Genomic DNA, 121,896 nt, shown 5'->3' with positions numbered 1-121,896 from the left:
CAGGGACAGCCTTTACCTGCTGAAGAAGACCCACTGAGGGCCGAAGGCTTTCCCCTGGTGAGTGGGACTGCTCCCTGTGCCCGACCCACGGCTGTTGGGCACGTCCCTGTGGGGTGGCTGAGGTCGGTGGGTGGGTGTTGTGGAGCTGGGAGGGCTCAGGGCCGTCAGGGGAGCAGCACCCCCCCTTCCATAAACACACTGCATCTCTGCTGGCTCTCTGGGAAAATATTTGTCTGTCTGGGGCAGGGCTTTTCAAAAGCCTCAGCATTTTCACCTGTGAGCTTCTTGCAGGAGACAGATGAGTATGAAAATAAAACTCCCAACCAAAGCAAACGCCCGCAGCCCACGCAGTGTGTTTTTACCTCGTCATTCTCAAAAAGCAAATATCTGCAGTGACGTGCAATATTTTAGGTGGCTGTGGCAGAAAAAAGCCCCTGTGTTTTTCAAACAAGGTGCCTTTTCATTCAGAGGTTAGCAGCGGCTCTAAGAAAGTGGCAACGTTTCACCAGGACACCCGCTGGAAATGCAGACGTTGCCTTATGGCAGCAAAATGCTTCTTTGCATCCAAAGCCTCAGAGAGAGGAGGAAGCGGCTCCCGAGAGTGTTGACTGCGGTATTTCCGCAGGATCCCCCCAGCTGCGTTGGGGACCGCCGGCCGTTTGTTCGCCCGAGACAAAGCCCCCGCCACGCCAAGCCCCGTGGCTTGGTCGCTTCCGCTCCAGCCAAGCACAGCACCGTTGGATGTGGGGCTGCTAGGAGGAAAAGCAAACAGGAGGGAGGCCAGAAGGACTGGGCAGAAGACAGGGGTGTTATGAGATGCCCCATCTGCGAGGCTCTGTTCAAAAGGGAGGAGAAGGCTGAAGCCATCAAAGCTGCTCCTACGGCCTCGGTCCAGACGGGAGAAGGATTTCATCCGGCTTTTGCCGGGCTTCTTCCCACTCATGGTGGACTCCCCTTCCTCCCACGCCAGGGACAAGCCCCACCATCCTCCTCCTCTCTTCTGGCTGGGAGACAGACCCTCAGAGTGACAGTAATGGGATGCTGGGCATTGTGAAGGGCAGCACCCTGCCCTGGGCATCCCTTTTGGTCACCTTTGAGGCTGAGGGCACCCTTGGGCAGGAGCAGCAGAGCCAGTCCCCTGGGAGCATGGGTTTGGAAGCATGATTGAGGCTATGGCTTGGGTGATAAGCAAGCCCATAAGGATGAGATGTTCCACTCTTGAGGGCACATACATCCCAGCTCACTGCAATTTATATACACTATATAAGATCCTATATAGTATATCAAGTCATATACATATTTATAGATGTGTGTGTATACATTATGTATGGCTTTTCCATTAATATATATACACATATGGTCAAACAGTCTCAGCAGTTTTGGGAAGAGGCATTTTGCTGACATGAATTGCAGAGCTGGTCTGCTGAGGGTCTGCGAGCAAGTTCTCTGGAGGGCGGTCACGGCTCTAGGTGCTCTGGGATGGACGTGGCGATGCCCCCAGTTGTGCCAAAGCCCCACTTCTCTCCCCAGCCTGGTCCTGCGGCACGGGAGCCTGGTCAGGGTGGCAGCATCCGTGGTGGCACCCAGACCTGCCCGGGGAGGGGGCAGGAGGGTCCGTGGGGGTGTCACCAGGGCTGTGCGCAGGAGCCAGCCCCACAGCCACAGCTGGCAGTGTTTCCGAGAGCTGGGGCTGGTGGGGTGCGGGGCATGGGGAGATTTTGCTCATGCACCTTCTGCCTCTCGAGAGGGTGAGGGAGGGGATGATGAGACATCCGGGGGCTGTTTTTTCCGTGAAGCAGCGTGCTGCTCTGGTTAGCGAAAATACCCTTGTGCTTCTGCCGGGGGGGGATGGGTGACGCAGTCCTCTCTGGGTGTGACATCCTCAGCACGCTGCACACCTCTGGTCCTGCCATGCCATCGCTGCCCCACTGGTGTTTCCCATCACCTGTGGCCAGGAAGGGGGCTCAGGGCTGGTGTCTCTGGCAGGAATGATCCATACCCCCTCGTGCTGGGAGAAGCAGAATTTTCCCTGCCCAGACGGTGAGGCTGAGGCCAGCAGGACTCCTACCCCGCCGAGCCCTTTCGAGTCCGGTGTTTCTCCCAGTGACCTTGAGGCAGAGGCTGAAGGCAGCTGGCTGGATCCGAAGGCAGCGTGTCCCCACCTGCAATGCCAGCTTGGTATATAAATAACACCTGGCATGGGTCTGTGCCCGGGCATTAGAGAGATGAGAGACTGAGCCCTCTCTGCCCTTGTGTCGCAGGGCTCTCACCCCATTTTACAGGCGGCGAAACTGAGGCACGGTGGAGTCCTTGACCCTGCCTTGCAGCGAGCCCGTGATGCAGCCCCGTGGGTTTGCAGGGCGCTGGGAGGTGTTTTCCAGTGGCAGCGGGACTGCTCCCTGCTGGGAAGGGGAGGATTTGAGTGGGGGCTATTGCTCTACCAGGGGGTCCACACCTTGTGCCACCCCACCTCTCGGGGGAGCCACGGAGCCTTCCCCTGCCCAGAGAAAGGGACCTGCAGGGGTCCGGTGTCTCACACCTCTGCAGTAGCCCCCGTGCCCTCCTCGCCCGCTGCTCCCTCCCGGCCCTATCTCCCAGGGGTGGTGACTCCTGCCCCACCGGCTGCCTCCCGGCGCAATCGGTGGGGAGCACACGGGCCTTATCTGCGGGCTAGCTGCGGGTAGGGCTCCCTGCCATCCCTATCAGCAGGGCGGCTCCAGACCTGGGGCCAAGGGGAGCCAGCTCCATCCCTGCTGCGCTGGGGCCAGGGCTGGGGGCATTGCCATGGCCCCACGCTGACCATTGCGGGGGATGCTCGAGGGGGCTGGGACCTCCCTCCCCACCCCAGTGACGAGCATGACGCTGCTGGAATTGCAGGGGTCCAGCCGAGGTTGTCACGCTGGGTGGTTGTGGGTTGTGGTGGGGCTTGTGAAGGCGGATGGTGGCAGCAGTCTCGTGTGACTGCCAGCAGGATCTGCCCCCCCCCCCCCCATCCACTTCCACCAAACTCTCAGTGGTGGTTTCCTCACTGGGGCAAAGCTTGCGGGGGCTGGGGGGGGCAGACGGGCCAGTGCCCTGGGAAAGGCTTTCCTGTCCCTTTCACAAGTCTGGTTGGCCTCCGTGTTTTATTTGTTTCTCTTAAGTTGCGCCCACCCTCCTGCTTCCAGCAGCTCGGTGGGGTGCTACTGGGACACCGGTGGGGTGGGGACGCTGCCTCTCCCCTAAAACCCTGGGGTGGGGGGTACCAGGGTCACCTGTGGTCATGCAGAGTGTGGGTATGCCTATGATGAGATGCCTGTGGAGTGTGGTTTCCCCCAGAGGTGGGTGCTAGGCATCCCCCTGTGCCACAGGGTCCCATTACTCTCAGGGTGCTGGTCCTGCCTGGCACAGAGACCGGGCAGAGCAAGCGATGTCCCTTGGGGAAGGGAGTGTCCTGGCTGCTCCATCCCGCTGAGCAGGGTCTGTCCCTCTGTGTCCTGGGACAGCAGTGACCATGGCTCACCAAAAGCTCAGGGTAAAGATCTTTATTGTCCACTTGTCCGGCTGGACCACAGCCTGAGCTCGGTGTGAGGTTCTCACTCCTTGGCATCCCCGCCGTCCACCACAGCCCCAGGCTCTGGGTGGGAGAGGAGAGCATGGGGAGGAATGTGTTTTGGCCTCCTACCAGCACCTACTGGGGCTTTGAACAAGGATTTTCCTTCCCCACTGTGTCCTGGCCATGGGGAAAGCTGGTGATGGTTAGCTGGGAGCCCGTCGTGCCTGCTGGGGTTGGCCCCTCCAGCCATAACTGTGGGGAATTAGAGACGAGTGGAAAACTGTCTAAAAACCCTTGCAAATATTTGCATTTCGAGCGCTTTTCCAAGTATTGGGGAACGCTGACAAAGCAGCAGCGTGGGCGATGCAGGCATGCCAAGAGGGTCCGCTTGTTTTTTTTGAGGGGGGCAGGATTTCAATAGTCAAACAGTTTTGTTTAAAATAAAAAAGCTAACTGAGCAAATGGGGAGATTTGCCAGCCCTGCCACTGGCCTCTCTGCCAGCTCCTCAGGGCAAAACAGCCACGCTGATGCTGAGGGGGCCATGAGCCTTCAAACCACCCCTGCCCTGGGCCGGTGGGTGCATGGCTCCTGTCTCAGTGCTCCCTTTTCCTTCTCTGCTGAAGGGGTTTTTGGCAGGAAAGGGGCTCCCCATGCCTGGTGCTGCTCTTCCCCGGAGCATCGCATGGGTCCGGGGCTGAAGTTGAGCTGGTGGGGCTTGCCTGGTGCCTTGTATGGCCCCCCCCATCTTGCCCATGCCAGGCAATGCTCACCTGCTGTTGGCTCCTGCCTGTCCTGCCAGCTTTTGGCCGTGGTAGCAGCCTGTGTGGAGAAGGGTGACTGGGGGAGAAGGGTGGCCATGGACCCTGGTGGCCCCAGGACCGCCCATCCCAAGCATGGACAGGGGCTGGAATAAGGGGAGAAGTTGTGGGGGACTCTGGGCTACCCCATCCTGCTGCATTTCCCCTCTCCACACCCATCTCTGCCAGCTCCCGGGGCAGGTCGCAGCAAGCAAGTTGCAGGCACGTCCTGTCCTGCTGGCACAGGGAAGGCTTAGGGCCGTGGGCTGCAGGGGCGAGAGCCCTCTGTGTCCTCGGGGTACAGCTCTGGGGTGATGACACCCAGCCCCACAGCGCACCGTCCACAGCAGGATAGTGCGACGGATGTGTCCTGGCCCCACGCGGGGTGGGACAGGGTGGGCTTGGACACAGTGATGGGGGCTGGGGGCTCGGTGCAGGTGGAGGTGGATCAGTGCTGCCAGATGTCATCGGTGCATCCAGCACCAAGAGGGGATGGAGAGGGGAGTGTGTGCAGCGATGGAGCCCCCCACGCATGCATGTACGTGCATGGTGGGACCAACTCACGCAGAGCATTGATATGTGGGGCTGCCCCCCTGCTCTGGGCTTGGCTCTGCAGCCATGTCCTATATCCCCCTCCCGGCCTGGCGGGATGCTCCATGCCCTGCAGCCGTACCTGGCACCTCGGGGTGTGCTGTGCTCGGGGGACGCAGGGGACCCAGGGCTCGATCAGGCTCAGATAGGCAGTGGTCAGGAGGGTCATCATGGTGCTGGAGCAGTGAGTCAGGGACAAACAGACACAGGTGTGCTGGGTAATGGGACACTGTGCAACCCCGTGCAACGGACACCCATGGGTGGTGCTGGCCCCGGGGCTAAGTGCAGGCAGGTGAATAGGCTCCTGCACGCGACAGCCCGGGCGGTACAGCACGTGTGTGTGCATGCTGGTGCAGGGCTCTGCCTCCCAGGGCTGAGGATACGTGCAGTTCATCACTGTGGTGATGGACCACAGGGGGACGAGCGCCAGGTAGATGAGGCAGGACAGCAGGACCGCCATGACATAGCTCACGCTGACCGTCACAAAGAGGCGGACGCAGCAGATGTCGTAGGAGCTGGTGTGTTTCTTCAGCCGAAGGCAATGCTGGTGAAACTGGTGCGGCACGGGGGTGCTGGGCAGGGGGGGCCCCCATAGGTCCCATGCACCCTCTGGGGCCGGGAGCACCCAGGGCTGTGGCCACCCTCTGCACAGTGCTGCACGCAGGGGCCACGTGTGCATGGGGGGGGGTGCTTGTGCAAGGCGGGGATGAGCGTGTCTGCGTGTGCAAGGGGTGTCTGAGTGCACAGGGCTGGGTGTGCAGCGTGTAGGATATATGGACAGGGATATAGCGTGCAACATGGAGAGCTGTGTGTGCTGGGCTAGGTGTAGGGTATGCTGTGTAGGAGCTGCAAGAAGTAGGGCTGGGTGTGCAAGGTGTAATGTATAGGGATGGGTGTATATGGGGTGCAGCATGTAGGGCTGAGCATGCAAGCTACAGATAGGGTTTACGGGGTGCAGTGTGCCAGGTTAGGTGTGGGGGCACAGTATATAGGGCAGGATGGGGCGGGGGTATACAGTGTGTAGGGACAGGGGTACAGGGCTTGGTTTATGGGGCTGAGGGGTGGGGTGGGTAGGGCTGGGTGTGCGCAGCACCTCCGACACGTGCAGAGCCCCCAGGCTCCCGGGGTGCCCCACGTCCCTCACCTCCACGGAGCGGTTGCAGTGCGGGCAGCAGAGGACCCGTGGCCAGCTGTGACAGTGGCACCCACATGGGCAGCGCTGTCTCGCTGTGCTGCAGAGCCCCTGCTTCAGCCTGTTCTCCCAGGCCACTGCTGCAGGAGACACGTGGGGAGACTGTGTCCTCCCAGCCCCGGGGCCAGCCCCTGGCGCCATGCCACCACGGAGCAGCCCCTGCTCCCCTGTCACCCCACCTAGCTGGAGGAGCCCCAGGTTGACTATGCAGAGCAGGACCAAGCTGGTGAGACCCAGGAGGAAGAGGATGGTGGTAGAGCCGGGGACCAGCAGCGCGACGTGCAGAGCCAGCCAGCCGCACCTGCAAGCGGGGATACGGGGAGGACGGGGCTGGGGTCAAGCCCTGGGGCTGCCGTGGGAGAGGCGGAGAGTGGGCAGAGAGCCTTGGGGTGCTCAGCCCCAGGGGCTGCTGGAGCTGGGGGGTGGTGGGGAAGAGGATGCAGATCCAGGCCGTTTGAGCTGATGCCTGGCTCTAATGTCTTGAGGACACTGGTGTGAAACAGCAGCTCTGCTGCCCCATGTCTCCGGGATGGGGCTCGGCCCGTGGCTATGGGGTGACTTACAGGAGGGAGAACAGCGAGCTCAGGTAGACGAGGGTGCTGAAATGAAGGGGGATGAGAAGCTCCATGGTGGGCTGGGCAGCTGCAGGGCCCTGGCCTCACAGGATGGACGGCATCCCACTCCCACTGCAGGCACAGAGAATCCCCCCAACCTGTTCCATTCCCATGGCAACCACAGCATCCCCCTCCTCCCCCCCATCCCATTCCCACAGCAACTCCAGAATCCCCCCACCCGGTATCCCATTCCCATGGCAACTGCAGCATCCTGCTCCCAGAGCAGGGTGCAGGGGACCCATTTGTGGTACCGGTGCCGCTCTGGCTTCAGCAGGAGCCCACTGCCAGAGGGGCAAAGGGTGGCAGCTCAAAGGTCCCTGGGGACCCAGTACAAACCAGTGCTCATTTTCCTTGGTGTGCTGGGAGGACAGCATGAGCCATTGGCACCCCTGGGACCCATGAGGATGCCGAGATCCATTTAGGACAAGGATACACTGGTCCCCACGTCTAACGTCCCCGATCAGTGTGCCCCCTCCAGCCTGCTGCCCCCCTCCCCAGGCCTGGGCTCTGCTTCTGTCCCAAGAGGCCGGGGTGCTGAGCCGTGGACCAGCCCTGCCCTCTAGTGTCGTGGGAGCTGCTCTGAGCAGGGCTCAGCCCTGGGCTGCCGGGAGCTGAGCCTTCGCAAACTCGTCACACAGCCCGCAGAGCCGTGCAGGGTCTGGCAGGCGTCCCGTGGCCCCACGGCGTCACCTCCCACCCGGCCACGGCTGCTGCTGAGGGGACACGAGGATGCGTCCTGGACCCTGCATGGCACCACGGGGACCCCTGGCACCACAAGCCCATCTCCGGGCTGCCCGAGGGGGTGCGTAGGCAGCGTCACCCCAGCACAGATGCCCTGGTCCCCAAGCTTTGGGGACGCGCAGGCGCGCCGGCACGGGTGATAACCGCTTTCCCCGGCACCCCGGGTCAATAACCGGGCGGCCGAGGCCCTCGGCGGGGCCAGGACAGCGTGGGGGCACGCCAATGGGCGCCCGCAGCAGCGGGAGAGGGAGGGGAGCGCTGGTGGCTGCTGGTTAAACTGGAACGAGGCGCGGCAGCCTCCCCGCAGTCCCTGCCCTGGGGACTCTGACCCCGTGGGCCGGCGAGGGAAGCTGAGGCAGGCAGTGCCGAGCAGCCCCGCGGCCGCTGGGACAGAGCCAGGGAGAAGCAGAGCAGGATGGACCCCACCATGGAGCTGGCAGAGGACCCCAGGTGGGTGGCAGGGACCCCCGGTGCCACTTTGCAGCCGGGCAAATCCAACTTTTTGGAGCAGGATTTTGGGTTATTCCCTCTGTAACGGAAGGGAGGTGCTTGGGGGTGAGGCAAGCCAGCCAGGGGACCCCAGGGACCCTGCAGGGCTGGGTGCTCCCATGTCCCTGCCGACCCCGTGCAGCACTCACTCCCCTTCTTCTCCGCAGGTTCTCCCGCCCGTTGGTGGAGATGCTGATCAGAAACTTCAGCGTGCCGGCAGCCTGCTTCTCCCTGCCGCCTACCTCCCGGCAGCTGCTGCAGCGTAGGTGGGGGGACTGGGCAGGGGGGACCCTCCTCTAGCCACTGGTGGGAGCAGGACAGGGGTGAAGGAGGTAGGGTGGGTGCAGGCAGGGAGCAGCCCCAAGGAGGAGGGGGGGGCAGCTGGGTGCTGCCAGGGTCTCAGCCTCCCACCCCACAGCCCTGCCTGCAGGAATGGGGGCAGCCCAGGGAGGGCCAGCACCAGGGCAGGTGACATGGGACATGGGAGCAGCAGGGCAGAAGCACCAGCTCTGGTGTGGCCAGACATGCCGAGGACGCGGCAAGGGGTTTCCCAAAGCTGTGGAGTGGTGGGTCGGGTGGCAGGTCCCTGCTGTGGTGGCCCCAGGGGGGACAGGACGGGATGGAGCCGGCCTCTCACCCCTCCCCGGCAGAGCTGGACATGGCCCAACTCGCCATCATGGGCCTCGCCACCATCATGACGCTGCTGTCGGTCGCGATCTTCGTGGAAGAGGCTTTCTACCTCACCCGCAAAATCCGCTGCCCCATCAAGATGAAGACCCTCTGCTGGAGCAGCTCGGCCCCTACAGTGAGCTGGGGTGTGGGGCGGTGGGGGGCATCACCGCAGGGGGCCAGGGCCACCCAAGGGGTGCCAGCCCCTGGGTGGGGGGAGCAGCAGTGTGCCGAGTTTGCATATCTCCCAGGTTGTGTCCGTGGTCAGCTGCTTCGGGCTGTGGATCCCGCGCTCCATGATGGTGGTGGAGATGGCTACCACGATGTGAGTATCACCTGCCCCAGGGCAGGGGCACCTGGGAGCCCACGGGGCCTGACCTGCCTTCCTCCTCCTCTTCCTCCTCCTCCCCAGGTACTTTGCCATCTGCTTCTACCTCCTGATGCTGGTCATGGTGGAGGGCTTCGGGGGGAAGGAGGCGGTGCTCAGCACCCTGAAAGATGTGCCCATGGTGGTCAGCACGGGGCCCTGCTGCTGCTGCTGCCCCTGCCTGCCCCGAATCACCATGAGCAGGTGAGGGAGAGCTGGGGTAACCCCCTGCCCCTGGGGGGGGGGCCTTCACCCCCTGCTTCTGCTGGGCTGGAAGAAAAGTCCCTGGGCAGGGGCTCGGGGACCTCAGGGTACGACTGCTCTCTTGCTGTGCCAGGAGAAAGCTTCAACTGCTGATGCTGGGGACTTTCCAGTATGCCTTCTGCAAGGCGGTCGCCGTCTTCCTGGGGCTGGTCCTGGCTACCGACGGGAACTACAACCCTGCCGACGTGAGTGCCACGGCACGGTGATGGGCAGGGTGACATCCTGGACAGGGAGCCTCCCCCAGCCCTTGCCTTGTCCAACAGCTTTGTCATTCCAGGCGCATTTTCTGTCTTCCCCTCCAGATCTCGGCAGAGAGCGTGGCCCTCTGGATCAACACAGTGGTCGGTGCCTCCACCCTCTTTGGGCTGTGGGCCCTGGCCATCCTTTTCCGGCAGGCCCGGCTGCACCTGGCCGAGCAGAACATCCAGGCCAAGTTCTCCTGCTTCCAGGTGAGACCCCAACCTGCCCGGCTCCCCCCAGGTGAGGGGCTCCTCCAGCACGAATGGGATGAGGCGGAGTGGGGGGGATGGTGGGGCAGGAGCCGCTGGCGAGCAAGAGCCACATCTGGCTGCGGGAGAGCAAGGAAGGTGAAAGGCAGGAGCCTGGCAGCAGCGCGGCCCCCACCACCTTGGGTGTTGGTGGTCGCAGGTCCTCCTCCTCCTGACGGCACTGCAGCCTGCCATCTTCAGCATCCTGGCCAACAACGGCAACATCGCCTGCTCGCCGCCCTTCTCCTCCAAGGCCAGGTCGCAGCGTAAGTCGGGAGATGGGGGAGCGGCGTCGCATGTTCCCGGCCAAGCCTCTCTGTTGCATAGCGGGGCGTGGGGAATAGGCATGGTGGATGAAGGCAGCTTCAGATGACCCTTCTCCTCTTCCAGAGATGAACGTACAGCTGTTGATCCCTCAAACCTTCATCTTGGCAGTGGTGACACGGATGTACTACCGCAAGCAGGATGACAAGCCGGGCTACCAGCCCGTCAGCTTTGCACCCGCAGGCACCAATGTCAAGGCGTGAGCAGGAGGGAGCAACTGGGGTGCCGAGGGGCAGACTGAGGCGAGGGGCTGGTCTGCCCTGTACAACCATCTCCTCCTCCTCTGGCCCTGGGGAGCTGCTGGCAGCAGAGGAGGCAGAGGGGGAAAGGGCATCTCGGCATGGGGTGAAAGCGTCTGAAAACTGAAAGCCACAAGCCAAAGGGATCCGTGAAGCCACCTCCAACCCGGGGAGGCTTTTGTGTGGCACCGAATAAAGATAAATTTGTACCCGAGTCTTGCGCCGGTGACTGGGCTCAGATCGTCTCCTGCCCAGGCTGGGTGGGACACGACTTCAACTCCATACAGGGGGAGGAATCATAGAATCATAGAATTGTTTAGGTTGGAAAAGATCTTTAAGATCATCGAGCCCAACCGTCAACCATGCCCACTAAACCATGTCCTGAAGTGCCTTGTGTACGCGCTTTTTGAATACCTCCAGGGATGGTGACCCCACCACCTCCCTGGGCAGCCTGTTCCAATGCCTGACAACCCTTTCAGTAAAGAAATTTTTCCTAATATCCAATCTAAACCTCCCCTGCCGCAACTTGAGGCCATTTCCTCTTGTCCCATCTCCAGCCACCTGACAGAAGAGACCAGCACCCACCTCGCTACAACCCCCTTTCAGGTAGTTGTAGAGAGCGATAAGGTCTCCCCTCAGCCTCCTCTTCTCCAGGATAAACAACCCTGGATCCCTCAGCCGCTCCTCATAAGACTTGTGCTCCAGGCCCTTCACCAGCTGTGCTGCCCTTCTCCGGACACGCTCCAGCACCTCCATGTCTTTCCTGGAGTGAGGGGCCCAAAACTGAACACAGTACTCCAGGTGTGACCTCACCAGTGCCGAGTACAGGGGGACAATCACTTCCCTGCTCCTGCTGGCCACACTATCCCTGATACAGGCCAGGATGCTGTTGGCCTTCTTGGCCACCTGGGCACACTGCTGGCTCACATTCAGCCGGCTGTCAACCAGCACCCCCAGGTCTTTCTCTGCCGGGCAGCTTTCCAGCCACTCTTCCCCAAGCCTGTAGCGCTGCATGGGGTTGTTGTGACCCAAGTGCAGGACCCGGCACTTGGCCTTGTTGAACCTCATACAACTGCCCTCGGCCCATTGATCCAGCCTGTCCGGCTCCCTCTGTAGACCCTTCCTACCCTTCAGCAGATCAACCCTCCCTCGCAACTTGGTGTCATCCACAAACTTACTGAGGGTGCACTCGATCCCCCTGTCCAGATCATTGATAAAGATATTAAACAGAACTGGCCCCAATACTGAGCCCTGGGGAACACCACTTGTGACTGGCTGCCAACTGGATTTAACTCCATTCACCACAACCCTCTGGGCTTGTCCATCCAGCCAGTTTTTTACCCAGCAAACAGCACACTTGTCTAAGCCAAGAGCTGCCAGCTTCTCAAGGAGTATGCCGTGAGAGACAGCGTCAAAGGCCTTGCTGAAGTCCAGGTAGACAACATCCACAGCCTTCCCTTCATCCACTAGGCGGGTCACCTGGTCATAGAAGGAGATCAGGAAGACAGAGCCCAGCCCAGCCATGGGATGGGGCTGTCACAGGGTGCTCAACACCCAGCCATGACACTGACCTCTGGGTGCTGCTGGCTGGGGTCTGATGGCCAAGGTAATGCCAGGGCAGTGGCATTTTCTCCCGAGACCTCTGGACGGGTCTGGCCTGTCCCTGGGGCACGTCCTCCGCAGCAGTGGCTGCTCCTGAGAGCACAGCAGGAACGTCCACACCTGCCAGCCTGGGGCCAGGTAAAGGAAGGAGCCTTGAAGCACCTCCATAACACGGGCAATTAATTAATGCTGCCTTAACCAGCCTTGCCTGGCATCTGCTCCAGTAGCAGCATCTGCTCTACACCTACAACAGAGGTGGGGATGGACATCAGGAGCGATGATGACTTGCAGAAACCACTGGGTAATCTTTTGACCCCCTACTGAAGCATCTTATCACTCAAACCACTGCTAAGATGGCAGGTGAGGAGACCACGATGGGAGCTGGCTGGCAGAAGGGATCTGGCACACACTGAGTAAAATGACTTTGCATTTATTTGGCTAAACATAAAAGCCAAAAACCCAACTCCAGAACAAGCCAGTAAGACACATGGTGCACGCACAGGCCCATACAGTGAAACTAGCACAGCAAACACTGACCAGGAAGAGCCAGCTCGAAGCAGCCGCTGCTGCGGGGCTGGAGGTGACAGCAGGACTGGGTGCTGCAGTGTGGCCGGAGATGGGCAGCAGATGCCAGATCATCAGTGCTAAGACCAGAGGCTGCTGCTGGACACCACGGAAGCTTCCCCTGACCTGCACACCCTGGTGCCCTCCCACTGTAATACCTCTGGCCAGCATGACACGTTAGGGAAGCAAAGAGTCAGAAAGCCAAAGCTCCCAACTTTCATTTATTTAATTGATTCGTTTTGGGGAAAAAACAAGTTTTCTGTTCCATGAGGAGGGGGGAAAAGTGACTCGGAGCTTTTAGCAGGTGGCTTTGTTCAAAGCAAAACTGCTCAGCCAGAAGATGCACTGGTGATTTGTTATGAGACTGCCAAATTTGACAAGACTCCTGGCAACAGTACACGGCCACTACCAACACAGCTTTCTAGGCATAGCAGAAGTGCTGGGACCCAGCAATCTCATGGTTTTGCCAAGAGGCAATACCCGGGCTAGCAGCAAAATATGGGACTCATCCCCCCAGCCCCGTCAGACAACCAGACCCAGCTCCTTACATGCGGCAGGTAGGAAGCCCACACCTTTACACCAGGGAACCCTTGGCAGTGAGAAGCCCACCCTGAGGACAGGGGACAAGATGCAGGGTCAGTGCCGCCAAAGTCACCGCTACTGCCAAGTGTATTTGCTGCTCCAGCACCTGCCTCTGGTTACAAGAACTGGACTGCACAATAAAGTCCCAACTCTCTATAAAATGCAGAAAATCATGTGAGTGCAGATGTGTGCCATAATTTTCTCAAGAGATTAAAGACCTTCTCCTACAGCTCTAAGCAATATGCTGTTGAAGTGCCACGCTCTTCATGTCTTGCTTCTACCAGCATCCTTGGCACCTTTCAGCTTTGCCCTGCTGCTGCTGTTCTTTGCTATCAGAAAATCCTCTCCCAGGGACCGGCTGCTGGTACCAGCAGCCTCACACCCCAGACCTATAGAGGAACTGAGGTAGGGCTGTCTTGCAGGAGTCAGCACCTCTGGATTTAGCAGCATCAAACCCCACACGTTCTTCAATGCGTGCTAGTAAAGTTTTATTTTTCCACTCTACCTCTTACTTCATGCTTAATTCAAGCATGTCTCTTCCAGATGCTTCTTTTGAAGAGTGTGGGATGGGTTAGGGGTGTGCACGACAGCCCTGAAGCAGCACCACTGGTAACAAGATGCTCCTGGAGAACTTGGCTCAAATGTTTTGCCCAAACATCAAGCTCTGTCCTATTCCTGATAGGACAGGGCAGTGCTGGAGATGAGGCTGGTCCAGCAATCCAGGAGGAAACAAAAAACCAAAGGAAAAAAAAAAAAAAGACTAGTCTGGGATTCGAGTGTCCAATTTAATGTAAGCGCAAGGAGGAAGCAGGGATTACTGGTTACAAGAAACAGCTCTGTTATTCCAAGCTACATGTAAAACCATGGCTGGCTTCTTACCAAGCACCCCAGGTTTTGCAGAGAGACCAAGAAATACGTTAAGGTCTCTGCAGAACAAACCACCATCCAAAACACCGTTGTTACCCACATTTACAGAACACTGTTGCATAACTTGTGTTTGAAACAGTAGTAAGGCTCTAAAGCAGCCTGGCCTTTGTGATCCAGCTTGGGAAAGCAATGCAACACCCATACTGAGGGAAGGGTGAGGAAGGGAAGGTGGGGAAGATGAAGGAAGAGAGAATGTGGGTGATATAAAGTAAGTGCTCTACCACTCAAAAACCAGGGGATTAACAACTGGCTTGTACGGAATGACCATTATTTGCTCCTTGCAGCTTAAAATCCATAGCAGCCAGCCATGCTCCCAGAGCCGTGCATGTCCCTGCTGAAAGAGGTCCAAATGGCAGATGAGGAATCCCCAAAATACCCTTTCCCATACCGGCTCTGGCCTCAACAGAAGCACAGAGTCTCTGTCAAGCCCTTTAGGCAGCGTGACAAAGGATCAGCAAGATAAAAGCTGAAAAGAAATCGCGCCCTGCTCCTACCACAGGGCCCCTGCGTCCCCTGGAAGCATCACACTGGGCAGAGCCTGTGGCAGCACTTGACAATTTGCCTCCTTGCACCCGCTGCTTCCCAAGCCCTACATCCCACTTTGAAGACCTCCCTGCAGCATTGCTGACTGGGCTCCGAGCTCTCCTCTGCTCCCAGCATCACAGGAGGATACAGGCAACTCAGCCCAGCAGCTTCACCCAGAGACAACGGGTATCACGGGCAAACCCGCACAGAAAAGCAAGCGGGAGCTTCACAGCTATGCGACAGCAAGTCCAGTCCCTCCAGCGCTGGCTGCTGGGACAGAGTGCACAGACCTGCTCTGTGCACAGGCATGCAGCATGGGGAGGGCAACTGGCCACAGGGAGCCACAGGCCACAAAGCTCAGTGTTTATTACAGACATGACAGCAGGCACGACTTGGACCACAGTTTGAAACGAGCAGATTACATGTTTAAAATCTTAAAAAGCTGCAGCGCTCTCTGATGCTCTTTCTGGCCTGCCTCAGGGAGCAGAGTAAGCGGGCACCGATTTGTGCATTTATTGTGCAAGCCAGGTAACTGTCACACAGGACTGGGACCCTTCACTGTGGTAAAATGTGCCCTTCATCTGTCCAGCTGCACACACCAACACGGACAGCTGTACGAATTCACTTTTTGTCCTTATAGCAGCGACTTCATGGCACCAGTGTAAAGGACTGCTCCAGCCCTTAGAGTACAGCAACTGAAACACAGACAAACACGCACAGAGCACAGTGTTGAGGGGCCATTTGGACAGACAGTAAAACTTATTACACACCAGAGACTGGGACAAGAAACTTCTCAACGGAGTACTCACATTCATTTCCTACCTGGGCTCTCACACACCCAAGGAAATGCACAGACAACAAGTGCCCCGAAGCAGAGATTAATTCTCTTCTCTCCAACAGCAATTGAGGGCTGAATTTTAGCTCAAGATTTAGCAGTCTTGTTAAGATTAGCCGGAAAGGCCTCTCCCCCGCAGCCCCCATACCATTTGGAGCCGCGAATGCTGTGCACTTGTGGGGTGTGCGACTCTATGGTAAGTTCTTCCAGGGTGTAACTCCTGTGTGCTAAGCTGGTAGCTCCCTACCCAGCACGTCCTCACTGCGACATGCTGGGAAGCTCAGCTAAGAGGCGTGCGAGCACTACAGGGTCTGCTGGATAGATTCCTATCAGCTCCAGCGCAGCAGAGATGTCTCTTATTTCCTAGAAGCCTCTTTACACCACTGCCTCCTGCGTGCTCTCGAGGTCACGCTGGTTGAGGAACCGAGGGGTCTTTCGTTTGGCAGCTGCACGGATACTGCCTGGGGGTGGGGGGAATAAGACAGAGGAGCTGAAGGAAAGAAGAGACAGATGGGTCTTCCCACTCTCCCTCTTGCCTGGAGGTTTAACAAGGGAAAAGAAACCAAAACAAAAGCCACGCTTGAGTGCTATTCTTTGCGCTTTAAAAGAGTATTTTCTTAAAATATAAAAACCATCTTTCCCCTGGAAACCACTAGAACGTAAACAATAAAAAGGGGATTTGGGGAGGAGAAGGGAGAGGAGGATTGAATGTGCTTCCAGGCAGCAGCCCTTGCTAAGAGCAACGGGTGCCTCTGAGGCCCTGTGCTCACCGTCAGCCCTGTTCCTATGGCTCTCTTGCTCGTTTAGAGTTCCCCAGCGGGTCCAGACTTAGGATTCGGCGATTAGCGGTTCGCGGCAAATCCCTGCTGGTAGCTTAATCCTCTTCATCCTCACTGATGTCATAGGTGACTGCAGACTCGTTCCTGGAGCGATTGGCCGGTGAGGAAGGAGGAGTCTTGGTTGAAAAGGGCCAGCGGAAGGAGGGAGACGGGGAGCGGTCGTGCGTGGGGCTACTGCTGGGACTCTGCTTTGGGCTGATGGCCTGCAGCATCCGGCCCTTGCCCTCCTTCAGCATGTGTTTCTAGCGATGGAAGCAGGAAGACAGTTAGCACGGCTCAAACAGCAATGGAAATGGACACTACTTACAGCTTGTGCAGCATTTTGAGTTGTTGCGTCCCTTCAATGCTTCGTGCAATATAAGAGCAGAAAAAGCCCAAGCATCGCTCTAGGCTTCGGAAACTGCATACTGTGTAACCATTATCCATTCTCAAGCACTTCTAACATGAAGTGCCTGTGATATTTACTCAGCAGCACAGGAGAGCCTGGCAGAACCAAGCAGCTTCAGACTCATCCCAGGCCAGTGACAAAGTGACCGCCAATCTCTTGGCTGCTCAGCGGCCTGCAGGACACAAGGTGGAGTTTACAGGCCAGCTTGTGGGACACAGGAACTTTTCACGCTACAGCCGTAACTGGCGTTATCCAGTTGGCAAGGGTGAGGGCTCCCTGTGAACAGGCTGCCCAAGCCTGGGACAACTTGACTGGAGACTGGCAGCACATCGATCACTGCAACAAACCGTAAACTTTTGCTCTGCAGACCATGGGCTCCAGAAGCCCTACAATGACTGCCAAGCTCTCCAAAATCCCCTTCCCTCTTTTCCCAGAGCGGCTCCTTACCAACGCGCCTTCTGGGCCAAACATCTCCAGGAAATTGCCGATGAACTCCCGGGACTTCTCTTCCCACTTCTGAATGAGATCAATACTCTTTTCCTCCACTTTCTGGACAAATTCCTTTGACTTCTCCTCTACATCCTTCACCCGCTTTTTCACCTTATCCACACGCTCCTGGAGGTGGTATTTCTTCTCCTGTACAGTAAATGGTGGATCAGAATACAGCTCACCAGATCTGAGTGGCGACCACCTCTGCTCTGCGTTATTACGCTGAACTGCTGCTTAAGACTCAGCATCTCCGTTAGTCTTGTGACACTTCTCCTTCACTTCAGTGACACTTCTTCCCTAGACTAAATGGCAGACATAGTGGGGCTGTGAGATGCTTTGTGGCAGGCACTGGCACAGTACACAGAGCAAGACTAAACCCAGAGATAAGCATTATCTAATAGGAGTGCATGGAAGAGGGAAATATTTATACAATATACAGATTAGATTTGAGCGACCTGCTGTAGGTCTCTGCGTATCATGATAGCACAAGTCTTTTTGCTGGGTGTTTTTAAACAGGGGCAGTTACATGCCAACAGCCGTTACCTCTCCTGTTTCGTTTTTGTGTATGATTGTATTTAAAAAAATAGGCATAATATCTGAGTGATAAAAAAAAGTTTACTACTTTACTTCCAACATCAGAAGTGCCTTCTGCCATGTATTCTGCTTGCGGGCTAGAGCTGCTCAGCACTGGATCAGAGCATGTCCTTCTCTCCTACCCAAGCACTACCGCTCCTGCAGCTTCAGGAAGGGAACAGTACAGTGACAACAGGATCAGATTTTATCCCAACAAATGACTCTACCTTAAGAAGGTGGCTGAGGGAAGAGGAGAGAGATGAGACACAGCAGCTGCTGCCAAGAACAACCCACACTTCATTCAATTCAAGAAAACACACATATTGCCACACACCCTGTCTCCAGCTCTTTCAACAGGTAAAACGTCACCAAGACATTTCTGACAATGGAACAGTATTAGCAAAACCCCAGTTCCTCTGGGTGGGTGCCAGAGGCAGTTTCAGGGGCAGAAGAAGTCTAATTTCTACTCCAGGGACACTGGTTTGGTGCAACTGCTTAGCTCTGCAGACTGGCCTTTTACTGGCATTTGGCAGGACTGTGCTACCACTAGAGAAGACTCTACATCTCCACACTCTGTAAGATTCTGCTTCATGCAGCTTGTGGTGAGACACACTTCAACTCACGTTTATAAAGCTGACGTTGAGCTCTTTAGCCGTGTAGCCCCGCTGCAGGTTCCGTCTGGCATAAACATCATAGTCCCGCACAATCCGGGTGATGATATCTGATGTTGAGATGCCCTCAGTCCTCTGAGTTGGTGCAAACATGCCTAAAGTTGGGGAACAGGACCCAGGACAGCTGTAGCAAGACACATGGCAGAAAGCTGCTGCCATCTCTATTAGGAAACAATCTCTCCTGTCAAGAGCTCATTTCCTCACTGTCCTCACACCACCACATCTTTGTCCTTGAATGTACAATACCACGGTCCTCCTTTCTGGGACTATGAGGAAGACCTAGGCAAGACCAAAGCATGTCAAAACCTTGTCAAAATACCATGTCTTCTAATGAAAAGCTCTTCCCTTTAGCTGGTTTAAAGACTATTGACTATAATCCACTGCATATAGAACAGTGTGGTGAGGACAGGACAAGGGGTCCTACAATTTAGTGGGTGGAAATATAACAAGCTCTGATAGCTGGATTTGGATAATTTAAATAAGCTGCACCCCCGCTAAGTTTTACAGCAAACAGCTAGACCAACCACTTTGCTAAGTTCATGAGATTCTCCATTTGTGAGAATCTGTAAGCCAAACTGTAGTACTTTTGAAAAAGGTGGCTGATAATTCAATCACAAAAACCAGACTGGAAGTATGGATTAATGCTGGGCAATGCTTGGCCTGGGACATGGAACAGTCCTAGCCTTACGAAGCGGGGCCCAAAAGCTGGGCTTCTTCCTGCCCTCAGAGCAGGTCCTGGGCAGACCTTGTTCCCGGAGGGGCACAGCCACTTCCCCAGGCATAATTCTGCCATACAGGGGCACAGGAGAAGCTACAGCAGATTTTTGACGGGAAGCCCTGGAGAATCTGCCCCAGACCCACCTGCTTCTTTTATATGCTTATAAACATCATCGCTGCCAGCAGAAGAATAGGGGATGTCATCATGTGCAACAAAGTCGATCTGCAAATTAAGAAAGCAATGCTAGTAAACATTTTATCTTGAACGTGCAGGTCTCCTGCTTTCTGTCAAAGGATGGTAACTTTTTGCTCAACACCTCCACGCAGGGGTGTGACGGAGAACAGCAAGACACTTTCCTCTGTTAAAAAGCAACACAGAGCAGCCCCAAGTTCTCACTGACAATTGCGTATCAATTGTAAGCACACACCAGAGAGGAAAGGCTGGGACTAAGGACACAGCTGTTTTAAGCTCCACAGAGAAATGGCTTGTTAATGGCAACAAGGGTAAACTAAGCAAACTCCCCTGGAGACCCCTCCAGCTCCCTAAACAGTTCAACAGATGTTAAAGACTCATTTCACTTTATCTTACTAACTGATAAAAGACTCTCAAGACAGCTTGCCTGGTCTCCTGCTGCCAGGAAGCTGATGTAGATCTAAGCTGCTCCTGCTATAAGCAGGGAGTTGGACCAGACGCCCTCCAGAAATCCCTTCCAATCCATCTTATCCTCTCCCTACTGCTTTCACACCAATCTGTAACCAGCATCAACCTCTCCTGGAACAGCGAGAACCCTCTCAGGCTTTTTCACCATGTCACAATCTCTACCTTATTTTAACATTACCTGCCAGCTCAGCAAATGCTTCTAGTCTCCCAAGAAACCCACTCAATTTCTATAACCCAGTTCATTCCATATTTAAGGAGTTTCAACAGAAACAGGTTGCTCAGGCAGAGGTCACCCCCATGGATGAATTCTTGCTGTAAACAGCAAGCACAGACAGAGGCTAATCAAAATTCAGAACAGATCAGATGTCAAAAATTACCCTGTGCTCTGCCAGGAACTCGGGGGTGAGCGTCCACGGCGCATTTCTCACCACTTCGTCCACATAGCGACAGTGCTGCACAGCATCATACCGCTCATTTTCATTCATTACTGTGAAGCCCTTGAAGTTATGGGTTAGCTCATCACTGCAGACTGAAGAAACAGGCAGAGAAGAGTGAGCCTGAGGTACTTACCCCAATGCTTTACAGTAAAAGGACGTTGCGCACACCACTGCTAAACAGGCAGTGCCAGCTGCTGAAGGAGGCTGGTGCTGGCACTTTCAAACTCAGCTCTTCCAGCCACAAAGCACCAGGAACAGGGAGCGGTGCAGGGCACTAAACTCCTGAGCAATTCTAGGCAGGCTGGGGAATTTCTGCCCAAGCTGGGAACCTACACCCCAATCCCTCAAGATCTCTAGAGCCTGCAACGCTTCTCAAGAAAACCAGCCAATACAGAAGACAACTCTCCTGTATGAAATGGCACCTGGGGGCCTATCGGGCAGAAATCTGCTTTTAAACCTATGGATGTCTCAGGCTTAGAGAGCGAAGCCCATGAAAAAAAACACTGCCTAAGCTTCTGATTTCATAAAATGCCATACCACTGTCTAGCTCTTGGAAAGCTGTATTAAAACAAAGTGTGAGCTGACAGCAAATGAAGTTAGCTTAATTATTATGTTCTATGAGAAAGTAAATTAACAACTCTCTATAATCTGCAATGTAAGACATTGTGAAGGGGGGAGTTTTATTGGTTATCAGACTCAAAAGTAAACAAAGTATTACCAGTCTCACTGGTATTGGACATATTTATGTTCTAGACAAACAAATGATAAAGAGTGGGTGAGATTGCTCCCAGCTTGGAGCTAATGTTCACTTGGGCTGTGGCCTCTTGTCTCAGTTCCTGGTGCAAGGGGAGCATTTCATTGCCCTCCACCTCCTCACCAGTCTCTCAGAGGCAGAGAGCATGGTTACACACCTTGCTACATTAACATGTTAACAATTCGACCTGAAGTTATTGTCCTGTTCGATGTACAACATTTATGTACATGGGGATGTCTTTCCACCTGCAAGATTTCTAAGCTCAGAGCGCCTGTAGGTTGGAGCAACTATTTCAGCTCTACTCCCTCCCTTCCCCTTCCAGACACTGCTGTAGCACACACAAAAAATGCAGAAGTACCACTATAAAAATGCCCTCAGCAGCGAGTGAAACTGTCAGGGAAACAAACCACACAAAGATGTTATCATCGCTCTATCACAGGATCAGAGTTTCATTTTGCTTCAGGAAGCTAATGGTAGTTGAGAAAACTAGTTAAAGGTATTCTCAGCTCTGATACTTTAACATCATTATGCAGCCTGACCAGAGGTCACCTCCTGATAGACAACATGCACAGCCTGATAGGTCTTTAAGGTGGGTGAAGGTATGGGCACAAAGGCACTGCCTGGACAGAGGCCAACATATTACAGCAGCCAGAAGAAAGGGTTTCTTTCTTCCCCTGTTATGTTCTTGAAGGAGGCCTGGCTGAAAACACCCTCTGCTAGATCCCCTCAGGCAGTCAGCAGTATACTCCTGTCGTTATCTAAAGACTTTTGAACCTAACAGACAAAATGGGGAACTTCTGTTTGGAGAAATGGGGCCTCACTGACTTTCACGTGGCCAGGCACATGCCCAAGGAACCACCGAGGTCTCCACGCTCCTAGTGGGACCTGTTTGGGATTAGCCATAAGCAATCCCCAGCAGAAAGCTGGAGCGGGGAATGACTTGCAGGGCAATACAGGCGACACAAAGCTCAACCAGCCGTGGAGGGACTGTTACTCATTCTTTAACTGTCTCATTCAAGAGGCAGATGCTCAATTGCCCCTAACATATTTTGATACTCAGACGTGCAACTCACCAGTATCTGTCACAAAAATAGAGGGGTCAAATTAGAACAGCATGATCAAAAATCTTTTCCTTAAGCACTGATTTGGTACAGCATATCTTTCTGCAGACATATCCAACTCTCAACATATTGCAATAAGACTCCAACAACATTTGGGACAACTGGCTGCAGTGAGATCCACTGAAGCCATAAACACAAAAACCCTGCTATGCCATCTGTATGCACAACCACGGACGGAGGTAGACTGTACTCCTATGACAGCCAAAGTCAACAAGGTCACTCCTTACCTCCAACAATGAGGTATGTGTTTGGGAAGAGGTTCTTCGCTTGCATCAAGGCCCGGGCATGTCCAGAGTGAAACAAATCAAATATTCCATCTGCATAAACTCTGACGGGGCGATCCACTGTGCCAAAGGGACAGAGAGACATTTGTGAAGATGCCTTCCTGGAGAAGCAGCTGCTGCTCATGCCCGCATTTGGGGACCTTCTGAAACTCATGAGGGCGTTGCAGAAAACTGGCAGAATGCAGAGCCGTAGCCAGGAAAGGTTTGTGAAGAGAAATGGCTGGTGCTCTGCCTTCCCACATGGAAACAAATGCAGCTGAGCACAGAGCTGAAATACAACCATGTTCAAAGACAGACTTAAGGCCTACCACATATCCACTGAAACAAGGGAGGGGAGACCAAGGGGAAAGCAAACCCTGAACATCTCCCTCCTATGGAAATCCAAAAGCAGCATTAACTTTTTGCACAGCAGTGAGCTACCAGAGGGGAACTGGCCCAAATGTTTCACAGGTGCCTGTTTTCCCCCTGCCAGCCAGGATGGCATCTCAAGACCTTTTTATCATCCTCCTCTGCAGCCCACTGCCACAGCTACCAGTCTAGCTGAGGGACCGGACCATTCTGACTCCCCACCAGCATCATCAGCTCCCCCAGACCGATGAAGAGTATGGCTCTATCCAAAAACCCAGCTGGACTACTCAAAGAAAGGCAGATACAATTCTGCTGAACCACTGGCACTAACAGCTAAATTCATAGATAAGTAAGGAGGAATGAAACTTTCCTCAGGCCACCTCTGCCAGGGGAAATTGTAGCTTAGCTCTTTGAGGTCAGCAGAAGTAAAGTGAGATAGTCTAGGACTGCCACATAATAGTAGGAGGCTCCCTATCTTCTGGTCTCCTGGGACCACACAGGACTGCAGTCCTCTTGCTGCTGGTAACAGAAAGCCACACATTCTTGGTATCTGACATACTTGGGAATGGCCTGCTGCTCTCTGGCCCAATTCAGGCAGACAGACTCAGAGGAGCAGTGTGAGCAGAGGCACACCAAAGCTGCAGCAAGGAAAGGGCAGGGAGAAGACCTAGCAGGAGAGATGAAACCCCATGGGTCTGGGCAGGGCCCTGAAGGCGCCTAGAGACAGAGCCTGGGAGGCAGCAAGAGGATGAGTTGATGAAAAGGTGGGTTGTTAAATTCAAGCTAAGCAGAGGAGTCAGTTTGAGGGCAGCCTCTTACAATCACTTTTCAGCAAATCCACCTCAGTCCAAAGATGCCAGGAGGCTCCGGAGAGCCAAGGATCTGGAGATCTAAGATGGCAAAGGCTTTCTGTATGCCAGAAGAGGGCTGGTCCTTGCAGGCCTTTACTAAAGCGCAATCATGTTCTGGAAACTGGCTGGGACATCCTTCCCTTTTCCTCCATACCTGCAGCAGCTGCAGTTCCTGAGCACAGGCATAAACAGCAACAAGGAAGCATGCAGTGTATTTTAGTCTTTTAGCAGGCAGGAGAGCCATCACTTGAAATCAGAGACCTTTGTGCAGGCTCTGGAGTCTTTCAGCTGGGAAATTAATGAGGGCTGTGAAATGCATTGGATTTCCAGAACCTCTGGCAGGAAACTACTGCCAGGTCTCAATCCAAGCTGGCTTATCTCTCAGCAGCAGTCAGGTAGGTAGAAGTATAGCATTTTTATTGTCTCTGTAGCCATAACAGAGAGGCCAAGTAAGACAGCACCGGCTGCACACTCTGTTTGGCAAGAGAGGGCAGCCATCCTTCAGGAGCCAGTCCTGCCTCTGCCTCCCCTTTGGACTTGCAAAGTGAACAGTGTTTCTCCCAGCCTGGTTTAGAGAATAAAAGGACATGTTCTTGTTGTGGGGCTGGCCTACTGTGTTTAATGACACTTTAATTCAAGTCCAGGCTAGGATGGGACATTCTGGACAAAGATGTATGTTGGTTTTACTTGCCCATTTCAAGTTCAGAAAAGACAACTTTTAAAGTGCTTAACTTTAAGCTGCCTCAAAGTAGTAGAGAAAAATGTTCAGCTCTGATACTATTCTATAGCTGTCAGTGGCACAGCAAGAGCTAAACCACAACTATCCATTTCCTTCAAATAGTCTTACTGGTGAAGGTATGGCTCCTCACACACACAAGCTCCAATTTCTGTATACTGGCAGGCCCAATTTCACATGGGAACAGTTACCTAAACACCAAAGCATTAACAAAGTCATTGGCTGCAAACTTGGTCTGACACACAAGGTTGGTTTGGTCTCAGAGATATCACAATCACACCCGCCTCCCCCGAACCCCAACATTTATACAATCGCCTTCTGGTCTGTTTTTTTACTTACAAGGGGTCCCTCTCATCGCTTCTTCGTATGTTACTCTGATGTATGGTTTGCTGTAATCGATTTCCACTTCATCTGAAAATGGAGCTGGTTCCCTCAGTCCCTAAACAGCCAGAGAAGGTTAGCTGTGAGAATGCAAAGGTGAGTGCAGTACCTAGCGGCAGCACTGCCACTGCAGTGTCCCAGTCACCGAGTGACTCACTGTGTCTCTGCACGATTCAAACACATGTACTGAAAGACTAATTAGTGTTAAACCTCAAAAACAGCCCTGCAGGGCGATTAGCCTGAGTTTAGAGAGGGAGAGAGAGAGAGAAAAGTAGAGTTAAGAAGATGGTAGTCATACTGGACCCAAGAAAACTGGAGGCTCGGATCTGCAGCTAGTAAAACCAGGCTTTTGACAAACAGCAGTTCACAGCAGCACAAGCCAAGCTTCGTCAAACCTCACTGTCGCAGCTCCAGCTACGCCCACCCGGGTAAGACCATCACTTTGCTATGCCTGTGCTTGTGCTGTGATGTACAAATTTTAACAGCTCCTCAATCTAAGTATATGAATGAGCAGAAGAGCAAAACCAACAGCAGCACAAATTCCCAGGGAATGTGGGTATCGTCACCCACTTCTGAGCCATACATGGTGAGAGACTGACCTCGACCTGTGGCAGAGTGTCTCCAACTGCTGAGGAAAACCCCTCTAATCTGCTAGCTTGACCACAGCAGTATGTTTAATCAGCAACTGAAGACCAGCTATCATTTCTGGTCTCTCCTCTGAATGGAAACAAAACATTTGCCCTTCCCATAACAGAGCAAACAGCTCAATCTCCTTCTAGCTTGAAGGTGTGGGGCAGCAATGGATGTCTCTTTCCTGAGCCAGAAGACGAGGAAACAAGCTTGCAGATCATTACAATAATACCTTCAAGCTGCAAAAAGCTGACCAGCAGTTTCCTCTCTGGCTTCCTGTCCCATTGCAGTATCCTGCCATGGTGCCCAGCACCACTGCAACCAGAAAGACCGCCGCTATTAGTGCTAATGTCATTCCTTATTAGAGTGCTCAAAGTGAAGTGCACAGGAAAGCAACGGCTGACTACTACATTCAAGCAAACTGATACTGCTGAAAATTTCCTTTAACTCACTGAGGCTCTAGTACCCGCATTTCACACGCCACCTCCTCTACCAGGATCCTTACTGTTAGGTAAGGCCTGCAGGTCTCTGCTTTCATCACTATCATTATATTTGGGACTCGTGAATAAAACCAGATTCTTCGCAGTTTGGTTGGCACATACCTGATATGAAGCTAGGAATAAAAGCATAAAAACCCCCCTACCAAAATTATCAGAGGATCACAGCAAAATGTCCTCAAAAGCTCCTGCCAGAGTCTTGCCCTTCCTCTGCAGCACCTACGAGGGTCAGGACTCAACCTGATGTACACAATAAAATAGGCTTATGCATCAGCAGGCTTGTTACCACCATCCGCTGCTGAGCCCTGCTGCTTCAGGGGAACACTCTGCCAGCCAGCTGTTTAGTTGGGAGTGGTAAAGGCTTCAAGGTAATATCACGGTTAGGCAACACTATTACTCTTGCTATAATAAATAAATCTTTCACAAAAGGAAGAAAAAAGAAATCTTTCATCAGGAGGTCTGTGTTAGCCTTGTGGCTAAAAAACAGCCAGGAAGTTTAGAAAGTGGCTAGATATTACTTGTCTTGTGCTGTTCATAGACAGATGCTTTATTTCTAACACAGGACAGACACCATGGAATAACCTGCACACTTCTCTTCCTTAATGAAATACATGGGGTCCTTAAGATGAACTGGGTGGGTTTTGACAGCAGTCAAGGATATAAAGGGTCTGTGGGATAAGTCATGCAACAGCTCAAGCCTCCATTCCCAACACTTGTCTCCCTGATTCTCACTGCTGGTGCTGCTCTTACTTTGTTACCGTCTGTCAAATGCTCTGGGACAGGACTGAAGTACTCCTGAAGAGCAAAACGTTGTTATCAAAGAGGAAAGCTGCAACACATCACTGTATTTTGCCAAGGACTATGACCCCAGTATGATGTGGCAGGCATGGTAGCTGGCTTTCGACAGAGATAAGGAAAGAGCAACTACAGCACATGGGATACACAGGACAGCTCCAGGAAGAGGGAAGAGAAGAGCTGTAAAAAGCCCATCATCGCAGTATTGCGGCAAGGACAAGTTAAAGTCAGCCCTTTACACTAGCATTAACTGGCACAGACTCCCTTTAAAAGAGACCCCACTGGCTTTAGCTTGTTAAAGCCATCACAAGGTTGATCTAGAAGGAGAAATCCTTTCAGTTGTTTTTTTCTTTTTTTTCCTGAACACTCCCGAAGTACCAGCAACACAAATGCAGTCTCCTGCCAGACCAAGAGAATCAAAAGAACAGTCATCTTCCCAGTGTTTCAGAGTGTGCATTCAATAGGTTGCTTTTGCAGGTGCTTAGACTTCAGACCCTCCTGCAGTTCCCCTGACTTGAACAGCACTGCTTTCTGCAAGGAGCATGAGTTGTTATGTGCTTGTTTGGAGTATTTCTCCCTCCTGCTGGGTCACGTAAGAAAACCCACCTGCGAGAAATGAATGCTTACTTCTCCACGGGTATCTATATGCATGCCTGTTTGGGTTCAGCTTAAGGGACTACAAACAGGCCAGACACACCACAAAAGCAGCTTAGCGACGCTTGCCTCAGACCTAATTTAAGCCCACATTGTAAGTATGTTATTAGTATGAACAAAGGAAGATTTTAAACTGGCTTTGCAAGAAGGATAGTTACTGTCATTTGCTTCTCCCACCTCCACCCCCTCCTGACTTGTTTTCTGTGTCCACAGAAAAAACATCACATTTATCTTTCTGCTGTTACGGTTCAATGTCCTAATCTCACAAGCACATAAAGCTCCTATCTCTGCTTACTTACGAGTGAACGTCGGGACATTTTTGGAGGTATTCCATCCAGCTCTGTCGCCCCATTAGGGCCAGATCCATCTTTTCTTCTCTTTCGGGAATTCAGCCTGGAGGAGGTTGGTGGCTCCATCTTGCCAAGCACGTCTAGTAAGAACTGGAACAAAATGAAGATGAGGGGGGAAAAAAAAAACCCACCCAAAAAAAAAAACCCCAAACCCCAAAGAAGAGAGATTTCTCAACTCTTCCAAAGCAGAATCAGTCAATAGCAGGCACAGTGTACAGAAGGTCAGCGCAAAGATGCAGCCACCTAACAAGGGGCTTAGCCAGTTGTATTTGGCATCAGCTGCCAAGGCTTGACAAACAGTGCCTGGTGGGAATACTGAATCATTTAACGCAACTCGGAGCCGTTCTGCAGACAGAAGTGTGCAGCAGTCAGCTGGCTGGAAAGGAACTCACACAAGAGTTGCAATGCAAGTTATAAATCATTACTACAGGCTAATTATGCTATTTTAGCATCTGAAAAGCAACCTAAGGATTAAGGCATGCCCAGTCTGCATTCAGCCCTCCCCCAGCTCTCATTTTGATGAATGCAAACACTTTTTTACCCTTTTGTGTTTCCCTGCGCCCCCCCCCCGAGAGCTGGTGGGTGTGCTGCATCCCTGTACAATCCTGAAGAGAGGGAAAAGCAGGTTTAAGCAGAAGGAATAAGGGTGAGGGAAGGGGTGCAACCCATGGTCATAAAAAATAACTAACTAGCTTGCTGTTTGCTTTGTTGTTTGTGTAAGACCAAGCTGCAGCTCCCCAGTGGGGACAGCTCACCTTGGGATGGCTGCCACTATGCTCCCCTCTCGTCCCCTGTCCCCACCGCAGTGGTGACTCAGCTGCTGACACCACATTAGGGCACACTTACTTCTGGCACTTTATGTACCAGGTTGTAATTAGTGGTGGTTCAGCTGAACTGCTTCTGTGATGAACAGACAGAAAGACAACCAGTTTGGGACAGAAATTTTGACAGCTATCTGGAAGAAAGTTATCTGTGCTTTTGAGCTGGAGTCATTGTACCTTCCCAAAATGGCCCTGGAGCATTAGGAAGCCCAGCACTTCACACAGCTGAAGCAAAGCTAGGGATTTACAGAAAGGCATGGCAGCAAACACTCCCTTTTCAGCTGCTGCAGGAGTTAGAAATGGGTGCTAAATTTGCAAAGGTTATAACTAAAGAGCAGCATTATCTCTCTGGCTCACTTGAAGTGTGCAGCTTTCCATTGCAGCTAATAGCACTTCTGACCTGCTGCTCCCAAGAGCAGCATGACCCCTCCACCCAGGAATGGTGCTTACGTGTGTGCCTCAACACACTAACAATAAGAGCTGTGTGGAATTTAAAATGTCTCTCCACCCACATGCAGTGGTTGTGCTGGAACATGTTAGGTGGGGCAAGCACAAGGTATGAGAAAGGGCAGATGTCCCTCTGAACACCACCTCTCTCCTCAGCAGAGGGTCTCTGCTGAGTGTTCCTGCTTGGGACAAGCTGGAACTGTCCTCAGTGATGGCCACTGGGCCAAGCTCTGCTGTTCAGCAGCCAAGAAGTGTGGGCTTTGTGAGAGAGCTGTTAAGAAGCAGATTTAGTGATCAGACTTACTCAAGCACAAATGACTCCAGGTTAAGGAATGTTCCAAAGTAAAGAGTCAAACATAGTTTAATAACACGCAAACATATTGCCCTCCCCACCTACCATCAACAAGATGATACCTTATGAACAGTGTTAGGGCCAAACACAGCTGAGCTGGTTTTGGGCTACATGCATGTAAGTATCCCACACTGCTCTGCTAGACCTAACACAAATCACTAAGAACAGGAAAATAGAATCTTAGGTAAGTGGGGAGCCAAAATAACATTGGGGAGAATACAAAAGGGACAGTGAAGAGCAGCCACAAGGACATTTCAGAACCGCATGAGCCATCCAGCACTCACTACATAACGCCTGCGAGTCAACTTTGCAGAGTTTCCCCCATTCCAGTAATTAATTTACTATTTCCTAACAACAGACAAATGTACAGGAGTGTGCAAAAGCAATCTCAGGCAAAAAGAGTTTGCAACCCGGAGCTCCAAGTCTTCAAACACTTCACCAAACATTTAACTTTCAGGCAAGATCTGTGCTATAAATGCACCAGCTTTCAGAGTGCCTCTGTGAAAACACAGGGTACGACACAAGTAATTCTTAAGTTTTGCAAGGTGCCATCTTGCAAGCACACTCTGTATCAGTTATTTACTTTACCACCATGGTCCTAGCAGAAACCATCCAGTTCACAAAAAGCAGCAGACCTTTGTCTCTGGTTCATGTAACCCCAGCGTTCATGGAAACAGGGGAAACAGCAGTAGATTTTCCTGTTATTTGGTCAAAATAATTTCACTGTGCTTCAAGTCACCCGTTAGTCTCTGACCACTCGCTTTCCTTCCCTTCGGAGAGAATTAAAAGGTCTGTTAATGTGCTGAATGCAGTCATTCTGACCCGCTGCCCAGCAAAACATTAAAAAGCGCTGGCAGAGGCTTTGGTGCTGAAGGACGGACATAGCAGCCTCCACGCACAAACAGGTGAATACCTTGGCCTGTCAGAGCAACCAGACTTCTTTGCACACAAGTACACTCTCTGCTGAGTTACCGCCAGCATCTTGCTGCTGGGTGCAGAGCTCAGGGCCAGCCAAAGAACTGCAGGTTACAGCACAGGGCAACACTGTGCTTTATGCTGATGTACAGCAGTACTGTCCAAGCCCAGAAGAAATCTCCAACAGCTTCTTCCAACCCCTCCCACACCCAACCACCTGCTTTCCTCCACCCTAACTCACTTTTCCACTTCTCAAGGTGTAGGTAGTCAAATGATGGCAAACAATAGCTTAGGCGAATGGATTTGCTTTGCATTAAGTAAGCAGCAGCAGTCGGACAGCACCAGCTGCCCAGTAGCAGCAGCTCTACCTGACACACCAAGGGAGAAACCAGCTTTGAGGATGGTGTAAATATGCTCTATCTGCTCTAATGTTACAGGCTAGATGTTGCTGAAGGAGCCTCTGCAGCGACTGGAAAGCTGGGCTGGGCACCTCATGAGAGTGATGCAGCTCTGCTAATTACTCAAATTAATGCAGAAATTAAACAATAATTTTACCACTCTTCAGAGCTTTAAAACCTCTATCCTGTGGCTAGTGCGTTTCTGGGAAGTCCTCCCAGCAGCAAACTCATCTTCATTAAAAACTGGGAACATGTTGTTTTTAAAAACAAACCATACCTTACTGCGATACAGCTACTAATCTTAGAATGCTTCACTTTGACCCAAGTGACTAAAATAGCATCCCAAACAATTACTTACTAACAATGGGATCCAGCATCTGTAGCTGAGCTTAACACATGAGCACACAGCTTTGCTTCCCCAAATGCATAAAACACTGACTGTTCTAAAATTAATTACATTTGCAGCAGATGGGGAAGGGGAAGAGAAGATAACTCTCAAAGCTCATTCTCAAAAACTCCAAGATAAAAACCAGGCATAACCAGAAGAAAGAGTCCTGCTGTAAAATGTTAACATCATTCTATTTTGTTTAAGGCGTTGCCCTCCTGCATTACTGAGTCCATGCTGAACATGAGAAACTGCTTGCTAGGAGCAAAGTTAAGAAGTGCCCCATTCAGTAAAGCCATGGACAGATCACAGTCTCGGCGACACTTTATAAAACACTCGGGGCTTTGCTTCTGAAACTTATGTCTTTGGTGCATATTCTGTATCAAAGAGATGCCTTGCATCACCTGCCAGCTAGCTCACCTCGAGAGAGTTGTACAGGCTCTGCAAGAAGCAGCCGACTGCCAGATGGGAGAAGAGTTGCTCTCCCTGTCAGGGAATCACTGAATCCCACTGAAGCGCAGCCACTTCTGGGAGGGAAGAAGGACAAGCACTGATTACCATGAAGAAAAAAAAATACATGGGCAGAGAAGGAATTTAAAACTTCTCCCTTAGTGTGAGTTAACTACACCATCATCCAAGCTGGAATTTAACCACAACACCAAAGTTAACACCTCTGGCAGATGGAGAAGGTCAGAATAGGTGCAGCAAATCTTCTTGCTTAGCCAAAGCCTTATCTCACTGTCTGCATCTTCATGGACAGTACTGATGTTTTGTTTATCCTTGGCGGTGTCAGGGAACTGCCTGCCTCACACTACACCGGAGAAGCAGATCAGATATTTCTGCACCCTAAGCACACTGATAGCATGAGGACCTGGCCCATCTGCATTCTTTGTGTTTTAATGTCCCGAGGAATTTCTTGAAGAATATTATCTGCATATCTACATGCAGTAGCAGGATTTCTTCTGCCACTTCCGCTGCTTTTCGCTTGCAGATTTACGCGCCGAGGCAAAATAAATCCTGCTACTTAAACTCGAAGCGTGTGCAAAACAAGAGCTTACTGCAACAACTCAGTAAATGCTCCAGCTCAAAGCTGCTGCATTTCTCACCAGGGATCCGAGTCAGCCCAAGGCCGGCACACTGGACCAGCGAGGCCCCTCCGACACCCACAGCTCCCAGGCTCCCCGGGTGGCACTGCCTGCTCCCAGGCTCCCCTATCGTCCCTCTGAACTTGGAAGGCGTTGGCACAGTCAGATGTGACTGTCATGTGCTGCTTTGCCTACAAGATCATTCCACTGTACGGGAGCAAGCTATTTCTCTTCTGCTGACTCATCTGCAGGCAAATACTACTAAACTTTGCACTCTGCCAGCTGTCTGCAGAGAAGCATTGCCTTGACACATGGACTGCACGTAAGCGAGAGCCTCAGGGAAAAGGAATAAGCCCTGTCACTTCAGATAATTCCCCTGCCAGGCTGTAAAGTACCCAAAGGACCCTGCATCCCTTGGTCATGGAGAGAAGAAAATCCTTTTCCCACTGCTCTCCCCCACCTCCAACCCCCAGTTTACGATCAACCTTACTGGTGTGTATTCCTGTAGAGATCCGTTGTAGACAGAAAGACTCAAAAGAAGTTAATGACAGAAGACTCATCACTGACTCCTCGAGAAACCAATAAAAGCCTGTTTACAAGATGAGGGTTAATCTGTACAGAATCACTAGGAGAGATCAGGATCTCTCTTCAATCCATGCTTAAAAATCTTGCCCGATCTCCAAGGCAACTTCATTCCCAGCCCAGGCTTGCCAGGCCCAACTCTGCCCCAATCTCCAGACTGAGAGCATCTGCTTAAAAACTAAGTGCTAATGGCTGTGACCCAGCCTGCTCACCTCCAGAGAAGACTGCGACTCTCCCCAGCATGGCTGCTCTTCCCACAGTCAGCATCTGCTCCACCTAGACGGTCTAAGCCCTCAAGCCCCTTATAAAGGTTACTGCAGGATCTGGCAGGCAGAGTCCTGTCTACACTTAAAACATAGGCTGCTTCAGCTACTCCGGTTGAGCAAAAGCAGCTATCCTGCAGCATATTAACAGCCTCGTGAACGTATAAAAGGGATTCCAGTTCAGCCAGTGCCACATGTTGGTCCAACAGCACCCAGACCCGGGCCTTTGCTATACTGGCTAAAACAAATCCCCAAACCTTGCATCCCCTACTGCTACAGGCAGGCTGATAACATTTCCTCAGGCAGAGCCCAAGCACGCTGAAGATCTGGTACCCGTGTCCTGCAATCGATGAAAAGATGCTGCTCTTCACCAACGAAGTCCCAAATGGCTCAAGATAATTCTCTCTAACACCACCGCAACTGAAAACAGTGCAGCGTGATCACCTAGGCAGCGCTGCTATGAAATACACACACAAAAAAGAGAAACTGCTGGCAAGACCTCCTCGGTGAATTCACAGCCCTTCTGGGTACACCACAACCCCGAGGCACTGAGTGTCCTAGCATGTGACAAAGTGTCTGCAAAATTTCAGCAGAGAAATGCAGAATATCAGAGAAAATCTGGAGCCCGCCCAGGGACAAGAAAGTACAAGGATGGGCGGTCATTCTGTCCTGACTTCTGTGTTGCGTTGCATCGTGTTTCATTTTTAGGGCTTAACAGCAGGGCCTTTTGAGACTTCAGGAGACAACCTCCTTTAGGAGGTTTACACATCCGTACCAAATCCTTGCTTCAACAACTATTGTTTGTAGCTCAACTTATAGTAATTTCAAGACAATTGCAATCCAGATCTTGGACCAAGAAACTTCCAAGTCACAAATTTTAATAATTCTGTATATATAAGAAGTTTCTACAGAAAATAAAGCACGGATATTTGTCATCTGAATTTCAGAAGCAAATATGGTGGCTCTGCTCAGGCCCTGGTGTCCTGCAGATGGAACACCCACCAGTACCTGCTTCTGACCACGCCGGTCTTTGCCAGCCGCAGGCGGGGGGAACCCGGTGCTGCAACGGCACAGGCTGGGGACAGAGGAGGAAAGGCCACCTGCAGCATCCTGCACCTCCCTCCACAATGCGGGAGGGCTACCAAGAAGCGTCGCAGCTCTCAGAATTCCTGCAGATTTTAACTCTAATTACACAACCATTAATCAGCGCAGCCAGGACTCTGGTGGACACAAAAAGCGGGTTAGAGAGGATGTGTGCCCATGCAGCAGCTAGGTCGCACCTTCCTTCTCCGCAGTCAGGGCCACCTCCTCGTAGTTTGCCTTGGCTGCGTCCCCTAGGTGGGGGGATGTCCCCCAAAGCCCCCACGCTCCAAGCCCTGCGGGTGGACTCCAAAAGTTTCCCAAAGCGCTTGCTGCTGTCTCCTCTCAGCCTGCCCCCACCGCAGCCGGTCCTGCCATCCCTCGACCACGGTGCCCGAGCCCCCAGCCTCTCCCCAAGCCCCCACAACGGGGAAGCAGCGCCCCACGTCCCCTCCCCAGCAGACTTTACCCCTTTGCCCGAAGCCAAGCGCCCCACGTCCCCACCAGCCAGCACCTCCCAGAGCTTCCCCGCCCCACAGCGAGCCCGCCGCACCCGGGGGCGGGGGGGGGGGGGGGCTGCCCCCGTGCCTGTGCCACGGCCACCCTGCTGGGAGAGGGGTCCCGGGGTGGGACCCCCGCCTCACGCCGCAGGGGAGGTGCGAGGTGCCCCTCATGTGCCTCCCACCGGCCTCCAGCCCCGCGGCGAGCACCCCACGGCGAGTGCCCTGTCCCCCGCGGTGCCCTTCCCCACACCGCACCCCAGGGGGGGGGGATACCTGTCCCCAGGGCCACCCCACAGCCCCACAGGGACACCCCCACAGCCACCCCAGTGCCCCCCCGCATCCCCCAGCGACGGTCCCCACAACCACCCTAGTGTCCCCCCGCCAGTGCCGGCGCCCCCAGGCTCCCCGCTGACGCCCCCCTACCAGCGCGCCGTCGCCCGCCCTCACCTCCGCAGCCCGGCCCGGCCCGGCCCCGTCGCCGCTGCCGGAGCCGCTCCCGGCGCCAGCCCCGCCCCGCTCCCGCCAACGCCAACGGGGCGGCGGGCGGAGCCGCTGCGTGTCGGGACGGGGCGGCAGGAAGGGACCGGCCGTGCCCCGGGAAACCGCGCCCGGAACCTCCGTTCCGGCTCGCAGCGGGTCGTTCCCCCTCCCCAGCCGCGGGGCTGGGCCGGTGGGGTCCCGGCTGCCCCGGCGGCTCCGCGCTCGGACCGGGGGGGGTGGGGTGGGCAGCAGCGGGGGAATGGCCCAGCGCGGGTGTGGTGCCGCGGCCCACGACCCTGCCCCGCGGCCCCTCACGCGTCAAAGATAAATTCCGGGGGTTACGGAAGGAGGGAGCCAAGCTCCCCTACAGCACACCCGGCTGCTCGGGGCCACGGCGGCTTCCCCGCAGCCCTGCACGCTGTGCGCGGCCGGTCTCATCCTACCCGTGCTGGCGGTGCAGTAGTACCGGCCCGCAGTGCTTCCGCGGGTGCTTGGTCTTTCTGTGGGGAAAACACAGCACCCCTTACCCACCCCCGGGTGGCTGGAGCTGAACGATCACAGACTCAAACCTGCTTTGTACAACGCCTTTGTGAAGCAGCTGTTACTAACCTCCAAAACCAGAGCCAGCGCAAGGTGAAAAAATCATGATTCAATCACCGTGACTTGATGAAAGCGTCCAAACAGGAGTCCAAGGGCATATACGATCTCCTGGCAAGTGTCTTTATGTGGAGGGATTCACTGTTCCCCAAAACTTGCACTCCCAGGCTTACGCACAAACCCAACGGCACCATTGCATCGTCTCCGCAGCTCCCTTAGCGACTGACAGCCACAGGTAGCGACTAAGCAATTGGAGAAGTCACCCTCTATTTCCCATCAGAGGAAAATGAGAGGAAGCCACTTCAAAACAAACAGAGAAACAGGAGTGCTCTGCCTCCAGGATTGTAGCCGAAAGAGTGATTCTAGAAGATGCATCGTAATTTGTTACTTCCCCGCTTTCCACAAGCTGCATGGGCAGAGTGCGTTCTGCTCTAACAGTTGGTGAGGGTAGGATTCAGGATTCACCTCACCCAACTTCATCACTCCAAAAGCCATTCATGCCATCGAAATTGTTCAGCTGTGCTTGCTCCTCGGTCAGCACAGAGGGGACAAGCATCGCCACAGAGCAACTCATCTCATCTTCCGATGGGCACCTGAGATGCACTCTGCTGGCACCCAGACTTTCAGGAACCAACCCGGTCCTCTAGCTTTTGGGGAGATGAGAGACTTCAGCACTCCTTTTCTGATCTACAGCAGCCTTTTCTACTGCTCCTTTCCGAGGATGAAGTCCTAACAAATTGGGGCTCCAAACATCCACCCTCATATCCCAAAACAATTAGAGAGTGGCAAAGATTGAGAAAGCACTGCAGTATCTGCTGAAGAGGGCAATGAGCAATGATCACTCACAGCATCCATGGGTGCCAAACTGCACCAAACCGATGAGAAGTTAAGGCAGGGAGGAGTTTCAGCAGTCGTGGGGTGTGCAGGCTGCTGGCCTGACCTAACGTCCTAAATACCTTGTCTTCCTATCAATTAATACCATCTTGTGTGACACAGCTGGGATTCACAGCCCATTTGTTATGGGAGTCACAGGAACAAATCTGGATAAACAGAATACGAGGTCAGCTCTATGGGCTAATTTACAAAGAATCCTCAGAAAATGCTCATCTGAGAAGCACAGACAAGCCATCCAGGCTAGTGCATCTTGTAGAGTGGAGGAAAAAGACAAACAGTGGAAATGGCAAGGGTCAACCCACAGGAGAGGAAATATTAAATACATAGATTTATTATGTTATATTTCTTATAAATATTTCATTCATTTCAGAAAATTAACAAAAATAAAAGCAACAGAACCCTTTCAAGATGAAAGCTGAGTTTGCCTTAGAAACAATGACTATTGGCAATACACTTTTAGGACAAAACCAACACTATATAAAAACAAAGGGCGATTTAAATAAAGGACATTATAAAGTTGTGCTTAAAGCTGTATCGATATCCACAAGGAAGAAGGAAAGTTGTAGTGTGTAGAGAACAGGTGTAGGACATGCTTTGCAGAGCTGTTATTTTGTAGGTACTACAGGAAGCACATGATGCTTTTGTGCACGTTAACAAAAAATACCCTAAAGCGTTCTCCCCCACCTCTGTCCTTCTGTGCAATGTTTACCATCTTCAATAATAGAAGCAGCCAAACGCAGCTACCACACAAAACAGGCTGTCCTGGGGAAAACAGAGAAAGGCCCCGTGTTAGTAAAGGCAAGCTCTTTGCTAGCCTAACTGAAAAAGGCTAACCTAGGAGAACATTTAGACCAGAGCATAACCTTATATTGCAATATATCATAATTTTCTGTCTGTTAGTTAGTTTCTTATTCACCTCACTTGTGGTGTAACCCAGGTCAGTGTGTCTGAATGCCAGATAATGCCTCAGTTTACTCCATCCACACACCCGCAGGTGTCTAGGTGTCAGTTTAAAATAAAATAAAAATAAAATAATAATGAAATAAACCCTTGACTTTTGCTCAGCCCTGGATTCCAGCCATACTCCATGGCAGCAGCTCAGCAAAGCATATAAGAAAAGACTTTCTCTCTTGTGTTTCCTCTCCCCACCTGTAAAATGGTGTGACTATAACAACTTCTGTACAGTATTGTATGACCTACCCAGGAAATAAGTTTTACTATGTTGGGTATTATATATAAGTAAGTTTTGTGAATGAGGACATAAAATCATACTGTTTCAATAGAGTCTTGGTTCCTTCCTTCTAGTGGTTGTTTTTTTTCTGCTCCACATTTAAGGTCACTCTGCCTCTCATACAAAAGCAAGTAGCTTTACACTTTCCCATGGTAAACCAGCCGATACTTACGTTCATGAACACATCATGAGCATAGCTGTCAGTGTCAGCATCCCAGAAACATCGCGCAGCCATACTAGACAGAGGAGACAGAGCAGAGCCATTACAGAGTTCATGTGTAAGAACCTAAGTGATTGCAGATACTTTCCTTGAAAAGCAAACTGAGCTTCCTTTAAAGATAAAGGAAATGGGGAGCGTTCTCCTGAATCCTAAGCCTAGATCCCCACTGCTAAATTCCACATGCTGTAACCCCCTCTGTATGTTAATCAAGCTCCATCTTCAAACTCATCAGCTACCAACCCTGCCACCTCCACTGTGCAGCAGGGCTTGAAACCTCATTGCTATGGTGCTTAAGAACATTTGACTTCTGGCCTATGCATATTGGTAGCTAAATTAGCTTATTTGTTCTCGTCCTTCACCTCCTGCACCCTCATGGTATGTACTCCCAATTTATTTATAGGGAGCTATCATATTCCTTGGCAGACGTCGTGTTACTAGACCACGAGCTAAGCTCTTCTAGTCCTTTCATATCTATACTCTCTGTTCCCTGACCATCCTGCTGGCATTTTTCTACACCTGCTTCAGTCCAAGCCTTACCCTGAAGACAAGCAACCAGACCCTAACAGGATATTACAGATGAGACCTCACTACTGCCTTGTCTAATGTCATTGACACTCCCCTTTCTCTGCTGCAAATGCCCAGCTCCCTGCGTGCCCCGGTCAGTCTCAGCTGACGGGATCCCTGTTTGTGGCACAGTGTATTGTTCCTAGTCCCCACATGTATGACTTATTGTCCTAAGACTGGTGAATTTCATCCTTTTTTCCCATTACCTTAGCCCTCACGGTCATTCTGCTTTTTTTTCAGTCCAGTATTCCACTCTGCCTCTGGAATACCTTGGTTACCCAGTATTCATTAAGGATGTTAGTGATCATGCTTCAGTCTTGCCTCCTGTCTATTGCAAACCAGAGAATTTCCCCAATTGCTCTGTCAGTCTGTGTTGCTGGGCTTCACATTTCAAATCACAACACCTCAATGAACCGTTCACCCTGGTACGGTGCTTCTGGAACAGTCGGCCTGCAGACAGGCATTCCCGACAAATGCCTGAGCAGCAGGTACAGATATTCTTGCCTGACCTCCAGAACATTGAGGCAGCAGATCTGATTATAGCTCTGCTGTACTTATCTTTTGCTGGAGTACCAGGCACAATAATAAAGATAAGCCCTGCAGATAAAGCACATAAACCTCATGGGCTGTTCTCTTTTGTCTTCTCCCTACTCACTAGTAATGGAAAGCTACAGCCCACTACTGCAGCCAAGAGGAATTCTTTTGTCTGATTGCAGGCATCTGGAGCTAGATTGCAAGTGCTCAGCACCCACAGTCTAAGCTTGATTCCCATGACAGTATTGCGAGGGGATTACAGAAATTTAAACTTCTGAAAAATGTCTACCTGGGGAGATTAAATACAAATGACGTACTTATGGAAACCTGGCTTTAGACAGAAGGGAGTTACTATGGCTTGTGCTCCAGCAGGGCCTTGAGGATGGACTTGGAGTGTGCTCTAGTTCATCATGAATACAACATAAAATGCCTTTCTGCAACACTGCTCACAAATGCTTTTCAGCATTTCAGCTTGTTAAGACACACCATACAGCTAATTATCACTGGGTAATTCAATCAGCCACAGTCCGAGCCCTCACTTGCCACTTAGAAAAGAAAGTGCTTTATACTTTATCATCTGCAGAGAGATCTTTGTACCTAGGAAAGTTGGAAGCAGCTTCCAAAGAAAAAAACTCTCAAAACTCAAAAGTGATAGAAATATAATTAGAAGATGCAAAACTTACTTCACTCCTTCTCCTCTTTGCTCTCCAATCACAACCTGCACCACCATTTTGTACCTGTCAAATCCTTCCTCTGGAGGGAAAGAAGAAAAGTAATAGTGAGCACAACAACTTGTTTAAAATATAAGCCCAAAACAGGACGCAAAAAGCTAAAGATTTCTGGTTAGAAAGCAGTGTCCTGTACAAATCCATGCAACTGGCAAAGTGGACAGACTGCCTTGCGGCTTCATTTTCCTAGGTACAGAGTACCACAGTCTTACTGGAGTTAAAGGGTGAACAGGGTATTTTGCATCCATTGAAAGATGAATCTAAGGCAGAAGACGCCCCTGAACAGCCACACTGTATGTCAGCATTCTACTTTGACAACTTTCAAGAACTGAACACATGGAAAGAATGTAAATGAGGCTGCTGGTGGACAAAATCCAATTTGAAAAGAAATTGGCTTATTTTAAAACTGTACAATACCTGATGCAAAGGTATTGTAGAGATTCTTCTGCCACATAGGTGTTTCCTTTGCTTCTGAGCTGGGATAAAAGGCCACATAAAAGCACATGTGGGTCTACATTATATGTCTGCAAAGATACACAGTTGTTTTACAATAGTAAAGAAATACCTTTGGGGCACAGGCCAGATCCAATCAGGCCATGGCAATGTTCCAGAAGCCAAACCAGAACAAGCATGTTTAAAATAAAATATAGATCCCAGTGCCTGTCCTCCAAAAGCAGTGTCCCGGGAAGACTCTGGCACACTGTTTCCACTGGAGAACTGAACACAGCATGCTGGGTCTGGTAGCATGCAGCATGTCAATGCTTATCAGAGATGCCAGCTGATACTATGGCCACACTGGGCCAGTCTCGCTTCAGGCTACTGCAAGTGTGTTTACAGATTACTGAAGCCAAGCCCTGTGTGTATTAGCTTGGCATCAACACGTGCTGGGACTACAGCTGCTGCTGGTTTTAAAGCAGATGCATAACTCTGGGAGAAGCATAAATCCACGGCTCCTGCTGAGCGTGACGGTATGTCTGTGTCACTGTGTCAGGCCAGCCCAGCAGATGGAGCACCAACCTGCCCCCAGGAAGAAGGGGAAAAAAAATAAAATAAAATAATAAAAAAAAAGAGTGACCTTGCCAACTCACATCTATGTACTTGTTCCAGCACCGAACAAACACAGGAAACACCTGCTGGAGCCTGAAGTTTAGCTCTTGAACTCAAAAATACTGAAGGGCATCCTGCGCAGCACCACCACGACCTTCTTCCAGTGCTGTAAGGCTGTAGTCACACCCCTCCTTGGCTGACTGTGCTTCTAACTCTCTCCCCCTTCGCTGCTCTCACTGGGTCTTATCCTGATCTCCCTGCTATTCCACTCTGACCCAGCTCTGATCTAACTTGCAGCAGAAAAAAAGCAGGAATGGTTCTGTTTATTGAAGTAAGAAGCAATGAAGCATCACTTCTTCCTTCTCTCTAATGCAGCTTCTTTCCCCCTGCAGCCCCTCCAAGGCTGACATCCCACACCAGCCAGTCTATACAAAACCAAATCTTGTCTGCTTGAATTAGGTTTCTAGTTCCGCAGGCGAGGAACATATGTATATAGGCCAGAATGTTTCATAACGGTAGGCTTGAGTCAGTCAACAGGGAAGAAATAGATTTCAAGAATAAAGGAGGAAAGAGAGATTTTCTCAAAGGGAGAAGACACAGTAAGAAAAGAAACGACTTCCCCAGAAAACCTCCTTACCTTTTAGTCTGTCTTTTATCGTCTCTGATAATGACTTTGTAAGCTGAGGCATTTCTTCTGGGATGTACTGTACATTGGCCAGCTTCTCCTTCAGTATTGCATGGATGCATTCTTTTACTGTGGATGATTTAAATCTATCAGGGAAAAAAAAACCAGCAACAGAAGGCCCAGAAAGTTCACACAATGTGTAGAAACGTACATAACCTTACCTGGGAAAATTTAGCTTTCACATATTAAAGAAAAATGACAAATGAAAAATCATGGGGAAAAAAAGCCCAGCTAAGATGGAGATACTTAACCAGCCCTGCCAAAAGCTAAACACCCATAAACACAGGTGTGAAACCAGCCCCATCGGAGGTTGCCCCTCCAGCAGCGTCCCCCACCTGTGCTCCCCTCCTCACCCACATCCCCCTTTAGCTGGTGTCACAGTTGGTCTGGCCAAACCCAGGGCGCTCCCCCATTCCCAACACCCCCACCCAGCCCCCATAGCCCTGTGCCAGCCCCCCATGCCCAGGGACCCCCTCCCCGACAGCCCCACCGCAGCTCCCACGTCCCCAGTGCCCCCCCAGACCCAAAGGCCCCTGGGCACCCCCGCCCCCAGCATCCCCTCTCCCTCCCCGGAGCCGCCCCCCCCCGCCCAGGGCCCCAGCCCCGGGCTCACCGGCGCTGCAGGCCGGGCCGCAGACTGTACGTGTTCCCGGCCCCATCGTCCGGGCCCAGCTCGCCCATGGCCGCAGCCCCCCGCAGACCGCCACGGCGTTGGTTACCCCGGCAACCCCCGCCACTTCCGCCTCCCTCACACGTCACGGGGCGCCACCGTACGTCACGACGCCGCGCCCCGCCCCCCCCGTCGCGCGCGCAGGGAGGCGGGGGGGGGGCGGATCTCGCACGTGGCCGCGAGGGCAGCGCGGCGGTGCCGGGGTGGGGGGGGGGTGCGTGTGTTTGACATTTGTCAGAAATTTTTTATTTTGACGTTTTTTACAATTAAAAAAGTTTATACCGTAAAATAATTGGTAAATGAATGGTAACTGATTGCAGTAATACCTGCAGTTGTAAATGAAGGGCTGGGTGAGCGCGCTGCCTGGGGAGGGGAGTGCGGCAGGAGGTCTGGTGGGGGCAGAGAGCGGCTCCTCACCCGGGAAGACGCCCTCGCACCTCGCACCGCTGGGTGCTTCCCCGTGCCGCCCTCCCACCCAAAACGGGCTGGCAGCCCGAGCCCGAGCCCCTGCCCGCTCCCTCGCCCCGGGCTGGGTGGGCTGGAGTGGCCGCGGACGTGGCACCCGCGCCCTTCGGCTGCCAGCCGGGGCAGAGGGGTCCCCGAGCCCAGAGATGTCTTTGCAAGCCCGAGGCCTCAGCCAGAGGGGGGCCGCGTTGGTGTCCCGGCCCCCCGGTGCCGGCTGCGGCCGCAGGAGCCTCGCTGGGAGTGCCCGGCTGCTGCGGGGGCAGCGGGTGCAGGCGGAGGAGAGCGCAGCCCCAAACCGTTGCCGTTACGAAGCCTCTTCCTGCGATTCCTGCCCCTGTTGTTGCTGCCAGACCTGGCGCTCCCTTCCTGCCCCTGGGCCATGCATCCCAGCCGTCGGCATGGAGATCCCAGCCTCGCTCCTTTCTTCCAGAAACTTCTTAAATCTTCCAGAAAGGCCTAAAATTGCTGCTCCCCGATATCCTCCCCCCATCTCACCCTTGTCCTCTTTTCACTGTCCGCAGCTGCCGTCTGTCCCAAGGAAGTCTGGCCAACGACAGCTTGAGTATGATACAGCCCCCTCCGGAGAAGCTGACATCCTGCTTCCTCCGCTGTTTATCTTGATGCAGCAATCTCCGCGATTGCGCTTCTTACGTGCAGCGGATGACACTGCTGAGAACGGTCCTCCAGCGCTTCACCCAGCTTCGAATGGAAACAGCATGAAGGCGCAGCCGGTGCGGAGCGTGCTGGTGCTGGGGACGAGGGGCTGGAGGGGGCCATCATGAGGGGGCAGGGCCGGGGGGCACCACGGATTGGGGCTCTGCGGGCAGGGTGCTGCCTGGAGGTGCCCTCGGGTGCAGGAGGGCGTGAGGCTGCACCAGGAGGCACCTCTGCCGGGGTTTTGCTCGGGATGCACAGACTCATCCCAGCTGGCACCAGGTCCTGCCCCAACCTGCTCTGAGCGCAGGTGGGTTCCTGAGACCCCGAGCAGCAGCAGCAGCTCCTGATTTCCACAGGTTTTAGCAGCACCATTTGCTAGAGATGATCCATCAGAGCCCTTGGTACCGCCAGGCTGGGCATTAGCTCTGCCCGCTGGCAGAAGCGGCACCCTGCTGCCATGCCGGAGGTGGCGGTGGCCCCATGCACTACCCATGTGGCACCTTCGCATCACAGTTACCATTGCCCTGCCCAGGCCCTGCAGATTTCCACTTGCTGAAGGAACAGTTTTGTACCTCCGCTCCATCCCTCCGCTTACTTGCTGCTTACTCACCAGCCCCCCTCCAGAGCCTCTGCCTTTCCCTGCAGGGTCAGGCGTTGCTCATGCAAATCGTTTGCAGGGGCCTTCCTAATTTCTGAGAAGTATCTGAAAGACCTCAATGCTCTCTGTTTATTTGCAAACACTATTAACCATTTCCTCTTCTTGCCCCAGCCACATCGCCTCCTGTCTGGGTCAGACCCACAGATGTGAATTCAGTTAAACCAGCAGGGGAAGGATCTTTGGGAACATGTGGGTTTCTCTTCCTCAACATCTTTTTGTGGTAATTTGTGTTCCCCATCTCATTTGGGAAGTTCGCTTTCCTGGACTTTGAGGACATTCAGCTCTGGGCTTCAGTCAGCTCCATCTGAAGTGTTTGGTCATTGCTTTCTTCTTCATCTTCCAAATTTTCAGTGCTCCTTAAATACCCCAGATGCTTTTAAGCCATTTTGGGACTGAACCTTGATCCTTTGAGGTGGTTGCTCAGGGTGATAGCTGTGTGCCTCGATGGTGGTGGCTGCAGGAGACTGGGGCCTCGTCTGGGTCACAGCTGTGTAGGTGGGACCCTTGCTGACACACTGGGCCAGCTTCTTCTTGGGAAAGAAAAGGACATTTATGCTTCAATGAAGTGGTGTGATGTGCTTGCTGAAGTTCCTGTCTCTTAGTTATGAAGAACGAACTGTTTTCTCACTTATTCCTCTTTCTCCTTCCTTTTTAGCCCTTTTGCTCTTTTGGTGGCCAAATAGAAGAGGACTGCCCCATGCAATTCACCACATTTCAGCTCAGAGAAAGAGAATTTATTTTAAGTATCAAAGGATCTTTTTCAGGCCACCCTCAGCTAACCCCAAGATGTGCCATCCACCCCATTGGGCTGGAGGGGATTTACCAGCATGGTAAACGGGGAGTGGGGAGCCACAGCACGGCTGGAGCCACGCTGTTTTCCTTGGCGATGGAGAAGCTGGCGTAAGAGCCAGCAGGAGCTGTGTTGGTCTGGCAGGGTGCAGGCAGGGTCCAAAGCCTGCCCAAAGCCCGGGGACTGCTGCGGGGCCGAGGCCAGGCTCCTCCGCGATGCCGGCACCCAGGGCATGTGCTGGGCTGGGGCACGCCACCGCTGCTCACCTCACTTTCCCCCTCAGCAGCTTCCTAGCAGCGACATTGATCTTTTCTTTTATTCTTTTCATCCTTTTAAATTTTTTTTCAGCAAAAAGAGGAAAAAACCCCTGTTCTCTCTCTTGCGACAGAGCAAGCTTTCCATCAGCGTGCTGCTGGAGAGCTCCCGGCTTGCCCTCCTCTGCAGTTTCTGCTGTGTGCTCTGTGGCTCTGCGAGCTCCCCGGTGCTTCCTGGCTGCACACAGCCTCATCCTGCACCCCAAGCAGCCTGGAAAGGCTCCGGTGTCAGTGCCGGTCCCCAGCCTGCTGGGGAGGAGGGGGGAGCGCTGGGGCACAGGTTTCCAAAGGAACCTGAGCATCTGTAAACATTGCTGTACGGTCTGCATCTAGCCACCACTGGTTTCTAGTGGACGCGGCAGCCTCCCCGCCCCGGATACCAGCTTGTGCCCCGTTTCAAGCGTGCATTGGAAAGTTTGAGCAATTCGTGCTACGATTTTAATCAGAGCCCTCTGCTGCTATGTGGGGTGGGGAGGATGAGCCAGTTTTTCCTGCTGATCCCTAGTTTGGTGAGTAGCGATCTCGGTGGTGATACCTGTCACATCTTCCGCCTCTAGAAACCAAAACATGTTGCAAGCGCCAAACAAGCCTCCACACACACGGCCTGGATGGCTGGTGTCACCTTTTGGGGACACAAAGCCTAGAGGTGGAAAAGCCTTGCTGTCAGCTTCCATATTTTCTGGAATTTAGTTTAGTTTAGTTTAGTTAAGGGTTTTTCTAATGAGAATGCAGGAAATTGCGAAGGAATAGGCGATGTCCACCTTGGAGCCCACCAGCACCATTACACATGGTGGAGAGCGTTCCTCTTGCCACCCTGCCAGGTGGTGGCCTCTGGCCAGGCGGCATGGGAAGGTGACAAGGAGGGGACAACCCCCCCAGGCTTGCTGTGTGGCCCAAGCAGGGCGAGAAGCTCACAAGAAAGGAGTGATGCTGCAGTGCCAGGAGGAGACTGGAAAAGAGGACCCAGGACAGGCTGGGTTGAGCCACCAACCCAGGGTGAGCCCTGCCTGCCCTGGCTCAGAACCCCCTCCTTGGCCATCCCGAATTAGGGGTGGCTTCCCCAGCGCGCTCGCCTGCCAGGGCCATGTTTGAAAGCGAGAGGTGAACAAGCCCCAGTCCTTCTGCTTGTTTCTGAAAGCCCAGAAAATAATGAAATCATCATGAGAATCACATCCTTCACCCCGATTATTAATTTTCCCCTGGCACTTTCCAAAACTGCGGGGCACTGAAGCTGTGTTCGAGAGAAGCGGAGGAGCCAGCCACAGCATGCTTTCACCTTTGGTTATTTCCTATGCAAGTATTAGTCAGCGAGGTGAGCGGGGAACATCACCGGTGGAGAAATTAAAGAAGTCTGCTGCAAAGGTCACCCCAATAACAGCACCCCGGCCCTGGGCACCTGTCCCTGCTCTCTGCAAATCTGTCTGTGGAGAAACATACCTAAGGAGGTAAAACTTCTCCTCCTTCTCCTTCTCCACCTTCGCCTTCTTCTTCGCCTTCTTCCTCCTCTCCCATCCCTTCCCGGTGGGAGCAGCCTGCCAATGGTGCCCCGTGGCTGCTCAGACCCTGCTTGGCTGCCCAGTGCCACATGTCCCCAACACCCCACTGCCATGGGCACCTGCTGGGAGCACCCACGGGTGCCTGGGAACCCAAGACAGCCCTTTTACTTACGGGCCAGGCTTGCGGTTGAGGACATGTCCCCAGTGGTCCCTGCCTGCTCCATCCCTGGGAGCTTTCCCCAAAAAGGGTGCGGGCTCAGAGGTGCCCCGTCCCCGCTGCTCGGCAGCCGGGTGCCTGCGTGGGAGCGCACCGGGAGCGCGCGGGGCGGGGAAGGGGCCAGGCCTGGCTCAGCTGATCCTCGCGTCTGCGGGGAGGAAGCTGGGGGCGGGAGGCAGCCCGGGTTTCCCTCTGGGGCAGAGATGGGCACGTTTCATTTCCACCCCAGCCCCTGCCGCACACGCCAGAGAACAAGCTGCTGCTGTGGGGAAGGAAGCAAGGAGAGAGCCGGGGGTGGCACGGCACGGCACGGCACGGCACACCTGCCAGGGCAGGGGACCGACTGGCTCGCCATGGCTCCGTGTGCCTCGAAGACGACGTGGGGCAGCGTGGAGGTGGCCCTGACCGGCCTCTGCGCCGTCCTGCTCTGCTGCGGCCCCATGCTGGCCAGCTGCCGCCGGGGTAGGTACCGGAGTATGGCGTGCTCGCCGATATGGCCCGTGTTGTTTGCAGCTGGTGGAAAACATCTAAGGGCTGGGAGCTTTGTAGTTAAAAATAGCTCTGGCATCAAGAAGGCAGAAAACCCAAAGCTTTTGGGGACGCGCAGCTGAAGCAAGGGAAATGGGGATGCTCAGGGCAGAAACGGGGTTAAAGGATAGAGAAGGGGACATGTCCCCAGACCATGGTGCCAGCACTGGAACCACATTGTGGGCACACTGTCTACGATCGGGGTTTGGTGTTGAGCCTCTGGGTTTGCCAGTGCCATGCGGGATCTGGGGTTTTCTGCTCTGGCTCTCACGGCTTCGGGCTGTGACCTTGGGCTGCGCCTCCTGGTTTGGACTTGACCCTGAGGGAACCAGAGTACTGTGTGCAGTTTTGCTCAGGGTGAAATTTGGGGGAGAAAGGGAGGTGGAAGGGAAGGGGTGAGTCTGGGCAGAGCGAGCAAGAGCCCTGATGAAGCCGTGTCCCCCTTTCCTCCCAGCCTGGCTCTTTCTTTGGTGGCTTCGGGCGTTTTCTGCCCCGAGGGTGTGTGCAGGGCTGGGCGTCCCTTGGAGCAGATGTTACCTCTGGTGCTGGGAAGATGCAGGGAAACATGTAAACGCAACCTCTGCTTTCAGAAGTCCTCCAGAGTGCTTCATTCATTTCTGGCAACAGCATTGGGTAGGAAGCAAAGCCCTGAGCCTGCTGAATATTTCCTGTTAAACACAAGAAACCCAGAACACTGCAAAAATTATACCTCTCGGTGTGGGCACTGCCACAGCCAGCACTGCCTGTGGGAGCCAGGGCACTTCCCTCCCTCCCTCCCTCCTCCCGTTCAGTCTCATCCCTCATTTCTCAGCCCAGTTTTCCATCTAATCCTGTATCTATTCAAGGAATTGTCCCGTTTCCTTTTCTGGTTGGTGATGCTGAGGTCATGGTCCTATGGCCTCAGGCCAGTACTGGAGCAATGGGACGGAGTTTTTAACTCTGCCTGCAAGCCCTGGGGCTGCTATCAGTGGCGACTTCTGAAAAGGAAAGATTAGCTTCTTAATGGCAGGGACTTATCAAAGCATTGGCGGTTTGAATGGCTTGGTCAGATAAATTATGTGAAACATGCTTCTTCCTGCTTTTTATTGCTCCCCACGAAAGTTAATGCAGCAACTGCCTTGTCCTGCCGGATGGGGCTGGCTGAGCTGGGACGTTGTGAGCCTGGCCTGTGTTCATGTTCGCAACATCCCTGCTGTCCGGAGTGGGATGAGCCGCTTGGGATCATGGGCAGGGAAATGTGGCGAAGAAGCAGGGCTGGTGCTAAGGGCTGTGGGGGCTGTGGCCGTGGCTGACTGCCCTCTGTGCTGGGAGCAGCTTGGCAAGCCTGGCCAGGACCCCCCTGGGGTGGGTGCCTGGCTGCCCACTTACATGTGAGGAGGGGACAGGCAGCTGGAAAGGGATGGCATCGTAAGCTCTAGGTCACTCTGCCCCATCAGATGGTCTCAGGCTGGGGATGGCAAATACTGTGCCCTGGGCAGCCCCTGCCCGCTCTGTGCTCCCAGCATGGAGCAGTGGGCAGAGCCGGAGCACCCTGGCAGGCAGCCGGGCTCGCGATGGGCTGCACTGCGGGGTGCTGCCCCAGCCCAGGACTTGGTCCTTCTGCTTGCCTTCAGAGGCAACATCAGCTGGAGGAAGGATGACTGAGACACTAAAATACAGCATAAATTTAAAAAGAATACAACCTCCAAAGCCTGTTTTCCCCTGTGCAGGTGTTCTGGGTTAATTTTAGGTAGTCCAGACCACAATCAGCTCTGCTGAAACCACTTCATGGTACAGTTACTACCCCTGAGTATCACCCTCTGGCTGGCAGGCACACACTCAGGAAGGGGAGACGTGGCGTGGTGTACCTCCCCGTGATCTGGGGTGATGCTGCGGACTGGCCTTGCATCCTTGGTTCCTGCATGGGGGGTATGCCTGTTTCTGAGACCTGTGCCCACTGTAACCATGTCTGTTCCTTGTTTCCTCTCTCCCAAACAGTGACCTTCTTCCCAGCAGTGTTAACTCTCCCTGCAGGCAGCTCAGCCACCTTCTTTTGCAATATCTCCATGGAGAACGACTCTGGCTCGGAGTACAGCCTCAATTGGTACAGGGAGACCAACCAGGGCCAAGCCCAAAAAATTGCTGAGATCAGCCGGAACAACCCGCAGACGAAGACAGAGAAGTACCTGCTCACCAACCACACTCCTGCCTTCAAGATTGAGATCCTGAACCTCCACCAGGATGACTCAGGCTCCTACTACTGTGGACTAATCACCTTCTTTGAACCCGATAAAGTGATGGAGAGCAACCGGTCCCACCTGGTGGTCACAGGTCAGCCTGGGGGCTGAGCTGATGGGAACAGCTCATTGGTGTCGTCCCATAGTGCTACCTCTTCCAAACAGTGCAGCCCCAGGGCATAAGGCAGGCAGTATCCCGCTGAGGGAGGACCTGGTGTGGGTCAGGAGAGCACAGCTCTGCCCTTTCCCCTCTCCTTGCATGCAGGGTTGAGGTCTAGGGACACAGGCTGTCCTCCCCCATCTGCATTGTGGCTGGATCTGGTCCTGAGGCAGGAGGTCTCCAACCTGCTGGGGCTGTGTCCTCAGCGATGCTGTGGGGAGGAGCAAGTCCATACCCATGGATGGAGGCAGGAGGCCAGCACAGGGAGCTGCTTTCACCCACAGATGGAGGCAGGAACCAGCGTAGGGAGCTGCCTTCACCCCTGAACAGCTCCTTTGGGGATAGAGATTGTGTTTGGGGTGATGACCAGGGCTCTGACCCCTCGAACAGCCAGTGTTGGTGTAGATACCGTTGTTGCAAAACCATGCCCTGGGAGGGTCTCATAGCACCATGGCGTGGGAGACTGAGATCTTGAAGCAAGATCTGCCATGCCCTTGCTTGGCAGCATGGAGGCTTTGTGGGGCTGAAGGTAGCCTTTTAGAAAAAGGACAAGCACTGCAGAAGTCACTCTTTCACAACATCTCTTCCCAACATGAGCTGATGCTGTGATGGCCCCAGGACATGGAAGCAGCGGGTAGGTTTGGGGAAGCTGTGTCCTCCATGGGGCTCTGTTGGGCATGGGGCCATGCTGCAGGGCTGCTTCTGGGTGCAGAGCGGTGCCCTGGCCCCCTGCGCTCCAACTCTCAGCGGTGTGGGACCATCCTCACTACCTGCAATGGGAAGGAATGGGACATGGCCAAAACATCCCCCGTCAGCTGAAATTCAGGGCCTCTGGTGGGGCTGTGGCAGCCCGCCTGGGACTGAGCCCTTTCTGGGGACAGCCCCCATGTTCCCCTGTTGCCTTTCACAAGGACTAGAGGCCATTTTACACTCGTGACCTGCTGTTTTGTTCTCCCTTTTTTGGATGGCTATTACAGCAGCCCCTGAGAAGACAAATGCCACAGACGAGCCCGAGACGGAGGAAGGCAACACCCCGAACCACAGCAGGGCTGTGCTCGTGGGCATCTTGCTGCTGACTGGGGCGGTTGTGCTGCTGATCTTCGGCTACCTCACCGTCACATACCGGAGAGGAGGTACGATCCCCCACAGGGAGCATGCTGCACTGAGGGGCTGGGGTCTGCCGCGGGACCTGATGGGTGATGCTCATCCAGCAAACCCAGCTGGGACCTGGGGCAGCCAGACGCCTGCAGCTCCCGGGGGTACACGGGCTGGTTCAACGTGCTAAACTCAGCTGTGGCATGTCCCCATGGGACAGGTATCTCCATGCCTAGGGGCAAAGGGTTCTTTGGGCCCTGCTCGCCCTTCATAGAGCCCCCAGACCACATGCTATGGCTTTGCACCACTCGTTAGTGCGGTGCCTTAATGTTGCATGTGAATCCCTCCCATGCACCTTTGGGGCACCTCATCATCTCCCTGCTGCAGCACTGGGCATTGCCTCAGCCATGCCACAGGCACCCAGGGGAGCTCTCCCAGAGGGGACCCCTGAGGAATCGCACCCCACTAATCCCAATTAAACCCTAGACAGTGGGCTGGTATGTCACTTGTCCTTGTAAAGCTCAGGGTCTTAGACCCGGAGTGGAGATGGAGGAAGTGTGGTGCAATGGTTGCCATGTCCAGCACTCTCCTAGGGTGTGGGGGCTGGGTCAGCCCCAGCCCCAGATGCTCGAGCTGTCTTGGCATCTTCTAACCAAATGTGTTACTTTGCAGATGTGCAGAAACCACCAAGTGAAAACACACCAGCGGTGAGTTTTCCGTCTCTGATGCCCTTCCGTGCTGCAGGGGAACATTGTGACATTGCTGGGGTGCAGAGGGTGCAGGGCCTCCCTTTATCAGCCCTTCACAGGCTTCTCGTTCCTCCTGTCTTCTCTGATACTGCTTGATCTTTTCTGCACAGCTACAACTGCATTTCTGCACCTGCAGCACAGCCCCATCACAAAATCAAAAAAACTACCTGAGGGAGGATGGGACCTCTCTAGTCCAACCCTTGCTCAAAACAGGGTTATCTTTGATAGTGGATTGTGTTGCTATAGAAAATGGGAGGAAACATTCCTCCCCCAATATATTAAGCTGAAATTTCTTTTGCTGCGGCTAGCTCCTGCTTCCTGTCTTCCTTTTGCCAGGCACCACCGGGAGGAGTATGGCTCCATCTTCTCTCCAATCCCATTAGGTAGCTGAAGGCAGCGAGTAGGCCCCCCTTTGCTCTCCCCTCTCTGGGCTGAGCAAACTCAGCCCTGGGCTCTCCTGGTGCACCCCGTGCCAGCTCGGAGCCCAATGGAGAGGTGGGAAAAGGGCTCCTAGTACAACCCTGCCTTCCATGGCTGGGCAGGCAGGGAGCCCAACCTGCCTGCAGAGGCAGAGAGTTGAGACCCACATGGCTTCGGTGGTGACCCCAAGGCTCACAGTCTGGTTTCTCTGGGAAAATGCTATCCCAGGTCTGTGTGTCTTTCTGATTTGTGTCGCTCTCACCTTCCCGGCATGCTTCAGAACTGGTTTCGGCACTTGCTGTAAAAAGGGGGCTTGTGCTGGGGGTGGCGGGTACCTCTGGATGATGAAGTGCCCCGATGGGGTTTCCTTGCAGAAGGAAGAGAAGCCCCCCATGGTGTCCATATCCACCGTGGACTACGGCGTGCTGGAGTTTCAGTGGGACCAGCACACCCAGGTGCCCCCCGAGACCCGGCCAGTTGACCAGACTGAATACGCCACCATCATCTTCCCAGAGGAGAAACCCGTCACGCCGGAGCGGGGGAAGAAACACCAGGATGAGAGGACTTGGCAGCTGCAGTTACAGCCCTGCTGAGGGCTGGGGTCCCTCCTCGCCAGGGGGTGTGGGCAGGGACAGGCTGCCCCGGCCCCTCGCTCCCACCACAGTTTGCAGTTGGGAAAAATAGAGTGTGCCAGGACCAGAGCGACAGAGGCACCGCTGCTGGAGTTGATATCAGACAGTCCTGGCCATGGTGGGATTGTGGCCATGAGATGGGTACCACGGAACAAGGAAGGTCCCTCCTGGGCTCCACGTGCCACCTCTTCACTCAGGGCAGGGAGGAGGGCCGGGGCAGAGCAGTGATGCCAACAGGTCTGTCCCAAAGGCGATTTACGTCGTGCCTCAGTTTTCTACCTCCACCTGGGGCTCTCTGGAGTGGCCACGATGCTTCCATTGCCCAGGTCCAGCCCAAACTAACAAAGCAAGACTGTGGGAGGAAATGCCGGAGGCCAGAGCTGGAGTGGATCCTGGGAGATGCTGCTCGCAGGAGCCTGGGGCTGAGGGCTTCTCCTTGCCTGGGGCAGAGACTGCCTTGTGTACCGCTATTTAAAGAAACCCCTGGGAAGTAGGTTGGCTGTTTTTCCTCCTGTCTCCAGGCACTTTCCTCCTCTGCAAGAGGCGAGATCTACCCTCATGTCCCTCCCTGCACAGGTGGGAGATGGATCTGGCCCTGGGGGCTGAATAAAGGGTTTCACGTCCGGGGAGTTTGTTGACTCGTGATGGCAAGTGCGTGGGCAGGCAAATAACGGCTCTTGGCAGCACGCAGGCGAGAGCCGGGAGGCGTCGTCGTCTGTTGTGGTTCCTGGGCCTCTCCGTGCAATACACAAGCTGCTGTTCCACGAAGCTGCTCTTAATAATTTAGAGAAGCCACCGCTCTTTTTCCTCTTGCCCCTGTCTGAGCTGGTCACCCAGGTGCAGCTGCAAATCAAGCCCCCCCTTACCAGGCTTGTCTCAGGGTTCTTGCTGAGCCCGTTTGGGACGAGCATCCCTGTCGTGCCAGGGGCCTGGCTGCCGTCAGCCAGGGCAAAGCTCACAACATGGTGCTCGGTGCAGCTTTCTGGCTCCAAACTTCCATTTTCCCTCTTGAAAGCGATGCCAGGGCTGTGCTGCCTGCCAGCAACCGGAACGGAAAGAAGTGACAACTGCTCGAGAGGGGAGAAACCCCAGTAAGGAGTGGCTTTGGAGGCAGCAGAGAGCTGCTGGGAGACCATAAAACCTAGCGGAAACAGAGAAGAGTCACTTGCATCTTACACTTCGGTGGCACCGTCAGCAGGTTTCTTTTTCCCTTACCCCCAGTAAAACCAGTGCAGCCTTGTGGGAGCCAGCTCAGGCGCTGGGGGAAGGGGTGAGGCATGCCAAGCACTGCAGTTTGTCCCCTGTGGGGGCTGGGGAGTCCCTGAGAAACCTCCAGAGGGGACTAGATGGGATGAATATCCATCTGGGCTGGCTTTCACCCTTCCTCAGGGCAGGACAGTGGATGTGGTGGCCCCCCTTGGTCCCTGGTGCTGTTGAAGGCTCCCAGAAGCCACCACGGGCAGTGCCGTTAACTCCCACAACATCCACTCACGCCAATGCACGGCTCAGCCCATTGGGGTTTTTTGCAAGCAGCAGCCCTGCTCCTTGCCCCAGCAGCTCCAGCAGAGACCTGCTGTGGCCAGCTGGGCTCGGCTCAAGCGGAAAGCCAAGGCAGGAGGCAGCCACAGCGGGTGAGAAGCCGGAGCTCAGTCAGCAGTTTTGCTTTTGGCTTTCCCGTCAGACGCGACAGCGGCGAGAGGGTGGGCCCTGCTTCATATTTTCCGTCCTGCCTCTCGGGCAGTGGAGGTGCTGGGTCTTCAGCCCTTCCTGCACTCCCTGGCTGCAGCCATGGCTCCTCCAGGAGTGGTTGGGGCTGGGTCCCTTCCCCTCTCGGTGGATGGTGGTCTGCAGCCAAGTGGAGGCTCCCAAGCCATCCCGTGGGGTCGAAGGTGTAGCAAAAACATCTCCCACTGCCGTTTGGGATGGGAGAACCCCCAGCCTGCAGCAGTGCCTCTGCCCCTCTGGTCCCCCAGCAGCCTGGCTGCAATCCTGCCCCTTGCAGGGAGCAAGGCTGGAGCCTGGGGATGTGTGGGGTGTGTGGTGGGGATGCTCCAGGCTGCCAGGCACAATTTTCCACCCCTGTTTGGAGGATAGGGTGCCCAGCACTGGCAGAGACCTGAGCTATGCTCCCCTGCACTGGGCACGGCACTGGCTGTGCGGCCAGAGCAGGAACATGGCTGGGATGAGCTCCGGGCGGGATGCAGGTTTCAAGCCCCCAACTGAGCATCCCTGAACCTAGCACTGCCCTGAGATGGGAGTCAGCCCCCATGCCCCAGCATCCTCCTTGGGGATGGGGAGCCGAGTGCATTCGTGTGCAGGAGCTGCTCTTGTCTTTCTGTGCAAGCCAGGAGAGCAGCCACTCATGGTTTTGACTCTCCCTCCAGCATGGTGATATTAGTTCAGTCTTCCTGGAGTCACTGTGCGGGATCTGGAGGAAGCTGTTTTACCTCCCGTCCTGACAAGTCCCTAGTTCTGGCTTTCCCAGCTCCACCATCCCGCATCCCTTGCTCCCCTGCCCCTCACTCCATGTCACAGCCCTCCTGCTTTTGCCCACCACTGCACCCATACCAGCTGGCTGCCCGCTATTTGTGCCAACTGACAGGTTTATGCCCCTTTTCTCCACTCCAAATTAAGCGGGGACCTAAGTAAACTCATTTCAACCTATGTTGCTAAGGTTTGCATCAGGTTTTCTGGGGGGTGCTGAGCTGACACCCTCAAGTCCTTTGGCTTTTCCTGCCTGCACCAAGAAGAGGCTGGGCTGCAATGGGCCTGGTATGGTTTTGGGGTTCACCCTTTCTGCCACAGCTGCTTTGCTGTCTCTGGAGGGGCGTGGGTGGCAGGGTTTCAGTGGTCTTTGGTTTAGTCTGCGGAGAGGAGGTTTGCTGCAGAGCGGTTAGGCAGACCCTACCACCTGGCTCTGATTTTTAACTTTGCTCCCTGCAGCAGTGCAGCTGCCAGGGCTCACGCCTGTGTCTCAGAGCCACTGGCCACTGACAGAATAAGAGCAGGGCCCCAGCCTGGTCCTCAGCATCCCATTTTAGGAAAACTGAGGCTTACAGGAGAAAAACAAGGCCCTGTAAAATTAAATAGCACCTGGACCTGACTCTCTTGTGCTCTCAGGATGTGCAGTCACTGGGAACGACTCCTAAAAGGCCCGAGGGCACAGGGCATAGGTTTGGCTCTGCCCACCTCATTCCTACCAGCATCGTGATGTGAGCGATGGAGGATGCTCCCAACAGCCCCTTCCCCCATGCTTTGTGCTCACAAGTGCACAGCAGCCAAACTGGGGGGATTCCAATTCTTATTCCCCTGTATCACCCCAGAGCAAGCATCCCCAGCCTAGCCATGCACACTCACGTGCAAGCACACACAAATGCTCATGAACACACAGATGTGCACACAACTCCCCATGCAAATTTGTGTGCACACCCTCAGATTTGCACAGCTACTGCATGCCAAATACATACACGCGCCCGCAGACATATGGGCCCTCAACCCCAGGCACCCCGTCCGTGTGCCACAGCTCCTCCCGTGCCAGGACCCATGTGCAGCTGAGGGGGTGGCTGCAGGCACCAAAGCTGCTGCATTTCCTGCACACTCTGGTCTGGCAGTTAGAGCAACCGCTTCCCACCACGGACACCCGGCGCTCCCCTGAGGAGTAGCTGCCACCACGGTTGGTGCCAAAATACTTTGTCAGCTCCCTGGGACCGCACACCAGCTGGGACCTCTGGAGAGCACAGCTCATCCCCAGTCCCACTCTGGGGTTTTGCTGATGGGGAATGGCCAGACCCTGCTGGGAGACCTTGGAGAGCTGGGACTGATCCCTGTCAGCACCTGCAGGAAGCTGTATGTGTGACTTCAGCATGCCTGAGCTATACCTAAGCAAGCAAACCCCCCTATACAGATGCTTGAGAGCCAGCCTGGCTCCTTATATACCCCAGCCTTGATTAAAGGTTATTGGGAAAAACATGTGAGCAAGCATCCCTTAAAGAAACCTGAGCCCAAAAAACAGGTCTTGAGAAAACTGGGCAGGCAGAGGAAGATGGAGAGGAAGAAGTCTTCTCCTGCTGCTTGCAGCAGCGTCTTCAAGAGCCACACCATGGAGCGGCAAAGCACCATTCCTGCAAAAAGGGACATTGCAGATGCTAGGCAGAGAAGGGTCAGTCAGGTTGTGTGGGAGTAAGGTTACTTACAAGTGAGCACTGTTCTGGTCACTGGGAGGTCTCAGAGCTGTGTTTCAGTGGGGAGAGGTTGGGCTGGAGGTGCTGCAGTGGGGTGTGTGGGTTATTTGGCCCCTGGGTTAATGGGGTGATCTGTGGGTGGGACTGGTTTGTTGGGCACTAGGGTGTGGGAGCATTGCCATGGCCTCGACTTGCTGCAAAAGCAGCTATCAGTCCTGGCAGAGGCAGGCTGGGATGAGCTGGTGGGTGCTGTGGTTGGCGGTGGGAGGGATGGGCTGCTAGGCAGGTTGCCTGGACCCTTAACCGTGGCCAGCTTGCACAGCCCTGGTGTGTTCTGAGGGGTCCAGGCTCACAGCATCTCCTCCATCCCGTCCCACCAGAAGCCTTGCCCTGCCTGTCGCCGAGCCTGCTGTAGGCTTGCAGAACATCTGTGTTTCCTCCCGCCGCCCTCATTTTGCTTTCTCTAGTTTTGCTTTGAGTTGGCTCCAGGGTTTCTCCTTCTCTCTTTTCCTCCCGTTGGTGGGATGTGCTGCTCGAGTAGGGTGCCGGCAGGCCAGGTCCTGGTGCGCGGGGGCTTGGGGGGCCAGGCAGGAGCCCTGGGCCTGCCCTCTCCACCGCCCCCAAGACCAAACCCCCTGCCCATGGCACCAGGCAGAGCCTTGTCAGAGGGGGCCAAGCTCTCTCCTTGTGCCTGGAGGGACCATCAGGAGGCCCACCAGATGAACAGGGAGCCCAAACCCATGTAGGGTGGTACCTGCCCACATCTTTACATCCACCTCCTCCCTTAAATCTCTCCCCATCCCTCAGCATCCCTCTCCATCCCAGAAGACCACAGTGATGGAGCAATGTCCGCTCTCTACAGTCCAGCTTGAGCATATCCCCATTTCCAGAGGACCTGATCCCTGTTGCCTCATATCCACCCTGGGACAGGTGGGCCCCTCTACTCCAAGGGCTCGGCTATGAAGACAGTCCAGCCTGGAAGGGAACCTACAGCCTTTGCTTGTCCATAGAGGTGGTGGGTTTCACCGTGACAGGGCGACAACCATTCACTGTCAACAGCAGCAAGGTCAGAGGGGGAGAGGGGTGCAGAAGCTGGCGTGGAGCCATGTCCCAGGAGAATACAGGCGCCCAATTCACCATCTGCTTCAAGGAAGGGGAAAAAAGAGGATCCAGGAAACTCTAGATGAGTCAGCCTGCCTCGGTACCCAGAAAATCACTGGAACAAATTAGTAAGGCCGCCAAGCGGTAAACACCGAGAGGGCAGCACTGGGGCTGAGATCACAGATTTAGCAGGAACATGTTGTGTCAAACCAACCTCATTTTCTCTTCATTAGTGTGATGGCCTGGGTACTGCAGGGAAAGTGGTAATGATGCTATCTTCGTGCTGCTTTACGTGACATTCTCATAAGCAAACTAGGGAAATGGGAAATTCTGCTACTGTGGGTGGATGGCTACCCAAGAAGCTATATCCCATGAGCACTTATCAATAGCTTGTGATGGCAGACATCGCACAGGGGTTTTCTGGGGAAGCACAGCTCAAATGAAGGCAATATGCTATTGAGGGAGGGTGTAGGGGCCAACTGGGAGGAGGGTTAGAAATCAAATTCACCCTGATGACCTGGAGAAAGGAGCAAAAATTCTCTGAAAGAACGACTGATGGAAAAGAATTGGGGGTGTTTAGTGCAGAAAAAGATGAGGGAAGTCTTCAGAGTGAGAAAAAGCCCTGGTATGAAGCAAGCAGTGAAAGACAGAGAATTGTTTAGAGTTATGTCGTGTTGCTCAGATGGCAGTCTATCTGTCTTCCAAGCCTTGCTGTGGCCACGGACACAGCATCCCCCCTGCTGAGGGGATGTCCCGCTCTGCAGTCCTGCCTGGGGACCGGGGTTGAATGTCCCTTTCTGCCCCTCCTGGGGACTGCTGGCAGGATGGAGCCACCTGGGTATGGGGTGACCCCAAGGGGAAGGGATGGATGTCCCAGCAGGGATGGGGCTCATGTGGGCCAAGCAGTGTCCTCATGAGCAGTGTGGGCACTTTGTCCCTGGGCTGGAGGGGTGGGGAACAGGGAGGCTGACACACAGCGAGAGTTGGGGAGGAGGAGAAAGAACTTTGGGAAACCTTCCTCCTCTCGCCTGGGCGGCTCACTTGGGGGTGGGAACTAAAGTAAAAAATAATTTCAGGCTGTGCGAAAGCGGCAGGGAAATTACCGCTCGGGCTTCACCTTATGTTTGACTCCTTCACGCATCCCGCAGAGGAGCCATGAGCAGTGTGCCGGGATGGAGAGGATTGGCAGGGGCTGGCCCTGGCAGGGGCTGGTCAGCCCAGTGGGGTCATGCTAGGGCTGGGACAGGGCTCGTTCCCGGTCCCTGCCAAGTCCAGGCTGTGGGGGGACCTGCAGGAGCAGCTTTTGTTTCCAGGCAGGTGCCACTAAGCGGCAAGGTGCTTGGGCAGCGCCGGGAGGTGTGTGTGAAGTGGAACAGGACGTCAAAGCAGTTTCGGCTCTGTGGGTGGTTCTGGGAAAGTCCCTTTAGTAAAAGCAAGTCAAAGGCTTTAATAGAGGGACCAGCACCGGGCTCTTTCTGAGAGATGACTGCGAGGGCTCGGCACATCGTGAGTCGTGATTTGAGTTGTGTTGCCATGATGTAACGGGGGGCTGGTTTCCATCACAGCCGTGTTTTGGAGGCAGGGGCCCGTCCCCATGCCAGTGGTGCCACCAGACCCCGTTGAGCAGTGTGCCTGAGGAGCAGCGTTTTGCCCCTGGGGCAGGCAGCATGGGGAGCGGTGCCTGCCCCGTGGGGAGCATCCCTCCTCCCTGTGGCAGCAGCCTCAGGGAGGAAGAGCTAGGCTGAAACCACAGATCCCCCAGATGAAGCGATTGGTTTGTTTGGGTGAATATGAGAGTGCCAGGAGAGAGGGCTGCCTCCCTGGGGGGCTCCTCCTCCTCAGAATAGCTTGGTGTGTTTAATACAGGTGTGGCTGCCCTAGAATTAAAGGGGAGATGTCAAAACCTTTAGGTTTTTCCTGCATTCAGCCCCCTCCAGGGTAAATCTCAGCTCCTAACACAGAGGGGTCTAAGGGGATGGGCGATGCTGCAGGGTGGGTGGCCCCATCCCAGTCACCCTGCTGCTGGTGGCTCCCCACGCCATGCTGGCTCACAGTGCTGCCAGGTACTGCACGGTGCCAGCTGCGAGGGAAGCCCTGCTCTCGCTTAGCTCCCGCTTTCCACACTGGGAGATTTGCAGCCCTGGAGACCCCTCTGTGGTGGGCTGCATGAAGGGGTCTTCTGTAGTGAACCTACAGAAATGGGGGGCCCGTGCTCTGGCAAAGGGGTGAGAGGGGGGGCAGGGAGATCTGCTCTCCCTCTCTTCCTCCCCATGCACCAGACCTGAGCCAGGAACATCTCCTGGTCCCCACCTGCGAGCATCGGAAATGCTGGTGGGACAACCCCTCCTTCACTGTCCTGCTTGTAGGTCGCTGCCCCAGCCCAAGTGGGACCCCATGTCCCCATGGCAGGACTCTTGGGAAGGGGGTGACTCAGGTCCTATCCACAGGTTAGGGCTTTGCTAGCTCTCCATAAGGATCCTAAAGACCTTGACTTGGCTCCTCTGCTTCCAGGAAACCTCCTTTCCTTCCTTCTAGTCCTGCTCCAGATCATAGCATCAAGGCATAATTAAGAGTGGAAGGACCTCAAAGCAGGGAAGACCCTCGAAGCTGAAGATGGGCTCTGCCCTGGGACCTGGTCACCTACCTTTGCTCTCACAGGAGGGGCAGCACTTGTTGTGGAGATGTAGGAGGGCTCTTGGTGCAAATGACTTGCTGGCTTTTTCCTTCCAGCAGTAAAGATCAGAGGCTCCCTGCCAACCTGTGGTTACTTGGACTTATCTACATCACCTGCCTCCCTTTTGGGATCTGGAGGATGAGCCTGATGTGCTGGTGCCTCTCAAGACCTCACAACCACTGTCACTTGCTGCCGGCAGCCACTGTGCCACTCTTGTGAGGACACAGGTGCTGTCACCTACATCCTCAGCAATCCCACTCCCCCAGCCAGCTCCAGGGCAGAGCCAGTTACTATCACTGCTGTGTGGGGCACCTGGGCTTTTGGGGTGTCAAGCCAGAAGAGCTGCCATAGGGACGTACTTCATTTGAAGCCATGTGAAGTATTTTAAGCCTGATTCCTAGATCCTTCTGGCCTTTTTTTAAACTGAGGTCTGTCCTACTGCAGGCTTTAATATCCTATAGTCTTTGCATTAAACCCTCCCTGCTTCTGGGAGCCTGAGTGCTGCTCTGGGCACTCAACATGAGAAGCTGCTATAACTTTCTATGGTGGCTTCAACCTCAGCAGCCACCTGGCACATTTTCTCCAAGGCCAGGCATTGTGAGGAGTTTTGTGCCCTCTCTGTGCACAGGATGGTTTCTTCTGAAAGCTTCATGCTAGACAAGAGGGTTTTATAGAATCATAGAATAGTTTCGGTTGGAAGGGACCTTTAAAGGTCATCTAGTCCAACCCCCTGCAACGAGCAGGGACATCTTCAACTAGATCAGGTTGCTTCAAGGCTCATCCAACCTGCCCTTGAATGGGGCATCTACCACCTCTCTGGGCAACCTGTTCCCGTGTTTCACCACCCTCATTGTAAAAAATTTTTTCCTTATATCTAGTCTAAATCTACCCTCTTTTAGTTTAAAAACATTACCCCTTGTTGTATTGCTACAGGTCCTGTTAAAAAGTTTGTCCCCATCTTTCTTATAAGCCCCTTTTAAGTACCGAAAGGCCACAATAAGGTCTCCCTGGAGCCTTCTCTTCTCCAGGGTGAACAACCCCAACTTCCTCAGCGTGTCTTCATAGGAGAGGTGCTCCAGCCCTCTGGTCATTTTCATGGCCCTCCTCTGGACTCGCTCCAACAGGTCCATGTCCTTCTTATGTTGGGGGCCCCAGAGCTGAATGCAGTACTCCAGGTGGGGTCTCATGAGAGCAGAGTAGAGGGGCACAATCACTTCCCTCGACTGGCTGGCCATGCTTCTTTTGACGCAGCCCAAGATACGGTTGGCCTTCTGGGCTGCGAGCACACGTTACCAGCTCATGACCAGCTTTTCATCCACCAGTACCCCCAAGTCCTTCTCCGCAGGGCTGCTCTCAATTTCCATGGCAAGCTGAGCTTGCCTTATCAAGCTGCAGATCTTCCTCTAACTTGAGACCAGTTATCATTTTGCATCTTATCTGACCTGCTCCCTGTCCTGCATCACTCTCCATGGGATGTCCTGGGGTACCTGTGCACCCAGAGAGGGGTGAGCTGGGGGCAGAGAGCTGCAGGCAGCCTCGGCCCCACTGTTTATACCTTCCCTGGGTGCTCTCAGCTCAGAGTACACCTCACTTCTTTCAGTTTTACGTGCGGTACCATCCTCCCCGACTTTCCACCCTGCGGTTTCATGTCAGGCCTTTTTCTGCTCGAGTTGGCTGAAAGTTGTTAAAAACAGCCTGTACTTGGTGGCAGCTATCGAGAGAGATAAGTCTACCTGGGGCTTTATCAGCTGCTGAGTCCCGTGTTTTCAGTGGGTTTCGCTTCCATTATTCCTATGCGGGGCACAATCTTTGCTGGTTCACCCCCGCTGCTGTGATAGTGATGGGCACGGGCAGCCTGGCAGGGGGTTTTGTTTCCAACCTCTCTGCCTACAGACAGAACAATATCACGAGAGCACGGCTTCAGCAGGGTCAGGGGTTCATGTGTGGGGCTTGGGGAAACCCACCTTGTCCTTGCTTTGGGGGACATTTCACCCAGCCAGGACCTGGTACAGTGTCAGCAGAGCCTGTTGACACAGGGATCGGGATGGGGCGGTGCTGCTCATGTGGGAGCAAAGGTTCCCCTCTCCAAGCACAAAGACATTGTGCAAAGAGGAAGAGTTTGGGGAAAAGACAGTTGCATACATGTATCAGCACTCAGAAGCTGCAAGCTTGACCTGCAAGCTTGGTCACTGATTCTTCCCCAGCTCCAGGTAGGATCATGGCGACCTGGCAGGACATTTTTGCAGTGAAAATTGCAGATATGCACTTAACAGAGCCATGGACGCTTCAGGAGGGTGATACCCTGCAGGTGCATGTCCTCGAGCCTGGCTGGAAGGAGTCTGTGCAGCGCCGTGCTCTTGGGAGGTAGGGGGCTGCTGGCTCGGTCCCTGTTGGAGTGCCACCAGGGACGATGGGCTACCATGAAGACCTCCCCCTTTCTCAGATTTTACTTGTAGGAAACAGCTTTTGACATGAAAGGGGCAGTTTGGAGGTGGGTGAGGCTGGGAGGGGCTTTCCCATTTTGTTCCAAGCTTGGTGGGTTATTGCCAAACTGGAAAAAATCACGATAATTGGAGGGGAGGGGAGTGTGGCAGCTCCACAGGGCCAGAGGGCAGCTGGTATTTGGCCAGAGTTTCTCCATGTTGGTGTCAAGATACAAAGACCTCCTCCGGCAAGCAGGGGTAGTTATACCACACTAGAGCCAAATCTTCTGGGTTTGCACCCAGAGGATGAGGAAAGGGAGAGCCGCTGTCTGCTGGGACATGGGGTAATGTCTCAGCTGTCCCTGCATCTGCACCAGGCTGTGGGGTCCTGGAGCACAGAAAGGCTGTGGCCCTGCATTGCTGATGAGAAGCCCCATCCCAGCCATTTCGACCCCAGGCAGGACCCCGGGTGTCGACCAGACACGCTGCCCAGGTGGCAGCAAATGGAGACCTTGGCTGCCAGCCCCCACGCAGATTGTGCAAGATGAAGAGCTGCAGATTACACACCTTTCGACTCCTCAAGACATCTCCTCACCTGCCCTGCAGCCTCCACCCACACCTTCCTTCTATTTTTCTTCTTTTTTTTTTTTACTTCCCTAGCCCCGGGTTTGATGTTGGCTTTCTGCTGAGCTGTCATGAGCCGGCACGGGTAAGGGGCTGGAGCCCCAAATAGACCTGGGGCCTGATGCTTCCCACCCCAAGGACCCCTGCTCCTGGCAGTGGGGCCAGGATGGTCTAGGAGAGGGGACCAGGGTGGGCCCAGCAGGCAGCCTGGCTCCTAAAATCTTTAATGCTGGGGCCAGCCCTGAGCTCACACCTGTGTTGAACTCCCCAGATTGGCATCATGCTGTTAGGGGGAGGACAGTTCAGTGTAAAGCTTGCATGAGTGAAGTTAATCCATGATCCCTGGCTGCCCTGGTCCCTACTGACCATGTGGAAAGCTGGGGGCTCAGCACAGGGAGCCTGGGATGAACTGATCTCCTCCGTGACCTGGCAGGTTTCAGTGCTCCCGATGCTTTCATGAGTGGTCTTCAGCCAAAGTGCTGTTCCACATGAGCCGGCGCCGGGGCCAGGGCACGGTGTGGATGCAAGCCTTTCGCCAGGCGTGCAGGCGGTGCCCCGATGCCCGGCTGGAGGAGCCCGAATTCAGCCAGGAGACTATGGAGAGGCTTCTGCACAACCTGGTGCTAAAGATCCTCAAGTACTTCTACCACGTGCCTGTCCAACCCTCTGACCTACTGGAAGTTGTGGTGGATGCACTGGTGACGGGTCCACACAACACTGCCTGCTGCAAGGGCTGCCAGCTCGGCGTTTGCAGCGCGTCACAGCGGCTGGCCCCAGCGTCGGATGCCTGGGAGCCCTTGATGGATGCGGACGAGGCCAGGACCCATCTCACCCTGAAACGCCAGGGCATGAGGCCCTATGCAACCCCAACCCACCACCCCTCGCCCTTCGGTAGCAACTTCCCCTGGAAATGCTGCTGCCGCATCGGCAACTCTTTTCTCGGTGTTTTGGCAGTGCTCCTCTTCATCCTGCTTTATTTCACCAAGAAGTAGTGGGAGCTGGAGATCGCAAAGAGGAACCAGGGTGATGGCTGGCGGCGCTGATGGAGTGCCTGAAAATTGGATGCCCAAGGTCAGCCCTCACCCATGGCACAGCGAGGCTTCCCTGGATGCTGGGTGCATGGGGAGACACATCGGGGTGCCTCAGCCATGCACCTTGTCCCACAGCCTCGGGGAGCCTAGTGGGTCTGATGGTTTCTTATGGGACATATTCTGCATGAGGATGACCCTCAGCTGCCCCATGCAAAGGATGAGGGTACTTGCAAGAATAAAACAAGCCCTTTCTCCTCAGCCCAAGGATGCATTTGTACTTTTTAATTTCTCCAAAGCCTTTTCTAGGTATGTGTGAGCAGCTTGGAGGGAAGCTGGGGGCTGCCTTTATCCACCAGCTGGGCTCAACTTCCAGGGAGGCACATCCCCATTCTCCCCTGCCTTTGGCCTTGGTGGAACTGGGCACCCAAAGCAGCTGAGGGGCACCTAGAGCTAGAGGTTTGCAGCAAAGTCATGGGTAGCTGGTGCTAGTGGACACTGGCACTGCCTCCTATGACCTGTGTACAGCAGCGTCTGCTCTGGCCCCATGTACCAATGAATGTCCCTTGTGTCACCAGGGGCCTGGGGACTGCATCATCCTCCAGAAACATGTGGGTGCTGAGCTTTCAGGAGGGCACTCTTTATCAGGAGGTGTAGTGATAGGATGAGGGGTAATAGTTTTAAACTGAAAGGGGGTAGATGTAGATTAGATATAAGGAAGAAGTTTATTACTGTGAGGGTGGTGAGGCACTGGAACAGGTTGCCCAGAGAGGTTGTAGATGCCCCATCCCTGGAAGTGTTCAAGGCCAGGTTGGATGGGGCTTTGAGCAACCTGGTCTAGCGGAAGGTGTCCCTGCCCATGGTGGGGGGGTGGAACTAGATGATCTTTAAGGTTCCTTCCAACCCAAACCATCCTATGATTCTATGATTCTATGACTATGGCTCTGAAAAATACCCTGGCAAACACAAACCTCTCCCAGCTGGCTGGGCACGCTGTGGTGGGGGCAAAGGGTGTCCAAGGTTGGCAAGCACAAGAAGGCTGTGGCAGCAAGTCCCAAGTCTCTGCCCTGTTAAGTCAGTCACAGGGAAATTGTACTTACTGGGCTACAGGATCTGGGCAAAGGGGGGGATGCTGACTCCTGCCTGCTGCTGCTTCACCCTGCAGGGCTCAGGGGACCTGGTGGGCATCGTAAAGTTGGGAGGAAACCTGTTGTCCCCCTGCAGCCTGACACCCCTCAGCCTCTTTCCTTCCCTGCAGGGTCTGGCAGGGTCTCACCCTCTCTCTTGAGCTCTAAAACCGGTATGGTAACAGGAGCCTTCCCCCATCTCCCATGCCTGGTCCAGCCTCAGAGATGGTCACATCTCAGATGGTGCTAGGCAAGTTTGTGCAGCTGTGCTGTGCCTCAGTTTCCCCATCTGTAAAATGGCTTGCAACCCTACCTGAGCCCTGGGGCACTTGGCTGTTTTTCGGGCTGTCTGTCAAACGAGTCCAAAGAGGGCCAGACCTGCACAGCCACCGAGGCAGCTGCATCCATCCCCTCCTGACTTTCCAAATGATTTGATGCTGAAGATGGACATGGTAGAAAAGTTTTCATGACTGAATTAATGGAAGAAAGATGGGCTGAATGAAAGGCAATAATCAAACCCAGCGTCATCAGTGCAGCTTGTACAGCATCAAGCTCTGGCTACGCAGCTTCCCAGGTGCTCTCTTCCTTGCTGTGCTCTGCAGGGCCTTTTACACTGCTCACTATGGGTTTGGTTTTTTTGCTAGTGCAAAGTTCTCCCGTATTTTCATATCTGCAACCTGCAGGTTATTGGTCAAAAAAATGAAAATAACAAGAAAACCCTGCGTGATCCAGGGGCCATGTGGATTTTGTTTCTTAAGTGCTCTGTCCTGCTCATCCCACCAACTCTCCTTCCCCAGCGCCTTCCCTCCTTCTCAGCCTCTGCAGCCCTGGCCCTGGCGCCAGCAGATGGAGCTGCGAGATCTCTGGCACTGCGCTGGGAAGCACTGGGACCAGTGACCCGCCAGCACTGGGACGGGCCAGCATTGCCCAGATGGGGGATGCCCTCCCCCCCCATCCCTGTGCCCAGCTCCTTCCCTGTAGCGTGGTCCCCCCAAACCATATACTGCATGGGTACAGTCCTGGTCTGTGGATGAACTGGTGTGTCTCTGTGATTTTCCAGTCTCGGAGCACTGAGATGCATACATGCTGCAAAGTGCGGGGCCTCAAACCCCTCCTGGTCCCCAGTTCTGCCTGGGGGACAGTGGTGCCACGGCAGCAGGGCTGGGGACCAGCGTGATGCCACCAGCAGGGACTTCCTTGGGAAGAAGAGCCAGCGTGACCTGTCCCCCTTTGACACCCCCTTGGAGTGAATATCAGTGGTGTCCCAAGCACTTTTGGCAGGGCAACAGTGGCTGAGGGAGTGCGTGGGACCCAAAGGGTCTTGTATCTGAATGGACCTGTCTTTCTGGAGGAGGTCCCTCCTTGCTTGGGGTGCCTGGGGCTGTGTGGCTCTGCTGGGGAGGAGGAGGCTGATCCTGCAGCCTGCACCGACTCCCCTCCTGCATGGCTCTCCCCATGCTGGGAGCAGCCCGCCCTCTCCCCACCGGCCTTATGTCATGAAGCAGAGACATGGCCAAGATTCTTGCTGCCATTGCCCATAGCCCTCTTCCTTCCATGCTGAGGTTTTCCCAGCCTCAGTCATCACGTCTGGCTGTCTGCAGCCTCCCCAGCCACCCAGCTGCTGAGCGGGAACTCCCTCGCCTCCGCCTGGGAAGCCAACTCTGGTGGAGACCACATCCCTGCAGGGGTCCTTATTTTCTTGCTTGGGTCTCTGCTCTTTTACAAGGGCAAAGCCATCCCTTGCTCCCCTGCAATGCCCCCTGCACACACCCTGCGCTCCCCCACCCGCAGCCTTGTGTGCATATGCTGCTTTTTCCCTGGTCCCCTCCCCGCCGCTGCCTGCTTGCCTGCCAGTCTCCTTGTGCTGTGCGTGCATGTGCCCTCCACCACGCAGCCCCTTCATCCCCTCCCCATTACTCAGAGACACCCATGCATACGTGGGCATCTCAGCCATGGCCTCATTTTGGGGTCCTTCCAGGATACCCCTCTCCAACGTGCAGTTATGTCCATCTCCCACTTGTTTCTTAGCAAACTGCCCTCAAAGTCCTGCTTTTTGTGGTTCTTGGCACTTTTGGAGCCCAGAGCAAGCCTCCAAGGCTCAGCTCAGCCCCTAAGGATGGTGAGCAGTGGCCAGCCCCCCAGCTGGCATGGTGACATCTCCATCCTGGGGAAAGCGGCTGAGGGATGAAGGATGCTTTCTCTCCCCGTGGGTCCCGAGCAGGTCCTGGCTGTCCCCTCTGGTCCATCTGAGGTTGGGCTCTGCTGCAGCCAACTCTCAGCTCATGCCTGGCACTCAAACGCAGCCAGGGATGCGCAAACCTCACCCAGGGATGTTTAGCTGGCCTTTCACCACAGCCAGACTGATAAATTGCTGTCTCTGCTCCTGTCTCCCTGGAGAGAAGCTCTCACCACTCCAGCAGGTTGCAAGGTGCCAGCAAATGCAAAGCCTGTGGTTGCTCTCAGTTTTCTCCTCTGCTGCCCATTCCCAGCCCTCCCTCCAGCCAGATGCAGCGGCCACGAGGCACAAGGGTTGGCACTTGGCAGCACAGCAGCTTGGTGAGCAGGGGGCGAGGGCTGGGTTGCGTCAGGGATTTCCCGGCAGAGCTATTGATGGGAGGCGGAGGAGAGTCTGTATTTTTGACTGATCTATTATAAGGCAGCAATATTTTTTAACTTGCCCTGGAGCTGTCTAGGCTCAGATCCTAGAGATGATGGTTTAATGCTCAGGGGACCATGCCTTGATTTTGCTTTTTCTCTCTCCTCCCCTTCATCCCTCTGATGTCTCTGGACATGTTAGCAGACCTGTGAGTGAGAGAGCCAAACCTGCTGCCCTCCTCGCTGCTGTCAACCCAGAGGAGCCCGGTGCTGTTATTTCAGTTCTGAGCCATAGGAAAATACGGATCAATAACCCAGCTCTTAGCCCTGGATCCAGGCACATGGTAGGAAACAGTGCCCATGATTTTAAGCTCTCTCCAAAGGCTGGATTTTCACAGCCTGTGATGCAGAGAAGAGATGCCCAGCAGAGCTGTGTCCCTGCCTCAGCTCCCATCTGTGCTTGCTGCAGAGCCTCTGCTGTGAAGACACGCTCTCTCAGTCCAACACCTAGCGGGGATGGGCTGATTTTTCACCCCTTTTAAAGCAAAAGTCACATACCTGTTATTTTTTCTGCATGTCAGTTGAACCCAGATTTAATTGCTATTCTCAGCATACAGGTTGCTGCACTCTCCTCCTGCCACCACCCCCGTCTTCAGTGATGTGCTAAGGCTATAAATAATTGAAGGACAGGATCTCACCTGTTGCCATTTTTTGCAATTTGTATTCATGGCTGGTTAGGGTCTGTCTCAGCCCATCAAGCTGCACGGGCCATGGCTGAGCAGCCATTGGGGTGAGGGACAGTGTGAGAATCCCCCTGGGAGCGCAGGCCTGCGTGGCAGAGAATAGCAACCAGCCTTGACCATGTTCCTCTTAGAACAAAAGCCTCGGGGCACAAACTCACTATATATCAAAGTTTTATTTTGTTCTCAGGAGGAAGATTACACAGAACCATCCTTACATGACATTGGATATTTTACAGAATGTAGTATCAAAAAAGAAATATATATATATATATATATATAAAAATACCTTGCAGTTACAGGACATAACTAAGAGTACAGTTCTTAGCGTGTCTGCAAATTTGAACTTCCTTAGGCCTTCTGCTCCTCTACGTGCTCTACAAATGGCTTTTTGGACGATAGCAAAATGGCAGAGTAGTTCATTCACTGTTGACTCTTTCCTTGCATGGCAAAACCAAAGGAGGAGGCGGAGGACAGGCCCAAAGGAGGCTACAGGCATGCAGAGACGACAGCAGGCAGTTTTTGCATGTTGCTTACAGCTATAGGAGGGCTTTGCTGGCAAGTGAAGGAGATGATGTCCCTGCTGAAGGAAGACAAGCTCACCTGACCTTGTTCCTTGGTGGGGCTTACTTGTCTGCATGGGCCATGGAGGGAGGCTGGGGAGACATGAATACTTCTGGTGTGTTAGGTGAGTTGGGGTCAGTCTAGAATGACTTGGACACCTGCAATAGGCCAGGGGAGCCATGAACACCATCAGTAACCTGTCAATCAGCCAAATCAATGGCCTTAAAGGCAGTTAAAAGGGACTAAGTTCATGCAAGAATAAATACACTGCCATGCAGGACTACCCAGGCCCCTAAAGAAGAGGTGAAACCCCAAGGAAGGGCATTTTATCTGGAATTATTCTGCTGAAAATAAGTATTGCTTAGGTACAGCAGATGTGATGCTGTCTTGTGTGTCGGAAAACTTTCCTTGGGAGGTCCACTGTGGCTGGAAACCATTCCAGGAGCTAGTCTGGGCAGAGGACTGGAAAGGGCTTGAGGTGATGGAGGGTCAGAGAAGTTTTGGTGGCTGGAGGTGATGGTGACACTCAGTCCAAACCCTGCTCCCTGTCCTTGTGTCATCTGTGGGGCACCCATCCCACACGGTGGGGTAAGGGTAGCCCATTTGGATTGGTGCCGTCTTGGCAGCCATTAGCTTTCCAGCCATAGCTGAAGTTTAGGGCCAATGTGGATGCATCCTCACATCCCCAGGGCCAGGTGGACATCACCTGAGATGCCATCAGGCAGGGATGTTTGTTTGCAAATAAAAATAATAGTAAACCCTCAGGGGTCTCTCACTACTCCTCGCACAGAAAAGGTGTTCCACAGCGTGGGGGACCTGTGAGGTCCAGGCCTGCCCAGCTGGGTTACCTGCCCTCTCCGTAGCCTCTGTAGCTCCTGCAGTTGCATCCTCTGATGGGAAGATCTGGCTGGAGAGCCCCGGGGGTGAGGGCAATTCTCTGTGCACGGCCCAAATCTTTGGTGACAGGGAAATGCTGCCTCCATCGCTGTGCCTTTGTCCTGGCTTGGAGGGAGGCTCCCGGGAGTGTGGAGGCTTGGAGATGGGCAGCACAAGCTGAGGATGCCAGCTGAGCTCTTGCCCTTCGCTCCCTTCCCCCAGGTCCCTAGCAAGCATTTCCTAAGAGCGCAAGAGAAGGGATGCGGGACCAAGCGAAACAAATGACGTGGAGGGCTGGCAAAGGCCTGGCGTGTGCTGAGCATCGTGGCTACGGCTTGCGAAAGAACAGAGTCTGGAGTACATTAACAACAACAACAACAAGAAAGGGAGCTGCGGCAGCAGGCTGATTAGTCACTCAACTCTCCAGCTCTGGGTCCAGAAATGTCCACCTCTCTGAGGAGCCTGTTTTCTTCTCCACCCAGTCCACATAGTTAGAGACTTTGGTGTACACACCGTACACCTGCTTGCTGCCGCACTCCTCTGGGCCACCCCATGAGACCAGCCCTTGGGCCACCCACCTCCGGGTTCCCGGGTCCTGGATGACAAAGGCTCCCCCGCTGTCTCCCAAGCAAGTGTCCTTCCCACCTTCGTAGTAGCCAGCGCAGAACATGTTCTCGGTCACGCTGTAGTTCCCTGACCGTGACTCGTAGCTGGTCTTGCACTCCGCATGCAGCACCACCGGCAGTTTCACGTACTGCAGGATGTCGGACAGTGTCCTCATGCCCGAGCTGATGATCTCGTCCACCGTGATGTTGGGATTGGAGATACCCCAGCCAGCCACCAGCCCCAGCGTGTTGGGGTGAGGCCCCTCCAGCTCGTGCTCAAACTGGGGCAGGCAGACAGGCATGACATAATTCCCCATGGTCACCTTCTCCTTCAGCTTGACCAGAGCGATGTCATGGTTGTAGTTCTGGATGTCAAACTCCTCATGGAGGATGATCTTCTCCACTGTCCGGTTGACGGCCTCCATCTTGTTCCTCACATCGTGAAGGGCCAGGTAGACAGTGACGTGCTCCTTGGAGACAGGGATGACGGTCTTGTCTCGCCGCTGGGAGCGGAGCACGTGGGCGGCTGTCAGCACCCAGGAGTCTGAGAGCAGGGCCCCACTGCCAAACCATTTGTCATTGGGTACCCGGGACATGTCCTCCACCACAATCAGGGCCTGCCAGGGGAAGAAGCCGGGCTCTGCGTTTCGCCCACCAATGATGCGCTTGATGATCCCAGGTAGAGGACGAGCTGGCCGGCCGCACACTGGGGACAAAAAGGACAGGACAGTTACTCCCAGCACTTATCTAGGGAACAAATGAAAAGGGACATTCCTGTAGCTTATGCCACATGGCTGGTTATCTTCAAACCAAACACTCACTTGTGTCTTTTTTTTCTATAGAGGGCAACTCTTTTCCTTTTCTCAGTGGATAAAGCCCATCCTCCCTGCCATGTTTACCTTCTTCTGGCAGAGTGTGCTTCAGAGCTTGGAGTAGGCTGGGCATTACACCCCATCCCCTATGCTAACAGGTCTTTGGAGGTATGTCTGGGAAAGGAACACATTTGTCCTGAAGGGTTTTGCTCACTAAAGACAGCCCCAGCTCCTTTTGTGTCTTACTAGCCTGATGGAACCATTTCCGGTGGCAGCGGTTTGCCCTCCTGGAAAAGGGGCAATCTATTGCTCTTCTGTGAGGATGCTGGGGTGACCTTGTTCAGCTCTTGTGAAGCTAGTCATGGACAAAGAGGCCAGTCTGAAGCCTGCAGGGGTTGTCCAGTTTCTTCTGTGAAGTGGGAGCCACCCTATGTTTCTCTACGCCTGAGGGTTAAACATGAAACCAGGAGACCTCAGTGCTATCTCTGCTGTACGAGCAATACTTTTGGAGCACAGAGCATGTTTCTTTGCTCACAGCGCCAGGACAATTGGGTCCAGCTCTCCAAGAGTTAAAAAAAGCCCTCTGGATGTCCCATGCTTTCTGTGGATGTGGACAATGAGGCACAGATTAGAGAAGTGTCTTGTCTATGGGTCGGGAGAACCTGTTGGTTTCCAGGATTTGGGCCCCCTTTCCCCAGGTGCCCATGGAAACCTCAGTCCTGACATCTGCTTCTACATGGCACCGTGGGGGACCCAAGGGAGGATCTCAGGCAGCTGTCCGAGGAGGTATCGCTAGGCTTTTGGCATAGTCTACCTGCAATGATGAATGCACGTTGCTCAGTACCATCCATCATTGCACGTTTGTGGCCTGCAATACCTTCATGGTGGGGCAGAGAATCTGAATTCCCCTTGCATCTCCCCAGCACTCATGCACCCTGGAGTGTGGCTCCCACAGTTATGGCAGCTTGCCCAGAACAGGCCATTCTTCCGCTGGCAATGAGACAGGACTGAAACCAAGTTGAGGCACTAGACCCCATGCTGGACCAGGGAAGGAGGGATCTTCAGACCTGGGAACTCCCTGCTCCTGCTGTCCTGGCTCTGCAGGAGTTCATTCTGGGTTTGGTCACAGGCAGTCAAGGCCCAGTTAGTCCCAAAAATTTGCTCCAAAAATGTAGCCTCCCAGCTGCCTTCTCCTTCCTCACCTTTGCTATAGGCTGTGAAAGGACAATGTGAATGCTTTTGGCCATGAGACCATGGACTTTCTAGGGACACTTCTGGTTACCAGCCCAGGTGTGTCTCAGGCCCAAAGAGTCTCCACTGAGCTTGGGAAGGGTCAACCTTTTGGTACTTGTCAGGGCAGGGCTGTAGCACACATGGCCCTGTCATGAAGGGAGGTGGAGAGCCCTTGATGAAAAGGGTGAGCTTGTGCCAAGGTCCCATGTGCTGGACCTCTACTCCAGAGAGGCTGAAGGATTTACCCTGCAAATAACAGGCTCATCTGATGTAAAGAGTGAGCTGTTGCCCACTGCGCATGAATATGGACAGTCAGAATTGTGTATAGCACACTGTGGTGCCTAGGAGGCTTTCATCCAGGGTTAGCTACCCCAAAGCTGTACCACATCTCCTGACACTGAAGTCAGGCATGGATTCAGCAAAACACCTGAGCCAGGGTGGGACTTCAAGGACTGTAAGTAGTATCAGACCTTAGTCTTGGTTTCCATTTATGTGATCTGTGCTCCAGATGGGGACCATGGTGCTACCGGATTCCTTAGGGAAGGGCAAGTAGAGGGATCCTTCTGCTGTCTTGAAGACCTGACAGGTGCTATGATTTCTGCCAAGCCTGGATTGCAGTAAAACAGGGCTGTGACTTAAAGGGTTGTTGTACAGTTGAGCTGGTAGGTGGGACAAGGAGATGGCTTGAGGGCCAGCCTGCACTTTGCAATTCCTCTCCTTGCAGTTCAGTTTCAGGAGTGATTTGGCTGGGTCCACACCACTTCAGAAGCAGAAAGGCCAGATGAATAATTCTGCAGCCTCACTGTGGCTTGTGAGCTTGCTCAGCCCTTCCCAGACCATCCAGCCACTTGTCCAGCTCCTGCTCAGTGTGCCAAGAAACCCAAGGGAACACCAGTGGGAGGACTGGAGCCTGACATCAGCCCAGCCTCACCCTTCGCTCTGAGACCCGTCACGAGGTCTGTGGTCTCATGGCCATGGCATTTGCCCTCCCAGAGGAGCTGTGGTTGGAGAAGGCTCAGCCGTGGGATGTTGCCTAGCACCATGGGCTTTACTCCTGCATCTCAAGTCCTCACCACAATTCTGGCGGTCAAAGCAGCATCCTCCTGCTCAGCTCCTCAACAGACCCAGAATTAATGTCTGAAGAGCCCTGACGTGCTGCCTGGTTTGCCTCCAGGAGCTTTATACAGATGTTGTGACATGGCATGAGGAAGAGGAGGGACACAGCATGCTGAAGGTGGCTCTGAGAGGGTTAGACAAGGTGGGCAGGGACAATCCTGCCCCTGGGGAACTTAAGCCTTGGGACATAGTTGGTGATGGTGGGGCTGGTTCATGCCTGTGGTAGTACTGTGGAGGGGGACTCCCAGGTTGCTTGGGGGTGCTGATATCGCTGGGAGGTTGTGGGAGCCGATTTGGGCTTGCCCTTCTACAGCTGGAAGAGTCCCGAATCACAGCAGCTCTGGTGCTGCTCTCATCCCTCCGAGTCTGCAAAGAGAACCCACATCCTCCATGGAAAGTGCCAGGACTCTGCCCTGATGCCCCCTGTGCTGCAAGGGGAGGATGCAAAGCCTCGCAGAAAGAGAGTCTGACCCCCCAGGGTGATGGGATCAGGGCTGAGAGTCAGCCTTGGAACCAGGGCAGGAGCGCCAGGAGATGCTAATGTGGATTTGTTGTGGCTGGGGTCTGCCACTAGGAAAACTGCGACTCCGGCAGGGAGGGAGCATGGTGAGTGTCTCTGCGTGTGCTCCGCTGGGCTCCCCTGCCTTTCCCAGTGCTGCAAGGAATAGAAAACATGCTCGGGCAAATAATTCCTGCATCCCAGCCCAGCCCAGCTGGTCTGCTGCGACGAAGCTGACGGCTGTCCCAGGGAGATGGTTTTAGAGGAAGCGCATCCAGCCAAATATTTATTCTATTAAATTACATATCAAAAATGCTGACCAGGCTGCAAATGCTCCCACTAATGGCAGAGGCAGGCGCGGAGTGGCCTGGAAGAGGAGTTTCTATTGATGGGGAGGTGGCGTGAGACATGGGGAAAGATCTGAAGAACAGCTGGCCAGCTGCTGCCTGCAGATCCCGATCTCAGGAGAGCGTCACCCTCTCTCTGGGATTTTCCATTTTCCTGAAGTCTCTCTGACTTCTGTCACTAATCAGGAGGCCTGGAAATGGCCCATGAAAGCAGCTATGGCCCCAAAAGATGTCCCTGTGTGCTCCCGCCTCAAATTAGTTCAGGCTGAAACATCAAGGAGAGATGCAGGGAGCAGCCGCCGCATCAAGAGCAGCCACAGCCCTGGTCTTGAAGCTCCGTGGGATGCCGGGAATCTCGGGGGGTCCCTCCTCTGGCCTTGTAGTCCCTCAGCATGGCCGGAGAGCAGATACCCTCCATGGGGCTGAGCCAGCTCCCGAACCCCAGTGTGGTTGCAGCTGCAGCTGCTGCATGGCAGCCAGATCCCTGCACCTTTCCAGAGAGCTGTCCCTGCACATCTGACCACAACCTGCACCCGGAGCTGCCTCCAGCTGCCCTGGCTGGCAGCCAGACCTGGCCCCACACTTGACTATGGCCAGCCAACGTCTCAGGGACTTTTGTTTAATCCCGAGTGGGTGCCTGGCCTGGAAACTTGCTGGCTGCAAACATTTCTGCCACTGCTCAAAGGCTTGGGACTTTTCCTTCCCTGCAAAGTGGCTGGGTTTTTCTGCAAGGCTTAGAGAGGTGCTAATTGCTTCTGCATGTGGACACACTGCTAATGGGAGCTGACAGCCAGTGGTGCTGGGCAGGTAATGCTCTGCCCTTGGCTGGAACCATCTCTGGTGATGCTGGGGGCTGAACATGGCCGGTGGGGTCTGCCCTGGGGCTGCTGGTTTCCTTGTCTGCTGGAACAGGGAGCTTGGTGAGCCCTGACAGCCAAGATGGCTGTGACCCCACTGCTGCTCTATACTGCCAGGGAGACATGCCCTCATCACTGCTGCCCAGTGCCACCACTGCACCCTGACTGTCTGGGCTAGCTGGGATAGCAGGAAGCCTCTGTCCTCATCACCCTCCTGGCCATACACTGAAGCAGTTGGATACACATAGCCTAGGCATATGGCATTGCCACCAGGGAACAGGGTCCCTGCCTAGGGAAGCAGCAGTTCAGGTCAGGCATGGAGGCATCCTCCCCCTGCATGTCCCTGCTCCGCACCCTTTGCCATGGGAACCGGCCACCCCAGCAGTAGTACCTGGTCGGCAGGATGGCAGCTTGGTCCCCAGCTCCTCACTCCTCCATACCCCTGATGCATCGCACGTGTAGGTGGCTAGAAGAGAACAAAGCATTAGCTGGGCTGTGGCCCTGGCATGATGGGGCGTCTTTTGCAGTGAGGAGATGTTGCCCAGCTGTCAGGACCTTTTGAACCCTTTTCTAGAGCAGGAGGTGATCTCCCTTTTACGCTCGCTGTACTCCATTCCTTGCGGGGGGCCTGGCAGCCCTGCCCCCATGCAGGGGACGTGCCGCCATCCTCGGTTGATTTGTCTGGAGGGCTGTACTGCGCCCTCAGCCTCGGCTGGCAGCTGCTGCCCCATTAACGCTGCCAGCGCCTGTTCCGCTAATGCATGAGGGATGCTGGGACCAGATGCGCGGGGCCAGTGGGTGTGCAAGGGAATATGAGCAGGGAGACAGGAATGTGAGGAAATCCTTTGGCTGTGCTTGCTGAGGGAGGAGGAGGAAGAAGGGCTGGGGTGTGTGCACACCCTTGCTGCTGCCCAGAGCTGGGTCTGAAGGGTGCAGAGACATGTGGTGCCTGGCAAAGCACCTTGTGATGTCTTTGTGATCGTGGACCAGGGGGATAAAGGGGAAACTCAGTCTGCCATGATCCCACTGCTATCTGTTCAGCTTTGGCTATGCTTGACATTTGGGTACTGGGATGGGTAGCCTTGTGGAGCCCTTTCTGAGGCTGCTGGATGTGGTCCTCTCTCCAGCAGCAGCTCCTTTCACAGAGATACAGAAAATTTCATATGCTGTAGAGAGCAGATGGCAGGGTGAGAAGGCAGAGTGCAGAACAACAACCACACTGCTCTGCCAAGGCTGTGAAACACACCCGCAAAGTACCAGACAGTGCTAACTCCATCCTACCTCATTGCAGAGCAGGATGCAGCCAGTCTGACAATCCAGGCGGTGTAGACGCAGGGTATGATGTGTGTAGGCTACATCCACAGCCTGCTGCTTGCAGAGCATCCCAGAGCAGCCATCCCAAGCTCCCCCCGTTTGCAAACGCACGCACGCATGGCCACGCGCCCACCCGCACCGTGCCGTGGGTATGCGGCCCGGCCCCACTGCTCACCGGTGCTGTTGGGGGCCATGTGGTAGTAGGGGTGCTGGCAGTGGTACTGGATGGCTGCTCGATAGGTGGTCAGGTTGTTCCTGGAGGAGAAGGTGACAAAGCCATGCTCCAGATCCAGCGGCGCTTTGCAGTCAGCAACTGAAAGCCAACACAGAAGGGGGGTTGAGCCCTGTGCTGTTTTCTTGGGGTGTCCAGCCAGCCAGTGGGCAGGCACGTGATGGTGGTCCTATGGGGCAGAGTGAGGGCCCATATAGTCCTGTATCCCCTTTCTCTGGGGCACTGCAGGGGGCACAGCCTGACATGGCCTGAGATGGCAGCAGGAGGCTGTCCCCAGCCAGGGCAGCCTGGCCCTGTGAAACCCCACCACGGCCACCCTGCAAAGACAGGGCATGCAGGCAGCACCGCTGAACACCAGCAGCACAGCTCACCCGCAGGCCATATGGCCAACACCACTCATGCTGGTGGAGACCCCAGTCCTGGGAGCCCCTTCTGTGCACTTCATTTAGTGTGAGATCTCTCTGCTATACCTTTGAGAGGGCAAGAAACCTGCTCCGGCAGGTGAGATCCGTTGAGAGATGGTCCAAGAGTATGTCTTTGCATCCCTTCAGAGTGGGCAGGGAAAAGCAGGCAGTGATTCACTAACCTATGCCATGCATCAGGAGTGCTCCTCTATGCACTGGGCTTTGCTGAGAGCATGGCCCCATCCCTCCTGCTTTGGGTCTTGCTCTCCAAACAGTGCTGATAAACATTTACAGATCAGGCTGAGCAACCCTAGGTCCCAGCTGTCCTGTGATGGCAGGAGGTAAGGGACACTGAGAGCATGGCTTGGCTGGTCTGCAGGCAGGGGGAAGGCCAGCAGATGTGGGTGAGATCCCACCTGCTCCATCCTCCAGCACATGGGCAGTTTTGGCTCTGGTTCACCCATCTCTGTTGTGGGCTCAGGGTCTGGTGGAGGAAGAAGGATTTCTAGGGTGCCATTGCCCTTTCCCATGGCCTGTCCATGGTCCCCTTTCTCACCCACATCCCTCACAGTGCCCTGCCCAGCCTCTCCTCCCCAGCTTGTCCCCTGGATTGGGCTTGTGCCACCCACCCCAGGAAGGACCCCAGGCTGCAAGGTAGTTCATCCAACAAAACCAGGAGACACCCCGTGGGAGCTGCGGCTCCCTGCCATGTGGGCAGTTCACAGCACACTTGGACAATGCTGTACAGCTCCCCTCTGCCCTGTCCTGGGGCACCTGCCCCAGGGGAGGGCAGGAACCGGGGTCTGATCCTGCCGGGAAATGCAGTGCTGTGGAGCTGGAATCTGCCACATTTAAGATGAGGGACTGAGTAGGGGACGGGTGACTTTTTGCAGAAAGCAAGTCCTGTGGATCAGGGATGGCATGAGCTCTGTGAGTCTTCGTGTGCTCCAGGATGGGAAGGGGGCAAAGATGGGAGCCCTAAATCCTCATGCAGTGATCCAGACTAACTAAGAGAGAATTCACTAGAAGCAGTAGCTGGCACCAGGGACATGTACTGATGCTCAGGGTTAACCACGTGCTTCGGTGAAAAAAGCCTGGTTTATGGCAAAACGCTGCAGCTCACTGTTCACCAGGGTCCTCTCCACCCCCCCTGTAGGGATAGCAGGTGATGGGATGGGTGTGTGGATGCAGTCACGCTGGGTGGTGGCTCTGGGTACCTGTGCCTTGCAGAGGGGCAGAGGAGGGGACACAGACCCCTTTCACCAGCCCTGGGGGTCCCCAGCTGGCCTGAGCTTTCCTGCTGTCTTCCCGTGGTGCTTGGGTGCACAGTGCTCCTGTGCCATGGTGCCAGCAACTGTGGGACCTTTCTAAGGTGCTGGGGGATGCTGGGGCTTGCAGGAAGGAGGGAATGGATGTTGAGGGACCAGCCTGGCTCACACATCTGCTCTGGGGTTGGTTATGGCTGCAGGGCAGCATCCACTGGCCTGCACAGCCCATCCCCTCCCTGTGTGTACCCCAGGCCTGGGGCAAGCCTGATGCCTGGAGAATGGGCTCTTGCACAGAGATGTTGCACCACCAGCGTCCCGGGTTCTGCTGAAAGGGTGAGGGGAGGGAGTTTGTGCCGTGAGGCTTTCCAGACTTTTGCCTTGGGAAAGGGGCCATTTAGCATCTCCGTCTTTGTAGGACCAGAGGTGGACCGAGCTCCCCAACACGCACCTTCTCCTCCTCTCCCAGCCTCTGGTCCACATCTCAGCATCCTCCCAGTGAAGCCTCTGATGCCTTGGGAAGTCCAGGCTGCATGCCCTGGGCTTTTGAGGACATGAATGGGGCCAGACACCAGGCTCTGACCTCCTTCAGCTGCAGTCAGCCTGAGGCCAGCCCATCCTCACCTCCGCCAGGCCAGCAGTGGGGAGGAAAGGGGAGGCGAAGGAGCATCCATCCCCCTGTGCTGGTGCCAGGGCTCAGTGCCTGCAGGAAAGGGCTGGTGATGCCAACCCATCCTCCAGGCCTCCTTGCCCGGAGGGTCTGAAAGGCACCAGGACTCTCAGAGAGAGGAGAGGAAGGAGTGTTTCTTATTTGCGACGTTGGGCCGGGGAAGAAGGGCAGAAGAAGGCTGAATCCAAACAAACAAACAAACAGCCAGGCGGCCATGCCGCGCTCCTTGCGCAACCGCCGCCTTGGAGGGGGAGCCGAGCCAGGCCGAGGCATCCGAGTGGAGAGGGAGGGATGCGGAGGATGTGCCGGGAGCTGGCGGCAGCGCGCAGTCCCCGGGCAGCAGTGCCAGGGCCCGGCAGGCACCCTTCCCGTGGGGCTGCGTGGCAGTGGGAAAGAGGGGCTCGACTCCGAATTTCCTTCCCCCTTCTCGAGACGGAGTTAAGAAAGCACCAGGCGCGGGGGGGTTAAGAGTGCCATGCCGGTTAGACAAGCCATGGAGATGGATTTGGCAGCTGGGCCAGGGGCAAAGGGGACCTGCCCTGGGTACCGGACAGATCAGAGAGGGCATCGAGACAGGCTGCCCGTCGGGGCGGCGCGGCCGGTGCCAGCCTCACGCGGCCACTTGCTCCGAGCCGGCTCTTCCCTCTGTCTGGTTGTCGGCTCTATCTGCAGCTGCACCGAAAGCAGAGGGGAAGGAGGAAAGCAGAGAGAGAAAGCCCAATTAGTAGATGAGCAGAGAGAGGCATGCAGGAAACCCAGCCCCCAAATCACCAGAAATCGTTAATGAGTGCCCGGCGAGCCCTGCCGCCATGGATGATGGCAGAGCCATGGCCGTGCCCTGGACCCGCTCGCTCTGCTTGGCTGGGGCGACCTGGGGACAGTGGCTGGGAGAAGCTGTCACAGGTTTGTGTTTAGCCTCGCCAGGCCACGGAGCTGGATTTTATCCACCTTGGCTGGGAAGTTTTCTATTTTCTGCATTGCTTTCTAAAACCATTTTTGCTTGTGCCCTGGCTCTCTCAGACATCCTGGGGAGGTGGGAGGCATTGCAGTTTGGAGGCCTGAATTGCCCATTTAGGGGCTTCTTGGCTTTCCAAAATAAGTATTAGAAATTTAGCGTAGTGAGTCATATCATACAAGAAGGGATCAGTTCCAGCCCAGCTGGAATAATGCAGGTAATAATTCCAATTTTCTCCAAAAAATAATACTTTTTGAGGTTAAAAATATTTACCTCGATTTTTGTTTCTTTTTTCTAGACAATGCCAATTTTTATGTGATCACTGTTCAAGCTGGATAAAATCAATGGGACACTGTGACAGTCAGAGTTATAGGAGTGGGGAGTTCTTTGGTAGTGCAGAGGCATCACTGACCCCACACTTTCTAAGGAGCCCTTTCAGATATGAATCTATTTAGCAGGTCTGAGAGCCTCCCCGTTTCCATTTTGAGTGAGAAAACATGAATTAAAACTCCAGAAATACTCTTCTAAGGTAATATCCACAATATCATGAAAAGAAATGGATCTGCCTGGATGAGGAGAGTCTGGATCCCAACATCCCTTGAGACCATCTCGTCCTGCCTCTCCTGGAAGGTCTTGGGACCTTCTCTGAGTGTGTTTGCTGCTTTTCTCCTCTCTGGGCCAGCCTTACAGCAGACTGAGCAGCAGTGAGAGCCTCCCTGAGGGCTGAGGGTGTTTGGGGGAAAGGGAAAAGGTGTTACCAGGTACATCTCCCAAGCCTGAGCTGAGAGAGGAGCTGGGTTAGATGAAAGGAGAGATGATCCAAATTGTCACCCATCCTTTCAAATGGCATCTCCTTTCTCCTCGCTTTTCTTCCATTTTAAGGTTTGTAAATATTTGGGCAAGTTTTCTCTCCCCTTTCACTTAGCTGAGCAGCGCCCAATTTAGGCTAGTACCTGGGACATCTCTAATGCCCTAGGTCTTAGTAGTCTCCATTGGGAAGGAAATTTGGACCAGGAATTAGATTATCCCAAATTGTCCCAGATTTAGCCAACAGAGCCAGCTCTCAAGAGCCTGGCTTGCTCTTTGACAGGGAGACAGCAAAGCGGCTCGCAAATCAAGTTATATGAGTAATCTAAATAAAAGCACCAACCTCCTGCTTGCGGCATTTGGAGCGAGCCCCGTTATGTTATCCAAGAATGAGCCAAAAGAGCTTTGCAGAGTTACGTAGCCTCTCTGGCTGGATTTGTGTCTCTGAGCAAGGAACTCCGCTCTGGCAGGGCAGCTGCCTTTAGCATGAAATGATTTCAGCAGGAAAAGGACATTGGCAGGGTGGGGAAGGGTGTCCTTACTTTTGCAGATGGGGATCTTGTTACTCCATGTCCCGTCCTTTAGACACTCGATCTGGAAGGAGTCGCTTTCCAGGTTATCCTGTGCAGAAGATGCCAGCAAAAAACCCAACATCAATGTACAAGACAAGGACATTAATCTCTCCACAAAAAGGCAATTTCTTGGTGATTTAATCAAGATATATCCAGACCCCCCTGGAAGAGGACTTTTCTAGCTAAAAATTGCAATAAAATCATAATGAAAAACTTGTTGCCAGCAACTTAGTGGCATGCTGAATGCAAAAGAGCCGGAGTCATTTATTCCTGTTCTAGGTGCTGGGATGGGTAAGGAGGCAGCTCTGCATGAAGGATGAGGCTGGGAGGAGATCAGAGAAATACCCAGATCCATGTCGGAAGTCAAAGCGGGCTACTGGTTTGGAGGGAAGACAGCCACCCTGTGAGTCACCCGCGCTCCCCATGGTTCTCAGCTGTTTTCCGGAGATGGCCTGCCAAAATCCCGGCCCCCTTGACTTGCCGAAGCTGTCCCAAAGTCCTGCAGGACCTTCCTGTCTGTGGAGGCTGGTCTTTGCAGGGCTGCCTGGGCAGCCGAACCAGCACCCTCTGAGGTGGGGAGCAGGCAGAGCCCCGGCAGCTCCCTCGGGGCTTTTGCTGGCTTTTTCTCTGGCAGAGGTGCCAAGCCTCTGAGCTGTGAGCTGGCCAGCTCCGGAGGGATGCTGAGAGGGTGGCTCTTCCTCTGTGTCTTTGGAAAGGAAAGTTGGTGGCTTTCAGAGGAGGCTTTTTCCTTGCCCCTGGGAAAGAGGTAAGGATGGTGTGTGGGTTGTGTTCACTCTCCCAGAGATGCAATGGATTTGGGAGGAAGGATCCTCCCCTTCTTATCTAGGTGCCCAGCTCCACACTGTCACCCCATACCTTCAGTACTTTATATCCAGTGTTGCAGCTGATGACAACCTGGTCTTTGAAGGTGTACTTGGCTTGGGAAGGCTCAATTTTCCCATTGATCGGTGGTTGCACAAGTGGGCATGGGTTTCCTTTGAATAAAAAGCAAACGAAGCAAAACAAAACTCAGCTGAGTAAATGGAGGAAATATAGAGTCCCAGCTCTGCCACTCAGTCCATATAGCAGAGTGTGAGCAGCCCTGCCCTGCTCTTGCTATCAGCCTACATTGGCATGGCTCAGGCAAGCTCTTCTCCTAGAAGGAGTGGAGGCTCCAGGTCTCTCCTCTCATCTGTAATACCCTGCCTTTGGGCATTACAAAGCTGGGAGCTAATAACAGTAACTTGTGCAATTACCCTGCCCAAAACTGCTCTGCTTTGCAATGTGGTCTTGTTTCAGGGCCCATCTCATGTAGGGAAAAAAGCACCCTTTGAAGGGAGGGCTCCATGTTATTTTATTCCTGTCTCCCTGTGATTCCTGGAACAGACCACCAAACTCATGGTCTCCACCTGCAGGGTTTATAAAGCCCTTCTCACTGCCCAAGCCCAGCCAATGGAAAAAAGCAGCAGGAGTTACCAATTGCTGTGTACGCCAGCTTCCAGCCCCTGTTCTCTCCCGAGTTGTCACTGTGGAAGAGGATCTGCACACTGTTGGTTTGGGTTTCAATGCGTCCTGGGGACTTCTCTCCACAGAAAGGGCCAAACTCCCTATGTCCAGCTTTGATCTGCCAAGGCAAAGAGGAGTGGGTGGTTTGAGGGGGATCTTTGATCCCTGATGATCGCTTCACCCTGAGGCTAATGGATGGGGCTGCAGTGGGTTCAGTGGGGCTTAAGCACCACGTGTTGGGGGGGGACGTGAACTGAAAGAGGGTCACTATTGGCTGAGAGGGTCAAAATCAGACGTGGTAAGAGACATGGGGTCAGTTAAGCACAGGGTTCCTGCTGGCTTCATCACCCCTGTTTAGATCAGGGCAATTTTGGTCCCATCACCAGAGAAACAACAGGAGAGTGGGACAGGAGGAGTGTGCAGAGCCCAGCTCACCTTGATGTAGTCATAAGGACAGGTCACCTCCGGGTGGTCTTCCACGTCGAAGCTGTCCTCGAAGCTCAGGGTGATGAAGAAACCCTCCTCCAGCTCGATGCGGTACAGGCAGTCCGAGCTTTTGGGGTAGGGGCTGGGGAAGTCGGCACTGGTGACCACCCCGCTCCTCTGGGTGTAGAGATTGTCGCTGCACTCCACTGAAACACAGCCATGGCTCGCTCAGGGCCCTGCCAGCCACATCCCAGCCTGATCATACTCAGGAGCCCTCCCAGTGGAGTGGGGTCTGCTGGGTGGGTCCATGGACACCAAATATGGGTCCCTGCAAGAAGAACCTCACACAGCCAACCTCCAAATACGCCTGTGGTATAGAGGTCCTGGGTTGAGCGCTAATCCCAGCTAATCTACATGATGCAGATTCAGAGCAGAGACCAAACCTTTTAATTTCTCTGACTTGAGAAGGTTTATAGCGCTTAGCTGAGGAGCGCAGCCCATGGGAGAAACCACATCTCCTTCCTATGTAAAAAGAGTGCAGGCCTTGGGCGCTCTCCAGTCTCAGGCTACTGGTTTGTAGGGGAAGAGGCACCTCGTCCCTCCTGGCAGCAAAAGAGGGCAGTTTTGCCTGCGTTTGGTAAGTCTGTTGCCTGCTCAGGGACCCCTCTGTGTGACCGTCCCCATGTCCAAGCTGTGCCTGGGTGGTACCTTTGCAGGTCCTGTTGTCAGAGTGGAGGATGTAGCCGAACCTGCAGGAGCAGTAGTACCCGCCGATGTAGTTGTGGCAGTAGTGGTCACATGCCAGCTCCTCGTCACTTTTCTCCAGGCACTCATCCACATCTAGAATGGAGATAACAAGGAAGGGAGGTCACCCTGCAGCCCCCCACGCATCACTCCTCATGGGGACATTTGCTACAGCACTGAGAAATTAGTTGTCCCACATGGTGGGTCACACGAGCACCCAGCAAGTCCCATATGGCCCAAGGGCTGCACACAAGGACTTCTCTTGCTAGCGTCCCCAAGGCTGCCCTGGGATGTGATCCTAGGAAATTTATTGTGCTACCCTAGCAAGCCAGTCCTGCAGGCTTAACTGCTGCTTACCCACGGCAGTGTAATGGGCATCGAAGCCAGTGAAGCGTTCCTCGTTGGAGAAGTCAGACCTGAATGTGAGCCCCATGTAGGGCCCTGGGGACAGGATCACTTGCTGGCCAGGAGCCTGCTCTGTGTCTGTCGTCTCCCTGCCGCAGAAGGTTGCCAGCTCCTGGTCCTCAGCTTGAATCTGTTAGCAGAAAGAACGGGTGAGCGCTCAGCAGGGCTTGGGTGTCTGCAAGCCCAGAGAGCCCACGGTGCTTTCCTGGGGGGGGTCAGGCTGGGCTTGGAGTCATGCTCTGCATCTGAGAGCTCAGGTCTCTGCCTGCGCTTGCCCAGCCTGTCCCCTGCCAGGACTCAGCAGTGTCTCCATGGGGCAGGCTGCCCGTCTGGCAGCCTTTGATGGCCACAGCCTAAGGATGCAGCTCTGCACCCCTGGCTGCCCCATCCTGCTGGAGCTGCCTTGGCCCTAAAAATCAATTTCCAGTCATTTCTGCTGCATTCACCTCACCTTCTGCAGCCAAGCTTGAAGGAGCCTGCGGATGCTCAGAGCAGGGCAGGTCTGACTCCCACTGCTCCGGCTCTCTGAGATGCCGTTAACTGCAGTAAAGCAATTAAATGGTTTCTGCAAAATGAACACAGGGACTCAGGTGAGCCCACTCCTGCCTGTGGTTTCCCTCTGAAGCAGATGCTGAGAAAGCAGGTAGCATCCAGGACGTAGGGAGGAGCTGGGGGGTGTAAGGGGAGGATGCACGGAAGGAGCCTGCTTGGGAGGTGGGAGGACGTGGGCAGGAGGTGCAAAAGAAGGAGTGTGAAAATCAGCCCCGGGCCGTGCGGTTCCCACTCAGAGCTGTCGGTACCCGAGATGCTCCCCCTTGCCTCCTCCCTCAGCCCAAATGCTGATCCAGGCGGCAGCATCTGTGTGAGGGCTGTGCTGCTGGGAAGGTGCCGGGACACCAGAGGAGCCCCTGCCCATTGGTCTTGCATCAGCTCAAAGCAGCAGCTGTAATTTGGATGGCATTTCTGTCCCCTGGGCTGGCTTGGACAAGCGCAGTCCCATCCCTGCCACCTAGGGTCCCTGTCTGGCTCCAGACCTGCAGTGCCAGGCACTGTTTGGACTCGGAGCCATGCGCCCAGAGGGTTACAGGAGTGGACAAATGAGCCAGTGTGCCCTGTTGTCATGCCAGCTGACTAGTCTCTATGTGCATCCCTTTAAAGCAGAGCCTTGCCTGTGCCTTAAAGCACAGTAATACCTGTGGAAAACTCTCCAGTTTTCCCTGGAAACCCCCTCCCTTCCTTTTTCTTTGCATTTGCCCCAGGACCATTTCAGCATTGACCCCATCTCCTTCTCCTGCAAATCCCACCCCCAGCCCCTCTCCCAACCACAACCTCTCCCAGCTAGTTCCCAGCACCCTGCCTGCCTTCCCCCAGGAGATTTGAATATGAATAACCCCTCGGCTGAGGAATGCGATGAACACCACAACACCAGTTCCCGCAGCTCATGCCAAGCCAATGCTATTGAGGCTGTGATGAAGCATGCAGCCCCCCAGCCTATGCCCAGGAAAACAGTTGCCTGCTCAGGGACCCACGGGGTCCTGGAGGTGTTGCAATGCCATCCCTGGCTTGCGTGGCCTTGGCGAGGCCAGACCATCCTCCAGCTGCATCCCTGTCTCCTGGAGACCCTCGGGATGCGCTGGCTGGGGAGGGTCTGGGGCTAAAAAGGGAAATTTCCCAGGGCTGAACAAGCAGGCGGAAACTCGCTCACACCAGGGAAAGCCAATGTGGAAATGGTAACTCAGCATGCCTTGACATTGCCTCCAGATATTTTCCATCCTCTCATACAAGCTGGAGCTGGCCAGAAAAGAGAGAGACTTTCCGATGATAAATTTTGAGAATTTGGAGAAAAACACGCGCCCTGCATTGGGACAAAAACCCAATTGAATTTTTTTTTTTTTGTGAAATAGCATTCTGAAAAAAAAAAAAGGAAAACAAGTAATTTGGGATCCATCTGGTTTCAATCCCTTTGAAATATACTGTGGTGCTTCAGAATCTCTTTTAAATCCATGAAATGAAATAGCGTTTCAGACTGAAAAACGGGAGCACCATCACCAAGAGCAAATGAAAATGGCATTTTGGCCCCGACACGATGTCTCAGCTGTGGCAGCGTGAGCGTGTGGCACACAACCTTTTCTGCGGAAAATGCTTTTTTTTAAGGGAAGCTGTGGGAAGGAGCGGTTTCCAGCCAGTTCCTCTATGCGGGACCGGCGGCTGTCACCTCTCCAGGGACACACAAGTCACCATGTGAGCTCCCATCCCTCTCCTCCAGCCTCAGCTGGTGCAGGACCCACGACACAGCATCACCAAAGCGCGGGAAAACCTCCCTGGGGCCCCGTGTCTTGGCCCAAGGATGCTCCTGCCATGGGCCCAGTCCCAACACTGCCCCCAGCATCCCTGGATACAGCCCTGGAGTGGCAGGATGAGGCCCGGGAGAGCTGTGCTCTCCTCGCCGAAGGTATCCACGGTCCCTTATCTGTGACGGGTCCCATGCCCCGAGCCACAGGGAGCAGAGACAGCCCTCCAGCAGTAAACTAAACAGAGAGGTCATCATCCCTGGTTAATATTTGCTGCTTCTGCTGAGGACTGTATACTTTTTCGTAGATCATTTACATCCAGTGAGCAGGCTGGTAATTAAATCCTGGTTGTTTGTTTGGAGTTTCTCCCTCTCGGGTCATGATGTCGACATTTTCACTAGAGAAGATGTGTCCCTGAGGGAAATATCAATTGCTGCAGAGAAATTCCCTGTAAAAATACGCTGAAAGAATCCTCCTTTGAAAAATACAATATAACGACACTCTCGTGCCTTAAATTTACCCTTGCCACTGCCTCCTGCCGTCTTCCCTGTTTCCGCTTGCCGCTTCATTCCCTCGTTAAGATTTCTGCCCCTCTGGATGGAGGCAGAAGGGGATCCCTCCCCAGCTGTGGCTCTGTCCCCTTGCATTTTGGCTTGGGCTGTGGCTAAGAGAAGTGGTGACCCAAGCTGTGTGGCCCCCCTCTGTCCCATATTGATTTCCCCCTTTGGGGCAGAAGGCAGGAGCTGGGGTGCCCCAGCTCGGCAGGAAAGAAACGCTGCCCCAGGATGACCTGGGGGCTGCTGGGGGTGCCTGAGCAGCGATGCTCCAGAGATACCTTCTGCAGCGGGTTAATGGAACGCCACGAACACCAAGGGGAATTTGGCCCGGCAGTTCAGTGTCTGCTGCCGGAGAGGAGCAGGCAGCCGGCAATACGGAAATGCAGCCGCCACCCCCCTGCCTCCAGCCCTCCAGGAATGCACTAATTGGACTGATGAAGGCCAAACATACCACTTGTAATATATATAAATGGCTCATTAGGCAGAGAAATCGCAGTGCTGGGTTGAAGACACTGGGAACATGACACAGGGAGGAGACGCTCAGAAACAGGGAAGGGCGTGAAACAGCCCCTGCCGAGCCGCCTTGCAGTTAGAGTACACGCAAGGAGGCAACACCCAGATGAACGGGGTTTTTTTTGCAAAATGACTGCTGCTGCTGACTGTTGGAAATGAGGCAGGGATGGGGCAGCCCCAGCAGGAGCCTCCATCTAGGTCTCCTGGAGATCCTCTCCCGAACATGCATGCGTCCTCTCCCTGATACACATTAAGGGTCCTTTCGTTTGCAAACATGCACCTGAATTTCCACAGGAACATACATGGCAGCGGTGCTGTGGGGGAAAGGGGAGGATGGCTGGTTTCCCCTGCTGTGGACTTGGCTCAGCGTCTGGAGACCATCCTGTCCCACGGGTTGCTGAGCCCACATGCCCTATTTCTGGGCCAGGCCTGTTCCCTGAGTGGGGCTGGGGGTGCAAGGAGAGCCCAGGCGTGATGCTGGGGTGCTGACGGAGCTGCTGGCTCACTCCCATGCCTGATCTTCCTCTTTCCCCTGCACAGGGGGTGACTGTGGTCCCCAGCGGTGCAGGGGGTGGCCAGTGCCACCAGACTCCTCTGTGCAGAGCCGACAGGATGGGAAAGGTGAGCAGCAAAGCCTCCCAGGATTTGAAGTGCTCCTCTTGGGACCCCACAGCCCCGGGTCATGGATTAACCCCTGGCTGATGCCAGCTGACAGCACCAAAAGAGGATGCTCTTCTCCTGATCCCCTAGTTCATGCCAAGCCCTGATTTGTGCTTTTTCCCTCCCCTTTGAGCAGGGGAAGGTGTAAATGTGTCCCGTGCACCCTTCTCAAAGCCCTAGGTTGGGCATGCACTGCCCTGAATGCAGCATCGAGCTCATTCCCTGACCCTGCATGGCGCCTGCCATTGCCGTGTCAAGCACTGAGGGTGTCCCTGGGGACAGTGCTGCCGAGCGCTTGGCACAGCGCAGCACACAGCCCTGCCCCATGGGAATTGCCCGTGGCAGGGGATGGCACACTGCGAGCCCAGGATGCCGTGTGCAAAGCCAATCTGCTATGCACCCTAAACACCGTGCCAAACCCTGGGGGGACGCGGCTCCATCACATCACAAATCTTTCATAATACCCCTTCCCAAGTGCCGCTTCCTGGGGCGGTGGCACTAGCAGATGCTCTGCCTGCAGCCTTGCCTCCCCAACTTGGCCCATACCCCTGTTTTCCCCTCACCAGCCCCTCACCAGGGCTGGCAAAAACTGCCTCCTGCACTTGGTTGGGCCCCTGTCCACCCTCAAGCAAATTTATTTGCAGCCACTGGTTTTGCCTGAGCCAACTCCTGGGCACCCACACATGGGGTTAGTAGGAGTCCTGCCTGGGTGAGCACCCGAGGGCACAGATCCTCCCTGGGGACACGGGTGTGAATAGCAGCTGCAGAAAAGAAAGCATCCCAAGTGCCACTTGTGGGCAGAAGTCTGGACACAACATGGAGAGGTACATCCAGGGGAGACTTGGGTTGTGTCAGAGGAGATGGGACCCACCAGACCCACAAAGTGTAACGGACCCCTCTGCCCTCCTGCCCCCATGCACAGTTGGAGAGACCCATCACAGACAGCTCCTGGGCTTGAAGGAGTGAAGGGAAAGCCCTGTGGCATGTGCTGAAACCTGCCAGGTCTCAAGCATGTGCCATCCTGAATCAGGACTCAGTGGTAGGGATTGGGATGAAGACATGTAACGCCACGAGGACCGTGAGCCAGCAAGGGCTTGCTCCACTGGGATTTCATCTCCCATCTCCCCGCCTCTGCCACAGTGCTCCTCAGTGACTCCAGTCAAGTCACTTAACCTGATTACCTGGTCACGGCCATGGCTTTCAGGGTCCCCCACGCCAGTGCTGCAGACTTGTGTGCAAAAGTGCTCAGTGCTGGGTGACCCCAGAAAGGAGCTGGGCAAACCACGGTGAGATCCCCCGCAGATGAGGAACCCCCCAAATAAGCTCCTTGGGGACAGCCATGAGCCGGGCAGAGCCTGCAGAGGAGCACGGCAGAGGGCAGGAGCCAAAAGCCCAGCGTGGATGCCTGCTTCTTCCCCGTGCCCCTGGACCTGGCAGGCGGCTGAGGGCAGCCATCCAAAACCCGGGGAGAGGCTGTTTCTGACACGCCGGGGCCCGGAGCTCAGCTTCCCGAGGCAGTGTGCGGCTGGTGTTTCCTACCTGCATGGGGCTTCTTTGGGTGGGTATTTTGGGGGTGGCTGTTCCTCCTGGCTCACTTCTTTACTGAAGTACTACTCCCTCTCTCTGCTATCCTCGTTTGCACAAACAAGCCTTCTGGCCTGTGAACATTTCTTTAGGAGCCATGTTCTTTTTACATATATACACACACGCATGCATCTATGTGTGTATATATATAAATAAACAGCTATTGTTTTAATTAGCCATTGTTTCAGAGCTCTGGAAACTGTTCCCTTCTGAAGACCACCCCGGAGGCAGAGATCTGTGTGGGTTTACATCTTGGCTCACCCTGAGCTTGCCTCTAAGGATGACTCTACACGGCTGAAGAGCTCGGGCGCATGGGCAGCCAAGGAGATAAGGAAGGCAAAGGCCAGGGCACGGCGGCTTACTGCCTGTCCTGAGCTGGGTCCCTGCCTTGCATCAGGGCTGTTCAGCACCCATTTTTTCCTCCTTCTTATGGCAGTCAAGATGATGAAGACCCTGATGGACAGCCCGGTCAGACCCGTGGTCAGAACAAACAAGAGGGTGTTTCTTCACACACATGCTGAGGCTTATAATCATATATTTAGCCTGTGCAACTCTCTGCCACAGGATGCTTCAGGGATTAAAGTCGCCCATGAGTTCAGAAAGCACTGGTACAAATTCATGGAGGGGGAATCCATCAAGTGCCATCGAACGAAGAGATACCACCTGTGGCTTTCTGAGCATCTTCACTGGGACTGGCAGAGTATTACAGAGAAGCACCTATATGTATTGGGTCTATAATTATATTCTATAGCCATGCACTGTTGGCGTCTGTCAAAGGGTGGGCTGATGCTGTTTTTAAGTCTTGTGCTGATGCAGACAGAGGCTGGACATACAGACCCAAGGAGGAAAATAGCCATGGAGTCATTTGCTGCTCTCAATGTTTTCTAAGCTGGTGGTTTAGCGGCATCAAGATTGCACCCCTACCCAGCAGAGTAGCCTATGGATCTTCCGTAATCCATCCATTTTCAGCACTTTTCAAATGTAATTCTGTGGTGGAGGCTCCGCAAGCTGAGTTACAGCCCCAAGCAAATTTATACAGCTGAGATCTAAATCTCTGGGAAAAATACCGCCTTCTTATGGAAATCCAGCAGCAGGGAGAGCTATGGTGCCAAGTTGGCACTATGGCCAAATAACAGGGAGCCTTATGAAAAAGGAAAAATGAGCAGGGGGTGAAGGGCAGGAGGAGGGGTGAAGCCTGGAATGGGGAAAGTTTCCAACAAATCTGCTCCTTGAGCTTATTGGGTTTTTAAAGCAATATATCTCTATATATGTCCCTGGCCCTTGTGCTTGGAGAAGATCCAGGAGAAGCAGAAAGAACTAATCAAAGCTCAATGAGAGCTGTTAGTAGCAGAATGAGTGCCAGCACAAAGGGGAAATTAAAGCAGTGAACAACAGACCCTAGAGGAAAAAAAATCCAAGTGTTTGCTTTGTTTTCTTAGGGTAAGAACAAAATAATAATTTCAATTAGCTGGCAACTAGCACCAGGGCTGAGTTCTGCAGTTCCAGACCTGGGTGCAACCTCTACCTGCCTCTGTGAGGAGGGGCAGGGTGAGGCTTGTGCTGGGCGATGGGGTAAGGCATGTTCAGCCAGGCAAACCTAGAAAGCACCTGCTTGCTACTGCTGTCTGCTAGAAAGTACCAAACCTGACCAAGTTCAAAGATACGGAGAACCCAGCTTGTCCTGGATGCGAAGGAGAGCCCTGCTTGGACAGACCTGCGGTGCAAGAGGCAAGGATGCTCTGTGGCACTGCAGTGTGTGGTCCACCGCAGTTTCTGATGGGTTACTGCCCAGCAATGAAGCAGACTGAAATCTTTTGTGGTTTTGGCCATGACAGCTCCCTGGGAACCTCCACAGCTTGTTTGTGCTGCAGGTATTTGCCAGCAGTGGCCCCAAAATTTCTATATCTCAGCTGTGAAATGGGTTTGCATTGAACCCAAGGGAGCCTTTGGGTCTGTGCCCTGCGGCTTGTGGGAGGCTCTGCTTGCATACCCCAACTTGCAGCCTCAAGCTCAGGTCTAACCTTTCCCTTTTGCTTCCCTGGGGGCTGGACACGGTGTTCCAAGAGCCTGCAAGCCATGGCCAGGGATCCAGGCTGGCTGCAAGATGCACCCATGGCCATGGCCTGGCAAAGGGTGCCCAAATCAGGGGTCCTCCTTGCACCTGGCTGGCATCAGTGTGGCACAGGCTGGGGTTTAGCCACAGGGGTTTCATCAGCCCGTAGGTGTGTAAATCCCACTGGGTCCTATGAGAATTAGGTGTCCAAATACTTTCAAAAATCTGGTCCTCCGTGGGTGAGCTCTGAATCTGGTGTCCACTCACTGTTTGTCCAATGGATGCTGTCAGCTTACCTGTGCTCTCCCTGTTGTCCACTGGACTGACAACTCCTGTGCCCAATAAATGGGGAAAACCAGTTTGTTCCCAGCTTTTCCAGCAGTACCCTCTCTCAGCTGGCCAAACAGGTCTGCTGTCTACCCCACCATTTGCCCCGTGATATCACAGCTCACCTTCACATAGTCGTATTCACAGAGGTAGGATGACTCCAAGTCAAAATGCATGAAGTACAGCTTGATTTTAAATCCGTCGGGCACAGAGATGTTCCACGTCACTTCCGAGTCACTGGGATAGGAATCAGGGAAGTTGGGAGACTGGATCTCCCCAAACATGTCCGTCAGCTCGATGGCATCTGCCGCGGAGAGTAGCAAGGCACAAAAGGACCAGGTCAGGGGGTACCTGGAAAACACATGTGAGGAGATGAAATGAAACTCTGGCAATGCCAAAACCTGTTGAGGGCTCAGTCTCCTTTCCCAAGTGGGTCATGTAAGGTCACACACTCGAAATGCCTGGGAGAGGAGGTGCAGCACCGTGTCACCATGAGCAAAACCCCCGCCAAGCTGCAGGGAGGTGAGGGTGAGGGTGGGAGCCGCACGTGGCTCCCAGGAGCGGAAAGCCCCTTTGAAAGGTGAGTGACGCAGAGGCCACGTGCAATGCAAAGGCACCTCCACAGCTCCCAGTGAGCTCTGGGGTCCGTCAGGAGCTCGGTGTTTCTCACGCTTCTGGGAACAGCAGCCGCTGGCAACACATCCTTTAACTAATGGGGCTCTGATGGGCAAATCTTCATTTAATGGAAGAATAAGCATAAGGATACTTAATAAAATAATGACGCTTTCTAAATCGGTTTAATGAAAACATCATGGCAATAACTGCTAAGTATCATTATTATTGTTACTGCTTAGCCTCATCCTGCCAAATGGGGATTGTTGACTTTCAATAAACAGCACACATCTTTGCAGCTGGGCAAGGATGGACTGGGGCCCCAGCAGTGTAACCCAGCATGTTACTCTCCACTATTTTCTGGTCTTCTCTTCTCTTCTCTTCTCTTCTCTTCTCTTCTCTTCTCTTCTCTTCTCTTCTCATCCTTCATCCTGCTTCCCTCTTCCCTCCCCTTCCCTTCCCCCTTTCCTTTCCTTTCTTTTCCTTTCTTCTTTTTCTCTTCAATTCTTAGGGTACCACTCACCCCAGATGAAGAAGCACACAGAGGTTGAGATCCTTAGAGATCTTTTGTCACCAAACTCAGCTTTTAAAAAACCTCAGTCTGAAGAGTTTGTCCCAACTTGTTACCAACTTGTTTGTCCCAGAGGAGGGGAAAGATGACAGGTAAATCAGTGGCAGTTCAGCTGACCTCGCACCAGCCTCGAGCTCCATTTGAGCGTGAAAGTGAGCATAAACCGAGTATTTCTCTGTGCAAGGGGAGAACACCGCCTGTGCTGGAGATGTAAACACAAAAGCTTGTGCCATTGCATGGGACCCAGAAAGAGGAGCAGACCTCAGGCTTTTTACACCCAGTGGAGCGCACAAAGGAAAAGAAATGTGCAGGAAATTAGAGCCATTAGAGACAAAAATTTCCGCTTTCTAAAATAGGTACTAAGGCCTGGCAAAGGCTTGTAGGTGAGTACTGCAGACGCTGGAACTACGCACATGTACACGTACACCCGGTTTCAAAATCAGGGCTTGATTTAGGTATGCTCATGAGGAAATTGAAGCTATATAAGTGGATTATTTTTAACCCGTGTTCTTTCAAAACCAGGGCAGTAGATTCTGGGGGTCATTTGTGTAGTGCCATCACTTTTCCCAGCTCTTCATTACAAAGCAAAGTTAATGGGAGCTGAGAAATTTGGATCGATTTTTCTTTCAAGCAGAGTGAGGTTGAACATGCCTTTTTCTGACAGCTTGTCTGAAACCACAAAAATGTGCGAAGGGAAAATCTGTTTCTCTTCTGGTCAGAGTACATGCACGGGGCTGGATGCTCAGCTGGTGTAAATGGGCATCACCTCCTCGACTCGAACAGGCCATTTGCTGGTGCAACTCTCTGCTTTCCCTTTAAACAGGGGAGGCAAAACAACATCAAACTTCTTTCCCATGCCAGGAAAGTCTTAACCTCACGTAAAAGTGATAAATGACCGTGGCGTGCACAGAAACCTGAAGCCCGTGCAGCGCGTCCAGCCTCGCTCGCACCTTTCACCCATGGACCACGGCAGAGCGGTACGCCCGAGCTGCATGCCCGTCGCCCGAGGCTCCCTTCGGCTCTGCCGGGATGCCAGCACGCAAGCCGGGCTGCGGCACGAAGCCGAGGCATGAGCAATGCCTCGTTCGCTGGCGGATGGGGAATCCGAAGCCACGGTCATCAGAGGGAAACCTTCCTCGGCGGGATGGCCCCCCTGCCCCGAGACCACGGCGTGCGGGACCCCGGGGTCAGCCCGTCGCGGAGGTACTCACCTCATTTTGCTGCCGGGAGGGTTTGCCGGCGGGTTTGGCGCGGAGGATCGCTGGTTGGTTTGCGGGGGACGGCTTTGCCTCCTTCCAAACGCTCCGCTGTCCGCCTTATCTCTGTCCGGAGATTTGTGAGTGTGTGTGCGCCTATGTGTGTGTGCGTCTGGAGTTGTCTGGCATTTTCCATGCAGGTCACGCCTTCCCCTGCCTGCAACCGTTCCCCACATCCCCACAGGCACGCAGGCAGACCTGCCTGCATTGGAACCGTCCTCCCCGCCGCCGCCGCCCGCCGCTCCCTCCTCTCCCGCCGCGGGGCTGCCCGTGCGCTCCAGCAAAAGCCGCGGCATTCAGCGAAGTTTTTGTCTTCCCTAATCTCCAGAGTTTTGCGCGTATGTGTGTGTGTGTGTGTGTGCCCATGCACATTGTGTTTTCTCTCTCTCTCTTTTTTTTTTTTTTTTTGGTCCCCCTACAGCCTGCTTTGCCAGATGGCTAAAATTTGCCTCTCAATAGGGTCGGAGGCTCCAGCAAAAACAGAAGGCAAGAACGTGTGAAAAAAAACCTGTGCGGGTTTAAATAGCTTTAGTGGTGCTGTTACAGCTGAGATCGGTGTTCGGGACTTGCTTTCGGCTTCTCTGCTCAGTGCCGTGCAGCGTTTGGGACGGGAATCTGGTTTCCGAGAAACTTTTGAGTTGTGACAGTCTGAATAAAATCAAGACTTAGTTTGCAGCCTTCTGCAGAACTGAGGAATTGCTGGGTTCAGCATTTTGTCCCAGGGCAAAAGAGCAGCTTTAGGTGCAGACTCTGCTTGGGAGAGAGAGAACTTCAAACACTAAACCTACAGGTTTTGAGCCTGACTCCCTCCTGTCGAGGAAACAGGTAAAAACATGAACACTCCCCACTACGCCACAGGAGATTCATTTCGCCTCCCTGTGCCAGGCACAAACCAACCCAAACCCCTCTTGTCTGCATAGCTAAGTGGGAAGATCTATTTGGGCTGCAAACAAGGGAATAGCCCGTTGGAAGTCAAAGGATGCAAGTGATTCCCTTGTCCAGAAATGGCACCCTTGGAGACATGAAGAGCAAAACTTTAGTAGCTGTTTACCAACTTCAGCTTGAGCTGGTTAATGTAAACCCTGCAGACATCCACTGGCAGGCACGGATACATATGCGGCGTGTTAAAAGGCACACACAAACAAGAGCAGGGAAGAGACAGGGAAACAGGGATGTGCTGGCACCACTCCTGGAGCAGCAGCTCCCAGCCCTCCCCGGACTCCCCAGCTCGCTGATGTCAGGCTGCAGCGCTGCCGTTAAAGGGGCGATGTTAACTCCAGCCTCTGCGGCGGCTGCTGCACCTCCAGCCATCCCGGAGAAGCTGGGAGGGAAGGGGATAGAGCGAAGAAAAGAGAGTTTTCCTCTTTTTCCATGTCTTGTTTTTGTGCTCTGGGGGGTGATGGTTCCTTAGCTGCCCGTGCAGAAGCTGCTTCTCTTGCTCCTGTGGGTCTCTGGCTCTGCGCTGGGGAAGAAATGGTACCTAGGAGACTCAGTCAAGTAAAATAGAAAAATATGAGTGGAAAAGCACTAGAAAAGTAGCAGAAAGGCTCTGGGCAAAGGGAAGATCTCAGTCTGCCATTATTTGTAGCTCTATAGGGGAAGTTTTAACAGCTCATCACTGTAGAGACACGAGCTCTCACTCATGTTAACACACCCAGGCAAGCTGATCAAACTAATTAATATGTAGCAATGTGTCAAATGCAAGGCTTTATTTTTGCAGGCAAGTGTGGTCTTGTCTGAGCCCTGAATACATTGTGATCTATTTTTTCCCTGACTGTTCTGCAGGGTGGGTCCTTCATACACTCATTTTTCCATCACGACAGCCTTCTATAGCTTTTTAGAACAGCTCCTCTTAATTCAGGGGCAACTTTAATTCTGAAGTGACATTTTCGTTGCCTGCCGATACCTCTTTCAAGCCACATCACCAAGGGTCAAAGTCTGTGTTTACACTGTGAGGCTGGACTGGGACACATGAAGTAGCAACACAAGCTCAACATGTTTTTGGACCATGTTGCTGGGTGTAGCATGGGCTTAAAGCAATCCATGCTGACCCTGCAAGCTCTGGAGGGCAGGAGAGGATGCCCAAGAGGCATGTCACTGTAGACCCCATCAGCAACCCTCTGAGCTGATTTCCTTGCCAGACTGCCATATCCTGGGGGGGTTTCTTGCCCCAGTGCTTGTCCCCATCCACCAGCCTCCTAAACCCCTTGGTGTGCAGAATCGCAGCTACCTGCAGGCTCACGGTGACCAACTCAGGGATCCGGGTTTTTCCTGGCCAAATCTGACCTGAGACAGCGTGGGCTCCTGAAGAAGGTGTAGAGGCAGTGGCTGAATGGCCACAACCTCATTTCTGCTGTCCCCAAGTGTCTAAAGCTATCTGCAGCCTCATGCATCCCCATTCCCTCCTGCTCCAAACCCCAGCCCCAACGCCTGTGGTGTCCTAGTCCTCTACTAAGTGGCTCAGTTCTCCAAACCAGTCCTATTGGAGCCCTAATTAGCCAGCCTGGGTAATTGCACTGCCTCCCTTGGTTAGAGCAGATTAGCCCCAATGGACTCTGCAACCCACTGCTGCTGTGGGTCTGGGGCTGCTGGGTAGGGCTCTTCCCACTGAGCCACGGTGCCACCCGGCAGCTGTGCAGGCTTGGCACTCCAGGTTGTCCCCAGCCTCTGTAGCAATATAAACCCTGTGCTGCAGAGTCTGCTGGTGGAAAGATGGACAACGGCCTGCAAAGGGAAGGTGGTGGAGAATTTGCTCTGGCTGCAATGCCTTCTCCAGCGTTATTCCCACCTGTCTGAGAGGAGGGACTGCCGTGGCCAGGCCTGGCCACTCACATGGCTGTGTGAAGTGTCCACCAAGAGTAAAGGCAAAAAAAGCTCACTGAGAGGAGGATCTGGTGCTGGCCAGGCAGAGTGCTGGGCAAGGGTCACCTTGTTTCATGTACGCTGTTACCTGCTCTTTACTTAAAACATCCAGCTAACACATAGCTATCTCAGCGATGCCAGGGGTGTTGAGTCTTGTCCCTACCTTACCAGGGGACTTGCAAAAATGTTATCTGAGGCCTCAGCATGCAGTAACAGGATTGGGCATGCTGAGTCTTTAACAAGGAGTGTTTTCTTCCCCAAGTGCTGATGGGACAGTGGAGTTAGACTGTGACAAACCAGCAGACAGACTTCCACCTGCTTTCTCACTGATGTCTCCCATACTTGAAGAGGTCATCCCTGGAGTTACTTCTGCATGTCCACGATGCTTGCCAAAGAGTGAGCTCAGCAGTGTTATCCAAAGCATTTCTTTAATGCTGGGGTCAAATTCACCTCCTGGAAATAATACCCCTACACTTGGTGGAGTTAGACAGGGATAAAACAGCTGTGATGGATAAATGTGGACCTGCAGGAATAAGACTGTGGGGCGAATCTGCAGCTGGTGTAAATGATCATATACCGAACACTAGAGTCCTGCAAGAGCTTGTGGCCCTGCTTCCCCCTAGGTCAGGCCAGCACAGCCCATGCCACAGCCTCTCTCGGGCCCTGTGTTGGGCACATTGGAACACATGCACTGCTCCTTGGCATGATGTATGTGACAGGGACAAAAGTTCTGGCAGACCCTGCTCCTCGACAGATCTGTGACATCTGTCCTGCTCTCCTTCACCCTGGATGCTGGAGGAGACTGCATCCTCCAGGAGATGTGAACTCTGCTCCTAGCATCTCTCCTGCATCCTCCAGGAGATGTGAACTCTGCTCCTAGCATCTCTCCTGCATCCTCCAGGAGATGTGAACTCTGCTCCTAGCATCTCTCCTGCATCCTCCAGGAGATGTGAACTCTGCTCCTAGCATCTCTCCTGCATCCTCCAGGAGATGTGAACTCTGCTCCTAGCATCTCTCCTCCATCCTCCAGGAGATGCAAGTTCTGCTCCTGGCATCCCTCCTCTGGCTCAGATGGGTTCCTGGAGCCCCCTCGTGGCTCTTAGCACTGATGAGGTCCCACCAAAGCCATCCTTGGGGAGCTGCTGGTGGGACCCACCGCACCCTGCTGCAGGTTCTCTTTGCAGCCCCCGTGCTAGGGAGGCAGCAAGACCCACCTTGGGGAAGTCACTGCGGGACAGGGCACGGAGGTGACAACAGAGACACGCCGGAGTCTGAACAGGGCTGATAGTCCCATCGCAAAGCCATCTCCCTGCTTTGTGAGCTTGGGATGAGACAAGTCCCTCGGAGGCTTTGCTGTCCCCTGCCCTTGGAGTCTGCTGCACGGTGCGCTGTAATGGTCCTAGGCGCAGGTGGCCCAGACCTGGAGGGATGGAGAGGAAAAATGTATGGGCATGGAAGAAGGGGCATACGTGACCATAGTGAAAAGAAGGCACATGGAGAAGGGGAAGAGAGGATACACAAGAGGTGGGAAAAGGAGGCAAAGGCAGGCTCTGCGGAGAAGAGGGGATTGCAGCTTGGAGGCAGCGTGCACCGAGGCGGTGAGCCGGGGCAGGCTTGCTGCCCGGGCGGTGGGGACGTCCGTGTGTCCGGCGGGGCCCCGCATGCCACTAGATGGCACTTGAGTCTCTGCCTGGGGACCTTGGCGGGGACAGCGGCCCCAGCGCCGTGCCACACGGCGGTCCCCGGGGACGCCGGGGCAGCTCGGGGAGCGCCGGGCTCCGGGCGGGGGGAGATTCCAGAAGCGCTCCTTGCAGGCGCTTCCCACGGATAATTCTGCCCTGTGGGCTGGGTAAGGAGAAATTTTAGAGGTGGGATGGCTTTTTGGGACAGGTGAGTTGCACGCAGCTTTCCTTCCCTGCCCTTGGGCCAATGCTGGCCCTCCTCTGGCATCTGCCCCTCGGTAAGGCTCATGCCACAGCCCTTTGCAGAAGTAACTTGCTGAGGCAGCATGCAGCATCGACTAGAAGGTACCTAAAAAAAACCTAGCGCACTATCAGCACAGTCCAGTGGCTATTTGCAATAAATCAATGCTACGTTTGGCTGCAAGAGAAAATCAGATCCATAATGCTGTGGATGGAAATACTGAGCCCTCTTTTTCCCCTTTTCAGCCCCGTGCTCTGCCCCTACATGCACACTGTGAGACACAGGTCACGGGATGCACCCTGACCATCAAAGCACATTCATGACTGATACGAGATGGTCGGGATTGTTTCATCAATCTGGCATTCCCTCCTGTGCTGAGACTGGGGGATGCTTGGAAGAGCCCAAAGGGTGCACAAAGGAAAAAATGCATGTAACACTGAAACAAAACCAGAGAAATCAGGATGTTGTGTCATATATTGCCTCAGTCAAATATATCTTCTCCTACTGCTGGGTCCCAGCCACTGCATCACTGGCTCCTGACAGGTCCCAGAGCTGTGACTTTGTGCTGGTATTTAACCATGTGTGCTGGCCCTGACTTTGATAGGTGTTTTGGCATTGCTCCCCTTTGTATGCCACTGGAAGGGAAGCCCCTAAATGCTTTTGAGAGTGTGAGATTTGACGTGCTGAAGCGTCATCCTCACATGACAGGATACAAGCTTGGCTGTGACTATGCCACTGTTGAAAGACAGGCACAAGACTTGTGAAGAGTTTGGGCACTTAGTACCCACAGAGGCAGGCAGCAGAGCATTCCTTGCACACCTTCAAGAGAAAAAGACCTCTGAAACTTTTTTGGAGCAGTCCAGAGGAAAGCTGGGGCTTTGACAGGCTTTGAAGCCTATGGTTCTGCCTCACAGCCTGATGCCCCACGCCCTCCCCAGTCCAGGGGAGTTCTTGGCATGGGAAGGGGTCTGTTTTCCATCCCCAAGTGCCCAGACCCCGCACCCTTTGCTTGTCCAAGCCCTTGTCTTGGTGGAAAGCAGGTCACTGGGGAGCTCTGGACCCTATGAGCGTCCCACTGTGGCCAATCCTTCTCCATGCAAACTAGTGTCCTTCTAAAAGGCAGCGTGCAGTTGTAATACTTTCAGACAAACCCAAATCACTGTGATTTCCCCCTGACCGAGCGGCCGTGAAATTGCAGCGGGGGCAGAGCATGGCGTGACTGAAGTGATTATGTGGGTGGCAGGGGATGATAGCAAATCCGTGGCACTGGAGGGGACTACACGCTGTGCTGTGCTCCTAAGCACAGATAACGTGAGCCGGCTGAGCTCAATCAACAGTTTGTTTGCAGGATCTTGCTTCCCTGAGCAAAAAAAAAAAAAAAAGAATGAACCAGAAAAATCTCAGAGCATTGTTTCCTTCTCTTTTTTAATTTCCAAAAGCTTAGCCTGGCTGAAGCTGGTGGGTGTTGAACCACGATGTGTGTCATTGCTGGACCTGATAGTACCAGCCCCTTATGTGCCCAGGGTTCACTGCGATTCCCCGTAGCTCGTAGCTCCCAGCATTTGGGTCTGCAGCCCCTGTTCTGGGTGCGTAACTCTCTGCCCTAAATGCAACCTCTTTCTCCTCTTGGGAAGCCTGAAAACCAATGGCCTGGGCAACTCAAAGCTTCCTGCTACTGGAGAAGATGGATGTCCGGTCTGTTTTCTCTTGGGACCAGTAGACCCTTCAAATCTCCCCCAAGGGGAAGCCCTCTCTACTGGGTTGCTGCAATCATTTCTAGACTTGGTGGTGGGGAGGCTGTGATGGATGTGGAAGACTGCAGGTCTTTGCTAGCTGCAGTGATGCGTTGGGTCCGCCTGCTTGCTGGGGTCTAGTTTATGGTGGCACCAGGTAGAATGGTGACCAGGGAGCAATTCACCATGAGTGGTGGCTCCTGGTGGTGCCATTTGGTCCTCGGTGGAGCTGGGGTGAGTAGGCAATTTGCTGTGTGTCACTGGGCCTGGGGACACTGCCCATGCGTGCCATGACCAGTGCATATTTATGCTTCAGGCCCCTGTCTGTGTCCTTGGTAGGAAGCATTTTCAAGGCTGGTGGTGTTTTCATCATGATGTTGGCTACCTCAAGCAACATGGCCTGGAAATTAAAGGACCTAAGGAACGTCTGGTGTATGGAGAAATGCCACTGTGACATCCAGTGCTTCTGGACTTGGTGAGGCCAAAACTGATGGCAAACCCCTGGTGCTGGACTGGTTCAGTGATGAGGCAGCTCTTCCTGTACAGGCACCAGTGCCAAGTGACTCATTTGCTCTCAGAGTGGAAACATCCCCTGCTGCTGCCAGCATGGAAACCCACACATTTACAGGGCCTTTCAGTCGTTCCAGGAATCGACCCTCTTGCTTCTGACATGTGGCCACCTCTGGGGTGGGACATGGCAGCTGAGTTGCTGTAGGGCTGCTAAGGCTGGAAGGTAATACAGATGTATGGGGGAGGTTGCAAGAAGAAGGTGTCTCAGACAAGTCTTTCGACTAGTGATGCTAGTGCACACCCTGTTACTGCTGAAGAGACCCCCAGGTCCCCACAGCCACAGCTGGATGTGTGCCTCGCCTGAGAAGCTGTGCCTCACACACAGCGTGGCATCCATGGCAGGGGCCCGATATCCCCTGCCTCAGTTTCCCTCGCTGTCACTTTCTCACCCTGAGGATGACTGTCAAGGCATGCGAGATGCTTTGGCATTGGAAGGGTTGAGCCATTAGTCATAATGGCAATACAAATGCTGAAGTCATTGCTCTGCTAACTGATAAATGTGCTTCCCAGAGCTGCTGCCTTTAATGTGGCCAACTGAAGGGCCAGCTGTCCCAGCCCTCTGAGCAACCCCATCCAAGGAAGGTCTGGATGTTTAACCCTTCAACTGACCGTCCCTTGGAGCAGCAATATGAAGACTGAAAACTTGCAGCAATGCACAGGGTAGGAGCGGACTCGGCGAAGGAGCGTTGAGGGGAGAGGACTGCAAGCTGTTGCCTGCCTCTGTGCATTATTCCAAACCAGCCCGGGAGCAGTCATTCTTCATGTGGGCTGTGTGGGTCTCGCTGTGGAGTATTATCAACAAACACCAGCTCTGCTCTCATTAACAACCTGTTAATCATCCGCCACCTGTCCTTAGGAGGTGTGCAGAGACCCCACGAATGGCAGGCAATGCATAACATGTTCTGTAGGCTGGAGGGGGAATACAGCTTGTAGATCACATAGCTGGAGACAGGAGTGCTGGGTGGATTTTAACAAGCCACCTGCATTTATGAGACCCAGCAATGGGCCATTAGTTATCTTCAAAATCTGCTGTGGCTTGTGCTTTTACGCACAACTGCATTTACAATATCATTCAAGTCACGTTTCGGTTCTTACTCATGCCCCAACCAACCCCTTCAAGACACAAAAACTCAGCTGATGATGAGCCATAGGTTTGGGAGAAGCAGAAGATTGTTAGTCCTGAGTGCAGCAGAGGGCAGAGAGACGTTGTGCCCTGGGCTGTATTTGTGGAGAGCAATTTCTGTATTATTCATTCATGAATGAGCACTTTGGGGGTGTATTTGAGCACAAAAATTGATACTGAATATTTCTAGCATCGCAAAATGACTTGTACACAGGTGATTTCACTCTCTGCTAGGATGCGGCCACTTCTGGGGCAGAGAACAGGTACCAAGAGCACATTACCAGTGCAGAAACAAAGTGGGGGCACGATGTTGAAGGGAGAAGTCTGAAGCCAGTGCCTGTCTGAGACACCATCAGGCAGTGACCAAGACACACCTGTGCCCTTGCTTACAGATAGAAGAAATTTAAACATTGGTTTTACACCTCAGACAAAGCTCTGCAGCCTCAGAGCATGGCTCAGAACTACACTCCCATCGCAGAGCAGGGTGCTGAGCGTGGCTGAAACCCGGGGGTTAATGCTGCTTACTGGTCTGACTCAGGTGCACTGGATTTGCCTGGGGACCAGTTAGAGGGAGCCTGGAAATTGCATAAATAGCTGCAGAGCAACTGGGGCTTGTGCTGTTATACTGAGCCTTGGGAGAGCTTGCTTTTTCCATGATCTTGCTGCTCTTTTTCCCTCCTCTGCTGTTTCCATTGGCATCAGGCTCAGGGCATGGAGGAGTGTGAGTAGCTACTCAGAAAGCTGAGGGATGCAGTCTGGGTGAGGCGAGGTGTGTCTGGTCCTTAGGAAAACCGGGTGTGGTGGGTGGTGACACCTTTGAGCTCCTGCAGGAGAAGGGTGTAGGCTTGTCTTGCCAAGGAGGATTTTCTTGTAAGTCAGCTATGTCCATTTTCTCCTTAATGGTATCTTTATAGTGCTTGTGGGGGCTGAGCTGGGACACACAAACCTTTGCTCAGCTCCCAGCCTGGGCTCTCTGGGGAAAGCTGGTCTGTGATGACTGAAAGCTGGAGGGTGTGGTGTGCAGGGGATGAGCTGTGTCTATAGCCAGTGTAGGTGAGTGAAAGTGCTGTGTGCTACCATGCTATAAAGAGTGATAAAGATACCAAACCCACAGAAACAGGTCACTGATGAGACTCCAGCAGCCTTAACAAGAGACTGAAGGACCATGCAGCCCCATTGCTTGCAGTAGCTGCTAGCAGTGAGCTATGCTTCATGTCTCCTTGATGCTGGGGGAGTGCTGGAGAAGAGAAGCAAAAGGTGAAACCAGGGATGGAGAGAGAGAAGGTGGACAGAAAATGTGACTTAGATCCATTTCCAAGTGAGAAGATCTTGAACACATTACAGGGCTGTGAGGGGATGGGGTTGGCTGCCTCAGCAGGTTTTGGGTCACCCCACAGCAGCACTGAAGCACAATGGACTATTGGTGTAGTCAATAAGAGCATCCAGTTTGAACTGTACATTTAAGGAGTGACTCTAACAAACACTTGTGTATCAGTGCTGTGAACAAAGGTGAGATGAATCCCTCATCTAATGGGATGGCTACTGGGCCATTTAGCGCTGGAACTGTCAACCTGGGAATGTCCTGTACCTTCCTCTGAAGCAACTAAATCTGGGGACATGGCATAGGGTGTCTGCCAATTCCAGCCTGTCCCAGCTGCTTTGTGCCAAGGTCATTATTGTTTTGTGTGGGTTTTTTTTTTTTTCCCCTAGCTGTGTAATTTCATTTATAAAATGCTGAAGTGTCAGCTGGGATCAAGTTCTGCCTTTCATTTTCTGTTTCTGCTTAAATGAATATTGATGTAGTGTTTATCTTTCTTTAATATTCATGATGATAAAGGACTTGGAGCCATTCACTTTTAATTACACCCTTCTCCGGGAAACAGTCTAGTGCAATTAGAGAGCTTCCAGTGCATGAAAGAAAAACAAACAAACTTTTTGCCTCCCTTTCCAGAAGTGCCAAGCGGGGTTCCCAGGGGCATCCCCTTTCCCTCTGCCGTGGTAGCCTGGCAGTGGGAACTTCTGTGCAGGACTCCTCTGGGCTGTGCCACCTCCCTGCTGTGCTGTTAGGGAGCCCAAGTCCACAAAACTTGGTGACCATTTGCAGCCCTCCAACATGGAGCAGTGGCCTGGAGGGATGGGAAGGATGCCAATGCACAGCTCCAGCCGATAGGGGTAGGTGGCTTGGAAAGGAAGGAGAAGCACTTGGGTTTCCCAGATGGGTAGTTGTGAAATGGGATTTCTGTTTTTACCCTTGCAGCAGCTTCCCTGTGTGACTGTAAACAAGTCACTGTCTCCCCATGCCTCAGCTTCCCCAGCAATGAGGAGGAATTGGACCACTCGCGCTGCCTGCCCTCCCTTTTGGTTGGACATGGTCTTCCTGCCCTTGTGCAGCTTGGAGTCTCTCTGTTCTCCTGCAGCCATAATTAGCCATTTAAATAAAATCTGGCAAAATGATCACTGAGTGATGCCTTGATGGCAAGGCAATGACCAGCTTTCCTTTTTAGCACTCAGACAGCATTGCTCCTCCCTCCCCTAACATTATCCATGAGCAAATTGTTACGTTGAGCTGTGCAAATTGCCCAGGAGCTTCTGCTGGGAGCCTGAACCTTCTCTTACATGTAAAACCAGTCTGTCTTAGCATGCTTGATGATCAAACCTGGTCTGGTGAGGAGATGAGCTCTCCCCTATCAGCATCTCTTTTGGCAGCTGGGGCGGTGGTGGCTTCTGCTTTTGGTGTGGTCGGTGACAGGAGGCAGCAAGCCTGGGGACTTCCCGTGGACCGCAAGGACTCTCCTGCTGGGTCAGAGCTGGGTTTTCACAAGCCTTTGAAAATCAGAGCCCTTAAGTGTTAGATGTCAGCACTCTACATGGAAACATACCATGTTACAACTCTGTTTGGAGACTCCTGTGCCAAAAGACTTTCTGTTCTTGAGCTGCCTTTTGATGAGCAATCAGACATTATTGGTCACATCGTGCTCAAAAACAGCTGAGTGCTACATGGGGCTTTCTCATGTTTAGTGGTTGTTTTCAGCAGCAATGCTCTTTGGCTGAGACAACGCCTTAATGAGATGCTCTTTTAATGTCTCCATTCTGTCGCATGTGGGTAGGGCTGAATAGTGCAACAGGCTGATCACTTTCATTCTGTAAAAAATACATAATTCTATTTTACATAGAGGTAATCATTGCAGAACTGACCCTTTTTTCATCCTTTTCCTGCTGTAATTACTATCCTCCTGCTGATGCCTGTGCCGATGTCTGTGCATGATGAAATGAGAGAAAATTTAAACTGCCCTGGGTAATGGGACATAGACCTTGCTGAAAAATTTAAATGTCTCCTATCCAGAGGAAGCTGGCCCATAAATAAAGAATGAAGTCCTCACTGCAGGAGGGGGAGAGCTAGTGCAGCTTCAGACTTAACACCTTCCTGCCCACCTCCAGCCATGCCTAGAGCTGTGGCTCTTTTTCTTGCTGGAGTCTGGGAGATGTAGGAGCCTCAGGGTATCAGGGGCTGGAGACCCAGGGCTAGGAGGCCTGGCTGGGTCACTGTGTGTCAGAAGGAAGCCTTGAAGTTAGGAATAAATTGAAAGCAACCATCCTGAGCTTAAGTGGGTATGTTGATCCATTTAGCCTAAGAGCTAAAGCTGCTGGTGCCTGTGGAGCAGAGAGGCTTAGGTAGAGCAGAAACAATAGGCCAGTCTTCTCCATTGGAAAATGAGGGATACAAGTAATTAGTCTCCTTGCAATATGGAGGCGATGCTGTGGGGGAGAGAGATTACAACATGCTATGACCACTACCATGAATAAACCACTATCCCTTAAAAGGTCAGTGATTTTTAGTTTTCCAGTGGAGGACTGTTTCTCTTCCCATGTCTCTTTGGAGGTATTTTGCAGTTGTCTTTTGCAGATCAGCCCAGACAGTCACAGATGAAATGACAGTTTGGTGAAAAATCTCTCCCAGTAGTAAGTTGCTATTTCCGTCTGTTACTGACTGTACTGCCGAGTTCACCGTGGAGCACAGGGGTTAGAGACCTACAGCATCATCAGCTCTGACTCCCTTCTGTCACATGCACAACATCACATAAACTTCAGGGATCCCTCCTCCATCTTCTGCTGCTAGCAAGGGCTTATCTAGCATGCAAGCACAAGGCTTAGCCTCTCCCTGGACCTTTGTCCTCAGTACACACTGATTTAAGCAGTTGCATGGAGGAGGAAATTGTGTGGGATGGACCAGTGTTTTGGGAGGAGGCTGTGCCACTTCTTGTTTCCCAGGTGGTAAATTGCTCTGGATGTGAAATCTCTCATTTTCCAGCTCATTCCATCCAGGAATGAGATGAGGACCTTGGCTACCCATCTCTTACACCAGCCCCAGGTAACTTGAGCCAATTGCCCCATGTCAGTCAAGGTTGTCATGGGGCAGAGTCTCAAAGATGTTAAGTCCCTCTTCAGTTCAACGAAAAGGGAAGGAGAAAGCCCCAAATTGGTGCCTCCAAGGGGTGAACTCACCAGCAGCAGACATGCGAGAATCCACTCAGGAAGGTTGCTGAAAAACCACCTTCGTGAGCTCTGCTGCCCGTGGAAGAATGGGTGTGAACAAGTGGGATGCAGATGCAGGCAGGTCACAAGCTGTGCTTAGATGGCTCCATGGCACCTTCCTGCCACTGGCCCTCAGGGGTGGAGAGACAGCAGCAAGGCAGGCAGGATGGAGTATCTGCTTCCATGAATGTGGGTAATTGCTTTGTAATTCCCTTTTCAGAGCTGGGTGCAGTGAGCTGTGCAGAGTGGATGGAAATTGCATCGGCACAATTTAGGGGTGATGTAGAAATTAGCTAAGCTGCCAGGGCAGCCTTTGCTGGGGTCCCACAGAGATGGGTGCCCTCCACTGTACTGGGTGTGCAGCAAGAGCTAACAAAACTCTCTGGGGGTTGCAGAGCATGGGGTGGCATGGGGCAGCAGGGATGGGGGGGAGCTTATTCCTGGGGCTTGCTCCTTGGGGAGGTCTGTGTGGGTTTTTCCAATTAACCCACTGTGCTTAATTAGCAGGAGCTCCCCTTGGAGGCAGATAACTAGGTAACAGACTTGAGAGTTGGTCCTTATTAATTCTGGGTTAGGGTATTGGATGGGGAAGTTCAGGGTCTCTGGAATCTGCTGTCTGAACCCTGGAGAAACTCGGCTCCCATCTCCTGAGTGTCTCTGTCCCCAAAGCAGACACTGTCCTGCAGTCCATGTGAGCACTGTGTTCTCTGCAAGGTGTTTCCACGAGGTGGCCCATACACTTCCCAGGACCCACGGGGCTGTGGGTTTTGCAGGATCACCTCATGGGCCACAGATGCCTGTTTGCAGGGCTTCTTTAGAGGGAAGCTCCCAGAGATGGAACATTACCCTCAGGGTGCAACCAGCAAAGCTCATGTTGGTGGCTTGGGGCCTCTGATGAGGAGACTGACCTGCATTAACAGCCTGGTGCAGATGACCAGAGACCCCTGCCTGTCCCATCTTCCCGCGTTCCAGCTATTGCCTGTGCTGGAGACCCTGGAGAGAGGTTTGCAAAAGGCCAGAGCAGTCTATCCAGCTGTATTCTGCCTGTAGCAAGTAGCTCTTGCCTCTAACAACATCTAGCCTTCTAATGCCTGTTCCCACCTCCCTTGGGGTGGCCCATCCTCCCCCATGCACGGTGAGGCAGCCCTTTCATTTTGCAGCTGCACCGTGGAGAAACAAGGAGCTCTGGGTTTTTATTAAATTTGAAGAAACAGATATTTTGATTGCCAAGTCAATCCTGGATTATTTTGGGTGAACGCAGTTTGACAGACCATTATTTTGAAGGGACGTGGATCATTTAACCAAGCCTAATTGCCTCTGTGTCACAATTAGTCACTCGGGCTGAGGAGGAATTGGTGTCACCGTCGTCTTGTATTGGAAGCTAGTGACTAAATCTAATGAAAGTGTTTGAATCAGAACTTTTATGTACGTACATTCATTATACTGCTAAATTGGCCACATCTCCTCACGAGACTGGAGAAGACTGTGTGTGAGAGCGTGGTAGCTGCTGCATGGGTGAGATGAAGTGCTGAGGGTTTGGGAGAGGGGGGAGGGAAGACTGAGATTTTCAAGTGCCTCCTTGGCTGGAGCAATGCACGTCTGCTCCCACAGGTATGGAGAGTGGTGCTGAGTATGAGTTTTTGGGATGCCCTTTGAGACATGATTAACCTCCTGGCAAGGGTGATGGGCTCCTGTCTTCCGGACAGACCTAGGGAATGGAGGAAAATACCCAAAGGTCTGGAGAAGGGAAAGGTTCAACAATCCTTGGACCGCTCCATCACCTGGTGGAGTCACCTTGAAAAGCAAGTCAAGGGGCTTGACATCAAGGATGCAAGGCTGTTCCTCAGGATGGGGTGAAAAGGTCTGTCCCCCTTCATTTCCAGGGGGTAAATGATGCTCTGTGGTTTTTTTCTGGCAGCAGTCAGGGTTACCTGGCAGGAGGAAGGGCTCGCAAGCTTCTGCTCCCACCACCATAGCACAGGCTTGTGTGATGCTGAGGGTGGTTTATTTGCTATTTACATCTTAAATGTGTTGGGTAAATCTTGCCAAACTTTAAGGCTGTCAGTTGTCTGCTGTGTTGAGTTCAGCAACGGGAAGGTTGTGAGAAGGAAAGCTGGGAGCCTAGTGGAAGGCCAGGAAAACACCTCTGTGCTCTGGGTACCACAGGCACCGAGATGCCGCTGCGAAATTAGAGGGTGACAGGAGGGTGTTGGGAACTCGCCCTCCCAGCCCAGCCCACAAAGCCCAAAGTTTCAAAAGTCTTTCAATTTTTCAGAAAACATGCAGACCATCAGCTGAACATAGCGAGCGAGCAAAGGAACTAGGAAATGAACTTCTCCATGAAACAAAAATCAAACTGACTCATTTGTTTTCAAGGTTCTCTACCCCAGCAAAATGAAAGACATAATCATACAGGGGAAATAGGAAGATAAATTGGGTGTTATTTCAAGTATCGCTGGCTCACATAATTTTATTGTGATGTTTGCAAGAATAGGCGTTTGTTCTAAAGCTTCGGTTTCTGGATTCAGATGGATTTTTGCGACTCTAAGCTCTTAGTAAAGAAAAGGACGTTTTATGCTTCATAATAATGGAAAACAGCTTGAAAATCATGACCTGAGATTGACTCCAGAAGTTCAGCAACCAGAAAGTGAGTACGGAGTACTCAGAGGGCACACTTCATCTGATTTGGTCCAGGAGTTCTTGTCTTTGAACGCCTCTGCTCACAGTGCAGTACAGGTAATGAACACGGAGCCAAATATGCTGTGTCTCGATGGCTGGAGACATCTAGGTGTTGGATATGTGAGCTGATTGTGACAGAACCAGCCACCTGGGAAGCTTGTTCGTCTGCAGCATCTCTGCAGGTTGAGCTTACTGGGAAGTCGGGAATGGGGTGCGTGGGTGATTTGTCTCACTGAGTGGGGGAAGGAGTTAGCCCTGATGGCTGGGGAAGATGTGGGAGCTGACAAACCCTATGACCACTGGCTTTCTGATTTTATTCTGCCCTGATGATATTGTCAGATGAGCGGGGTGAGTTGGATGCAGATCCTGCTCCTCCTCTGAACAGCTTTGACAGCCTCTCTGATGGAAACAATACTGCGTTGGCCCCTTTCCTGTTTTGATCAAGACAAATTTTTTCTGTACTTTCAAACAGCTGAACGCACAGCCTTGGACGGAGAGCAAATTTTGGGGACAGATCAGGTAATCTGTGTGTGACTGGGAAAGATGTGCAACATCGGGGGAGATGTGGGTCCAACACAAAATCTTTCCATGCTCTTAAGAAACCAAATACCTGGACCCACTACAGCTTTGGGGAAAGGGAGTGAAGGGCAGACAGGATCAGTCTGGTACAGTTAAGGTAAGATTAGCCCAGGCTCTCTCGCATCTCCATCCCACTCCCAATAGATGGATCCCCATCACAAGAGGACCCTTGTGATACACATGCCATTTCATAATCATCCGAGGCGAATGAAGCCCTGAACGATGGCTAATGTGCCTTGCGGAGCTGTGTCCCCTCTTCATTATTAACGTTCAAATCCCTTTCAGAAGCACAGCCATTAATTTTGCCGTTGCCTTGGTGTCGAAGAGCCAGCACAGGCAATGTTGAGTGTTCCTGGTGGCAGAACACGGAGGTCTGGCTGAAAACGGCCGCCTCCTCTGCTTAGCTGCCTTTCTCATCAACACCATCTAGGCGGAGGTGGGTTCAAGTTGTTTGGTGCAGATGCTGCTGGTCAGAGAAGGTCTGCTTCAATGAAGAAGGGACAAATGTCTCAGTGAATGTAGAGGATAAAAGGTTGTATCTTGTCCCTGTCCTCCTCTTATCTCCTTCCCTATAACCTTGTCGGCTTGTTCAGTGGCTCGTTTGGCCATTGTCCTGCCTTATCTTGCCTATGATACATTTTCTGAGGAGGGCGGCTGTAATTTCTCACTCTAAAGCATCATACCTTTGAAACCATAAATGATTTCAGAAAAGAATAGTTACAGAGTAGCAAAGAGAATGATCTCTTTTTTTTAAGATTTTTTAAGAAATAATCTCACAAAGCTTTTGGGACAATTCCAGCTTCTATTTTGTCTAGACAAAAGGGAGAAACAGTCAAAAGGAACAAGGTGATGTTCAGCAGGGAGAAGGAAAAATTTCTCTGATATGTCCATGCTCCCTGGCTGGTTTTGGCCAAGTAATTCATGTTACACAGATGCAGCCCAGCCTGTCTGGACTCTAAGCCTCTAACAGAGGATGCTCTCAGCCCTGTAACAATCCAGTCCCAACTGATAATCACCTTCACCCTCTTCTCAGTATTTCAAACTTGAACTTGACTGAATTCTGTTCCTGACTAGGAGACCCTGTGCTTTCTTCCCTTGTAAGGGTAGGGTCTCCTCTGTACTTAGGGAATGACAAGATGCATAAAAATGTGTAGACTGGGAACTGTTCATCCCATAGCCTAAATATTGAGTGTCTGGGAGCTACACAGCCTGTCCCTGCTAAGGGAAAGCTAAGGACTTTCAATGTGATGTCCAGAGCAGCAGGAAAGTCTCTGATGTTCTGCATGGCTGCCTGTGGGCCAGTGCTGCTTAGCTAGGAGACTGCAAGGTGGGGAGGAAAACATTCTTGCATCCAGGAACGGGATTTATCTACCGTATTTCCCGTCCTCAAGGCATTTGCTTGTTTCTACTTTGGATGTACCCTTGCGCTGTTCCTGAATCTTACGCCACAGCCTGAGCTCTCCAACAAAATTATAGTGGGGCAGGTTGAGGGCAGACATGGAGCACAGCAGGAGGATGGGTGCTGGGTCCCTGGGTGCATGCAACTTAAGATGAAGTATGGGGCTCCTTGCTGTAGAGAGACCTCTTTGCTTGATTTCTCTCCCCACCCCTTTTTCATTTTAGGATGTTCTAAAAGTAAAGCTACTGCCTGAATTATTGACATAAACTAAGTTTAAATTGCTTGCATGATTGATGAATCAGCAGCTAGTGGTTAGCCAGCCCATTGTGCTGGTGCTGTTCTGTGTTACTGGTCATCATCCTGAAACACAGGGCAGGAAAACATTCTGCCCAACTCATGGCAAGTGACCATCCCACACTGCTGTGTAAAGAGTCCCTCTTCTGCTTTATCCTCTACCCAATTGATTTATATGTCTGTCTGTCCAGGTGTCTGTCCTCTGATATGTCCCATAAACAGCCTGGTCCCTGGTTGCCTTTCTTATCTCATCCCCACCCTGATGTTCAACCATTAGCTGGAGAGCTCTGACTCACCAGTAAAACTGGGATGTGGCAGGGCATGGGGATGTGCTGAGGTGAAGCCAAATGGCTCTTGGAGGCAGCCAGGAGGATTTTTGTCTCACTTGGCTTGTTCTACTCATTTCTATGTCCTGTGGGAGAGGAAGCTGAAGGCCTGCAATGGAGCTGTGGAATGACTGCAGAGCATGAGCCTTCAACCTGCAAGACAGTTTTGCTGGCAGAGGTTGGTCAAAACAGCAAAGGAGGCATTGGTGGTTCTGGCCATAGATGCAGTGTTGGGATTAGGGCTAGTCTTTCAGTTCCTGACCATCCCTCCCAGAGCAGACCTGGGGAGCCTTTTTCCCCATGCAGTGGAGGCCACTGTGCATCCCCTAGGGCCAGAGCACCCTGCAGCAGAAAGGGTTGTGCTTGTCCAGATGGGGCATTAATGAATTTGGATGGATCCACTGTCAATATTCAGCTCCAGCAATTAGAGACTGTGCTGCAGATCTGATGGCTAACCACAATCTGCTGAATGGCTGAATCTGCACTGGGGCTGGAGCTATTTCCAGTGATGCTAACGAGCCCTGTGGACATGTCGTGTGGCACATTCGTGAGGTCTGGAACACGCATCTCTTGGTACCTGTGGCTGCATGGGCAAAGCAGAAGCCCATGGGCTCAGAGGCTTTTGGAGGAGCGAATGGAAGCAGTGTGTGAGAGATGGCTGTGGCAGCAGGGAGGCAAAGATATAAACCAGGGAGGGGGAGTCCAAGGACTAATATTTGTGGACTATGGGGCAACGTAGCAGCACAGGCTGCCACTTATTCAAGCTGGCTGCTTTGGAGAGCAAACATCCCCCTAACACAGGTTTGGGGACCGGTATTTCCTGGCTTGCAGCCACTAGAGGCTGCCCTGCTCCAGCTCCTGAGCCTTTGCTAGTAAGGGCTAACAGCAGCTTTGCTGCCTGTGTTTTAGACACTAAGAGAAGGAAGGTGGTAGGAAAAGCCCTGAAGTCTTTTTTTCCCTTCTTCTGTGAGTGGATTGAGCAGGTGTTGCAGCAAACCTTGGCCCTCAGGGACGTAGCTTGGGTCCCCGCTCACAGACAGAGAAACTGAGGCACAAGGAGCTGCATGGAAATGGCTGGCCTGGCTGATGGCAAGCCAGCTCTGCAGCTCAGGGCAAGAGGGATGTTAACACAGGCGGAGCCCAGCACCTGGCTCTGGCTGCTGCCACACCAGGGGACAGGAGCAAACCCCCTGTGTGTGGGGAATAGCTGCAAAATCCACACAGCTGCTGAGGGGCCTGATTCTGGTTACAGCTGGGCAGACCTGATGGGTGGCAACTGGCCTGAAGCAGCAGAGCTTCTTTGGGGGAACTGTAGAGTCTTCTGGTGCACATGCACCCTTGATCCTGCACTTGCACACCTCTGCAAGCCCAACACCCATGCTGGTGTTTGCTGAGCCCCCCCATGCTGGGGGCAGCTTGGCCTCTTCTTAACTCCTTGCTGGGCATCCACTGTCAGCACACCAGCTGCAATGTCCTGTTCAATGGAAAGCCTGCCTGTACGGTGCCCAGTGTTTGTTCCCCACGTGGTGGCAGATGTAGATGCAGAAAGGTTAAGACCTGAGCTGGGCTGAGCAGGTTGAATACATCCCTGAGACAGTCCTGCTGCCCTGAGAGAAAGTCATGGTGATGGAGCCATGAGTTACAGGCAGGATGCATGACCTGATCCCATGGGGATGCTGGATGCCAGAACAGATTATCCTAATGGTCCCTCACAGCCTTCAGATGGCTCAAGTCCTTCTGGGCTGATACTACAAAATGCTCAGCACCAAACTTTCCTGTCTGCTCCCTTCCTATTGGGGGTGGGGGTCCAAGCTCTGCTTGCCAAACCTGCTTTTGCATGGTGCTATATGAGACACTGCGTTTGGCTCATGGGCCAGATCTAGTCTCGTTGGACCTGGCACCTTTCTTTGGTGTCCCAGCCAGCCCCAGCAGGAGCTGTTTGCAGGCAAGGACCCGAGTGCTCCACCGTGTGGCAGGAGGCAAGGCAGTGCTGGGGATGGGGTAGTACCCAGGGGGTCAGGCAGGTTTGTGGGTCAGAGCCCCATTTCTCCTCTGTTTCTCCTTTGATCCCACTCACTGCTGCTCTTCCCTTTTCTCCCTGACCTACAGAGGTTGTCATAAATCTTCACTTCTGCCCTTCTGCTAATGGACTGTTTTGTTCAGAGTGGGCAGGATCCTTGGGTGGTGTAAATCAGTGTAGCTGCCCTGTGATCAGGGCAGTGAATTAGCCCAGGTGAGGATCAGCTCCATAATCTCTATTTCATTGTTATCAAAGCCCAAGCATTGCTTCTAGTGCCTGAAAATCGCTGCCTTCTATCACACTTGGTCTTTGGCAGACCGATGTGTTGACAAAGATGTCTTCGTTTATCTTCTCAATGCATCCGTTGCAGCCGGATGCTTCTCTGACCCTCACGTTTTCAATAATCTTTTCCCTTCTTCCCTCCAGCATTACAGAGCCTCTTATTCATTTGAGAGATAAGTATTTACGTATGTGTTGGTGAGGAAAACTTAATCAATAATGCCCATGAATAACATTTCTTTGTGTTTTAGATCCACCAAATCTCCCTCCCTCCCTCCCTTTGTTTTGTTGGGTTTTTGTTGGGGGTTGGTTTTTTTGCCTTTCCAGGCAGGATTCACATTCTGCTCTGGCTCTTTTTTTTCAAAGTTCAATTGTCAGAGAGAGAAAGCGAACTCCAAGCAAAAGCTGTCATTTTGGAGAGAGAGCAGTCTTATCAGTCCCCTCCACCCACACTGTGCCTGTCCAGAGGGGCTGCTGGTCCCGCTGCCCCCAGTCTCTCCCTGCAAATTCAGAGTTGCAGCTTCTGGGCACAGACTTTGCTGTTGGGAAGCGGCTCCCTGATTCTGCAAGGTTCAGGACTGACCAGTGTAATGCAGCTACAAAATCCTCATGCACAGATTATTTCTTTTTTCCACCAGGTGATTTAAAAATAAGGGACAGATTGCCTCTTCCATTCCAGTGCAGGGGTCTCGTATAAGGCTTCAGCTGCTCTCTTTGCAAGGGCAGGATGCTGCAGGCACCGTGACCCGTTGGCTGCTCAGGGTGAGCTGCTGTGAGCTGGGGCAGCCCAGAGATTGCTCTGGCTGGGGAGTGCGAAGGGATGCTCCAGCTCCTGCTGTAACTGTGGGGCTGGCTAGTGGGGAAACCCCCTCTGCTGCGCTCTCCCCACTATATTTTCTATGCAGTGCCTCTGCCAGATGGGTGTCATGCAAACCACGCTGTGCAGGGGCATTGGCAATCTGGGCCAGTCCTCACCCACTGGTTCAGCTCAGCACTTGCGTGCCTGCATTTAGCATGTACCAACCATGGTGGACATCAGCATCCCTGGGGATCCTGCTCTGCACTGCCCTGAACATGGGTGAACCGCTTTTCCTGTGCCCCCGGAGCAAGTGTGACTGCTACATATCTAGCCTGCCTGGTGCCTGTGCTAGTGAGAGGGAAGCTCATACACCATAGCAGCGTGTGTGTGTTTGCAGGGAGCAGCTACAGGAAACTAATGGACCATGAAATTATCCAAGGAAAGGGGAAAAAAAAACCAAAACCCAAACAGATTGTTAGAGCAAACTGCACTGAGTCCACAACCCTGCTCCCCTCTCAGCTAGCTTAATGCAGTGGCAGATAAGATATAGTAGTATTATGTTGAAGACAGGAGGGGCTGGCAAATGGCTCTTTCCAGGTTATCTCGGTGACCTAGTGTGAAGCTGCACTGGAAACAGAACTTACCTGGGGAAAGGTACAATGAAGGGTTATTGCATTAAAAAAAAAAACAGGCTTTGGAAATTGCCAGCCTGGCTTTCAGGGGAGAACAGGATAGTCATCAGCATCTTCATAATAGTAAAGTGTACTGATCCAGCAAGCTTTATCCCACAGGATCCCAAAGTGTGTTGCTAAACTATGTATACAGCAATTCCTTCCTGTTTTTCTGGAGCTCCACCTCCGGTGGGGGAAGCACACACAGGGGCAAAATGTGCTTGAAAACCAAGGCTGCAGGAGGAAATGTAGAGAGATGGTGCAGCTACTTAGAGCAGAATTCAACAACGGGGCACCTTGCCTGGGTGAGAGGAAAGGAGGCTGCTGATGGCTCCAAATGGGCGCAGAGGGAGTGGCAGCAGCTTTTCATCACCAGGCTCTTTATCTAACCTACTCTGGTCTAATAATCAATTCTGCTTTCTACATTCCTGCCATGGCAGTGTCTGAGATAGGAAACAAAGTCATCTGCAGTAACTAGAGCTGTTTGGGAATTACTTTTTTTTTTTCCCTGTCAAAAAAAGTCTGGTGAGAACATATGTTTTTGTTGAAGCAAGGGAAACCCCTCTGATTTTTATTTATTTTTGTCTATTTGAAGGATGAAGCTCAGGGTTTCAGGTTTCTGGAGCGTCTATTGGAATGAGTGCCTTTCTCAACTCACAAAGAGGAATTGTCTGGGGAAACATAATTGTCCATTTGATCAAAAAGCTATGTCATTTCTGCGTTGCTGCGGGAGTAGAGCACAACACCAGTCTGCCTCTGCCAAAGAAAGTGTCAGAGATCATTCACCCACCCTGCTGCAAGCTCTTTGTGCGATGATGGCCCGTTACGGCTGCACCTTTCTTGACATCTTCATAGAATCATAGAATACCAGATTGGAAGGGACCTCAAGGATCATCTGGTCCAACCTTTCTTGGCAAAAGCATGGTCTAGACAAGGTGGCCCAGCACCCTGTCCAGCTGAATCTTAAAAGTGTCCAATGTTGGGGAATCCACCACTTCCCTGGGGAGATTATTCCAATAGCTGATTGTTCTAATTGTGAAAAATTTTCCTCTTGTGTCCAATAATCTTATTCCTCCCCAGCTTTTGCATCCCCCAAAACAGAGCCTGCAGCAGGGACCCAGCCCCACTGCAATTCCCTGTTGCCAGGTCTGAAAGGGACTTCAGAGTCCATCTGCTCGGGGGATTCTTTTTATCCTGATAGAAATAACCGGAGAGGCAATTTTGACTGATAAGAGAGAGTTGAGAGATCAAGAGGAAACTCTGGAGCTGTTTTGTGCTGCTTGAATCTGTGCGGTAATTCCATTTCTCCAATGCAATGTTAGTTTTACACTGGCTGAGGATCTGAAATGTGTTTGCCGAGTTAATTCACTCGCAGACAAGAGATAATTGAAACCAATGCTGCAGCTTAAATGCTACATGAGACAATGTAAGCACATGGGAAAAGGCAAACACCCCCTAAAATAAAGGATGGTGACCATGTGCTCTGCTAAATACAGCCCTGGCTGGGATGCAGAAAGGGGTAAACATGTAAATAAGAGAGAGGTGGAATTGCCTGATGTGGCTGCTTTGAGTCATGCACAAAGGCAGCTGCGGGAGGTGGACAGGCAACCAGCACACGTGGGTTTTCCTCTACCTCTTCTGTTTCTTCTTTTGTAAAATGTTTTGTGGAAAGAACAAAAAAAGTCCATGGCAAGTGAAGCTGTGCTGGGGGTCTGTGGTCTTGCAGTGGGATGAAGCTCTCCCAGAGCTCTTCTGACTGAGGTCCTCTCTTCTTGCCCAGCTGGGAGGGCCAGCCTGCCTTGGCAGTGCTTGTCCCCTGTGCCTGCAGGAGAACTGGCCTGAAGTCCCCCAGCCACAAGGGATGTCCTTGGCCACCACCTCCACCTTATCCACATCCCAGCCCAAACCAGGTGGCACCGGCTGATAGATCCGAGGGCAGTGATGCCTTCCAGCTATTTGCTGCGGCCATGTCCCTTGGGTGCAGATGAGCTCTCTACCCCTCATGGGTCTGCCTAAGATTAGTCATCTTGAATTCGAATAAGCAGTGGGGTCCCACTGTGCCACCATGCTGGAAGCAGCCCGGAGCAATGCCAGGTTACACCAGTCCGGCACTGCTCTGCCGAGCACAGAGCCCTGCTCTCTGCTTATGAAAAGAAAGTTACATTAGAAAGGCCTTTTACCCAGATACTTAATTAAAATAATATTGAAACAAGCAAGACACACTGTGTGCTAAGCGCATGGTCACAGCTTCCCACAGCTCATTTGCAAGAGTGCTCAATAATGGCTGCAGGTAATTATTTTTTAATCAGCCAGTGTAAAGAACGATTGGCATGTTAACAAATGGTACTTATTTTCTCTTGCTCCAATGGGGCGAGATCACAGGCGATGTGGTGCCAGCCAACAAGTATCCCCTGGCACAGCAAAATCCTCCAGCTCGCTGTGGCTGGATCTTGTGTTTGGAGATGCAAGGAAGTGGCTGGCATTAGGGATAGCTGGGGGCAGGCAGGAGCAGGCTGTGGGTGCAGGGCAGCCCAAAAGCCCTGATGTGCTCAGGAATGAGGCTGTTTGTGCACAGACAGATGGAGGAGAGCTAGACAGAGATGCCTTTGCAGCTTTTGGGCACCTATCCTCCCTCCTGTGTTAGCCAGGAGGTAATTCAGGACAGTTTTGGGATACTGGTTTATGTCTAACCAGAACTAATACTTCAATCTGGGAGACTTGGGCTGGTTTTCTCATTAATTAGCTGGGATGTCACCAAAGCTCAGATGTGATTTAAGGGCAAAAGCGGCATTACCAGCCAGTGGTGAGCTCTACCCCTTGTGAATATTTAGCCCTTCCTAATTGCCTACTATCCTGCTCCCTGGAAGCCTGGGGTGGCTCAGAAGCAGGGCAGAGCCGAACTAGTGCAATTAGACAATTTTCTCCCCTTTTAAAAGCTAAATGTCTATGCGATTTTTTTCCTTCCAAACAGCAGAGCCATAGAGGGTGCATGGGACCTTTTCTCCAAGGTTTCTGCTTTTCTCCCTCTGCCTACCTCCAAGGACAAGCCCAGCTGAGCCCTGAAGGATGCACCCGCTCAATTCTGGCTTTTTCTTCCCCAATTTGTCAGCCCCGCTTTGACTCTCAGAGGGCCTTGTGTTCCTGACAGCACTCAGGTAACTTTGAAGATTAACAATTCTGCTTGTTCTAAACCCACAATGAGGGTGCCATGAAAATTAATGAGGGAGCCTCTGGAAATCAATTTCCTGCTGTAAAATCTCCTTTCTGGAGAGCTGGGTGCTGTGGGCCCTTGGGGGTTATTTTAGGCAGGCAGCATTATGTATCCTTGGCCAAAGGATGTGCTGTCTTGGGCTTCTGCTGTGGAAAGATGCTCCTTGTTTACGTGCCATACATTTTCTACCTCCTTTACATGACAAGGGAGCAGCGCGGGGTTTGCCGAGCCTTGCTCCGACTTTTCAGCTCTAGGTTTACTCAGTCTACTTGGACTTAGGTGAGTGCCGGCAGTGTCTCCTCAACTTTGCAGGGTTAAGCCATGCTGTTTCTCCCAGCCTTGCTGCACAGCTCTGACTCATCCCGCTGCCACTCTCTGCTTGTCCTACAGATATCAGCCTCCTAGGTTTTCAAGTTTTGCTCCGCTTAGGAGACCCAGCAGTGTCCCAGGAGGACAGGACTCCATCCAGAGTCCTCTGAGATTGCTGCTGAGTTGAGCAAGAAGCTGCCTTTTTGTAGCTCGGTGGCCATGCGTTCCTGAAACCTCAGGCCCAGAGGCTGGAGAAAGTTCAAAGATGCTTCCTCACTTGGAGAATCTGTTGTCATCACCCCAAGGGTGGCTCTGAAGTCTTCCAGACAAGATCTTGTCTTCCCAGCAGCTGGCTCCATGTGGCCTTTATGTTCCCATGAGACTGTGTGGGCTCATCTTCATCTCTTCTTTCCATCTGGTTGATTTATTTCATTAAGTTACAAAATTGCAACTGACACATTCCTCCCACAATTGAGTTGTTTTTCGGGTGCAGAAAAATTACTTGTCATACCACCCAAGCGCGGTAACTATAATTTTCCCATCTGTGCAGATGTGCTTGGTGCCTCTGGAATTTCAATATTCACATTGTGACAGATAGTTTTGCCTCAGCCTCTGTCTCCAATATCTCCCTTGCAGAGTGTCGTCCAGAGGGCAGAGATGGGGAATGGAGACTTCCCATTCTTTTGGTGCACGTTTAATTTATTTTCACTGATGTTGTTGCTAATTATTTTGTCTAGTTCCTCAGGTGCAGTGAGTTCTCATGTTCATCCTTCCTTGCAGAGCCTCCAACACAAATAAACTCAAGCATGGAGTATGATCACAGCAGGGAGCTGGCTAAGGAGATGCTGAAGTCCAGCTGAAAGCTGCTCCCACTAGGGATGACTTACGGGTGCTATTTGGAGCCATCATGCCTTGAGATGGGTTTCAATCCAACTCCACCAGCCAGCAGATGATATGTTTGTCTTTCCTCCTTTACTTTCCACTCCAGAATAAGACTCAGTCTGTTTCCAGCCCCTTTTCTTACCTCTGAGTCAGTATATCATACAGTTTGTGCCCTCAT

At 53.3% G+C, this 121,896-nt stretch overlaps 6 protein-coding genes across 12 annotated transcripts; 3 read left to right on the top strand and 3 right to left on the bottom strand.

Annotated features, from left to right (window-relative positions):
* The first annotated feature begins 7,603 nt into the window (after window positions 1-7,603).
* On the top strand, window positions 7,604-10,525 carry SLC51A (solute carrier family 51 subunit alpha). The gene is made up of 9 exons (XM_052803819.1): window positions 7,604-7,921; window positions 8,128-8,222; window positions 8,611-8,765; window positions 8,881-8,954; window positions 9,042-9,200; window positions 9,334-9,445; window positions 9,563-9,709; window positions 9,909-10,014; window positions 10,139-10,525. Exons 1-9 carry the CDS (start codon window positions 7,887-7,889, stop codon window positions 10,273-10,275), a joined length of 1,020 nt encoding a protein of 339 aa, XP_052659779.1. The 5' UTR covers window positions 7,604-7,886; the 3' UTR covers window positions 10,276-10,525.
* A 2,160-nt stretch (window positions 10,526-12,685) lies between these two features.
* PCYT1A (phosphate cytidylyltransferase 1A, choline) lies at window positions 12,686-34,927 on the bottom strand. Of its 6 annotated transcripts, none has more exons than XM_052802841.1 (11): window positions 34,801-34,912; window positions 31,261-31,367; window positions 29,726-29,912; window positions 27,472-27,612; window positions 24,555-24,654; window positions 22,224-22,340; window positions 20,062-20,213; window positions 19,168-19,246; window positions 18,259-18,401; window positions 17,021-17,209; window positions 12,686-16,427 (listed from the first exon to the last, which is right to left on the bottom strand). In XM_052802841.1, exons 4-11 carry the CDS (start codon window positions 27,586-27,588, stop codon window positions 16,221-16,223), a joined length of 1,104 nt encoding a protein of 367 aa, XP_052658801.1. In that variant the 5' UTR covers window positions 27,589-27,612; window positions 29,726-29,912; window positions 31,261-31,367; window positions 34,801-34,912; the 3' UTR covers window positions 12,686-16,220. The 6 variants fall into 6 exon arrangements, with proteins under 6 accessions (XP_052658801.1, XP_052658803.1, XP_052658800.1 ...); XM_052802843.1 differs by having other exon boundaries at window positions 29,778-29,912; XM_052802840.1 differs by lacking the exon at window positions 29,726-29,912.
* Window positions 34,928-36,637: 1,710 nt separating this feature from the next.
* Window positions 36,638-42,094, bottom strand: DYNLT2B (dynein light chain Tctex-type 2B). Its single transcript, XM_052802846.1, has 5 exons — window positions 41,947-42,094; window positions 41,286-41,419; window positions 39,557-39,626; window positions 37,728-37,791; window positions 36,638-37,086 (listed from the first exon to the last, which is right to left on the bottom strand). The coding sequence occupies exons 1-5, from the start codon at window positions 42,012-42,014 to the stop codon at window positions 37,039-37,041; spliced, it is 384 nt and encodes a 127-aa protein (XP_052658806.1). The 5' UTR covers window positions 42,015-42,094; the 3' UTR covers window positions 36,638-37,038.
* Window positions 42,095-46,939: 4,845 nt separating this feature from the next.
* PDCD1 (programmed cell death 1) lies at window positions 46,940-53,022 on the top strand. Its single transcript, XM_052804039.1, has 5 exons — window positions 46,940-47,062; window positions 49,106-49,438; window positions 50,482-50,637; window positions 51,272-51,306; window positions 52,143-53,022. The coding sequence occupies exons 1-5, from the start codon at window positions 46,954-46,956 to the stop codon at window positions 52,359-52,361; spliced, it is 852 nt and encodes a 283-aa protein (XP_052659999.1). The 5' UTR covers window positions 46,940-46,953; the 3' UTR covers window positions 52,362-53,022.
* A 9,421-nt stretch (window positions 53,023-62,443) lies between these two features.
* On the top strand, window positions 62,444-64,687 carry LOC128149233 (receptor-transporting protein 3-like). Its single transcript, XM_052804200.1, has 2 exons — window positions 62,444-62,720; window positions 63,837-64,687. Exons 1-2 carry the CDS (start codon window positions 62,575-62,577, stop codon window positions 64,393-64,395), a joined length of 705 nt encoding a protein of 234 aa, XP_052660160.1. The 5' UTR covers window positions 62,444-62,574; the 3' UTR covers window positions 64,396-64,687.
* Window positions 64,688-69,050: 4,363 nt separating this feature from the next.
* MASP1 (MBL associated serine protease 1) lies at window positions 69,051-95,721 on the bottom strand. Of its 2 annotated transcripts, XM_052804769.1 has the most exons (11): window positions 95,482-95,721; window positions 93,213-93,438; window positions 85,055-85,232; window positions 84,662-84,793; window positions 83,963-84,159; window positions 83,498-83,645; window positions 82,898-83,016; window positions 81,992-82,070; window positions 77,292-77,429; window positions 76,194-76,268; window positions 69,051-71,644 (listed from the first exon to the last, which is right to left on the bottom strand). In XM_052804769.1, exons 1-11 carry the CDS (start codon window positions 95,700-95,702, stop codon window positions 70,749-70,751), a joined length of 2,409 nt encoding a protein of 802 aa, XP_052660729.1. In that variant the 5' UTR covers window positions 95,703-95,721; the 3' UTR covers window positions 69,051-70,748. The 2 variants fall into 2 exon arrangements, with proteins under 2 accessions (XP_052660729.1, XP_052660730.1); XM_052804770.1 differs by lacking the exons at window positions 69,051-71,644; window positions 76,194-76,268; window positions 77,292-77,429 and adding an exon at window positions 79,748-80,359.
* Between the last annotated feature and the right edge of the window lie 26,175 nt (window positions 95,722-121,896).

Source organism: Harpia harpyja, chromosome 12, assembly GCF_026419915.1.
Source record: "Harpia harpyja isolate bHarHar1 chromosome 12, bHarHar1 primary haplotype, whole genome shotgun sequence".
Taxonomy (NCBI): domain Eukaryota; kingdom Metazoa; phylum Chordata; class Aves; order Accipitriformes; family Accipitridae; genus Harpia; species Harpia harpyja.
This window is presented reverse-complemented; position numbering and strand designations above follow the sequence as displayed.

Bases quoted from the DNA above. Each gene is read 5' to 3' on its own strand.
- SLC51A (XM_052803819.1), top strand. From the start codon at position 7,887: ATGGACCCCACCATGGAGCTGGCAGAGGACCCCAG. The intron at 8,766-8,880 runs GTGAGCTGGGGT...CATATCTCCCAG, and splicing joins GGAGCAGCTCGGCCCCTACA to GTTGTGTCCGTGGTCAGCTG. The intron at 9,446-9,562 runs GTGAGTGCCACG...CTTCCCCTCCAG, and splicing joins GGAACTACAACCCTGCCGAC to ATCTCGGCAGAGAGCGTGGC.
- PCYT1A (XM_052802842.1), bottom strand. From the start codon at position 27,588: ATGGAGCCACCAACCTCCTCCAGGCTGAATTCCCGAAAGAGAAGAAAA. The intron at 19,247-20,061 runs GTAATTTTTGAC...CTTAATTTGCAG, and splicing joins AGTTCCTGGCAGAGCACAGG to ATCGACTTTGTTGCACATGA. The intron at 17,210-18,258 runs GTGAGTTGAAGT...TTTACTGTACAG, and splicing joins TCAACGTCAGCTTTATAAAC to GAGAAGAAATACCACCTCCA.
- DYNLT2B (XM_052802846.1), bottom strand. From the start codon at position 42,014: ATGGGCGAGCTGGGCCCGGACGATGGGGCCGGGAACACGTACAGTCTG. The intron at 41,420-41,946 runs GTGAGCCCGGGG...TTTCCCTGATAG, and splicing joins CGGCCCGGCCTGCAGCGCCG to ATTTAAATCATCCACAGTAA. The intron at 39,627-41,285 runs GTAAGGAGGTTT...CTTTCCCTCCAG, and splicing joins GATAAAAGACAGACTAAAAG to AGGAAGGATTTGACAGGTAC.
- PDCD1 (XM_052804039.1), top strand. From the start codon at position 46,954: ATGGCTCCGTGTGCCTCGAAGACGACGTGGGGCAGCGTGGAGGTGGCC. The intron at 47,063-49,105 runs GTAGGTACCGGA...TCTCCCAAACAG, and splicing joins GCTGGCCAGCTGCCGCCGGG to TGACCTTCTTCCCAGCAGTG. The intron at 51,307-52,142 runs GTGAGTTTTCCG...GTTTCCTTGCAG, and splicing joins CAAGTGAAAACACACCAGCG to AAGGAAGAGAAGCCCCCCAT.
- LOC128149233 (XM_052804200.1), top strand. From the start codon at position 62,575: ATGGCGACCTGGCAGGACATTTTTGCAGTGAAAATTGCAGATATGCAC. The intron at 62,721-63,836 runs GTAGGGGGCTGC...GTGACCTGGCAG, and splicing joins CAGCGCCGTGCTCTTGGGAG to GTTTCAGTGCTCCCGATGCT.
- MASP1 (XM_052804769.1), bottom strand. From the start codon at position 95,702: ATGTGGGGAACGGTTGCAGGCAGGGGAAGGCGTGACCTGCATGGAAAA. The intron at 84,794-85,054 runs GTAAGCAGCAGT...TCTCCATTCTAG, and splicing joins TGCCCATTACACTGCCGTGG to ATGTGGATGAGTGCCTGGAG. The intron at 76,269-77,291 runs GTGAGCAGTGGG...GTTCTCTTCTAG, and splicing joins CATGGCCCCCAACAGCACCG to CCACCTACACGTGCGATGCA.